The sequence below is a fragment of the Zalophus californianus genome, chromosome 4 (assembly GCF_009762305.2).
Source record: "Zalophus californianus isolate mZalCal1 chromosome 4, mZalCal1.pri.v2, whole genome shotgun sequence".
NCBI classification, from domain to species: Eukaryota; Metazoa; Chordata; class Mammalia; order Carnivora; family Otariidae; genus Zalophus; species Zalophus californianus.
In genome coordinates, this window is record NC_045598.1 from 158194796 (window position 1) to 158338974 (window position 144179).

At 37.6% G+C, this 144179-nt stretch overlaps 1 protein-coding gene across 3 annotated transcripts; it reads right to left on the bottom strand.

Moving 5' to 3' along the window:
* Positions 1–5525: 5525 nt before the first annotated feature.
* Positions 5526–78351, bottom strand: LRP12 (LDL receptor related protein 12). 3 transcript variants are annotated; one of them, XM_027622044.2, is made up of 9 exons: positions 77991–78082; positions 46864–47127; positions 45975–46031; positions 27232–27367; positions 19955–20220; positions 17888–18090; positions 15086–16187; positions 13215–13347; positions 6066–8522 (listed from the first exon to the last, which is right to left on the bottom strand). In XM_027622044.2, exons 5-9 carry the CDS (start codon positions 19990–19992, stop codon positions 7656–7658), a joined length of 2343 nt encoding a protein of 780 aa, XP_027477845.1. In that variant the 5' UTR covers positions 19993–20220; positions 27232–27367; positions 45975–46031; positions 46864–47127; positions 77991–78082; the 3' UTR covers positions 6066–7655. The 3 variants fall into 3 exon arrangements, with proteins under 3 accessions (XP_027477855.1, XP_027477838.1, XP_027477845.1); XM_027622054.2 differs by lacking the exons at positions 19955–20220; positions 46864–47127 and having other exon boundaries at positions 5526–8522; positions 77991–78351; XM_027622037.2 differs by lacking the exons at positions 19955–20220; positions 45975–46031; positions 46864–47127 and having other exon boundaries at positions 5526–8522; positions 77991–78189.
* Positions 78352–144179: the final 65828 nt, after the last annotated feature.

Genomic DNA, 144179 nt, shown 5'->3' on the forward strand with positions numbered 1-144179 from the left:
CTGAGAAGCTTACTACAGGTGCTTTTCATGGAACTGGCAATCAAGGGAGCCAAGCGAAGGCTTGTACCGTTGCTCAGAGACCTGAGGCTATTTCTTGTCCTTTCCCTACACCTTTAGAATGAGGCTCCTTTGCTGCTGCATGTTGGGTACACAGCCAGCAGTGTTTGCTACAATGAAGGAACGAAGTGATCTGAAAATCACTAGGTTCTAGGAGTCTCATAACCCGTAACTCCAGAGGCGCCTGAGTGGCTGTTGGTTAAGTGACTACCTTCAGCTCAGGTCATGATCCTGGAGTCCTAGGATCAAGTCCCACATCAGGCTCCCTGCTCAGTGGGGAGTCTGCTTCTCCCTCTGACCCCTACCCCCCGTCTCGTGCTGTCTTTCTTTCAAATAAATGAAATCTTAAAAAAAAAACAACATAACTCCTGATTCAGTCACTAAGGTAATTTCCTCAGCAGGATCCTCTGCCTCCTCCATCTGGGAATTCCCTTCAGCTCATCCCAGGAGAGGTACTATAGTTTCTTCTCCCTTTTCTTGCTCTCATTTTGACTTTTATTCTGGGTTGCAGTTCACATCCATGATTCCAGGGGAAGAGGCTGTACTCAGAAGCATTCAGGGTAAGTATACTTTCATGATCTTTAGAAACCACAATTCTTTCAGGATGTTTCACACACCATTTCTCATTTAATTCAAGCTTCAGAGATGTTCTCTGTTGAATAGACAATAACAGCAAACACGAGCCAGGTACTGCTACAAGAGCTTTACATAGTTTAATTTATTGAATCTACCAACAGCCCTATTATCTCCATTTACAGACAAAGAACTGAAGTGCGGAGTGATCAAGGGGTTTGCTGGAGATCACAGGTAATAAGCAGGGCAGGATTAAAATCCAGGCGCTCTGACTTTTACCTGCTATGTCGTCTCTAATAAATTTAAAAATAAAGATTTTATAGATTATGATATCATATGTTGAAATAGAAGTTATTTTAAATATAGCTGAAAAATAACTCATTGTTGCCATTTATCACTGCCTAAATACTTATTTAAATATGCACTGATTGTTTTACCTGTGTATTTGTAATCAATATAAGCACAATTGACGTCCTTGGCATGAAGAGCTGAGTTGATTTGATATCCTTTTGGCAAATGAGCTTCTTACTGGGACTGTAACACTGTTTTTCGGAAACTATTCACTGGCAAGTTAGTGTTTCTTATGTATCAGATACTGTGCTGTGGTAATTACAGATGCCACAGATTCTTTGCTATGTCCACTATTGAGAGTGGAGTCTATCACTTTCTGTTGGGTTGGCCTCGGTGACTTGTTTGACAACATACAGGAGGTGACATCCTGAACCTTCTGAGACTAGGTCGTGAGAAGACTTGCAGCTTCGGCAGGTGCTTGGAACACTCATTCTTGGATCCCAATATCCATATTGTAAGGAAACACAAGCAGCCCTTGTAGAGGCCCACATGGAGAGGCTCCAAGCCTCCTGGCTGGCGGCCTTGGCTGAGGTCCCGGCCAACAGCCAGCACAGACTTGTCAGTCATAGGTGAACTCTTTTGGGAGTATGTCCTGCAGCCCCCATGGGCGCCAGGAGCAGGATGATCCAATTCCACTGAGCGCTGCCCAAGTTATTGATTTGTGAGCAAACTGAGTAACTTGTGGTTGCTTTAAGCATAAAGTTTGTTACACAGCAATAGATGACCAAAACATATGCGAAGGCCTTTACAAATGTTATCTTAATTTATCCCTCACAATCTTATGACGTAGCTATTATTGTCCTTATTTTAAAACAAGGAAGCTGAGGCTCAGTAAGTTTGTAAGTAATCCAGGTCTGTTAGCTCAAATTTGAAGATGGGTATTTTTCTTTACTGATATTACTTCATTTTATGATTCATCTCATTCACAAGATGACTGTTAAGTCCGACAAGACTAAGTAAGGTCAATTCTTAGTTTTACCCTTATTAGTTGTGTCCTTGGGTAGATAAAAGTAATATGTAGTTTATATTACAGAGGACTGTGAAGATCCAAAGATACATACAAAAGACTTGGCAAACGGTAGGCACTCAACAGTGGGTAAATAAGTGCTTTGAGAATTCTTTCCTATGATGAAAAAGCAGCTGGTGGTAAAGGACTTAGAAATGGCCTTTGAAAACAAAACAGAGGATCATAGGGGAAGAGAGGAAAAAATAAAACAAGATGAAATCAGAGACGGAGACAAACTGTAAGAGACTTAATCACAGGAAACAAACAGGGTCGCTGGAGGGGAGTGGGCGGGGGGGATGGGGTAACTGGGTGATGGACATTAAGGAGGGCACGTGATGTAATGAACACTGGATATTACGTAAGACTGATGAATCACTGACCTCTACCTCTGAAACTAGTAATACATTATATGTTAATTAATTGAATTTAAATTAAAAAATGTTAAAATAATAGTCTTTGATAGTGTGAACATGGGATGCACTCGTTTAGGTCAGGTATATGTCAAAATATGTCAAAAGAATGACCTTCAAAAAAAAATCTTTAACATCACATAATGGTTAAACCATGTATGCATAGATGGTTTATGATATAAATAACATATTTCATTGAAGTTGAAAACATTCTTGATTAGTCAGCTATGTCTGTTACTTCCCTTTTATTTTTATTATTTATTTTTAGTTACTTCCTTTTTAAAGATTCCTTCCGCTTCTAAAATTCTGTGAATTTTACTTTGCCTCATTCTACCTTGAATGTTGAGGACCTTAGAAAAAAAGTGTAATCCACCAACGTCCAACCCATGCCAATATCCACAAGCAATTTGTAATTTGTATGCTATTTCTTAATTTTCACACAAGGAAGCTATTTCTGAACAAGGGTGCAGTTATTCTGAGAACCAGCCTTTCTCTCTACTGCCTGCTTCCATTAATTTTTAAACAGGGTGAGTAAAACAGGTCCTATGAAGTTGCTGTCATCTTCTCTCTTGAAGTTCAGGAGCAAGGGTGTGAAGGAACAAGCAAGCAGCTAGAAAGCAGCAGCAGTAAGGTAAACTCTTGTAAACATCACTCAACGAATACCTAGCGTATTGAATGTACAGGACTCTTTTTAACCTCTTGCCCATTTATTTCCAGCTTAACAGTGGATGATGGTGGTAAGCAGCAGTAGAGACTAAAACCTCAACAGCTTGTAGGAAAACCCCCCTTCATCCTACACTTATGTTCTCAGTCCTGGCTGATTAACATAAGTGGTGGGGCCTAAGGCAGGGCTGGGGCCCATAGAACCCTAACACAGTCTCTTTGGCTTCTAGTCTCTTCCAAATTAATCCTGGAGCTGTGATAAATTGAGACAAGACAAAAGTACTGTGGAGAAGATCTAAACATGATAAATCTGAGGAATATCTACTAAGATCTGTATCCTTTAAACAGAGAACACACTTTTTAGAAGTGTTTCTGGAGCATTTTAAAAATTGAGAAAGAACAATAAACTCCTCAAATCTCTCCAAATAATACACATAACATTTTCTGATCTTGATGCCATAAAAATGAAATTAATGTAAGAATCAGAAAACAAAAATCCCTTTATCTGAGAAAAAAAGAGCAAAGAAAAAAGGAAAAAACTTCTGTAAAACAACTTTTGGATTAAAGAGGAAATAAATACTGAAACTTCAAAACACATAGAATATAAAAGTAATGGCAACACCAATACACCTGATTCAGCTTAAGCAGTGCTTAGACTTAAGTCTACACCTTACATCTCATATTAATAATTAGGAAATAAAAGTGAATGAATGAAGTTTTAACTCAAGGAGTTAGGGAAAAAAACAGCAAATGAACTAAGAAAAGCAAAAAGTGGGAAATTTACTAAAGTGAAAGTCAGTTAACTGGAAAACAGAAAAATCATAGAACAGAGACATTCAAAACACACCACTCTGGGAGAAACAAACAAAAAATGTTTTTGTTTTGTTTTTCTAAAGATTTTATTTATTTGACCCAGACAGACACAGTGAGAGAGGGAACACAAGCAGGGGGAGTGGGAGAGGGAGAAGCAGGCTTCCCGCTGACCAGGGAGCCGGATGCAGGGCTCAATCCCAGGACTCTGGGATCATGACCCAAGCTGAAGGCAGACGCTTAACGCCTGAGCCATCCAGGCGCCCCGAACAAAAAAATGTTTTAAAAGGTCAACTTTTAGCTATCTTAATTAAGAAAATAAAGGAGCAAACAATACACAATGGAGAGCCACATGCACAAAAGAGAAAGAGGTAACTCTGCTCAACTCTAGGTAACTAAATTTAAAAACCTGGGTGAAATGGATGACTTATGATCTCAGTTAAGATAGAAAAACTACACAGACCAATTAACCACAGAAGATACCGACAAAGTTGTCCAAGAGCTATTTGCCAAACATCTATCAGGCCCAGATAATTTCACTGAAATTTTAAGGAACATTCATTCCAATGCAATTTAAACTGTTCCAGAGCAAAGGAAAAGAAGTTTGTAAATTCTCCAGCATAAAATTAATAACCAGACCTCCTAAAGACAGCACACACAAACTATAGACTAATCTCATTGATGAGTACAGTGGCAAATACCCGAAATAAAATATAATTCTAGCAATATATTAAAATAATACACATGGCTAAGTAGTTTATGTCAGTAATGCAAGAATAGTTCAAAATTACAAAATATATTAAAATTCATATTAAAAGATCAAAGGAGAAAAAATCATATGATCATCTCCATAGTGATAAGGCATGTGATAAAATTCAACATGCATTCTTGGCTTTTTGTAACATAGGGATCAATGGATACTCCTTAACATGGTTAACTATATATTTAACATGTTCTAGAAGTACTAGACAATGCAATTAAAATGTAAAGAGGTATGCAAACTGGAAGATATAATTGTGTAACGGAAAACACAAAATAAATAATATTACTAACTATAAGAAAATGGCAGGCTGGTAGGTAGGTAGAAAATTAATAAACAGAAAGGACTTCCTTAATATTGGTATCAAAACCAAGGAGATTCCGAAGATTAAACTCTTAAGAACATATATGAGCTCTATAAAGTAAAATATGAAACATGTCTGAAGGAAACAATAAAAAAAAGGCTTGAACGAATGGGCACCATTTTTAGATAGGTACCATGATTAAGACAGAAGCTTTAACATGATAGATGTCAAATTTTCCTAGGTTAATCTATAAAACTAAAAGTGTCCCCCCCGCCGCCCCCCGGCAAAAGTACTAATGGCTTGTGAAACTCAGTAGGTCGATTCTAAAGTTCAAATAGAAAAATAAGAATATTTGAAATATTTAAACATTAGTTATTAAGACAGTGTAGGGCTAATACAGAAAAAGGGTAGATCAATTTAGAGAATAGGAGTCTAGAAATATATCCAAGTAACATGTAAATTATATGATAAAAGCATCATTTCAAATAGTAAGGAAAGAATGCATTATTTAATAAAGAGCTTCAGGATAAAATTAACTGGGGGAAAAAAATGGAGCCTTGAATTCAGGATAGATTGTGATTTAAATGGAAAAAATCAAGTAAAAGAAATACCCAATTTTAGTTTTAATATTCAAACTCAAATAGATACATTTTTCCCTTAAAAAAAGGTGCAGAAAAAATATGTATAGTATGTTACAATTTGTATTGCCATATATGGCCTTTATACATATGGATACATTTATGTATCTACACGGTATCTATCTCTGGAGGGGTATACAGAATCTGGTATGGTACTTAACCCTTTGGAAAGGAACTAAAGGATGGGTGTCAGGGATAGAGGAGAGACTTACTTTTTACTGTTTGAACCAGGAAGATGTGTTAGTTAATTAAAAAAAGAAATTAAGACATGCCAAAAACAAAATCAAGAAACCTATATAATATAGTATATTATTAGTAGGACCTAAACAAGATTAATTAGGTAATGCAAATTCTGCCAGGAAAATATTCTATAGGGGTTTGAAATGCATCTGAAAATCGTATAAGAGAACTGATTGAGTTATTGCATCTTGTAAGAAACATTAATTAAGAAGCAGTGTTCTCAAAGGCAAATTTATTCAGTTCCTTAGGAATTTTGACCCTCGAGTGCTGGTGTAACCTACTACTTTACTATAAAGTGGTTAAGGAAGACTATTATCCACCCTTCATTTTTTTCTTCTAGACACACTGCATATCTTATGGCCTGAATCTGTGTATGCACAAAAATGCAACAAAAATAAACAGCAACTCTGATTTAAAAAGTACCTCAAGGCAATACAAAAAAAAGTGATTTTAATTTTTGATACATATTAAAACATTTCAGTCAGTTCTTCCTGACAGCATAACACGACAAATACACAAGACCTCAAACATGCTTTAAAATGACATTCAGCAAAGTACCGAAAATTTAATAAATAGCAATAATCACACACAAATACGTTTTTTCATACTCAATCATTAAGCTACTAAAACAGCTAAAGAATAAATAAACAAGAATTGACAATAAAAAAATATGCGGGGTTTGCAATTCATTCTACTTAAAAAGGGGGGGTGGATCTGAATGATTTCTTAATTTGCTTTTTGACATGTAGCATGATCCCCCCATGAATAAAATATATTGAAAATCACTCTTACAATAATGCAGTCTTTAAATACAACAAATAAATATGAAACCAGCAAAGCAATTTCAAGTTGTAATAAAAATGCCCCCCCAAAGCTATGGAAATATATAGTCATTGTGATAGCAAATGACAGTATTTAAAGTGATAGTGCTTGTGCACTAAACTCATCTGTGACCTTGATATGATTTTAGTGCAAATCCCTAGGGTCCAATACAAGCATAACCCTGTACCAGGGAAGGACATTACCATTTGGAACTTATCTTGTACAATTTTTGTACATATTTTATAAAGTTCAAGATTTAATGCATAGTAGAGTATCTTCATCTGTTTAATTCTGTCCCTAAATAGAGATGAAAAAAGAAATGACTTGGGATTTTACCATTTGGTTTGTACCATATTAGAGTATTAAAGTCAACATTAGAAAATCTATAAAAGTTTTGTTTTTGCCATTAATTTATCTAACTCTATCTAAATCTCACATCACTGAATGTTAAATGTAAGAGAAAATTTTTTAGACAAGGTTTTTCCCTTTGACAAGCTCATATTATGATGAAATCCAATAATATTTAGACAAATGTTATACAAATAAAAACAGCTGAAGAATATAAGGGGCCTTTTTTTGTACATTAACAACCTTAACATCTGGTATATTAAGTTGCAAGATGTATTGGCAAACAGCATAAAGGGTTCAATGAAAAGAAGGTACTGTTTTGTACAAACAAATGTTTTAACATAGGAGAGAGAAACTGACAGTCAAATGAGTTTCAGCAGCCATACTTCTACTGTGAACTACAGTACCAGGATAAAAACAATTAGAAACAAATGGAAGAACATTATTGAACAATATGAATACATAATGCAATTTCAGCTGCTAAAACAGTAAACTCTAAAGTTCATAGAGTTACAAGTTGTTTAATTTAACCATGCAGGCTAACATATGATAATAAGAAATCACCCTGCATCTTTTTTGTTTTTAAATTAAAACTAGTATAATTGTAAAGTTACAAAACAACGAATGGATATTGCTCCAACTTGTACACAATCTCCCTTGCTGCGATTCATACCTAACAAAGTAACAAAGCCTCATCATCACTCGTCTCCTGTTTCAGTGTTACTTCCAAGCAAGTGTCCGGTATCTGGGCAGTGTGGACAATACCACAGCGCTCACAGGGGCCGTCTCGATTACTTGGCCTTACTCCAGGGTTTGTTGCGCTGTATGGCTGTCTAAACCCTTGTCCTTGATCTGAGGCAAGATCGAGAAGAGGTCTGGAGCAGTCATTCACATCAAAGTCTGAAGCTCCATCAGAAACTGGAATCAGCATTTCGACATCATCATCTTCTTCTCTTCCATGTGCCCCATTATCAAGCTGTCTCAAAGGACTCTGGTTCTGATTTACAGAGCTGGATCGCCCTAATGTAAAGCGTACCCAGCGCAGCCCCTGAGTCATACGACTGAGTGCACTTGTAAGCTGGTGACGGGCTGGACTCACACCCGGGGGCTCCACACTTGTTGCATCCCTTCCATTCTCTGTGTGACCACCTCGGGTACTCTGAGTTGAGGAACTTCCACTTGCTCCCACTGTTGCTTCGACTGCTGTTGTGGGAGGGACTTTCTGGGGCAAAGGAGCTGCAACCCCACCAGATGCTCCTGCCATATCTCTTCTCTCATTTTCTGTGTCTGTGTCGTCGGACTCCACGGAAAACAGACTTCTGTGAGTATGATTTCTTTCAGGTTCTCTGCTGGTACTCTGACTAGGGACGACCTCATCTCCATCTGCTGAGACCAAAGCCAATGACCCTGAATGACGTGATCTTGCAAAATTAAAAATACGATTCCAAATGTTGCTGGATCTGCCTGCCATCGGAAGCCTGATTGAAGTGAATCCAAGCTGAGATCGTACTGCTAGCCTCAGGTTTTCCAAAACAGAAGCCTACAAAAAATAAGAAAAGATCTTAAGATAGCTAACAATGAAGTGCGAAAATAGAAAACACCCTTTGAGTAAGAATGTGTTGTGGTTAAAGATGCTATTATTGATTGTTAGGGTCTATGAGGGATGCATTAAATTCTCTCATCTATATAGGTTCACCCTACTACAGAATCTAATCTATAACTTATACCATTGTTCACTTGCTTTAGATTTTCTTGACACTTCACTATTTATATATGTGACTTTAAAGTGATATTTAATATCAGTTACAACTATTTTATTTTTAAAACTGCACATTGTAATCCAATTTTTTTTTTTAAGATTTTATTTATTTATCTGACAGAGAGCGAGCGAGCAAGAGAGGGAACACAAGCAGGGGGAGTGGGAGAGGGAGAAGCAGGCTTCCCGTGGAGCAGGGAGCCCGATGTGGGGCTCGATCCCAGGACCCTGGGACCATGACCTGACCCGAAGGCAGATGCTTAATGACTGAGCCACCCAGATGCCCCCTGTAATCCAATTCTAAAAGTGTACCAAAGCTGAAAAACAAAATTATTTGATAGTTCTCTAGCTAGGAAGGTAAACTAGGCCCTTTATCTGTTTTACATTTTTCTTTTTTAAAACATAGAACAAGTCAGATTTGATTTACAAGACTGAAGTTTTCTAAAACATGTGAAAGTTATATTGCACAGTTGGTTCTCAAGGATTTGTTGAATGAATGGACGCTGAAGATTGATTTTTATTGTCATAAATAAGAGAATTAATTAATTTGTAATACAGCACAGGAAACAAGCTAAAAAAATTTGCTTATAGCACTACACAATGGTATTTGAGACATTTGGACTCTTCTCGGTCTTTAAAGATTAGGTTTTACTTTCTACAGCTTAGCATTAAGCATAAATTATCATATCCTTTGAAAATTTACTTTTTCCTAGATGAATACATTTATGGATTATTTTTAACATACATTTATTTAAAACAGTCTTCAAGCTCCATCTAGTGGTTATAAAAAGGAGTATTCAAACTTGGAACAGAGTTTTCATTTGTGGCATTTGGTATTTAAAACACAGTATTTCCAGGAAAGGATGGTGAGTTGATGTACTCCCTTTTCAATGATGATATAATTTCCCTCTGCCAAAATGAATAGCTCCTGCCTTTACCCTCATAGAAGAAAAGAGGGAAAGGAAAGATGTGATAGCATGGCTCTTCATCTCTCTTCAAGATGGGTATTAAATTTACTTGTAAAACATAAACTCAGGAATCTAATTCAGAGAAAGCAAAGAAACTACTTTCACAGGAATATTTAATAACCTAGCCTTAGTAAAGCACAGACTGTCAATAAGAAATCTGAGTATCAGCATACATAGATTTGCTATACAAATGAGTTGAGATTTTTCACCCATTAAGAAGTACTGAATGGTGCACTGGATGTTATACGCAAACAATAAATCATGGAACACTACATCAAAAACTAATGATGTATTGTGATTAACATAATAAAATAAAAAAATGTTAAAAAAACAAAGAAGTACCTAATTATAAATTAAAAAAAGAAAAAAAAAAGGTTCACATCCTTAAGGAACTTCTCCATAAATGTGGTCCTCACCATTCAGCACTCAAGTTCTAAAGCTTTTGTGTGAGCACTATGTTACACCTAGCAACGAACAGAGGCTCTGCAGATAAGCTTCTCTTTTATGCAGCTCTCATTAAAATCAACAATGCTGACTTTCACACTACAGTCTGTCATAGTGAGGTGAAGCCCTCTACTTAGTTAAAAGTCCGTTTAATTAAAATTAATTTAACATTAGATTCTATAAGGGGATCTCATGAATGTTTTAGGAATAATTTTATATACTTCTTCAGTTTATGATGCAGAAGAAAGCATTCTTTAGAAAGCATTTCTATTTTTGAATGGGATAGTAATTTAGAATATTATTTTTCTTTTTAAAAACCTTATGAAAATTTAAGAATTACCAAAAGTTTTAAACTTGAAAGTTTATCTCATAAACTGAATAAAATCTAGCTTACTATTCATAAATGTACTTTATTTTAAAACTTTGTTGAAGTACAATTTCCTCATAAGGGTAAATTATAAATCTAAAGAATGGTGTAGTATGTAGTAAAGAATTAAAACTTACCCAGGTGAGGTCTGACTTTTGCCCTCTACTTCTGGGATGTGATCTCTAAGCCCTTACAATGTCATCTCTGACGGGGTTTCCTTGCCTGGGGCCTTGGGCCAGCCAGATACAGAGAACGCTGTGTCTGAGGGGGAGGCTTGAAGCCACACCAGCAATGTGATGCAGGGTGGGTGCTCTGGGTCAGCAGTATCAGTCAATCTCTGCAGGGGCTGGAGACTGAGATCAGCCACATGTGCAGTTAATCACACCTCTGGGATGGAGCCCCAGTAAAAACTCTGGAGGCCAAGTCTTGGGTGAGCTTCCCTACTTGGCAGTATTCTGTGCACACTGTCATACACCTGTGTTGAGACAGTAACACTGTCTTGACTTTATGGGGAGACGAGAACTGGAAGATCTGTGTTTGGTACCCTCCTGAACCCTGTTCCATGTGTCTTTTCCTTTGGCTGATTTCATCTAGGTCCTTCCCTGTAATTAACCATAACCATGAGTATAACAGCTTTCAGTGGGTTCTGAGTCCATGTAGTGAACTATCAAAACTAAAAATCATTTTGGGAACCCCTGAACTTGTAATTTCTATAAAGATGAGAGCTGCTTTGTGTAGAGGGGTGGTGGGTGGCAGATGGTGGAGTGGGTGGGTGGGTGGAATTTTTTTTTTTTATAAAGATTTTATTTATTTATTCATGAGAGACAGAGAGAGAGAGAGAGAGAGAGGCAGAGGGAGAAGCAGGCTCCCAAGGAGCAGGGAGCCTGATGCGGGACTCGATCCCAGGACCCCGGGATCATGACCTGAGCCGAAGGCAGATGCTTAACCATCTGAGCCACCCAGGCGCCCTGGGTGGGTGGAATTAACCACTGTTTGAGTTCCTACCTAAAAAGAAACCTTCCACGTGGTCAAAAGAATATAGCTTTTTCCTATTTTGTACACAAAATTCCAACCAGTGGAACTTCTAAATTGTTTACTTATTAGCAAATTACATCCGGAGAAATATTTTTAAAACTATAAATTCTCACCAAATATTTCCTAAAAGACGCAAATAAAGGTGACAGACTGTAATCAGAAATCTTATTTACCAGAAATTAGATCACTGGGATTTTTGCACAGAATTAGATCACTGGGAAAACAATGTTTATCAATTTTTATGAATATTTCTGGATGAATTTACATTTTTAAATGTATATATCCTTATACCTTAATTTTTTTAAGATTTATTTATTTGAGAGAGAGAGAGTGCATGTGCGTGGGGGGGGCACAGAGGGAGAGGGAGAGAGAGAATCTCTAGCAGACTCTCCACTGAGCAAAGAGCCGGATGTGGGGATTGATCCCATGACCCTGAGATCATGACCTGAGTCGAAATTAAGAGTCAAACACTTGACCAACTGAGCCACCCAGGAGCCCCATCCTTATACCTTTATGAACCATGGTATAATTTAAGCTTTGGAAAAGAAATTATATATATATAATATAATATAATATAATATAATATAATATATTACTTATTTATTTTAAGTAGGCTCCAAGCCCAGAATGGAGAACATTATGGGGCTTAAACTCAAGACCCTGAGATCAAGACCTGAGCTGAGAGCTGCCTTGTGCTTCTTCTAACTCCACAACTGGCTAATCTCTTGAAGGCAGCCTTTTTCCTATTCTGCACACAAAATTCCAACCAGTGGAACTTCTGAATTGTTTACTTAGCAAATTACAAATTACATTACTTAGCAAATTACATCTAACTTCCTCTAACTCCACAATTGGCTAAACTCTTGAAGGCAGCCTCAGGGTGGAGAACATAATGGGGGTTAAATTCATGACCCTGAGATCAAGACCTGAGCTGAGATCAAGAGTCCAACACTTAACTGACTGAGCCACCCACCCAGTCGTTCCTGAAAAAGAAATTTTTTAAATGCTAATAGAAATTTAAAGAATTCAGAAACATTAATCAAGAATGAGTTACTATTTAAAGAAAATGAGATGAATCCTTAAACACTATAAAATCTAGTTGTGAAGAAGTTTTCCCTCGAGTCAGGTGGAAATGTTAACTTCATTGCAATTACTTTTATTATTAACTAGTTAACTGGCATGTTACTAATATGTTACTAGTCACTATTTAAAGAAAATAGTATGAATTCTTAAACACTGTAAAATCTAGCTATGAAGAAGTTTTCCCTCAAGTCAGGTGGAAATGTTATTTAATTACAATTACTTTTACTTATTAACTAGTTAATCTAGCATGATACTAATACAGCATACTAATTTTAACATTCATTTTTAATCTTCCAGATGTTTAGTTCAAATAGAAAATAACTTACCAAACTTTACTTCTGAATTTTAATGAACCAAATCATCTTAAGAGTAAAATGCTTAAGAATCACATAACTAAATCAGAAGAATTAAAAAACTGATTTTGTAGCATTTGTTAAAATACAATGAAACAATTAAAATTTCAAATCCTCCATATATTTAATCCTTGACTTGACTGCAAAAATTATAACAAAGTTCCTTTATCATATATACAAATATATAATTCATTTTATGAAACAGAAATCATATAACGCAACATACCTGATTAGGTGAACAAACAGGAAAATCTTCAACTGGTGGAATTAAACCCTGAGCAATCAATTGTCCATAAGAGGGAGGAGCTTCTCTTCTTAGCAATTCTGCTTCCACTCTTGACAACTGTGTTTCAAATGACCTTTGAGAGAAAACAGGGGGAGAAAAAGAGTTAAAAAAAAAAAAAGGGCAAGCCAAACTAATAATTTTTTAATCAACAATGAAAACAATCTGAACCTTAATATATTTGACCATATTTAAAGCTTAGTCAACCAACATTTATCGAATATCTATACCATTCCTACACTGAGAATACAAAGAAGAAGACAGTCTAGCCTCATGGGGCTTTATACTTAGAGCTTGGATCACTAAGTTTTAATGAATTAGAAATCCCCATAAAAGGTAAAGGTATTAGATCTTCAAACCCCTAAGAACATAAGGGGCTTTGGATTTTAGGTGAAAGTAATCATCAAGTTCAACACATGTAGTTTACAGATGAAGAAAAGAGTGAATTGAGTCGCCAATACACTTTCTGGCATAGCTTGTTCTTAAACTCAAGACCTCGGACTCTTCTTCATTGAGCTCTTATGCTGCAGTGCAGTAAAAAGTCTTCTGGCCATTTATACTTGCTCAAAGAAAAGATGCAGCTTGATTACTCTGATTCTGTGCATCTATTATCTTAGCTGTCTGGGACATGAAGGTCTTCACTGAATCTATTATCTGTAACTCTCCCGGGTCATTGTCTCCACAACAGCCTCCTAAGGGACCTCTCTCTGCCAACAGCTTCTCCCAGGTCCAGTTTATCCTGCACCACGTGGAAGAAAACCTTCCCTGAAGGTCACCCTTTAATGCTTAACCATTTCTTACTTAACTGAGAACTCTGACACATGGCCCTCAGGGTCCTCCACAACATGACACTGGTCCTGTGTTCTAAGTTTTACCTTTTAGCCCTTCATATGTGTCTTAGGCTCCAGACACACTGAACTATGTGCTACTTTTCCAAGCAATGCTGGGGATTCCTACTTCTACACCATTTTCCCAGGCTACTTTTTTCAACCACAATACCTTTTCCGTATCTACATTCTACTTACAGATTTCAAATGGCACTTCTTCAATAAAAGCCTTTCCATATCCCCTCATCAAATTAGGTATCTTTTGACTTTTATACCACTTTGTTTTGTAGCTCTTACAGCATTTATATTTTTGTCATCTTATTCCACCCACTAATGACTTCCTCCTAACTGTAAAGTACCTGTGAGATTATGCCTTATTCATTTTTCTACTCATTTGTATAGTGCTTTGAACACAGTAGGGTCTCAAATATTTGCAACTGTTGAATTCATATTTATAAAAACACAGGTTAAAACATTACAACTGAGAACTGCAGCTTGCAAAGTTCCTATAAAACAGATTAATCTGAAAACAGAAACTGGTAGATACAGATTGGCTTTTCTCACCTCATAACTCTATTAGTTTTTAAAGGTCTTAATCTTTTCACACTCATTTCATAAATCATGAAAGATTTATTTCCAAAAATAGTATAAAACTAAAGTCTATTGCTGATCATGCTACAGTTCTATTGCAAATACCGGGACCAGGTTTATTGTAGAAGGCACAGCCTCTATAGTTTTGTCTTTTTTTTTTTTTTTAAGATTTTATTTATTATTTATTTGAGAAAGCGAGAATGAGAGAGAGAGGGAGAGAGAGAGAGAGAGAGCACATAAAGGGGGGAGGGTCAGAGGGAGAAGCAGACTCCCCGCTGAGCAGGGAGCCCGATGCGGGACTCGATCCCAGGACTCCAGGATCATGACCTGAGCCGAAGGCAGTTGCCGAACCAACTGAGCCACCCAGGCGCCCTATAGTTTTGTCTTGATACTGACCTTCGTTCAAACATTCTCAGAGAATAGAGCTTACAGGTACATCCCAGTGCAATGACCAGTAACAGGCCACAAATAAGGCTCCCTATGACGGCTGCAGTTATGACTCTGGTAGGCACAATTACCGGGCAATTCTCCTCATCACTGCCATCACCGCAGTCATCCTGAGAATCACACACCCAGCTTTCAAACACACAACGATTGTTTTTACAGTGAAAATTTCCTGGCTGGCAAAAAAAGCAGTTTTTTTCATCTGAGCCATTTGGGCAATGATTCTGGTAGTTGCAGCGATCAGAACGAGGATAACAGACTCCGTTTCGGGAACATGGGAATTCTTCCTTTTGGCACATGGTGCAATTTATTTCATCCCTTCCGTTGGGGCAATGCCAGTACCCATCACAGCGCTGCTGTTCTGTGTAACACCCCCAGTTACCCCCACAGGGTATTTCCCAAGGCAAACAGAAGCCATCTACTTGGTAAGTGGCATTAAACCCCCTTGCAGCATTCACTTTGTCGGCACAAAAATGGACCCTGATCTGTCCAGAAGAAGAAACAACCGTAAGAGGTGCATGAGAATCAAAAGCCGTTAAGACCCGCAAAAGCTTGTGTGGATTCTCTTCTAATCCATCGTATATTTTGACGTAGTCGCCATAACCAGTACCATCGAGTTTAAAGTCGGTGAAGCGTAAAATGACTTTACGATGATCACCAGTGTCTATTAACCAGGTGCAGTTGCTTCCGGGAGGATAGAAATCCGGATAATTGGGAGAATTGAAAGTACCGTAGAAATATTTTAGCCACTGCCCGCAGGTCGGCATGTCACAGTCGATCTCGTCTCCGAGGTCCAGGCAGTCAATGTTGCCGTCGCATTTTAAAGATTCGGGGAGGCAAGTGTAAACCTTGGTGAACCGAGACAGACACTGGAACTGGTTGTAGGCACAGGGCTGAAAGGAAGCGGCCGTCGGGGGATCCGCTTCTCGGGCGCAGACCTCGTCAGACCCGTCCCCGCACTCGTCCATGCCATTGCACTTCCAGGCTTCAGGTATACACTTGCCGTTGCCACAGCGGAACTGATCGCAAGCACAGTTGGGTTCTTCTGATTTCCCTGGGAGGGCGTGGGGAGGACGCAGATGGAGAGGAAAGGAGGAAAAAACCATGCTCTTTAAAAGATACAGAACAGCAAGTGGTATTTTTATAATAAATATTAACCAAGGCTAAGCGATAGGGGTTTAAAAAAATCTTATTTTAAAAAATAGATTAGGTTCTAACAGCAAATTAATATTGACTCAACAAATTAATATTGGCTCAACAATTCAATTTATTTTAAACACCTATTGTTTGTTCCACGAAGATGTTTGTATTTTGACCCAAAGTGAAGAGAACACAAACTGGGGGTTGCTGGAGCAGAGGTGGGTAGCGGGATGGCTTTAAATGGGTGATGGGTACTTGCTGTGATGAGCACCAGGTGTTGTATGTAAGTGATGAATCACTAAGTTCTACTCCTGAAACCAACATTATGCTGTGTGTTAACTGGAATTAAAATAAAAACTTGGGAAAAAAAAGGGAGGAGAACAGTTCTGCTTTTGTAGAGAGCTATTTTACTGCAGAACATTTAGTAATCTAAGATACATGAGCCAATAGACTATACTGCCTAAAATTTTTAAATAATTTATTGTATAAACATCATTTAGAATGACAGGCATACTGAAATAAAGAAAAATTCATCCATAATAATCACCTTTCCAAATCAATTTTTTCATATTCTTTTCTAGTTCTTGTTTATATATATATTTTGCTATATGTGTCATATAGCATACACTATTTTGTAATCCTACTATTTAGACCCAAATTTCTGCTAAGATTATCATAAGATTAACTTTATATATGGTTGCCAATGTTTCATATAATCATAACACAACACTTCCATTTTATAATTCTATTGTTTTACATAAAAGCAAAACACTGCATGAATCTCAGCTAAAGGTATAAATTTATTTATCAAAATAGTAAAGGCAGAGAGAGAGAAAAAAACTTGAAATACCCATAAAATTCCAATTATTGTAGTGTACCATCCTAAATATACATCAATAAGAGGGTAGGGGAAGAAAATCAAATATTAGAGCCTTATGGTCTCCAAAACTAACAATGTTTACAATACTTACTTCTTCATTAACAATTTACTTATTGGTAAAGAGGAGACAGAAAATGTGCTTCAGAAGCTAAGTAAGTATTACAAAGACTGTGTTTGTAAGAAAAAAGAAAAAGTTGCATATTTGCTGAAAGACGATTACAAATTTTAGAAGATGTAAAATGATTTTCAGCAAAAAGTATATATAATTCTAATACTCTGAGTTATTCACATATGTATGATCTGGTCACACATTTTGAAAGAAAAGATTCAGAGTAGTATAGGAAGACTTCTGATACTACAAACCATGGAGGTGAAATGCAACGTATTTTCTGTGAAGCTGTAAAGACAATGGTTAATTTAGACACACAAAAATACTTTCTGAAGTAACTTTCAGGATATCAGTAAACACTTGAGGGAAAAAAAGTTACTTTTAAAATAAATGTTATTTAAATATTTAAAAAGAAAGTTGACCTTAGTTTCTAAAATTGATCATTTTATGAGAATATACAAAACACCTTTTAGAGACTGTGCTCTAGAGCACAGAACCTTCTTCAATCTCAATCACCTCGAGGCGTAGTCACAATTAAATGGAAATTGTTTTAGAAGACTAGCCCCAAAGTGACTTGGTACTTAACACCACAGCATTCTGTTCATTATCTTTTTTAAAAACACACCTGAAAAATATGCCAGTCTGAAACCCTTTCTAGAGATACTGTCATCGGAATGGAACCTGATCCAGACGTGGTCTTGGGAAGAAATATATGGTGGTGGAACTGTTGAACCACAAGCTCTGTAACTTTCAATATTCTTGTATGTTTCTATTGTCAACCAGTCCAAACTGCATCTTCTGGACCCCTGAATATCAAAATCCTGAAAACTAGAAATAAAAAGTCAGAAAAGGCTATTAATAAGAGTAATTTTGGAAAAAATCTCATAATAATACAATATAATTGAGGACTTTATTATAAGCCTCCATATTCATTGATTTTCCTGGGTTTTCCAGGCATACAACCATTATCATCAGCAAACAATAACACTGTTTCTATGTTCCTAATGTTTATATCTTTTTCCCAGATTCTCAAATACTTCTTCATATGTAATACCAGACTCCAAAATAACGCTAAAAAAAAAATGGGTACTAGTTGGCACCTTGTTTCTTTTTCTTCTGTTTGTGTGTGTTTAGGAAGGACCACTTCTAATTCAGAATATCCTAACTGTCATGTATTTGAACTAGAGACACCACTCCATAATCTGATAAACTGAAGTACACACAGAAAGTCAGCCTCCTCTTAGATTAGACTGGTTCATTTGCTTGCTTAGTGGAAAGTTTACAGGTTACATTTTCAGGAGAGCAAATAGCACAAACCCAAGGAAAGTAAAAAAAGTAAAAATGAACAAACAAAATCTTTATCAATAGTGAAAAATCTCTAAGTTTGGGAATTTTTTTTTTCACAGAAGTTATGTTATAGTCAAAGATTATTTTGTAGTTCACAAAATATGGGCATGCAAAAAAAAGTCGAGAGCACATACAAAATTAACTACTGCTATGAAAAAAGAGAAACTAAGATACTATTTTCCAATAACATGTCTCCACCAAGAAGGGAATTTCTGACTTTATCTCCTTGCCTTTGCCTTAAACTGTGATAATGAAATTAATTATTCAAAGATTGTGACATCAGGATATTTCCTCTTTAAATAGTCTGAGTAACTATAGCAAAGACTGACAGATAATTTGTTTCCAGTTTTCCACTATTATGGTTTAAAGAATCCTTATACAGGTATCTCTACATGAGCAAATAATTCTCTAGGACAAATTTTTCTAAGTAGAATTCCTAGGTCAAATGACAAAATTCCACTTTAAATTTGACAGACACTGACAGAAATATTTATACCAATTAATATCCATTGAGTCTTATGAAAGAACCTTATATTCCATTACTCTGGAAAATTGGGATATTCTGTTTTTTAAAAAACTGTTGCCAATTATTTTCCATTTCCTTATTTACTGAGCTTGAAACACTTTTTCCTATGTTTACTATTTCTTTTCCTATGAATTGCTTTGTTATATCATCCTTCATCCATCAGAAATTTTTCTTATTTACTTAAAAATTCTCTACGTAGTATAAACATGTACCTATTTGGGGGCATGTCTATAATGCAAGATAAATGTACAGATATCCGCACCCACATTCTCTCCAATAGCTGGTGATGTCAGTCTTTTAACCTCAGTCATTAGTTGGCGTGAACTGACATCTCTCACTGTGGTTCTACGTGCACTTCCCTGAAGACTAATGATGTTGAACATCTTTTCATGTGCTTATTGGCCGTTCTTACATTTTCTGTGAAGTGTCTGTTCAAGCCTTTTGCCCATTTAAAAAAATTGGGTTGTTTTCTCAAGTTATAAAAATTAATTTTATATTCTGGACTCAAGTCCTTTGTTAGATATATATATATATATTGCTAATGTTTTCTTCTAGTTTATATGATTGCCTTTTCATTATCTTAATGGTATCTTCTAATGAGCAGAGGTTTTTAATCTTAGTTTTGATGAGCCTAATTCATTTTTTCCTTTATGTTTAGTGTTTTTAGTATCCTCTCTAAAATACCTTTGCTTACGCCCAGATATTCAACAATGTTTTCTTCCAGTATTTTAGAGTTTTAGCTTTTACTTTCATATCTAGGACTTATCTTGAATTCATTTTTGTGTGTTCTCAGGGATAGGTCAAGATTTTTACACTTACTTGGTTTTATCATGCATGGAACATCCTGGTCTGGTCATCCTGTACTTGTGGAGGTTTGGTTCAGCTTTGCCCTTAGTCTTCGGTGAATTCTTAATTTTAGGACATTGTCTTTACTTATATGACATTTCTGTGGTTTCAATAAAATCCCAAGGTATTTACCAAGCTCCTCAAACTCAGCAGGTTTCAGACTTCAAACTCTGCCTCAGCTGCAGTGCACAGCCACTGAAATCCTGGAGCAGCTCTTTCTACCAGGTTCCTTAGCGTCTCTTAAGCATGCACAGTTCAGAAAAGAGCAAAGAATTTGAGAAGAATTTATATGCAGATATAAGGGCTTCCTACATTGGGGCTCTCTCCTTTCCAGGATTTGCCTTTTCAATTTCCGTCTACTCTGACAGCCTCAACTCCACCCTGTGATACCACCTCAAGCCCACAAGACTTGGTGGTCTGTTTGAGTTCTAGTTACTCCACTCTTGCATGGGGAGCTAACAGGAAGCAAACGCATATCATCAGGGTGGATCCCTTCTTTCAAGGGTTTAATTCCTTCCAGTTTCTGCCAGTTTCTGGTTACTTTCCAGGACCTTTGAGTAGTTTTTTTAAAAAACTTTTATCCAAAGTTGATAATTGTTTATGGGTGGGCTAGTCAGATTCAACCTAAGGAATCCCTTAATACACTTTTAAAATCCACTAAAATGTTTAAGATTGAGGAAAGCAGGATCCTTCCCAGAACAAAAGAAATGATCAATCAGTATCTATTCATGTATACACTCTTGGATTTGGTTTGCTAATATTTCATTTAGGATTGTTAAAATACATTTAAAAGTAAAATTAATTTTCAGGTTTTCTTTTTTTATGTTTCACAGTAGTTTATATAACAAAGGCATTGATCACAAACCTGTGCCCTGTGCCTGTTTTCGATAGTATAGATCTAGGGTAGAAATTTTCAATTTCTTCATTTTTTTTAGTAATCAGCTCTCCCTAAACTTTTGAGTCACATTTGGTAATTTAAATTTTTGTAGAAATTATTATTTTATCTTGACAGTAAAATTTGTTACAAAGCTGCAAATAGTACTTTCTTACATTAAAATTTTTTTTCATATCTGTGGGCTTTATATTTGCTTGGATTTTTTATGGAGATAAGCACAGTACTGGCAAACAAGGAGAGTTTCATCTCTTCCTTCCCATTTGTCGTATTAATCTTTCTATTTATTGTCTTATTGCATTGACTCAGGGTTCTAGTATAAGCAGTGAAAGCATGCATCCTCATCCCGGCCCTTGGTACTAAAATTAACTTCAACATTAAGTCTGATTAAAAATTTTTTTAACAGATACCTTTTATCAGGTTAAGGAATTCCTTATCTATTCATTTACTAACACCTGCCTGTAAAACCGCTTGGGTTTAGAATCTTCTGAACGTTGATTCAATTTCTTTAGTGAAGAATCAATTCTTGAATCAATTTTGGTATTATACATTTTCTAGAAAATGGTCCAGTTCATCTAATTATAGAAGTGTTACCATAAACTATTCCTAATATTCCCTTAGGACTTTGAAAGTCTCTATTATTGTATTTATAATTATAGACATTTTTGCTCATTCCTACTAGTACCTTTTCTCTTTTTTCTTCAGTCTTGCCTTGAGATTTATTTTCCCAAGGTTTCCAGAGAGCCAGTTTTTTTGTTTTATTGAATCTTATTGTTTATTCTTTCTATTTCATTATTTTCTGGTCTTACCTTACTACTTTTTCTACTTAAGATTTACCATGTAGTGCGGCGCCTGGGTGGCTCAGGTCATAATCTCTGGGTCCTGGGATCAAGCCCCGTGTCAGGCTTCCTGCTCAGTAAGGAGTCTGCTTCTCTCTCTCTCTCTCTCTCCCTCTCTGCCCCTCCCCATTGCTCGTTCTCTCTCTCAAATAAATAAATAAAATCTTGAAAAAAAAAAGATTTACCCTGTAGTTTTCCTTCTATACTCTTAAGTAAATGCTGAGTTCATTTATTTTCCATTCTGCTTATTTTTAAGTCAATGCATTCAAGCTGTAAATTTTTCGCTAAGTACTCTATCAATGTATTCCAACAGATTTAATATGTAATACTTTCATTATGGTTATTTTAAAAATATTTTATGAGTTCCACTGTGATTTTCAGCATTAGTGCAGGAGTTATTTAGGAATATGCTTTCAAACACATGGGTTTTGTTGTTATTTCCTCTCAGGTTTTATTGTGGTTTCTTATTTAACTGCATTGTGGTCAGAGAACACAATCTGAAAAATGCAAAGTCTTAGAAATGGAATTCAGAATTCCTTTGTGGTTTTACAATCAATTTTTTTGTAAATGTTCCATATGTTTTTGAAAACAATGTATTTTCTCTAATTCACTGAAATAATATAAACACACATATATAATACATGTTCCTACTGGATCAAGCTTGTTAATTTTTGTTTATCAATTCTTCTATCTCTACTATTTTTGTTTAATCTATTGAATTCTGATTAAAGGTATGTTTATTAACTTCCACTAACTGGATCAGTCAAACTTGGTAATTCTCCCTATTTTGTTGCTTTGCATGTATTTTAGGCTATGTTATGAGGTACACAAAGTTTACCATGATTCCATCTTCCTAGTGCATTATTTCATTTGTTACTAATATTATAAGCTCAATTACATCTAATGTTAATCTTCCTACACTAGCTTTCTTTTTATCAGTATTTTTAAAGCTTATCTTTTTCTATCACCCCTTTCTAAACTGTGTTTGTTTTGTTTTGGGTATGTTCTTAGAAGCCCTTTATAGGAGAATCATACCAATCAACAAACCAATAAACCTGATCAGACTGTCTTTTAAATTTAAATGAGTTTTTCTTTTTTTAAAGATTTTATTTATTTGACAGAGAGAGACACAGCGAGAGAGGGAACACAAGCTTGGAGAGTGAGAGAGGGAGAAGCAGGCTTCCTGCTGAGCAGGGAGCCCGATATGGGGCTCGAACCCAGGACCCTGGGATCATGACCTGAGCCGAAGGCAGACGCTTAACGACTGAGCCACCCAGGCTCCCCTTTAAATGAGTTTTTTATTGAACACCCCCCTTCTATTAGGGGAGATTTTTCATTTTCCTCCTTTCCTGTGTTCTTTTGTATTCATAGGTTTTTTTTTTTACGTTTCTTTTACTTTACCATATACTGAAGATTGCTATCTATTTTTTCAGTAGTTACCTTTAGATGTTGTAATTCAAATACTAAAACATACTTTTGTTCTAATAAAGTCCAAGTAAGAGTATTCGGTGTTTCTATTTTCCTCTCAAATTCTCAGATTTGGTGAAAAAATTTACAACCTTATTTTCACTAATCTCTAACTGAAATTTAGCATTTCACTTATGAATATAAACAACAAACCATGATAGTATTTATAGTATCTCTCACTGTCACCAGCAGAAATCACAGATAATTACACATTACATTTCAGTTTTAACAGATATCTAGAATAACTATTTACACTCAAAATCACCTTGAAATTACAGTAGCTGTTAGGATGATCACTTACTAATATGTTAATAAGCATATATTACTATATTACAAACTGGTAAAAGTACCTGATAGCTATACTTCAATATAATTGGTTCCCTTTGTAATATGTATTACGATCTGTGAGTTTAAAAACATTCTAGGGGGCGCCTGGGTGGCTCAGTTGGTTAAGCGACTGCCTTCGGCTCAGGTCGTGATCCTGGAGTCCCAGGATCGAGTCCCGCATCGGGCTCCCTGCTCAGCAGGGAGTCTGCTACTCCCTCTGACCCTCTTGCCTCTCACGCTCTCTGTCTCTCATTCTCTCTCGCAAAATAAAAAAAATAAAATCTTAAAAAAAATAAAAAATAAAAACATTCTAGGAAAGGATCTATAGGTTTCACTAACTACCAAAGTGTTCACAGCATAAAAAATGTTAAGGAAAAAGTACTATACACTTGTGATGAGTACTGGGTGATGTGAAGAATTGTTGAATCACTATATTGTACACCTGAAACTAATATAACACTGTATGTTAACTATACTGGAATTAAAATAACAAAACAAAATAATAAAGTTTATCATGTCTGGAGTAAATTTGTGTTTGGACTCTGTTGGCTGTTTTTGTTAGTATTAATATTTTCCATACATTCTGGAAATAATGCTCATTCTGTAGAAGCTTTTCTGGTTCTCTCTCCTTTTAATCCACCCTGTTTCTGTGCTCCCCCGTCTGTGTTCTGTAGCTACATCCACCTGGGTCTCCATTCCAGAACAGTCTTTACATGGTGATTCAGAGCATTACAGATCCTGTCGTGGAGTCAGTAGATAGCCTGGTAAAATTCCTATTTGTAATGGTATGTCCTCCCACCTCCAAGTTTTCAGCCCCATATAAGTTCAGGCAGTGGTTAGTGGTTAATGCAAGTTTTTTTCAGCCTTCTATTTTCTTTTTAATTAAAAAAATTTTTTTAAATTTTTATTTAAATTTAACTAATTAACATATAGTATATTATTAGTTTCAGAGATAGAGCTCAGTGATTCATCAGTTTTATATAACACCCAGTGCTCATTACATCACCTGCCCTCCTTAATGTCTATCACCCAGTTACCCCATCTCCCCCACCCCCTTTAAGCCTTCTTTCTTGAGCAAAACACCCTGACTCCAGTCCTTGGCTTCAAGCATGGAATTAAAATCCAGTCCTCTGTCTCCTCTTGTTAAGATGGCCTTTGTTGATTTTGGTAAGTTTCAAGGGAGAGGAGTAAGGTAAAAATACCTTAATGTTACAATCTTTAACCAATTTTATAAGGAGACCTCTAAGTTACTGCTTATACATCATTCACAAAATTTGTTTCCCTCTTTTATCTAGATTTTAATTTTATTTTAAACTCAGGAATGAATGTTTTCTTTTTATCAAAATGCTTTATTTTTTATGAGATTTTTATTTATTTAACAGAGAGAGAGAGAAAGCGAGAGAGCACACGTAGGCAGAGGCAGGCAGAGGGAGAGAGGCAGGCTCCTCACTGAGCAGAGAGCCTGATGCAGGGCTTCCTCCCAGAACCCTGGAATCGTGACTTGAGCTGAAGGTAGATGCTTAACTGACTCAGCCACCCAGGTGCCCCTATCAAAATGCTTTAAAACATCATATACTTTTTCTTTGACTTGTTAATATGGTAAATTAATTTAGAATTTTCTAATATTGACTTTTATGTCAAAATGAGCTGCATTTGATCATGGTATAAATTAAATTTCTTTTGAACAATTTAAGATTACACCAATATTCACAAGTGAAATTTGACTGTATTTGTGTGTATGTGTGTGTGTGTAGATCTTTTTAAAGTTCGGTATTAAATGATAATGATTTCAGTAAGAACTAGGACAATTACTAAAATCACTTTCTGATTTCATTAGACTGTGTAAATCCAAATTCATCAACTTCTTCTGGATTTTAGGAAATTTTCTTTTAGATGTATGGCTTATCTCTAATTTTGTTCTGCATTTTAGTATTGTGCTTGGTTTTAGTGTTCCTTTATAAAATCTTAAGGGCCCAACACATGATCAGAACCAAATGGCAGTATTCCATGTAGCCTCCTCCGTGCTGGCAAGAATTTCCAAGTTTTATGGAACTGAGCTGGTAGGTGGCAAATTTAATTTTGGGGTTGGATTTTTAGGTTAAAAGATAAAAATCTCTAGAAACTCTAGTTTTATGTTGAAAGAAATCCAATACGAGGAATCCCTATGGTAAAAACGCTATTTTGTAAACATGTTTATACTTAGTCATATTATAAGTAACAGAAAATAGGCATATTGTCCGGGTTCCAACACTGGCACTGTTGCAGAAGGATCATCTTAATAGCACATGCTACCAATCCATCAGGCAAGAGAATCACACTTCTCACAGAGAACAGTTTCTATACAAGCTCAGCTTCAGTGTTCCATAATATGTGGCCTGGGGCAGAACGGACCAGAGGAAAACAAACCAGATGGCGCCTGTTTTATGGCTTCCTCAGAAAAAGGGGGCCTGAACACAGTTGTGTTTCTCAAGAGGCACTGGTTTGTCTCATTAGTTAAGGGATATAAATAAGGAAGATGGATGAAATAGACAAAGGGGATTAAGAGGTACAAACTTCCAGTTGTAAAGTAAATAAGTGACAGAGATGAAAAGTACAACATAGGGAATGTAGTCAATATATTATAGAAACATTGGTATGGTGACAGATGGTGACTACCTTATCACGGTGAGTACTGAATAATGTAGAGAATTGCTGATCACTATGTTGTACACCTGAACTAATAGAACATTGTACGTTAATTATATTTCAAAACCCCCCACAAAAGTAGGCTAAACTCACAATCTTCTTTTTTAAAAATGTAAGAAGGGATTTGAGTCTGTGATCTGCCAGGTCTCTTCAAAACTAAAATCCCATACTTCTTACCTATAAAAATGTTACTAATGAAAGAATGTTGAGGATGCCTTTGTGCTGTTTGCAGGCACTGCCTCTGTCATAGGCATGATTTCTGACTGGTGTTTCAGTTCCGACCTCAGGTGCTTATTAAGGCACAGTCTTTTTTTCTTTTTCTCCCCTTCAGGCAAAATTTTTTTCTAATAGCCTTGATATAATTTCCTTAAGCAAGCGTTATCTAGTTCCACTGAATCTTTTCTCCTTAGTATCTTATCCCCATAGTGCTTTTCTGCAATTTTAAATATTTTTAAAATGAATCTTAAGCTTTCTTATTTATATTTATTATAATCTTAAACTTTTATTTCTCCTAGGAGCCTCTTTCATTTTGTATTCTTAACAAAAGTTCTTGTGTTTCAAAGTTATAAAAACAGAGATTTTTCTAGACACCTTGTCAGCTTATTTCAAGTCTTATATACATATACACAGGTAAACACTACAATCATGTTTTAGCTTGTTAAGATAGAGGACTCTACTAATGAGACTAAGGTTATGGGCTAGATCTCCAAGTGGATTAGTGAGTTTTGTTTATTTGTCCCACAGCCAAAGATTACACTCTTGTTCCTAATAAGCTATTTTGCAAATGTGCACCTTTTGTTAAAAGGGGATTTAGAAAAACATGGGTGGCTCAGTGGAAATCCATTACCACCATCAGAAAAATACTCAAAACACATACCCTTATAGTAGGGGAAGGACCTTAATATGGTATTGGTAACTATATTTTATTACATTTTTAGAAAATTGTCTTTTTATATAACTGCATGCTGAGTGATGATACTTGGAAACTGAATTTATATTTTGTAATATTATATAGTAATTCAGAAAGGTATCAGAATTACCTTATAGTAATGATTTCCCCTGGGTTTGCCCGTATGAACCAGCTGCAGTTGATTTTGGCAGGATATTCAGAAGGCCAGCCTGGGCTTGTGATTATACCACTTGGTGCTCGAATTTGTTCTGGAGTCTCTCCACAAGCTGGAAGAAGCCAAAGCGATCTTAGCTAATTATTATACTTTAAATCAAAGCAGGAAGTAAATCAGTGTTTTAAAAAAAACCCACACTTCAGGCATCAAATCATATACAATAAAATATGCTAACATCAACCTTAAAGATCTTTTATTATTCCAGGAAGATATTTTATTTTCTTCCCTTTTAGTCAAAGTATTTCATTCTAATTAAGTACACATTTTGGGGAGGCACGGAAGTTTTCAAATTGGACCTCTGAATAACAGTTTAAGAGTCAGGATTACTAGCTTTAGCCATGGCTATTGATCAACTTGTTCCATTTATCTTTTTCCAAAACTCACCTTTTAAATTCATTTTCTTTATTATAAACTAACTATAAAGTTCAATGTTTACTGAATTACTATGTTTAGATCCTTAGAGTAAAATTTTGGTTTTTTGACACTTTAAATTAAAAGACTATTACATAAATTGTCTTCTGAACAAAATAATGAAAGGAAAGCACATATAAACACAAGAGTAAGATGCTGGATTGTTACGAAGTTAGTGGATGATTGGATAAAGACAGCAAAGCACTATACTTCAAAATTACTGCAAAGTAGTTCTTTAATTTATTCTGTTAATATTTCTAAATTTTATTACAGGGAGATAAATGAATCCTAAATTATTTTAAAAATAAAGGCTTGAAAAGGTGACTAAAATATCATTATGTGATTAGATATTTGAATATTATGAAGAAATATAGAACAAGCTTAAACTACTGCCAACACTTTCCTGGTTTATTATTCTCCTTGCATTATCTCGAACTTTCAGAGTGATACAGTTCTCATCTCCAGAGGTCAGCAGATAATGCGACAATTTATTCTCCCTCAATTTAAAAAATAGTCATTGGACTACAAAAAAATACATGATGAATGTTTTAAGTTTTCAGTAAAATGTAAAACCTTAGAACCTCTTATCTGATGTAATTTCAACATATTAGATTATTTGATTTTTAAAAAAGCAGATTAGAAGCAGCAAATTAGAAGTGAGGAGAATAGTTGCCAGGGGTCCAGAGACAGTTATCAGAAGTAATGGGGGCAATTTTCAGAATAAAAAAAAGTATGTGCTGAACTCAAAAACCATGACAATGCAGAACATGTATAATACTGCCTATCTTCCAAAAGGTAAGAGAAGACTCTCCTTTCATAATACTTAGTAGTCATACCTAGCTAAAAGAGTTATTGAATGAATACATGAATCCTTGCAAGCAAAGTGCCTGGGATAATATGTGGCCTGAACTTCCATGCTTTTTGAGTTCTGCTGTTAGTTTAAAAATTAATTAACCCAATTTATAGATAGGTAAGTATCCCTATTACAATTATAATTTTTAAAAATGGCCTTTTTTTTTTTAAATAACAGAGGTGACAGTCCATTCAATTAAGGTTAGAATGCTAAGTATACTATACAATTTTAAAAAGTTTTTATCTATAACGATCAAAATAAAGCAAGCTATATTGCTGAGTCAATCTTATTTCTATAGAATAACCCATTCCCTAAAGAAAAAATGCAATCTAGGTTTTAAAACTATATTTTACCGAAGAAAAAATGTTCATGCCTAAAATGGGTCTACCCTGGAATTAGAGTACATTGCACCAAACGGATCTTGTTTTCTTTCTTTTTTTTTTTTTTAAAGATTTTATTTATTTATTTGAGAGAGAGCACGAGAGGGGGGAGGCAGAGGGAGAAGCAGACTCCCTGCTGAGCAGGGAGCCTGATGCGGGACTCGATCCTGGGACTCCAGGATCATGACCTGAGCTGAAGGCAGTCGCTTAACCAACTGAGCCACCCAGGCTCCCTAAAGGGATCTTGTTTTCAATCACTGTTAGAAAACAGACTCACAAGACAGAATACAAGGATATAATATATCAAGAGCCTACTACACATCTTATTGTCCACTCAGAGTTGAAGCTTCCAATTTTTTTTTGGTTAAATTTCATTAAGAGTAAAATTTCCCTTATAATTTTTTTCACATTTTGATGAATGATACTTTAGAAAAAGACTAAATTTACCTAAATGCAAGCTTGCTGACAATGAAGTGCCAGAGGTTTGCTTTTAACTTTGCTCTAATGAATTATCATCATAATAATTAAAGAAAAGATACCCTAAGTCATTTATCAGAACTTTTTCTTTCTTCGTTATCTCTTGCCAAAGCATTTGGGAGTAGATACTAAAGTAAAAACCAGGTAGGAATAACTTATGGCAAAGCAATTTGTTAGCCTTTAAATAAATGGATAGAGTACTTATAGGGAAAAAGCTAGGAAGAATTTCATTAGATTTTATTAGGTTTTGTTTTAAATTTCTCCCCCCTGAATACCTGAGAAGCCCATAGGTGGTGCTCTTATACCAAAAACCAAGTTATGTTCTGCTATGGATGCTCAAAAATACTATTGTGATTATTTTTTTTTTCATACAACTGCCCCAGGAGCAGATACACCACTCATAAATAAGAATGGGTATTTTAAGATTTAGTACATTTCTAATTCAATAAGTACTTTAAAAACAAAATGACAGTATCATGTTTCTCCCTTAATTGGTTATGAACACATATTCTGATTTAATTTTGCACATTTGCAAAATGAGTGAGTTTGGCATTTAGTTTCAAATCCAGCCGGTGACTTTTTATCAACACATTTTTTGCATGTGCATTACATTGGGCATGTAGATAAATATATTCTAGAACAACCATAACTTCTTCCTTTCTCTATTTAAGAAAGAATAAATTCAAATGCCAAGAGTAAGATTAACATTAGAACCATTAAGAAAGTTTTCTGTTCCTTTTTGGTTAAGAATTTGGGTTAAGATATATATATATTTCTGGGTAGATTTGGAATCATAAGATCTAGATGCTTTCTGTTCTACCTGCCATTTACTGGCTTTGTCATATTGTGAACTACTAAACCTCTTTGGGTCTTGGCTTCCTTATGCGTTAAAATAAGAGGTTGCTATTCGAATACCTTTAAGGTCTATTTTAGCCCTAAATCATGCCCACCCCATCTCCCATCATCAAGATATATTTCTACTACATTTCTTTCTTTTTTTTTTTTAAGATTTTTATTTATTTATTTGACAGAGAGAGACACAGTGAGAGAGGGAACACAAGCAGGGGGAGTGGGAGAGGGAGAAGCAGGCTTCCTGCCGAGCAGGGAGCCTGATGCGGGGCTGGATCCCAGGACCCTGGGACCACGACCCGAGCCGAAGGCAGACACTTAATGATTGAGCCACCCAGGTGCCCTCTACTACATTTCTGATGGCCCATCAGGATGTACTCATAAATTTTTCCTTATTTTCTCACTTTTCTTTTTCTCTTTGGCCTATTGAAACCAGACTTCCAATTCTTAATGCCATAAAAACCTTGCTAGCAGGCAAAACCATCATTGACCTCACTGCTGAATCGAAGGGATGCTCAATCCCCATCCTACTTGATCTCTCTGGAGTATCTAAGAGGGATTTGTTTTTTCTTGATATTCTAGTATCAGGACTTTGCTGACATGACTTCTCCTGGTTCACTTCCTACCTCAGGCTGGTCTGTGTCAGTTCTCTAGCCCTAGGTCATCCTCTTCAGCGAGCTTCTGCCAGGCTGGTGTTTGCAGTTCATTCCCAAGCCTTCTGCTCTCCTCACTCTCTGTGGAAGGTCTCATTCCCTCCTACCATTTCAACTATGCTCTACAGTTCATGGGTTTAAGATCTCTAACCCAGAGATTTTGCATAGTCAAATGCCCACTGGACATTCCAACCTCAAATTAAACACAATCAGAATGGTGTATTTCCCAAATCTTTCTTTTTATCCTATATTCTGCATCTTTATTGTCCTAGGCATCAGCTGGTTAAAGGAACACTTTACCTAATTCAAATAAAAAGGAAATTTACTTTAATATTACAGGCGATTTCAAGGACATACAAGCATAGGAAATAAATCAGGCCTTAACAGCGACTAAAACTAGAAATTTCCAAATCAAACATCGAGACCGTCTTTATCACCTCTTAGGCCTGCTTTATCTCCCAATATATACCCTAATCTTCCAACTGACTTTTTCTGAGTCCTCTATTTTTTCCTTATTTCAGTGTCTTCTAATGATTTCCCATTCCTAACTCATTGTAACCCTTCAGCTCAAGTACCTATCAACTGTAGTTTCAATTTTTCTTAGTTTATTATATTAATGTTATTCATTTTGTATCTTTTTATATGAAAGATCTGTGGTATTGTTAAAATCAATTTGATAATACTTAAGCCTCCATCCCCTCACTTGTAAATAGGGATTAAAACACTACTCACCACCTAGTGTTACAAAGGTTAAATACAACTATTATGGTAAAGGACTCAGCACACTGCTTGGATTACAAAAAACTGTCAATAAATAACAGCACATGATATACCAAGTCAGACTGGTTGGTAGTAACGCCTGGAATGGTTGTAGTGTGATGTGTTCAGACTAAGTGGGAAAGAGGCAGTGACTATACATTTAATATGTACTGGGCACCATTATGCTCTGTAAAGAATGAGAAATTATGCCACCAATTAACTGGTTATCTGATATGGGCAGAAGCCAGGGTAAGGATAAGGTTGGGCTACATACCCACAAAACAATGCTTTAGGAAATAAATCTCTTCTTGTTTTGAACTAAACTATTTATATAATTCTGCTAGTTTGAACGTCATTCTTCCAGGCTCTGACTATACTCCCAATTTGGGATATACCAAACCTGACATTCTTTTATCTACATTTATTCTACCCATTCCTTCTCTACTGCTTATACGTAATTAGTTTAGCTATAGTCTGATTAATTCTCCAGTGAGAATTAGTTAATACATAATGGACAAACAGAGAAATCTTGTCAGTATAATGCAAAGTTGTGATCGATTTTATTTTTAGCATGTAAATGATTTGAAGTATCTAGAAGAGGGTGCTTTCACAGTTTAAGAAAAAATATAAAAACCCTATAGAATGGCCTTTCTTTATTGCCAAGTGGTTACTTTACTAGCTTAAAGAACTGCTTGACTTTCCTCTATATTAATTTATCTTGGGAGGTTGCAAGTACAGATGGGGATGTGAAGACATTTCTCTGCTATAAAAACAAAACAAAACATTTTAATAAAGGTTATCGCTGAATTATATATATATAAATATGTAATTATATATAATTTATATTATATACATAATTTTTTTTAAAGATTTTCTTTTTAGGGGCATCTGGGTTGGCTCAGTTGGTTAAGTGTCCGAATCTTGGTTTCAGCTCAGATCATGATCTCAGGGTTGTGGGATCGAACCCACGCATTGGGCTCCATGCTCAGCGGGGAGTTGGTTTTAAAAATTTAAATTTTTTTTTATTTTTAAGTAATCTCTACATCTACTGTGGGGCTTGAGTTTACAATCCTGAGATCGAGAGTGGCATGCTCTACCAACTGGGTCAGTCAGGTGTCCTGAATTATATTTTTATTTTTGATTAAATTGTTCTCCATTAGAAGCAAATGTCTTCAAGGAGTAAGTAGGAAGCCCAGAAGATACAGATGCAAAGTCTGGACTGATTCTAGGTATACATGTCAGGGATACCTGACTGTTGTTAGCATTTGGATTACTATTTTGTCAGGGCTATCCTTACAAAGCTACATAGTTGTAAGTGATGTGTACCAACACTACTTTTCTCATAAGCCCTGTTAGTTTAGTGTTTAATTTTGCAGATTGTGAGATTTTCCAGAAATGATTATATTTTAGTCTTTGTTCATTTTGCTTCCTTAACAGACCTCTTAACAACTGGTATCACTTCTGGTTCTTGGAATACAAACATCTACAAAAAACATATCTACCTAATTTACTCCGGTCAGTATCTTTAGATATAAACAAGCATTCAAGAATTTTAGATGATGATAATTCATTATCTCTACTTTTGATAAATTTCCCATAACTCCAGAAACAGAAACTCCCAAGTTGAGGAGGTTCCAAATGTTCATTCAAAAGACAGCAACTTTCCACTTGGACAGCATCTTCTCCATACAATTATGTAGTGATTAGGTTATCTGATTAGCTCTAAAAAGCCTATGTAATTCATAGTGGTTCTAAGAGGACAACTGGAATGAAAAAAATGAAAGAAAATGGCATTATTATAATGCTAGTGGTTAAGCTATACTCAAAGGCTAAACTAAATATCTACAGTTTTTAACTTATCCTGTTTGTTATCAATTAAGAAAGGGAGAATTAACTGAGGAATGAATAGGTAGAGATTCTCTGATGGTGTTCTCAATAAGATTTTGATATTAGTCTTCAGGTTTAGAATACAAAGATCTCACTGCATAGTTTAGAAAATGGCAAAACTGAGAAATACTTAAGACTTCATGTTTAACCTGATATCATTTCAATAATGTCAAAGAAAAGCAAAGAACTATGGTTTTAAGCTAGATTAATGCAACATAACTACCAGATTTAAAGAAATCATTTAAAAAAAAGGAAGTGTTCAAACAACCTCTATTTCACAGAACACATGGCAGAGGAGAGGAGAGAATAACCTCAAAATAATGTCAAAGAAACTGCCCTTCAATTTGAGATTTCATGGTTTTAAAGCCCAAGGAAAAAAAGAGGCAGGCAAGGAAATTTATGATTAGAACTGAACTACTGTGGGGCGCCTGGGTGGCTCAGATGGCTAAGTGTCTGCCTTCAGCTCAGGTCATGATCCCAGGGTCCTGGGATGGAGCCCCGCGTCGGGCTCCCTGCTCAGCGGGGAGTCTGCTTCTCCCTCTCCCTCTATCTGCTGCTTTCCCTGCTTGTACACTCTCTGTCAAAAATAAATAAAATCTTTAAAAAAAAAAAAAAGAACTGAACTACCTGTAAAAGGAAACAAAAATGACAATTTCCTGTTCTACAGATGAAGAACTGGGTTCCTTTTCAAAACTGACAAGAGTTGACACTTTATGACTACAAGAAGTTTAGACTAAAAGTGACATGGGATCTTTGTGCCTTTGGTTTTAATAAACCACAAAACTGCGATGCAAAGAAAAATCAACTATGCTTTACTGACCACTGAAGTACCTAAAATACATATGAAAAGCACACAAAAAAAGCATGTAGAGAATTAATGCTCTCATGGAAATTGCAGTTTTGTAATAAAGAGATATGCTTATTCATTTGATCCAAGAAACATATAAACAGTTATGAGAACATATGAAACAATATAGTCCTGAATATTATACACTTTAAAGTAATTATAAATAATGCATCATATGGGCATATGGTATTATTAAACAGACACAAAGAGCCACACATACCAAAAACCTGCATTATATTGGTATAGAACAGAGAGGGCTTACCTGACTATTAACACAGCATTTTTTTTTTCACAAAACAGAAGTAGGCAGAGCCAAAGTAAAGAAAGAGCACATTCCAAATCAGAAAAATTTAATGACCCAATTCTGTAGATACCAGTCAAGCCAATGTAAGCTACTATGAAGAGAAGTGATGTGATGCAAGGAAAGAAACTGGTGAGGCATAGAGGTCAGCTAAGAAGTTCCTCTAACCTGTAAAATTTTACTTCACGGAAGTGTCACTAACACGAGCAAGAGCATGTTCAGTCTGTTTATAAGCGCAGGACAGCATTTATAGTCAGTGGCGGTCACTATGATTTGGCTGTCTCATTTTTCAGAGTATGGTGTTTTATAGATATTAACTCCATTACAGCTGATAATACAAAAGCAATTCCAAATGTTGAAAACACCAGCAAGAAATTAATTCCAATGGAAATAGATGTACTTAAAAAAAAATGCCATCTCTTAGATAAAGCAGCAGCAAAGGGTGACTACTGAATGGCCACATAGGATGCGAGAAAGAAGATTCTGAAGGCTGACGAAATCACATGATATAGGGAAAAGACTGTGCCTGCACAAGCAATACCAGGCATTGAGACATGGAAAATTAGGATATGCAGACAGATGGTTAGCATGAAAACCAGACACCTACTGGTCCAGTTAATTTAGGAGAAGGGCAGCACTTTGAAAGTTAAAGGTTAAGTATGGTGCATAAGGCTGAAGATGAGATTCCTGTTCCAAGTCTGAGGTTCATGGTTCATGAGTTGAAGGACGGTGCATACAATCAAAAGGAGGAGTGTGTGGTCAGGCCTGTGGATTCCATGACTAATGATAATGTTGCTGCCTAACAGCTACTTTTTTTTTTTTAAAGATTTATTTATTTAGGTGGGGGAGGGGCAGAGGGGGAGAGAATTTCAAGCAGACTCCTCACTGAGCACAGGGCCCAACGTGGGGCTCCATCTCATGAACCTGAGGTCGTGATCTGAGCTGAAATCAAGAGCTGGATGCTTACCTGACGGAGCCACCCTGGCACCTCTCAGGTACTTCGTTTTAATTCTTAGTACTATTTAATTCTCTTCTTATTCTTATTTAAGAGACAAGAATAAAATGGAGGCATAGAGAAATCAATTTTCCTAAGATCACAAAAAAGCTAGTTAGTGTCACAACTGGGATTTGAACCCAGGCAGTAGGCTTCAGAGGCTGCAGTCCTAGCCACTAAGACACATTACTGCCCTAGAGAACTCCCTATGACATCTGGAATAATTATCAGGAAGACAGAGAGAGCTGCCTCAACAGAATTTCAGTAAAGATAAAAGGAGTTTATTTTGGAAAAAAGTTCTCTTGGTCCTATATTAACACAGAGAGAAAAGGTTTTAAAACTTCTAAACACTAATTCTTATTTGCTACAAATCTATGTAGTGACTGAAGGCAGGATTAATCCACTTCTTGGTTTCTTTGGATTTTTTAGGACCTACCTTTAATAAGGAAAATGTACACACAGAAGTTAATTATAGGTAAGATGCTGAGGGCATGGGGTAGAAGAGCAGCAAATAAGGGGATGCAGTGAAGGCTGAAGGAGGTATTTTAAAGGAAGAGGAACAGAGAAGGGGAAAAGCAGGGAAGGCTGGAGGACTAACAGATGGTAGTATTCTTAATGTTAGACAGTCAGTTTAGAAAGCAAGCATGTTGAGAATGAAGTCTATGGGTCACTGAGAACACCGGACAAGTCTCAAGTGAGCACCAGAATCCAAAGATGAATGAAGTGCAAGAGTGGCCCTCTGTCAGGCTGTCCTCTATGACACAGCTAAGCCCTGGCAACCTCCACAGGAAACAAAAGAAGTCCATCGTTAGGAAGAAACAACTTCAGTTTGAAAGTTCTCTTCTTGCAACTTGACTGGGTTTGTTGCCCATCCCAATGTCTTGATTTCTTTGACCTTTTGTTGCCCAGACTCCTTGAATACCTGCTATCTGAGCTGAGCTCTCACATAGTATAAATGTTGGAACAGGGCGCCTGGGTGGCTCAGTCGTTAAGCGTCTGCCTTCGGCTCAGGTCATGATCCCAGGGTCCTGGGATCGAGTCCCACATCGGGCTCCCTGCTCCGCGGGAAGCCTGCTTCTCCCTCTTCCACTCCCCCTGCTTGTGTTCCTGCTCTCGCTGTGTCTCTCTCTGTCAAATAAATAAATAAAATCTTTAAAAAAAAAAAATAAATGTTGGAACAGTCAGCACACTGAGGGTGGACAGAACTGGAAGGAGACAAAGATTGGACATGGGTAGTATTCCCTTAGATTTACTCTACATTTTATTCCAATTTTTTTCACAAAGTCAGAAAACTGAACTTCGTCTTTTATGGAAACAACTACTAACACCCTAACAGCAATATTTACTAGTCTAAGATGGGAAGGTTTTTAATTGTTATTTAAAAGGTAAGATCAGTACAAGCAGAAAAATTTATATTAAATCTATCACTCACACTCAGGACTCTCAGTATTTTCAAACCTATTACTAAAAATCACACATTTCTACTTTGAGCAGGAAATCCTACATCTAGCTGCTTATAATTAAATGAATATTCCTTTGCATTAGCACAGATACTTAAGAATGAACGCAGCAATGTATTTATTCCTATTATTTTAAATAGTGTTTTTTTTTGAGGACCAAAATATTTCATGCAGTCTTTAGCTCTAATCAAGGCAGGTAACTCCTTAGTTTCTTGAGGGTCACTAAAGTCCAGAACAAACAAACAAATAATGATCAAGGGCTACATGGCAGTAAAATAAAATATATTTTTTTAAAAAGTCAAAAGAGGCACAAAATATAGAAAAAGGAGGAAAAACAGAAAAAAAAAACAAACCCATACAGTTTTTCCAGTTCCAATAGGGTCATAGCACAATATGAATAAGATAAGGAGAGTACCCTTAATAAAACTATCCAAGCAGCTTTATCCTAAAATTTCTAAGTAGTAAGAGTAATTCTGAATTTTGCCAGCAAAGCATAAGATAATGTAAATGGTGGAAGATTCAACTTTTTATACCTTTTTCTAAGGGCATAAAAGGGCAATTTTTTTCCTGTTAAGGGCATAAAAACTATTGATATGGTACCTATATTTCCCAATTTTAAGTACTACAGAAGATTAAAATGCTAAGCAAGCTACTACTTCTATTTCTTGAATGGGAAAAAATATTAATTTTGAAGTTTACTGTGATTCTTGCTAGAAAAATAGAAGAGGCAAAGCAGAAATCAGCACCTGAGCAAACATAAATTGGCCCTGACGTTATGATTTTTCTAAGCCATTTTTATCAGCTTTGACATAATTTTTTTAGTATAAGCACATCTTTTTCCAGGACTGTTCTAGTCTTAGTGTCTTGTCAAGAGTGATACCCAGAAATAAACATACTATCCAGAGTGTGTTTAAAAGAGTAAAGAACTTCAGGAGTGCCTGGGTAGCTCAGTCAGTTAAGTGTCTGCCTTTGGCTCAAGTCATGATCCCAGGGTCCTGGGATGGAGGCCCTGTCAGGCTCCCTGCTTCTCTCTCTCCCCTTGGACCTCCCCCCGACTTGTGCTCTTTCTCTCTCTCTCAAGTAAGTAAAATCTTAAAAAGAAGAACAACAACAACTTCCATCTACTTTGTTCTGGATACTGTATTTCCAGTACTGTAGTTTAAGATCAAATCAGCTCTAACTGACACGGAGCTATTAGTCAACTGAAATCCAAAGTCTACTCTGCTCATCCGCCAAGTGACTGGCTTTTGCACAAAAGCTGCACAGTACATCCAATTCAAATTCAGGCCTTAGCAAAATCACAAATAATTAACATGCTATCACTCTGAAGAATTATTCTCAAAGCAGAAAAAGAATTATTCTCAAAGTTACAGAGTAGAAAAGAAAATGTCAAATGTTTGAATGCAACGTATTATACCTTCACTGGATCTGGCCCACTCACTCGAGTGGGTGAGTTTTACTTCCACCATCTAAGCATCACACACTGCTGTCAAGTTACAACCTGTTCTGTCAAAGGTCTTGGTGCTCACACTTACTGTTCTGATGCTGAATTTATTTACTGCTTCTTATAATAATGTAATATAAAATTATACTATATAATAATCTTGCTATAAATATGCAACTGTTCAATAAAGACTTGATAATAAATGAAATATTATGATTATATAATATAAACTATGCTTCACATAAAATATATTATTGTATAATAAAACATTGTAAGTAATATTTAATTATATACTATGTAATGCTACATATAAAAGTGTAATACATAAAATTATAATACTACCATTACTTACTTTTCTAAAAGTTTCAGGGAGTGCTCTACTCCAGAAACGTAAGTGTCTCATAAATAAACTCTCTGAACACAGGCAATGCCTTTATTTTTTTAAAAAGATTTTATTTATTTGACGAGGAGAGACACAGCGAGAGAGGGAACACAAGCAGAGGGAGTGGGAGAGGGAGAAGCAGGCCTCCTACCAAACAGGGAGCTCGATGCGGGGCTCGATCTCAAGACCCTGGGATCACGACCTGAGCCGAAGGCAGATGCTTAACGACTGAGCCACCCAGGCACCCCCAGGCAATGCCTTTAAAAATTAATAGTATCTTAAACTATGTGTATTATTTTTTAAAAAATGTACTCTGTCTTGTATTCTCTACTCACTTTATTCATTTGAAGGACAGTTTCTTGGCTTCACATTAAGTTCTATTTTTTTATATTCCAAAATCCTAAAAACCCTAAAATGGGTTCAGTATCACCTAAAATATAATAAACTTTCCCTCCTTTCTTCATTTAAAACATGGGTAAAAGACACACCATATAATATTGGTCAAAAGAACTGGTGAAATTCTTTTAATAAGCTTAGTAGGAGGTCCAGTATTTGACTGAATAATTGAAAATAATATTAAAATCACACAGGAAAGGTACAAAGGACCACTTATACCTGCTGCTTTATTCATGCAATTTCTCTATATTTAAAAAATAATTGTAAACTGCTATCAAATAATTACAGTTTAGGCTTTATTTCCTTTCAGAAGATCTGAAAATTCTAGGATAATAGAAGTGTTATCAGACTGGATGATCTTCCAGGGAAACTTCAAAATACCACATTATAGTATTTAAGCCTAAAATAGTGGCTAAAAACAAAAGCCACTTTACTACAGTGCTCTACACTAATGCAAAATATTACTAATTAATTTGTAAGCAAAATAACTGCAATTTAGAAAATAATATATCCTAATTAAAAAGGCACAACGAATAATTATTTGTTTTAAAGGCTTATAGGATCAGCAGTGTGCTCGGCCTTTGAGTACTAAAATACAAACTGTAAAATGCAAATACACAAACATAAAGGTGATGACTTTTTAAAAAGATGAATTAATTAACTAATTTATTTGACAGAGAGAGAAAGAGGGAGCACGCACACAACCGGGGGAGCAGCAGAGGGAGAGGGAGAAGCAGGCTCTCTGCTGAGCAGGAAGCCCAAGGCAGAGTTCGATCCCAAGACCCTGGGATCATGGCTTGAGTGGAAGGCAGATGCTTAACTGACTGAGCCATCCAGGCATTCTGATGACTTTTTTTTTTTTTTAATTATTTATTCTAGAGAGAGAGTGTGTGCATGGGCAAGTGGAGGGATGGGCAGAGGGAGAGGATCTCATGCAGACTTCCAGCTGAGCAGGCAGCCTGACGACCTGGGACATGATCCCAGGACCCATGAGATCATGACCCTGAAATCACAACCTGAGCTGAAACCAAGAGTCAGAAGCTTAACTCACTAAACCACACAGGTGCCCGGATGATGACTTTAAAAGAATAAAAATCCTGACAAAACAAAAGGAGAACAGTACTTAAAAACTACTTGAAATCTATTTTATATACTCTGCTAATTCAGTTAATATAAACAAGGATCAAGAAAGAAACTTCCTAACTTGATATTCTCTTTCTCTGCTCCCAGAAATGTGGCCTTGCCTTTCAAAAAATCCCACGTTAAATATAAAGTAGACTCAAGATCAAGCTAACCTCAGCTACAGATGTTATAAGGTAGGAATATCTAGAAGCTGCATCACTGATGAATTGGGAATAACATGTTAATCCTCACATGTAAAAACTTTCTATTTGAGAAAGCAGCAAGCTCCAACATCTGTTCCTATTAGCAACCAGAAAATCTTTAAATTTCAGGGTAGTTTTGCCTAACTATAAAAGAAAGCCAATCTCATTCTCTTATTCTTTGCAATGTCACAAATCTAGGCCATGAATCAAAAGTAGAAGTAAACAATTACATTTCTGAACAATCCGGGGAAAATAAAAGGTTGGAACTTTAATAGAAACATAGTAAGATAAAGTTAAATGAGAAAAACATGATTATACCCAAGGTAAGTGTTCTCACTCACTGCAGATAGCTGTGTAAATTGGTATAATCCATTTTGAAAGTAATCTGTCAAAAGGTTTCTAAATTAAATTATTTATGACCTTTGATAGAGTAATTTCTACTTCTAGAAATCTATGTGAAAAAAGTCTTAGAAATAAAAAAAGGATAGATATATATTAACATGTCCCTTGTAACATGACCGAGACTAGGCAGAACCCATTGGAAACAACCCATTGATATGTTTAAAAACCCTACAACATAGACACTCAATGGAAACTTTATACAGGCATTAAAATAATGGTTATGAAAAAAACGTAGTCTATAAAATGTTAAATAGAAAGTGCAGAATAAAAAATTAGGTATAATTTAAATGCATAATACCGTTATTTTTAAGGACAAATAAATTAAAATATTATTATGAATTATACTAATAATGCAGGGTTAATGGGTAACTTTCTTAATCTTTTTGCTCTTTTTCCATGTTTTCTAAATGTTTAGTGAACCTTGTATAATAAATAAGTAAAATTTGTGAAACAAAAATCTTGATTTGGAAGTAATTAATAGGGAGGGCATAATCAAATTATTTCTAGAATTGTTGATTCAAATAAATATCACAGATCATAGAGTAAAATTCAGTTTAAAGTAGATAAATTTAAAAAGTCAAGCAGATTTGTTTAATTTATGCAAACATCTTGTTATAAATCAATCTAACCTAAAAATGTCTCATTCCATGCAGCAGATGAGCAGTAACTTAGGTGTTTTAAAAGTTTAGACATTTAAAGAACATGAGACATTTGATTTAGATATTTTTTTAAAAGAATGTTAAAATAGCCTTCCTACTATCTCAACATATACAATTAAATTACTTGGCAGTTTCTAGGATATAATTTCATGATTTTCACATGAAAATTCACACAGATTTACAAAATTACAAAAATACCATTTGTCTTTTCTCCTTTATTGTATATATGAAAGCAGATTTAAAATTCTGGACAATGGAAAGTTCTAAATAAAAAACATAGAACACACAGATTTACAAAATTACAAAAATATCATCTGTCTTTTCTCCTTTATCATAGATATGAAAGCAGATTTAAAATTTAAAATTCTGGACAATGGAAAGTTCTAAATAAAAAACATAGAAAATAAAATTTTATCCAATAATTTTTCCCTGTTTTAAAATCACCCAGTATATACTTTTTGATAATTTATGTTTTCTTATGCCAGAACCTGTAGTGTAAGAACCAGCAAAAGGATTAAGACTTAACTCTTTTGGTAAAGATTGAGGAGGAGGAAGACAAAAATGAACAGATTAGAAATAGAAATAAATTATCCCAAGCATAAGAACCAAAAATATGGGGCGCCTGAGTGGCTCAGTCGTTAAGCAGCTGCCTTTGGCTCAGGTCATGATCCCAGGGTCCTGGGATCGAGCCCCACATCGGGCTCTGCGGGAAGCCTGCTTCTCCCTTTCCCATTCCCCCTGCTTGTGTTTCCTCTCTCACTGTGTCTCCCTCTGTCAAATAAATAAATAAAATCTTTAAAAAAAAAAAAAAGAACCAAAAATATATTATCAGTCAGAAATAATTCCCATAATTTACATGAATTCTCAAAATTCTTATGAATAAATAAAACTACTTGGTGCTATTCATAATAAAATAAGAAAAATTAATACTGTCATTCACTACTCACTATTGTAAATAGGCCTTTTATAAATTCATCATCTTACTTAATATGCATATTATTCAACATAGGAATTACCACATTAAGACAACATTAGAGGTACAGTTTGCATATGTCTCTTTTCTCCATTAAATAAGTTCCTTGAGACAAGAATATTTTACTCATTGCTTACTTCCACCCTTCTTGGCATAAGGTCCACATCAGGTGCTTAACACATGCTAAGTGAATTTAATTCATTACAGAGAGGGTGACTATATATCCTGCACTGTCCAAGACAGTCCTGGTTTTGTCTGTAGTGCCAGAATAATTACAAATAGTGTACCCTTTCATTTTGAAAGTGTCTTGAACTGGACAGTAAACTACCTGGAAACACTAACTGTAGACAAGTTAGAATTATTAGAATTATTTCTAAAATTGTCAGTACAGTTTCTAAAATGCACAGAATGACTGGACAAGAGCACTGAGCATCGTCAGAGAGAGTAGCAGAGGTAAAAAGAGAGCAGGTGAGGAGCAGAAGCCACTTCTGTTGCTTGCTGGTCTCAAGAGAAAAAGAGTCCTACATTTAGAGATTCTTCCAAAGGCTAGTTCTCCATTTAGACCAGCCCCCCGGGGGGGGCGGGGTCTCATTTCAACTGGGAATGCACAAAATTCAGAGGGCTTATACTGTGTCAAGCATTACACGTTCTACAGCTGCATACTAAGCAAAAACCACAATGAGTCTGTATATCTGAAAGCACCTTCTGAGACTGTTTACTTTTTTAATGGTATAATTGGAATAGATTTCATATTATTCTTCTCCTTCCACAGAAGAAAGATTTTATAAGAATAACCTTCAGGAAAAACAATAAGCCATAATAAGGTATCACTGACCTCTGAAATTAAGCATTTTATTGATACATAAACATTTAATTAAAGTATACATTTTGTTATAGGCTGAATTGTGTCACTCCCAAAACTCCTATGTTAAAGTCCTAACCTCTTGTAACTCAGGATGTAACTGGATTTGGGGCTGAAATCTTGAAAGAGGTAATTAAATTAAGATGAGGTCATATGGGTGGGCAGTACTAACTGGTCCAATATGACTGGTGTCCTTATAAGAAGAGATTAGCACACAGAGACACACAAGGAAGACCATGCGAAGATACAGGGAGACTGCTACCTGTGAGCCAAAGAGAGACCTCAGAAGAAACCAGCTCCATCAACAGACTGATCTCAGATTTTAGCCTCCAGACTTGTGAGAAAATAAACCTCTATTAAGTCACCTGGTTTATGGTGCTTTGTTATGGCAACCCTTCAAGTGAATATACATTTCTAAATATATGTCTGAAGTGCAGAAGTAGAAAGGAGAAAGTCAAGATTAAAGAAAATAAACAGGATTAGTATATGAAAAACGGGTTCTACATATTCTAAATGCTAAATTTTTACACTGAATTTTTTTTCAAATAGGAATCTATTTAATGGTAATTTTGATGTTCAACAAACATCAAAGCTTAGCAGTTTTGTAGTCTAATTTCTTTTTTTTCAAGCAAACATAAAAATTAAGAAGCAGAATCTAATCTTGATGAGTTGAAGCGAAATTCCAAACTTAGTACTAGATCTGCCCAAATTGCCATATAAATCTGCATAACTCAGCGCACCATCATTTTGTAAATTATTAAGGCATAAATAAAAAATGATGCATGGTTAAAAAAAAAAATCCATCCCAAGGGCAAGAAAGGCCAACTGGGTTTTTACGTAACAGAGAACAAAAAGTTCACTAAAATGGTTTCAGATGCTACTCAAAACTAACTTTGAACTATAAATTATTGAATTTTGGTATAGTAGCAAAGAAGAATACTCACAATTATTTGAAAAAGCTATTAAAACACTCCTTTTTTCAATTACACATCAGTGTGAGACTGAATTGTCTTCATATATGTCAAACAACATATTACAAAAGACTGAATGCAGAAACAGATGTGAGAATCCAGCTATATTCTTTTAAGCCATTCTTTAAAGACTGCAAAATTATAAAACAATGCCATTCTTCTAATTGATGTTTTTGTTTTGGAAAATTCATTTTATAAAATTATTTTATTGATGTAAACAGGCAATAGATTCATTACTATAATTTGCAAATAACACATTTTAAAACAATGTCTCAGTTTTAATTCCAAATACAGTAAATATCAGTAGCTATGACCTACATAAAAAAAATTCTTTGAAGTCCTTGTTATGGACTGAACTAATAACTTCAAACTAATTTGCTGAAGCCCAATGTTACTGTATTTGGAAATAGAAACTTTAAGGATGTAAATGAAGTTAAATGAGGTCATAAGGGTAAGATCGAATCCTATAGGACATAGAGTCTTTCTTCTTTTTCTTTCTTTCTTTCCCTTCCTTCCTTCCTTCCTTTCTTTGACAGAGAGCGACACAGCAAGAGAGGGAACACAAGCAGGGGAAGTGGGAAGGGAGAAGCAGGCTTCCCGTGGAGCAGGGAGCCCGATGCGGAGCTCGATCCCAGGACTCGGATCACAACCTGAGCCGAAGGCAGATGCTTAAGGACTGAGCCACCCAGGCGCCCCAGACATAGGGTCTTTACAAGAAGAGTAAGAGACACCAGGAACCTCTCTGCACACAGATGAAAGCCACGTAAGGACACAGCAATAAGGTGGCCATTTGCAAGATAGGAAAATTATAATAGTTACAGGCCTTTACATAATTATTAAGTTATAAAGGCTTAGATGAGTGGAAAAAATACATTTACCTCAACAAGTTTCTGAATTTCATGGATACAAATATGTTGTTGGATTGTTTTTTTAATAACATGTAAACTGTGCACTCAAGAACAACAATTTTATATATAGTAGTACTCAAAAAAAACCAAAATGCTTAATTTCTAAGGCTCTAATACTAGAAATAGCATTCAAAATTACATTTTAATAAATTTCATTTCATATAACTTTGTAAGGAAATAAAATACTAATTCAGCTTGAGTTAACTTTTTTTTTGGTTCAATGTTTGTATGAAAAAATAATTATGCTGTCTGTTTGGAAGAGTATAATCAATCCACGGGCATGCAAGTATCAATTTTATCTTATGAGAATTTCTCCATGTTCCAGTTACCTCATTCCTTATTACATGCTGCAAAAAGCAGTAATAGTTTTTATAGCCAAATATCACTTTGTAAGATACCAGGTGGCTTTCAATATTTACCATATAAGTCATGCATGAAATTTAAACATTACAAAAAAATGACTTACCAGTTGATACTCCTGAAATATGCACATTTTCAGAACGTTCTGCAAGAGCACCATTTCCTAAAATTAAACATAATAATAAACTAATTTCTAAGATAAAACTTATAAAAGTTTTTCAGATTCCACCTTTAAAAGAAAAACTACACAGAGCTACTTTATAATATTCAGAAACTAAAGTCTTGTAATAACCTTCAAAACAATAAAACGAAGCCCTAAATTGTAATAGTACCAGGGATAACAAAACATTTTGAAAATCACAACAATGCAGTGAAATATATATGAAGATCAAATACACAGATCTGATTAATATCAGAAAAAAATTTGTTTCAAATGAGAACTCAGAACTATTATTAGAAAAGAGAATCTCATACTTTTTTTTTTAGAGGGAGAAAGAGTGTGTGTGTGTGTGTGTGTGTGTGTGTGTGTGTGTGTGTGTGTGTGTGTGTGTGTGAGGAGGGGGTGGGGCAGAGGGAGAGGGAGGGAGAATGTCAGGTAGGCTCCTTGCTTAGCACAGAGCCCAGGGTGGGGCTTGATCTCACAACCCTGAGATCATGACCTGAGCAGAAATCAAGAGTCAGATGCTTAAACAACTGAGCCACCCAGGCGCCCTGAGAATCACATACTTCTTAAAAACAGCATTCCACTAAGAGCATGCTCAATCATTCCACAATGTGGCTACTGCTTAAGGGTTGTACATGTTGGTACTTAAAACAAATAATAATGTCTTGCATGTCTTCTAAGTCTTTCAACCTCTTCTCAACAACTCTAATAGTCTTAAGAGTAAGGACAGAATTATACTCTATTTTTGTATCCTCCAATTTCCTATACCTCTTACCACAAAGTTGGGCACATGGAAGCATGAAAATAACTGAAATAAGTTACTAAGGGTCACCTCAAACTTCCATTTGAAGTGCTGAGGATATTTACTCCTTCAATTAATGTGAACAATGTCCCTTCAGGTATTCTTTCTTTTTTTGTACAAACTGCTCATCTTTACTTGTAAAGTTGTCTCCCTCCAATCATTAGGTAGGTTTGGCATTACAACAGCTCAGGAATCCAGCTGGCAGAGAAAGAATTCTTGCAGTGGGGTTGGTGGGGGGGGGAGGAAGCTAGGTGGGAGAAGCTTAGAGGGCTATGGCAGGATTCTCTTTGACGGCTGAAAGAGAGAGACAACAGCAAGCGTAGTAAGTAACAGCTCATCTTTTACAGCCATCACACTTCCATGATTGCTTGATTACTGCACAGCACCCTCCTCCCCAATGCACTAGGCTCTAGGAAGGCAGAATCTGTATTTATTTGGCTCAACCTTGCATGCACAGTTCCTAGAACAGAGCAGGTGCTCAAAGAGCTAATGAATGAATAAACGAGGGAGGTCATGATGATGACGTCAAATCATGCCAATTAAGCACTTGACACAGTGCATGGCACATAGCACTGAACAGGTATTCACTTTTGTAACTGTGTAAAATATGTTATTACCAAAGAAGAAAATAATAGCCATAAAACAACCTTTTAGCTCAACCACAGCGATAGCCTTCAAAATGAAAATAAATGTTTCCCTCCATTAAAAATGATACAGTGGAAATGGTGACATAGGTGTGTAAGCTGTATTTAGTCCATAAATAAACCTGATTATTGTTATTTAAGTATTGTGCATTAATACTACAGAAGCCACGATTTATTTTTCCCAACAATGTTAAATGCTACAGACAAAGAATTGAAACTAGAAACCCCCACCTATTTGCTTAACACATACAACTTATAAAAATTGGTAGCATAAATAAAATGATGTAAAAACTGATTCAATAAAACAACTAACAAGATCTGCCACAGGGCAGTATAAACTGCCAAAAGTTTTGCTACTCAACAAGCAGATCAGCAGTACTGGTGTCATCAGGACGCCATGCCAGATTATTGAATCAGAACGTACATTTTAATGAGATGCTTCCCCTACTCCCAGAGATTTGTACGCACATTAACATTTGAGTAACATTGGCTTACACCTTCTACTTGTATATTAGATACAACTACAAATTACGGCTGTGTAATCTGTGACCCTAAGATTTCCAACATCCTTAAGGTAGCATATTAAATTATCTTCATGAATGTTTTAATATTAAATACATTTCATATATTGATTTTTTTTTAATTCAGTAGATAGACTAAGGATAGGCAGAAGGAAAAGAGTAACATAATGTAGTATTTAAGACTAAACTCTGGACTGGATTGCCAGGATTCTAATACAAGTTCCCCCACTTATTTGTTATGCAATTTAGGTCAAGTTCCCTAACCTCTCTGTGGCTTAATTTTATCTCTAAAATGGAGACTATCTATCTTATAGTGCTTAGTAAAATTCTCTAAAATAGAAAAAAAATAGAATTTAATCTAAATCTCCATCAGCTGCAAATGAATAAACTAATATAGTCTTATAATAAAATATTCAATAAACTGAATTCTATATGTACTAACTTGGAAAGATTTGCATATTAAATTACATGTTTCAGAGTAACATTAAAATATGATGATTAGAAATAAGATCTAATTTTAACTTTAAAATGCTGTATGCATAGTTAAATGCATATTTTTATATAAGCACATGACATACATATATATAACTTACATATGTATATATATATATATAGAAGAGTCGAAGGGTATATACAAATTGTGGAAGAAAATCTCTGGAACTGGAATTAGAGAGAAAGACCTGGTTTCTATACTTCAGCACTGACTGAATTTGTTACAACAGGTGTGGACTTCTTCAAAAATTTTATTAACGTTACTAAAAAAAAAATAGTTGAGAAGATAGTTCATTTCCCACCATTCTTTCCCCCCCATTCTAAATAAACAGTAGTCTGATATAGTGTGAAACAGTACAAAATGTTGTAATTTCATAAATGTAATGTTAAGTATTTTAAAAACTGATAAACAATACCTAAAAACATAAAACACGATACTGCTAGTTTCCTATACATTTACTCCACCTTAAAAAAATCCCATTTAGAAGTTAAAAAATCAATAATTTCTGTTAACATCAAACAACTATCCCCTTTCTTGTAATAAGTATCACATGAAGTTAAGTGAGTTACTTTATGTATATTACCATTCTAAGAAGTATTTTTAGAAAGATGACAGTTATATAACACAATCATTCGATATTATAAGAAGACTGCTCCCCCAGATCAAATTACATTCTCCCTAATGCCCCTTTTCCAGCCCCCAAGAGAAGAAAACCTCACACATATGAGGATGTACACATACCATCTCCTTACTACAACTATAGTGTTCAAATGCAGCCAGGCTAGATATTCTTGCAGGAGTCCCCTTTGGAGTAACATGTACTGGAAAAACACAGTCTGATAAAACATTACTTCTATAACTATACATTAGTAGCTAATTAATTAATGGATCAGCAAATTAATTAGAACTCCTAAAAAAACAGTTTTCAAGTAAGAAAAAGTTTTATCATCACCTAAATCAGGAAATAATATATTATGACTTAAATTTTTTTAGTCCCACTAACCAAATACAAAGGTGATCTCCCCCATTTAATATTTTTCTTTCCAAAATGCAAGATGGTTTTCAGTTTTTCACTGCAATCAAATGAGAGAGAAAGAAACTTCTAAAAGAGATACTGTTTTAGAAAAGAGCCACATAGGATGTGAGTTTGAGCACTGGGACCAGACTCCCTGGAATCATCTCCTGCTCTACTATTTATTTAGTCATGAACCTTAATTAAACTACTTCTCCTAAGATATGGTTTACTCACCTGAATAATCAGGATGTCATCATTAAGAGAATGCCTAAATTTATGGTCTGCATCCCTATTACTTTGCAACATTCTCTTTGTTTATTCTTTTTCAACTGAAGTTCTTAAATAGTTAATAAATACAACTAATATTTGATAAATATGTGCCAGCCAAAACCTAAGTGCTTTACAAGCCTTCCCTCAGCTCATCCTTATAACAACAGTTCATTTTACAGACAAGAAAACCAAAAGTTCTAGCAATTTAATAATTTTTTTTCAAAAAGTTAGTAATTGGATGAATTGAAAATTCAAACCCACAGACACTAAGAAGTCTGTGCTCCTTATTTTTTAAAAAGAATTCAGAATTAATATATTTCTTGTTTACAAAAGAAAGAGTACTTAGCTTTCAGAATTAAAGCCCACCTGCCAGTCGATTACAGTTTGTAGGTGGGAAAGTCATTGGTTTAAAAGTTAATGAGCAGCATTTACAAGTAACTTATGTACTCAGCAACCTATAAGCTCATTTTCTATGTGCTGTGAGAACAGTTATCAAACATAAATACGTATCTACACACAAAAGCAAACATCATTCTTATTTTACTACTATACTAAAGGGAAAAGTCCAAAATCTTAATAGGGCTTACCAGACTCTCCATACACCGGTTCTTCCTAACTACTTCAAAAGCTTCATCTCTTGTGATCCACCTTTCTACTCTATTTCTTCTTTCCAAAAACCCTGGATTTCTCTTACAAGGGTGTCAGCTGTCTTTCTTGTCTTTAGACTTTCCTTTAATATTATTTCTTTAGAGAGGTATCTCCTGATTTCCCCGTACTAGGTTAGATTGTTCTGTTATAGGCTCCTATAGTATCCAATACTGTAGCTTTTTCAGAAAATTTATCACACTTGTGTTATCTGTGTAATGTCTGTATTTCCCACCAGATCTTAATGTTGGCAGCAGGGTTTGGGGGGGTGGTGTGATGTGGTGATGGGACATGGCTTGGGTGTGTTTTGCTGACAAGTGACTAGCACAGAACATAACACATAATAGGAGATACTTAGTCCATATCTGCTCAAATAAGTGAATGGTAGGTCGGTACATAAGTGATAGGCATAGTCCAACCAAAGAGTTTACAATCTACGGAGAAAATAATGAAAAAAACATGAAATAGAAACAAACATACAAAAACAAAGTAAAATTAGCAAGCTTCTTATTCAGGTGGGGAGCGCTAGAGACTTTTCTACTAAAAATAGGAACGGAAGACAGGGGTACCCACTAGTTATTACTATTAGCTAATGCAATTAGACCAATTATAAACATAAGAATTGGAAGAAAAGGAGGTAAAACTGCATCTATCTGCAGATGATATAATTGTATATCTATTTGGAAAACTGAAAACAGTCAACAGAATAATTTAAGCAATACGAAAAATTAGTAAAGTAGCAGGATATAAAATATGGCATACAGAAGTCAAAAGCCTTTGTAAATACAAACAAGAGTCAGTCAGAAGATACTCATTTTAGTAGCAAAAAATGATATTTAAAAACTCTGACACAGAACTCCTCCTGTTGTTCCTGAGAGAGTAATTGGTAATGGATCAGTAATTCTGCTATGAACAACTTAAAAAGTTGGAAAAAAACATGAAAAAAATTCAGACACTGGACAACAGGCAGTATAAGACTATGTATGGTTTCTGAGAAAAGGGAAAGAAATTTAAGATGAGCCCTATTATTGCACTAGCTTTCTCCTGGAGATTTTCTGAACGCTGGTACATTTCAGGAGAACCTAAGTTCATTGTTCTAGTATCCAGACCAAATTTTTCTAAATTGTGCAAAGGGTATAAGACAACTTGTTGGACCCGTGTAGAAGTTAAGCATTTGTCTCCAACATTTCTACTAGCCTGATTATCAGAAAAGTTAATAGTTTCTCTAACCTTGTTCTTACCAAATCCATATAACTTACAGATTTATTTCCTTTTCTATATGTTCTTCTATATTCTCCTATACTGTATTCTCCATTTATAATCTTCTCTAGGGCACTTTCAGTAGTTGCTGGTTTATGAAATTCTCATCCTTCTCACTCCCTGGTTTGGAAAATCAAAAGTGCATTTCCTGTTTCCACTATTCTGACCTTTCTTTCCTTCCCTCATTCCTTGGAAGTATTTTAGTATCTAAGTCAGAAAGCTTCAGGTTGTTTAGAATGCCTCAGTGAACTCCCACAATCTTTGCACCTGTGTCCTTCAAGGAGACTTTCAAAAATGGCTACTCTGATCCTTTTGGTTTGAAGGGCTTCTTATGTTGATAGAGGAGATGTAAACATTACCAGTATCAATATCTGCCCAAGCAATAGCTCTATATATCTTTCTGTTAATTCTTTATCCTACAAATAAATGCTTCCAAGACCATTTTATTTTTCTTGGTATTTTTGCTCAATCCTGAGTTTTCTCTACATTAGTAATACTTATAATCTATTGTTGGTTAAATATCCTTTCTATCTTGGGAATATGTTCTTCATTAGTCTGAAGTCATTGAGCAACCACTTAATTTCTTTAGATTTCTTCACCATTCATTCCTTTTGGGATTGTTTGGAATTTTAATAACCAGAAATTATTTTTGAGATCTTAATAACCTCCCTAGACTTTCTTTCCAGATTTTCATGTTGTGAAGTCATATTAATATTTTTCTAAATTACTTTTGAATCTTTAGGTGTTAAGCTCTGATTGTTCCCAATCTCATTTTTTTTTTAAGTAAACTCTACTGCTAATGTGGGGCTCAAATTAACGACTCCAAGATCAAGAGTCACATGTTCTACCAACTGAGCGAGCCAGGCACCCCTCTTTTTTTTTTAATTAAAAAAAAAAAGGCCATTACAACATAGTTACTTCTTTTGGTCTGGTCAAAGTAAAATAGTACACTGTTTTAAACTGAATTGTGTCACCCAAAATTCGCATGTTAACCCCAACCTCAATGTGACAAGGGGAATAATTATAGTTAAAAGAAGTCATAAAGTGGGGACCTAATCTAATAAGACTAATTTCCTTAAAAGATATAAGGAATCTCTCTCTCCATCTGTGCAGATAAGAGGTCATGTGAGGACATGATGAAAAAGACACTGAAAGCCAGGAAGAGAAATCTCATCAGAAACCAACACTGATGATGGCACCTTGATCTTAGACTTTTAGCCTCCAGAACTGTGAGAAAATAAATTTGTGTTGTTTAAGCCCCCCAGTCTGGGGTGTTTTGTTATGGTAGCCCAAGCGGACTAATACACACACTTTTCCCAAATGTTTGCTAGACCGAGATACCTTCAAAGTGTATGAAAAATTCAGTACATTCTTCTCAGGAGAGGCTCTGTAGTGTCTAACAAATACCTATAAGATGTTTCACGGAAAAAAAGGTTAAGAAACTCTCGGGAGATTGGGATATTTTCCTGCTTTCTTTAATTACTTGTATTTTGAAAGTATTATTTCAATCTTTTTAATTGTAGCCATTCTTTATGGATTTAATAGCCTTTTACGAACTGGCCCGAACTTACCTTCCCCTTAAAATAAGAGTAATAATCATTTATAGCATTACTTCTTAGAAAAATATACTTTCTAATTTTCAAACCACATTCTTAACAGACATTTGGGACTTCAATGTTTCTATATGTTTAGACTTCCTGTAGTATGTTAGTAAGGTTTTATGTTTGAAACATCTTTAAATAAGGGTATAATAACAATGAAATATTAGTCAAAGTACAAACGCAAGTTCTCAGTATTCAGAGAATGAATCAATCCCTTAAAGAACATGCAAGATAGTTATGAATCCTACTGTTGAGAATCTCAGTGACACTGTTCATAACAAATGGAAATAATTTTCTTTATTCTAAAATAGCTTGAACCACTGATGTAGGACCTCACAAAATATACCAGAAAGGAACCCTAAAGACTCTATGAGTTCAAAGGTTCCTACCTGTGACTCCTGTGGTTCATAAGAGTCAATATGAAAGTCTGAAGGGATTCAGAACTCCAGGAAAAAAAAAAACCAGAAGAGATTATACACCTATACTTCATATACTATAAAATTCACCGTTTTAAAGTGGTTTTCAGTATGTTCAAAAGTTGTGCAACCATTACCATTATCACATGCCTGACTGTTCTCCTTACCCCAAAAATGAATATACCTATTAGCAGTTATTCCTCTTTCTGTCCTCCTCTAACCCCTAACAACAACTAGTTTCTGGCTCTATCTCTATGGGTTTGCTTATTATGGACACTTAATATAAATGGGATCATACAATATGTGATCTTATGTGTCTGGATTCTTTCACTTAATGTTTTCATGGTTCAACCATATTGTACCATGTATCAATACTGCACTCCATTTTATGGTCAGGCAGTATTCCACTGTAGGGATAAACCATACGTTGCTTATCTACTCATCAGCTGACAAACATTTGGGTTGTTTCCACTTTTTGTGAATAATGCAGCTATAAATATTTGTGTACAAGTTTTTGTGTGGACATTCGGTTCTCGAGTATATACACAGAATGGAATTGCTTGGTCTTTTGCTAACCCTACATTTACCTTTATGAGGAAATGCCAAATTGTTTTCCAAATGGCTGTACACTCCCACCAGCAATGTGTAAGAGTTCCAGTATCTTTATAACTTCACCAGCACTTGTTATAGTCTGTCTTTTTATCTTGGGTATCCTTATGGGAATGACATGGTATCACTATGGTTTTGATTTGCATTTCCTTAATTTAGAGCAATGATGCTGAAGTTCTTTTCGTGTGTTTACTGTTTTTGTATATTCTTTGGAGAAATGTCTATTTCATTATTGACTGGATTTGTTTTTTGTTTTTGTTGAGTTGTAAGAATTCTTTATATATTGTGGATATTAACTCCTATCAGATATATGATTTGCAAATATTCTCTCCCATTCTATAGTTTGACTTTTCCCTTTCTTAATAGTGTCCTTTGAAGCACACTGTTTTTTTTTTTTTTTTTAATTTGGACCAGTCCAATTCACCTTTTTTTAATTTTGTTGCTTGTGCCTTGCTGTCATAGCTAAGCATCCATTTCCTAATCCAAGGTCACAAAGATTTACTCCTATGTTTTCTTCTAAGAGTTTTATAGTTTAAGCACTTATATTTGATCTTTGGTCCATTTGTTGTTAAGTGTTGTATGCAGTTGAGGAAGGGGTCAAATTCCACTCTTTTGCATATGGTTAACCAGTTGTCTCAACACAATTTGATGAAAAGACTACTCTTTTCCCCTACTGAATTACCCTGGCACTCTTGCTGAAAATCAACTGACTATAAATGTAAGCTTTTATATCTGGACTCTCAATGCTATTTCACAGATCTGTCTATTCCTATACCAGCATCCTGCTATCTTCATCAGGAAACTTTGCAGTAAGTTTTGAAATCAGGAAACATGATTCCTCCAAATTTGTTCTTCATTAAGGTTGTTTTTGTTATTCTGGATTCCTTGAATTTCTATATGGATTTTAGGATCAGCTTATCAATTCCTTCAAAGAGAACTGAGATTTTGATAGGGACTGTGTTAAATCTATAGATGAACTTGGGGAGTATTAATGCTAATTCTTAACAAATATTATGTCAAATACATAAATATGGGATGTCTTTCCATTTTAATCTTTAATTTCTAGCCACAATATTTTGTAGTTTCAGAGTTTAAGATTTGCACTGTTAAATCTATTATTTTTTTCATGCTATTTTTTTAAGATTTTATTTTTAAGTAATCTCTACACCTAACGTGGGGCTCGAACTCAAATCCTGAGATCAAGAGTTACGTGCTCTACCAACAGAGACAGGTAGGCGCCTCTCATTCTGTTGTTAATGGAATTATTATTTTTTTAAGATTTTATTTATTTGACAGACAGAGACACAGCGAGAGAGGGAACACAAGCAGGGGGAGTGGGAGAGGGAGAAGCAGGCTTCCTGCCAAGCAGGGAGCCCGATGTAGGGCTTGATCCCAGGAGCCTGGGACCATGACCTGAGCCAAAGGCAGACACTTAATGACTGAGGCACCCAGATGCCCCTGGAATTATTTTCTTAACTTGATTTTCAGTTGTTCATTGTTAGTATACAGTAATACATTTTTTTCCCTTGTATCCTGCAACCTTGATGAACTTATTTATTAGCTCTAATAGGCTTTTTGTGAAATCCTTAGAACTTTTTTATGTACAAGTGTGTCAAATCTATAAACTAAGATAGTTTTAATTCTCTTCTTCCAATTAAGATGCCTTTTTTCCTTGCCTAACTGCCTTGCCTAAAACCTCTAATACAATGCTGATTAAAGAAGTGAGAGTGGACACCCTTGTCTTGCTCTTGATCACAGAAAGCTTTCAGTCTTTCACCATTAAGTATGATGTTAGCTGTGTATTTTTCATAGATGCCCTTTATTAGGCTGAGGAAGTTTCCTGCTAACCCTAGTTTACTGAGTGCTTTTATTGTGAAATGGTGTTGGCTATTGTCAAATGTCTTCCTTTGTCTATTGAGATTTCCCTGTGGTTTTTGTCCCTTTTTCCATCAATATGGTGTATTACACTGATTGATTTTCCTGTGTTGAACCTCACATACTTGGGAAGGATTCCATCTGGTCGTAGTTTATAATCCTACTCACATATTGCTGGATTTGGTTTGCTAGTATTTGGTAGAGGACTTCTGCATCTATATAAATAAGGGAAATTAGCAGTTTTCTTTCTCTCATATTTGGGTTATACTGGCCTCACAGAATGAGTTGGGATGAGTGTATACACATATGCACACACACTGGGTGCTACTATGTATTTCATTCTCATTTAAGGAAACACCAATATATTGTTTTTGCCTCTAATTTTTTATTGGTTTATTACATTTCATAGCTTATTACTCAACAGTAGGTAATTAGCTTGTTGATTACACTGTAACATTTCTGAAAAGTGACAAGTGGCCTGTTTTACTCAGCGTACCAGGCACAGTACCCAAATAGATAAATCCACATGGTAAGCTTAGTACAACAGAAAAGTGAAACAGACAAATAAAGGTAGTTCTTTCTTTCTTGTTTCTCAACAGGCAAAATCTTCTGCAATGCAGGAACCTGTGACTGGGGTTGCAAAGGGATAAATATGCTGGAAACCTCTGATGTCAACTCTATTTTTAATAGTTGATGGAACTGAAGTACAGAGAGAAAGGAAAGGCAGTTATCTTTTTTTAAAAATTGGCTTTGTTGAGGTTTAATTTACATGCAAAAAGTTCATTAATTCCAAGTATATGGTTTGATGATTTCTAACAAATGCACACAGTTCTGCAACCACCACTACAATCAAGACACACATTTCCATTACCCAAACAAGCTCTCTGGGCCCCTTTGCAGTCGATTCCCTTTCCACACTCCTAAAGTCAGACAACTACTGATCATAGACAGTCAACATTTATAAAGGCTTATGCACTGTACTAAACTTGTGAGGTATTATTATTTTTTTGTGAGGTATTATTTTAATCTTCTTTCTAAGAATAGATACTGTTATCTCCACATTATGGATGAGGAAACTGACTCAGATTAAGTAAAATGTGCAAGATTCTTTAGCTAGTTAAGTGGGAGGGATATGCTCAAATCAAGATCTACCTAAGTACAACATTGAAAATTGAGTTTTCACTTAAAAACAATAAATATCTTGGCTTCCCTTGAAAACATGTATCCGTGCATGCAAACCTCCTGAGCACATCTCTTTTAGGAGAAAGACACATTTTTTTCTTAGGTGACCAAGTGCCCAGTGACTTTCTATTGTCATTCTGACACTGATACCACCCTATTAGTTCATTTGTGTTACTTTCTTGGTCTTTGTTAGAATTCGAATTTGTGTATTTTGTGAGTCCAAGCTACAGGTAGAAAAATGTATGGAAGGATACAAAATTAACTGTTACCACTGTTACTCTACCCCCTTACCCCCATCTCCAAGACAGAAAGGAGGACAGAAATGATGATTAGCTTTTGTTCCTGATATATTTCTTTATTTGACTTATTACAGTATATATTACTTTTGCAAGTTAATTCATGCGGATTGAGTGTAAGTACTGGAATACTACCTTCTAACAAAAATTAACACAACATAAAACTACATAGCTACTCAGTTACAAGTTTTTCTTTATAACGTTATAATTAAGAAATGATACAGTGATGCCTTTTTTCTTTATATTATTGACAAAATGGTATAAGAACTATCATTTAATATAAATACTAAAGCATATACATTACCCTCTCCTATAGCAACAGGTCACTTTCAAAAACGTCCTTATACATGAGATTCAATAGCGAGAAGAGTAATGTATGGCTGCAGCTTTCCTATTCTTGCTGACTCACAGATAACACTATGTTATTTACCCACAGACCAAAGCAAACAAATAGAAACAGTGTTGGCAATGATAATAACAACAAAGATAAATGATTTTTAATGTGTCAGACTGCAGGAAAATAGCCCTTTAGGGGTAGAAATATAAAGAAAGGAGAATTTAAAAATCAGTAACCACTTACATTTTTAAAGTATATTTTTGACAACACTTAAAAGAAATTACTAAATTGTTACAATCATAGTATCTTTTATAAATTTAAGTTTTTCTTGACATTGACTCCATGTTTTCTTTTCTTTTCACATCAAATATCCATACTGTTGTCTTTTTCTTACCTTTATTATTTATGCAAGATAAGACAGTAAGTACTTCGCTTCTACTTCTGGTAATGAAGAAGACCAGAGAACATGACATTATGAATGGTTCTTCATTGAGTGGGATAATTCTCAAGTTTATTAGAGGCTCCATCACAGGAGTCGAGGACACAGCGTCTAAAATCACTCTGGATCCTGGAGTCATTCATTAGTCCCCCTCTTTCCCTTCCCTTCAGATCTTTCCTCTCTTCTGGTTCCTTTGTCTCCTCTTGATGACATATGTATTCAGGTCTTCCTCATTCATAAAAGGAAACCTTTTTTCTTGTTAGTGCACCTCCCCATTTCTTATCTTAGTCTTTCCTTTCTCAGCCAAAACTTTTGAAAGAAGAATTTACACTCACTAATGAAGCTTCCTTACCTATTGTTTGCTCAAGCCCTTCCTCAATCTAGTTTTTACCCCAGCACATTTCTGAAACTCAGGCAAGGATTACCAATGACCTACCTATCACACACTTTATCCTCAGAAATGTGAACTCTGAATCCAGTTTTCTTTTCTTTTTATTTTTTTTAAAGATTTTATTTATTTGAGAGAAAAATGAGAGAGAGAGAGAGAGAGAGAGAGAGAGAGAGCATGAGAGGGGGTTGGGTCAGAGGGAGAAGCACACTCCCTGCCGAGCAGGGAGCCCGATGCAGGACTCGATCCTAGGACTCCAGGATCATGACCTGAGCCGAAGGCAGTCGCTTAACCAACTGAGCCACCCAGGCACCCTGAATCCAGTTTTCTGATAGTTGGAGAAAGTCACATACCTATGAGGAACTGTGTCACTATAAACTCATGATTTCAACTCATCTGGATACTCAAAGTTGGGAGCATAATCTTTTAATAAAGCCTTATCTCTACCTTCAATTCCCTCAAAAACTACATGAGTCTGTCATTATTCCTTTTTAAGCCTCCAAACAACTTCCTCAAACAGTACTCTCAGTAAATCACCTCCCTTGCCAACCATTCAGGTCTTTTGGCATATTATCCTCTCTTTAGAGATTCCTTGTTTTCAGCATACGTGTTTAAAGGTTTAAGTCCTCCAGGTTGATAAATCTCAAATTTCTACCTGATACTCAACACCTCCCTAACATTCACTGAGCACTCACTTCATGCCAGTCACTGTGGTTGGTGTTTTTCATACACTATTACTAATCCTTGCAGTATCCTCTTAAAATAGATACTATCCCTATTTCACATGCAGAGAAACTGAGAATTAAAGAGGCTAAGAGAATTGCTCAAGGCCACACAACTAGTAAATGGCATTGCCAGGATGTAGGCAGATTTGTCTAGCTCAAAGCCCATACTCCTGAAATAATGACAGCAACAACTAATATGAGAAGTACTATTTGCTCGATGATGGTCTAAGTCATTTTCATGCTTCAGTACATTTAATCTTCATAATCACCCTATAAAGGAGCTGCTATTATTTCCATGCTAAAAATTGTCTTTTAACTTCCTATTGAACAGAAATTCAGTATTACCTTAATATTACCTAGGTATTTCAGATTCATGTCCGAACTGAATTCCTTTTATCTACCCTCAGTCTGCTCCTCTTCCTATACTCTTTACCTTGGTGAATGATACCAGCATCTTCCAGTTGTCCACACAAAAACCTGGAAGTCATTCCCTATATCTTCTTTACCATCCCCTTCTTCTGCTTATGCACTATATATTAAGTTTCTTGATTCTTCCCAATCTTGCTATTTCCTTTTTTCATGTTACTGATATTTCTTTCCTGTTTTACTGCATTAAATAATAAGCTCCACAAGGACAGAAACACAGAAGAGTGCTTAGTCCACAGCAGATATTTGATAAATACAATTGACTCTTGAACAACACAGTTGCAGTTCAAGGTTCCTGAACTGCACCAGGTGCACCTATACATGGATTGGGGGCGGGGAATAAATACAGTACAGTACTGTATCTGTATTTTCTCTTCCTTATGATTTTCTTAATAACACTTTTTTTTTCTCCAGCTTACCTGATTGTAAGAATACAGTACATGATACATATAACATACAAAATATGTTAATCAACTATGTTATCAATAAGGCTTCCAGTCAACAATAGGCTATTAGTGGTTAATATTTTGGGGAGTCAAAAGTTATATATGAATTTTTGGCTGTCCATGGGGGGGGCCCACATCCCTAACCTCTTTATTATTCAAGGGTCAACTGTATTTGCTGAAGGTATAAATAAATGACTTAGCTTGCAAGCTTCCTACTTTTGGGCTCACAGCTCTCTGATCCATTCTCCACAATGCTACTAGAGACCTTTTTTAAAGGCCTATCTGATATTAATCTTCAACTTATAAAACTGTAACTGGTTCACCTCCTTGTATGTAGTAAGAGCCTCTAGGGCCCACTGTAATCTGGCTCTTCTCTATCTCTTGACCCTTAACTTTTACTACCCTTTGTCTGCTTTTACCTCATACATACACATTCTGGTTTTGACATACTGTGAAAGTACAGTTTCTGAAACTGTGATATTTTTGAACATGATGTTCTCTCTCCCTGAAACAGGCCAGTGCACCAAGACCAGTTACTTGTCTAACTCCTTCAACTCAGGAAACAGATCTCTATCAATCGCAGGATGAGTTAAAAATCCTTCCTGATGTTCCCACAGTACGTCATGTCAGTACTTAGTTATGAGCACATAACCACCACAGTCCTTATCATCTTGTTTTGGGTTATTAACTGTGCATCTTCCACATCAAATTTTGAATGTCTTAAGAGCAAAGAAAATCTTCCCATTTCTCTTTCTTCTCTCCTTCTTTTTCTCATTTTTCACTCTTTAGACAGCTATTCCTTATCACTGCCCTTCAATATGTAAAATATTTGGTAAATGACTGTTCAAAGCTCATGAGCAGCTTCAGTCTTCAGATTGCAAGGGATTCTACTCTGCATTAGCTTTAGCAACTTGTTGGTGGGCGGGGGGGGGGGGGGAGGGAGGGGGTTGGGGAGACACCAAACCAAAGGCTTCATGCTTTTATGTTTTTGATCATCAGTGAGTGACTCCTGGGTTCTTAAAAGCTTACAGCTCAACAATCTAATGAATATGTTTAAAGAATTCTTTTCACTTTGAGCAAACGGCTAGCTCTTTACTTTATAAAAGCTCATCTCATAACTTATTCTTTCACAGAATCTTAATGTAGTGCCTTGCCGTTTATTCTGTCAACGTGGCACTTCCCTATATAAGTATCATACATGAAGTTGAAGATTATCCTTTTCACATAACTATAAAAAATTATGCAGCATACACATACCTATCTCTGATATATTGGTATGTTTCTCCAAGTGAACAAAGAGAAAAAATATTTATCTACCTAGTATGTATTAGTGGCCATACTATGGACTTTCACAAATTTTAACTTACTTAATCATCAGAACAAATATTTGAGGTATTACCTCTAGTTTACAAATGAAGACAATAAATTTTAGAAAGAATAAATAACTCGCTTAAGGTGATACAGTTATGAAGTTGTACCCAAACCAAGGTCTGTCTTACAAAGATTATGCATTTAACTCCCCCACTATATTTTCCAAAATATAAATGGATCATATTTTGGGTAATAATTTGTTTTAATTTTAAAACAATCCCAGGAGTAATTGATATTCCCATTTTATGGCCCAGGAAGTTGAGACTCAGCATTTAAGTGACAGGACTAAAATCTCATAGCTACTGAGGAGCAGAATGATGTATGAAATACCAGTCTCTTCTCCCACTAGGACCAGAGATATAGATTCATCCTTGAAAATGCTCCTCTGTTAATGATGTTTAAATACAGTGGAACAGGAGAAGACCAAGGATGTGCATACATTGACAAGGACTCTAAGAGATGAGAGAATTCTAAAAAGATAGGTCAGTAATAGTTAAAAGCAACAGAGAAAGCAATACTAAATTCTACTATAGCTAGTATACGATACTAAGTATATCAGCTTTGATATCAGAATCCTGAGTTTGACTTTTCTACCTTTGCTACTTATTTTCTTTTGTATGTTTGTGTGGAGTATGTTAAAATACAGGCCACATATCATTTCACCTCTATATGCATCTTCAATATGCATCTCTAAAAATATAGACAGATATTCGCTCACCCAATTTCAATGCTATTACTTTAACAAAATTAATAATTCTTGGTATCATTTAATCTAGTCAGGCCGTAATCAGATTTTCCTTATTGTTTCACAAACGTCTTTTTACAGTTGAAGTGGGACCCAAACACTGTTTCATTTGGTATGTTTAAGTCTCTCTTAATCTAGAGTGATACTCTCTTATTTTCCATAGCAGACTGGTTTCAGAAACTAGATCAGTTGTCCTTTAAGAGGCTGCTATTCTGTGGTGTCACTTCCTTTTGGTGTCACTTAACTTTGCTCATTTAGCTCAAGGATTGGCAAACTTTTTCTGTAAAAGGGCCAGATAGTAAATATTTTAGGCTTTGTGGGTCACACAGTCTCTGTTGCAACTACTCAACTCTGACACTGTGGCATGAAAGCAGCCATACACAATAATTAAATGCACCAGACTGGTTGTATTTGAACATTATGAAAATACAAAACAAGACAAAACAAAAAACAGGCAGGTCGATTTTAGCTCGAAGGCCATGGTTCCCAACTCCTGCTGTAGAAGGCTGATTTGACACAGGTTCAACATTTTTGGCTGGAATACTTCAGGGCTTGTGCTATATGCTTTATAGGTATCACATTAGGACACACACACTATCTGCTTGCCCTACTTTTCATGAGACTGAGATTAATCAATAGGTATAGATAGGGCAAGCTGATTCCTCCATTGTAAAGTTCCCATATAACCGTTTGCCTAATAGTTTCATTTAGTAATGATTATAGCCTGAATATTCTTTATACATTCATTACCTTAAATTCTGCAAACATTTTTCTCAACAAATGTTATTTGCTTACTCTGAAACATAATTCACACAGAAAAATAAGATATATATATTCAATAATATATATAGCCTATAATATATACGTAGCATTTAAAGCAATAACTGGCATATTGGTAAGCACTCAATAAAATTGGGTATTATTTTTATTTTTGACAGATTTGAAAATACTCCAACCTTTGACCCAGTACTCTACTTTTATGGCTTAACCACAGGGAAAATAACAAAAAATTAAGATAAATATTATAAAAGCATGTCTATTACAGTATTTAAAAATGTGAACAAAACTGCAGATGATCTAATGTTCAACATTATGGAATTTATGAGGAAAAGTGATATGGAAAAATACCCAAAATCTATGTCAAGTAATACCAATAAATCCATCAGCCAAGGACTACCATTTCTACTAGTCAGGTACGAACGCTCGTTTCATTGCACCCTCACTACATGTTGATTTTTCTGTCTTTATTGAACATTTTGAAGACTTAACAAAAGTTGATTTTTACATACTTACTAAATTAGTATGTGATATTTACTTGAGATTTCCTTGTAAAATTAATCTTTTCTAATTTTATTAGCCATCCAATTACCATTTCTATAAGCTCTCTTTTGTCCATCTACTGAGGAAGGAAGAAAATGAACATTTTATGCAGAAAGTATTTGCTTAAGTTATTTAATAGGCTCATAACAAACTTTGAGGGTAGGTAGCATAAAATCTAATAATCCAGCGTCTTACCATTTAGAAATCTCAATTAATAGCAAACCAAAATTAATTCAGAAAACGCTAATGATCTGGTATCTGTGGCTCATCTATCAGCACTGCAAGCAGATGAGTTCCAGTAATGAATTTAAAAGACCAAATGTATCATAAATTAATCAGTTTGCATATAAGCAACACTGAGTTTAGGGAGGTCTGTTAAGTAAAACTACAAAGAAGCAGTAGAGCATAATGGTTAAGAGCATGGATTATAGAGCCAAACTATCTGTGTTCAAATTCTAGCTCTTCCACTTACTGATATGTGAACTTGGCTAAAATATACAGCTTCTCTGTGTCTCAGGTTCCTTATCTATCAAATAATAGTATAACAGTATCCAGGCTGATAAGGTTGTTATGAGAAGCAAGTGACTGTGTGTGTATATGCATACATGTATACACACATATATATACACAGATACAGAGTGATTAGAACACTTCCCAGCACACAGCAATTGCTACATATTTGCTACTGATAGAAATCAGTCTCTTTGTTTCTTGCTATTCCATATAGCATAGCTTACTATTATAAATCTATAATAGTCTACAAATCAGTCTATAAATCAGTCTCTCTGTCTCTTGCTATTCCATATAGCATAGCTTACTATTCAAATACTATATTGTATTGCAACTATTAAAAATATTTCTACTTTAATAACCCATGCACAATCTGGGTGATCGAGATATGACTTCTTAAAAAGTGACCCTGATGCCGTGTCAGATATAGTATTTTTTTAAAAAGGGAAACAGTCAATATAGATCACATATACCACAACTTCATAGAGGTTTCTTATCTTTTACAGCAGTGCTTCTCAAACTTGAATGTGAAAGAAATCATCTGTGAATCTTGTTAAAATGGAGATTCTAATTCAGTATCTGGGGGCAGGGCCTGAGATTCTGCATTTCTAACAAGTTCCCAGGTAGTACCAATGCAGCTGGTTCAAGAATGGCACTATCAGGGGTCATGAATGAGCTTTAAGGAGATCTGGAAAGACACGATATCATATACGAAATTCTCTGTGAATGTGCTTATGTAGATTATTTTCTGAGGAAAGGACCCACAATTATTATAATCTCAGAGGTGGGGGTGTGAGTAGGGGAAAGGGCAGGTAGAGAGTAAGAAAATTCGCACGAAAGGTGAGAAAGACACAGGTCAGTTCCAGAGCTAACTGAAAAAAACCCCAAAATTGTCATTACAAAAAAGGAAAATTATTTGTAAAGACAAATATTTTGTATTTTGTACAACAGACAATTATCACTTAGAAGACTATATGAAGAACCACAAACCATTCTAAATTATAGACAATTATATTGTAGACAATTATAATTTAGAAGATTAAGTCGAAGAATCTTTAAATTCGAGAATAAAAACACAGGGATATAAAACTCTAAGAAATAAAAAAGGCCAAGATATGTAATATTCACTTAAGAGGAGTTCTAAAAGTAGAGAATTTACAGGATAATGGAGTTAAAATACACATACATACATATGCATACATATACATAACATATACAACATACGCATAAAACTATCTTCCCAACACACATCTAGATATGTTCAGATAAAATCACTACCAAATACCAAACAGTAATAATGACTGAAAATACATATATAAACACATTGGTGAAAACTGTAAACTCCAAAAGGAAATTATTACAAGCTTCCAAAGGAACAAAGGAATGAGAATCAAAATGGCAACTTAAAGTTACAAGATAATAAAGTAATTCTGGATAGAATTCTGCACAGAAAATACTGAAACCTGGAATGCCCTCCCCCCACCCCCGCCAAACCATTATTTAAGTGTGAAGACAAAATAAAGAAACATTTCCAGCTGTGTATACCTAAATATATATTTACAACCAGTACATATTTCTTAGGGAGAGAGAGAATACAATTCAAGAATGTATTTAACAAAATTTAAAAAATCAAACTAATTAAAGACTTCAAGAAAAATAACACGGGACAAAGAAAATGATAAGGGAAAGGGAGAAGAAAACTTAAATCAAAATAATTGTTAAGAATGGCTATGCAAATTTTAATGTAATTAATTTGGGGAAGTATTTTAACACCTCCTTTTTTTTTTTACTTTATCCTGTAAAATTTCAAACATGCACAGAATAGAACAGAATAGTGCGTTCTCATGTATCATCTTCCCATATGTCTGATTAGGGGTTAATATCCACAAATATAAAGAACTCTTACAACTCAACAACAAAAAGATAATTCAACCAATTAAGAAATGGCAAAGGATTTGAACAGACATTCACAAATGGTCAATAATGAGAAAAAAAATCTCAACATCACTACTCATTAGAAAAATGCAAAGAAACCCCAGTAAGATACCACTTCATACCTATAGGGATGCCTCTAATAAAAAGATGGCCAATAACAAGCATTGAAGATGTAGAGAAACTGGAACTCTTACATATTGTTGGTAGGACTGTAAAATTGTACAGCCATTTGGAAAACAGTATAGCATTTCCTCAGAAAGGTAAATGTAGAATTTACCAAAAGACCCAGCAATTCGACTCTATGCATATACTCAAGAGAACTGAAAAATGTCCATGCAAAAGCATGTACACAAATAGTCATAGCTGCATTATTCATAAAAAGTGGAAACAACCCAAATGTTTGTCAGCTGATGAGTAGATAAACAAAATGTGGTTTATCCATACAATGAAATACTATTTGACTATAAAAAGGAATGAAGTATTGATTCATGGTAGAACATGGATGAATCATGAAAACAAACTAGATGAAAGAAGCCAGGCATATAAGATCACATATTGTATGATTCCACATATATGAAATGTCCAGAATAGGCAAATCTTTAGGGACATAAAGCTTATGAGTGGTTGTCAAGGACGGGGGAGGGGGGGCTGGGGGGGGCGGTGAGGGGAAGTGGTGGTGATTGTTAATACATACAGGGTTTCCTGCTGGTGAAAATATTCTAGAATTAGATAGTGATAATAGTTGGGATAACTCTGAACATACAAAAAACAATTGAATTATACACTTAAGGCTGAACTTTATTACATAAAATTGTTATTTAAAACAAAAAAATAGACCCACGCAAATATAACCATTTAATCTTTGACAAATGGTGTTGGAACTGGTTTTCATATGCAAAAATGAAGCCTCTTCTTAAAATTTACACCTTATAAAAAACAAACTCAAAATGGATCTTACATCTAAATGTATAACATAAAAATAAAACTTTTAGAAAAAAAATAAGAGAAAATCTTCATGATCTGGGGTTAGAAGAAGAGTTTTAGAAATGACACCAAAAACACAATTCATATATAAAAAACTGATAAATTGAATATCACCAATTAAAAAACTCTTGCTTTGCCCTCCATCCTTCAGATGTGAATCCATCTTTACTATGGATTCTAATTGGCTAATTTAAGGCCCATTCATAAGAAGGGATCTACTTCTTATAGGCTCATCTCTATTATCTTGCTAAGTGAAACAAAGTTGAGCCATATTAGGAATGAAACATTTCTCCTTGTCAGCAGGACAAAGCTATTAACTGTTGCCTTCCTATTATACAGTTCATAAACACTCTCCTTTCCTAATCTTTTTTTTAATTATTATTATGTTATGTTAATCCCCATACATTACATCGTTAGTTTCTGATGTAGTGTTCCATGATTCATTGTCTGCATATAACACCCAGTGCTCCATTCAGTACGTGCCCTCTTTTATACCCATCACCAGGCTAGCCCATCCCCCCACCCCCCTCCCCTCTAGAACCCTCAGCTTGTTTCTCAGAGTCCATAGTCTCTCATGGTTTGTCTCTCCTTTCCTGATCTTAAAAAGTGAAATAATCAGAACATAATAAAATCTTTTACACTAACCACTGAAATCAACAAAAACAAAAAAGTTTACAAATACATCTAAAAGTTTAAACAGATTAGGGATTAGATCTGATAATCAGGCAGGAAGAGAGGGGAGGCCAGTTTACAGGAGAAAGAAAAGGAGTGGAGGGAGGAAGAAATTTAGGACGGACTATGTATTGATCTCATAACTACGAACACAAAGTCTAAAAAAAATTACTAAACATATTCCAGCAGATTAAAAGAAAATACATCATTACCAACTTGTTATGGCCTATTACATAAATGTAAAAATAGTTCAACATTAGGAATTGCATGAATATAACTTACTCTATTCATGGAGAAAGGAATTCAGGTATCATGTGGCATTATGCTAGGTATGTTTCACTTGCATACCTCTGGCCCTCATAAACACCTTATGATCATCTTGGAAATGAAAAAACTTATGTGACAAAATTAAATACCTATTCTCAAAAACTTATTAATATAGGAATTGAAAATCTCTAATTTGATTAAAAATGACAGAAACCTATAGCAAATATCACACTTAAAAAAATAAAAAGAAAGATGGGGTCAGGAACCATTAAATTAAAGACTTAATAGATATCGACAATTGCAGAGTACAGACCTTATCTGGATCCTGATCCAAACAAGTGTCTAAAAATTCATGTTTATATGACAAGTAGGGCCATATGTACACAGCTGGATATTTGATGGTAACTAGGAATTGTTAATATTTTAAGTGTGATAATGGTACTGAGGTTTTTTTTTTTTAAATCCTCCCATCTTAAAGATACATAGTAAAATATGAATAAATTAGATGTCTGGGATTTGCTTCAAAATCATTTGTGTTTAGGGAGTGAGTACAAGTCTAGATAAAACAAGGCTGGCCATTTAATGACAATTTGTTGACTCTGGATATTGGGCCTATCAGGTTAGTTACACTAGTTTTTCTACTTTTGAGTATGTTTGGAATTTTCCAAAGTACAAAGTTTTAAAACTGTTTTTAATTATCAAGCCCAAAGGAAAAAAAAAATCAAAGAACAAAACAAAAAGCCAAACACTGGAGAGAATATAAATTATCAAAAAACCTTCTATAGATACTATTATCAAACACTGTTCTATTTTAAAAAAATTTTATTACTTAACTTTTGAGATATATACATAATTGCACTAATTGAAAGTTTACAGTTCAATGAGCAATCGCCAGAAAACTCCATTATCTGTGTAAACTACCACTCAGGTCAAGAAATAGCATAGGACCAGCAGCCCAAAAACTACCCTGGTAAACAATCCTCTCAATCACAATCGCTCCTGCTTCCCGCCAATAGGTAACAACTCACCTTGCATTCTAACTTCTTATATTGTAACCATATAGTATCTTGTAATTTTGTGTCTGACTTCTTTTGTTCAACATGTGAAATCCACCTATGCTTACAGGTACCAGTAATTGGTTCTTTTTCATTACTTTATATGCAAGTTATTCTCAAAATGTGGTCAGTGGATTCCTGGGAATCACCAAGACCCTTTCAGAGTTTAACAGAATAAAGCTCATTGGGATATGGTTTCAGATTCCATGTTGCGACTAAACTTAAAAAAAAAAAAACGATTACTTGTCAAGTTCTGGTGAAGCATCAAAGCATACTCACATTTACCTGAAAAGGCTATTAAAATACTTCTCCCTTTACAGTAACACATTTACGTGAGGCAAGATTTCTTCCTATATTTCAACCAAAACATCTCACAACAGACTGACTGCAGATAGACATGAGAAATCAGTTGTCTTCTATTAAGCCAGACATTAATTTGCAAAAATGTATAGCAGTGCCACTCTTCTAATTTTTGTTTGTTTGGGAAAACACGGTTGTCATTTTACATATTATTTAATGTATGAGATTTATGGTCTCACATGATGGCTTTCTTACTGTCATTTTAAATTTAATTGTAGCGTCCTGAGACCTAAAAGTTTGAAGAATGCTGCTGTGGTTTTCCCTTATGCTAATACACCATAATCAATTCATCCATTCATTCTACTGGGGATGGACAGAGGGGCTGTTTTTCACCTGGGACTATAAAGAATAAGGATGCTATGAATAATCTTGTACATATCTTTTGGCACACATTATGTCCCCACTTCTGTTGAGTTTACACCTTGGAGTAGAACTGCCAGATCACAGGGTATGTTCACATTCAACTTTAATAGATACTGTTTTCCAAAGTGGCTATTAAGCATTTGAAATTTGGTTAGTCTAATTAAGATGGGCTATAGGTATAAAATTTACACTGGATTTTGGAGACTTAATATGAAAAACATTGCAGAGTATCTCAGTAATTATTTCCTATTGATTACGTGTCAAAATGATAGTATTTTAGATATACAATATTGAGTTAAATAATTATTTACATTAATGACACCTGCCTCTCTCTTTTTTAATATGGCTACTAGAAAATTTAAAACTATGTACATGAGACTCACATTATGTATCTTAGACAGTGCTGCTTACAGGGAGAAATAGAAGTAAAACAGGCCAATATCAATATTGTATATAAGAAGTCTGAGATGCTCCTGAGAAGGACCTGTTTTAAGGAAGACTGCCCAAAGGAGATAACATCTAAAGGAAGGCCAAAGGACAGGCAGGAGTTAGCCTAGTGAAGAAAGTGATACAAAAGGAAGGTAAAGCCAGGCAGAGCATGCAAAGGCCAGGAGACAAGAGAAATGTGTTTAGTATAGCAGAGACTATACTAAAGGGTAGGGGGGTGGTGAAGGGAAATAACAAGACAGAAAGGAAAGGACAAGACAAAAAGAAAGGAAAAACTAGTCAAATCATAAGGGGCCTGGTGAGTTATGCCTATATTTTAGGAACAGGGAACTAGTGTTGGGTTTTAAGCAAGGAAATTACATAATTATATTTGTACTTTAGAAAAGCCACTCTGGCTGCTGCTATGTATATAACTGAATCTGGACAAGACTAGAGTGAAAATTAGTTGAGAGCTGTTACAATAACGTATACCAAAACAACGACGGGTCTCTATACAAAGAGAACAGCAGTAGAGGGATGTGAGCCTCAGGCAAAATCACTGCTCTCAGATTCAGCTTCTGCTATACTTAACTCCCAGATACTCTGAGGATTTAAGCAAGGCACCTCTTTGTAAAGGTATTCTGTATTCGAAGTCTTGGTAAAAGGTTCTAGTGTCACTAGAATAGGCATTAATTCAATAAACTGAATTCTATTTCAGAATATACCGGATACAAAGATTCATCTCTTCTCCAACTTACTAACCTAAAACCTAAATAATGCTTTAATAATCAATGAAATTAAGTCAGATAAGAAAAGGCTTACTTTCTTACTTATGTTTAAGAAGTAAATCCCAACTACTAAACATGGTACCGTGCTCCATTTAATCAATTCAATACTAAAAGATCAGTACCATTCCCCATTTCTCTAAAAATGGAAAATAAGTGGATTAAAGGTAGGTATCAAGTTACTCTCATTCAGCGGTATGAATATGAGTGTAAAACAATTTCGCTACTTCACTAAACTGATCCTAGTAGGGCAGTGAGTTAATCAAACATTTAAGAGTCAACTAGAAAACTATTCTGTCAGTTTCATTTATTTTGAGGTTTCGGAATCTTCTAAAGTTGTATCTTCTGTAAATAAACTATGCAATCCAGGGGAATAAAGGTAAAAAGGTCACTTACCTTTTCCAAAATTTTCTGAAACTTTCTAATCTACCAATACATCCTTGCCTCTTCTAAGATATAAAGCACTTCAATTGACCACTTAATGTAAAGCATCTAACTTCGGCAAAAAGGTCCTTAAATCTCTTCTACCCTTTGCTTCTTGCCTGAAATACTCTTAAAACACTGTAGAAAGTTATGTTCTATACTTATTTCATTGACAAAAATGACAGCCCTTAGAACTGAGTTCTCCACAGGACACTTGTTAAGCCTCTCCCCTTATAACTGAAATCCTCATTCTTTCTTGTCATGTGTTGTACAGCTGTTCACCACAATGTCCCTTCTTGCATTGAGTGTTCTTAGCCTTCCCTTTTCTCGCTTAAATAACAGAAACTTAAATTCCTAGGGTCTAAACTCCTCTACTGAATTATAGAAGCAAATCACCCTAAACCTCTCCTCCCTCCTCATCACTCTCACCTGATCCCATGTCATATTACTTTAGGAAATCTCCATCTTCCCACCCTGAAACTTTTAACAGACCTAAGTACCCTGGCACCAATATTTTCTTCCTTCCCTGTTGTGACAAGAGAGGAAGCATCCCTTTCTTTCCGATCAAAAAGGCAATCCATACTCTTCTATCTGCACTATTACTACCTTGGTCCAAGGTCTCATGTCTCTCACCTGGATCACAGCCAAAACCTGATCACCCCATGTCTACTCTTGTCTACTTCACAACAATTCTCCACACAGTGGGCAAAAGTTACTGTTTTCAAACCATAAATCACATTATGTGCACTTACACTTCTTTTATAATTACACTCAAATAAATTCAAACTCTTTACCATGGTTTCCAAAGCCCTGAGTTCCTGCCTAAGATTCTAAGCTCACCTCATCACTCTCCCGTATGACCGTTGTGCTCCAGCTACACTGGTTTTATTAATTTGCCTGTGACACACCAGCTCTTCCACACCAACACTTTCCTGATTCTGGGTCTTTCACATGTGGTTCTCAAGGGCAAGGCTCTCTTTTCCCAATCATAATATGGTTTGCCGTCCTTTAGGTCTTACAAATGACTCTACAAAGAAGTCTTCTTCTAATTACCCTGTGTCTGTTATTCACTATCTCTGCCCCTTATCAGTTTCATATTATAACTTACTCACTAGACTGTCAACCTTATGAGGGCAGAAACTCACACAGTGCCAGATAAAAGCAAGTGCTCAATGAACATTTGCTAACTGAATGAATGAGGGAAGAGACAGGATTATATTGCAATCCTGGTTCTACTACCTCCTAGTGGTTTGATCTTAGGTAAGTCACAACCCTTCTGAGCTTCAGTATTTTTCTTCTACAGAAAAGGGACAAATACCTTACAGGACTGCCCAATGAGACCTACTAAAGATTAACTGGAAATGAATAAAGACCAAGCACAGTATCTGAACTTTATTTAATAAATGGTACAAACTTAATTTAATAAATGTTAGTTTCTTTCCCTTCCTTCGATAGCTTAGACAGTGAGAATTCCTTAGGGTAATTCAGTATTGAAACTAAAATATATACAAATAGGCCTATATATACACCTACTGTTGCATATAGTTAAAAAGACTGATGATGTGCATCTGAACGGATAGATTGGTAACTTGTATTTACAGGATCTAACCCTATGCTTTAGAAAATGAGAATAAGTAGTGTACATCTATCACTCACTCTTCCCCCCAAAAACGGTGGGGGCGGGGGAGGAGAAAAAGAGAAGAAACTGGAAGGAAAGGTAACCTTAGAAATTAGAGGCATTAATTCAACTTCAATTCCCAAATTTAGAACAACCTTCATTTCCCTATAAAGACTTGAAGCAAGAACAAGACTAAAACTCATTCTAAAATAAAAACATTTTCTGTTTGCTTAAATTTATATAAATCTCACCTATATTTATTTACCCCCCTTTTACCTTTCATTCTTTAAACTCTAACATTTATAAAAGGTAAGGGGCAAAAAAAAAAAAAACCAAGAAAAAAACCTCAACTACAAAAACACCTCAGATCAGAAACACAAAAAGGTTTCACTGTTCCCTTAATTTCTTGATAAGCTTTAAACTGTCTAACCACAAAAGTCAGTCTTTTCTTTCCATTCTCTTTAACTGCTGCTGCTCACTTTTCAGCCTGACATCACTTTTATATTTTTGTCAGAGATTTTACTTTCTAGGAACCTTCTAAATCATTTACTATATACATCATTCAAATCTCCTCCATATTCTTCCTAGAACATAGCTAGCCCTCTGAAAGTGGACATTTAATACTTTCTGCCTGATAACTGCTTAGAATTTTATAGAATGTGCTATGTACCTTCATATTGTCCCCAGGATATGGATATAATTTAAGATTCTAAACCCAAGGAAGGGTTTATGTTAAGCAATTAATTCAGTTTTATTCAACATATTTTATGTAATCAAGCTTGACTTTTTTAGAAGTAATTGGAATCTGGTTTAGATTTTTTTCTCATGTTCCAGTTATTTCTACAACCTTTCTAAAATTGGAACTTCTAGTCTCTCCTTAAACTGGAAATTTATAAAATGCTGCTGAATGTTCCATAAAAATTCATGGGAAAAGACTTACCCATTAGATATAAAATGCAACAATAAAAGGAGTATTTTATGTTACCACAACCTCTGGAACAGTACTGTGTATAGCACAGACTTTTGACTATAATTAGCTGAATACCAGTTTAAAGAAGAATTTTATCACAGGCCAGTCAGTGTATGCCAGGAAGAGTTCTTACTGCTATCAAATGCTCTGGCAGCAAGTGGTCAGAAACTAACCATCTGCAATTCTCCAAGGCTATTGTATAATGATATACAAATACCACAAACATTTCAAATTACATTTTAAGGTCTCATCTGGGGCTGTGTTTTTCAAACTAAGAATTGCAATCTATTAGTGGGTCCAAAATTAATGAGTCCAACCAGCAAATGAAGAAAGTAAGGGTGAGAGAAGGAGGGATAAATAGAATACAAAATGTTGGAGTGCATCAGAGGTAGTAAGAGTATTATTTCATAATCTTTATTTTGTTCTATAGACTGGGAGTAACATAAAATGTATTTTAAGGGTGGGTTTCAGTAAAAAAAAAAAGTTAGAAAGCAACGGTCTGGGAGACAAACAGAAGTGGAAAAGGATAAAGCAATGGAACTGTTACGATTACCAAATTATGGGTTGGGAGACGAGCCAACCAACACCTTCGTTGACTAGGAGACAGTTTTGGAAACCTCCATGCCCTTGCAAAAGCCAGACATCCCTATGTGAGATCTGAAGAAGCACCTTCTCTTACAGTAGGCCTACAACAATGCCCAGCAAAGCTCACAGTTGCTCCCACTAATGTTTTTATCTCTTCAAACTTCCAAAGGCAGAGGTCAACTTTTACTTGCTACTCACTCTTAGGCACACTCAATAGTTAAGTTACAGCAGCTAAGATACAGCAGCTCTTGAAAGATAATTATTGGTTCTCAAACAACCCCTTCTAGAAAGTATTAATGATATTTCATATCACAATTTAGTGTTTCAAATAAAGCTCTGACATTCAGAAAAGTAATGTGGAAGTGTAACAGTCACACTATTCCACTAAAATGGTCACATTTAATAGTAACGTACAAAGACTTCTAAAATCGCCATGTGAAGAGAATAAACACTAAAATAAACAGAATCTTTTCAAGACACACTTGGAGCCATTTAATATTGCCATTAATGGATTAAGAGTCATTCTGTGAAGAGTTATTATTGGAACTGCCTCAATATTGGCCAACCTGCGTTTTTTCACTGAGTCTATGTTGTGTTACTATGAACACTCAGTTATTGTTTCTTAATTTTATTTATTTGAGAGAGAGAGCGTGCACACATGCACACACATGCCCAAATGTGGGGGGGGGGGGGAGCAGAGAAAGAGGGACAAGCAGACTCTGCCCTAAGCACAGAGCCCAATGTGGGGCTTGATCCCCTGACCCTGAGATCATAACCTGAGCTGAAATCAAGAGTCTGAAGTTTAACTGACTGACCCACCCAGGCGCCCCTCAGTACTCAGTTGTTTTAACAATGATTTCTGATTATTTTTGAAGCCACTTAAAAAAACCAAAACACTCTTTGGTATATAAGGGACAGTTTCATAAATTACAGTTATTATCTGTCCTAAAGGTCCAAGGTGGTGGATATTTCTCAGGATGCATCCACTACTCCTCACAACTAGGGCATATTCAAGTAAAACAAACCCCACTGCTGTTATAGAAGCACACATCCCCCATATTATGGTTATAGCTTTTTTTCTCTCTCTCATATAAACCCACATTTGGCTGCAGAGACAGAAGAGGACAAAAGTGCAGCTATAAAGAGAATTTCCCCAGTTGCAGGGTGAAGGGTACCTTTAATCTCTGCTCACATAGTTAAATGTTCTGCCTGGCTCACTACCTCCTTTTTTCTTATACTTTGAAACTTGCTGTGGCTTGAGACATCAACCCTGGCACAATTACGTGCTAGTTTTATAACATGGTCCCCCCATTGTTGGAAAAGAAGTTTCATTCTTTGCCTACTAACAATTCCTTACTGAACACAAATTCCAAAAAGATAAATCTTTGATAAGCACCTACCAGAAAGTCGTTCTGTGCAAGTACAAAAAAATGTACCAAGACAAATTATGGGGTTCACAGCCTCTTATCCCTGGAGGCAAAAAGACTTTTAGTTCAAACAATAATGACACGGGTTTTAATGAAAGAGCTTAAAGAGCTCATTTATTTATCCATTCTGATCAGACATCACCAAGATTCAATTCTGACTATAGCAGAGAACAAAGCAGGACACTTCTAATCATCCTAGATTAAAGATGCCTTCTTGCTTTCTTTTCTCTTCTGGGCCATTACACCAAACCTAGAGCAGAACTATACCCACCTTCAGGCTAGAATAAACAACATAATAGCTTATTGATCTCTGGTGTAGACCCAAGCCCACAAGTCATCAGGCAAGTAGGGATCACAGCGACTTGATGCAACTAACACTCAAAAGCCATGCACAAGGTTTCCTGATCACACACAAGCATACCATTGGCAATTATCACGTCGAATGTGGACCAAACCTTTGCCCAGCCCAAACAAATAAAAATAATAATACGTTCATCAGGTCAGGCAGCAAGTAATACATTTTGAATCATACTGAAAAACTATTTTTTGGTTGTCAGTAAATATTAATTTATGTTCATTAAATTCATTTACTGTAATTTCACAGGTTTTAAAAGTTACCATCATTCAATTCCACAGATAAATGCTTTCAAAAGAGGTAATACTTGCTGGTGAATGACGTGTTGACTTTAACTCCATCACCACACCATTAGTGGAATGAGTGTTTGTGGCAAATGACTTAGACGTTTTCTAAGTGAAATCTCCAAAGAACGGTACACTTCTAATTATTTCCTTCTGAAGGTATCAAAACACCATTCTAAAAAGTAACGGTTAACTGTGTTCATTGAAACACCTTTTCAATGCGTTTCACTGATAAACTAAGAACAGTTAAGTCAGAAGTGGAACTCAAGTCTCAAGCAATGAATGCTCTAATTCCATTTAGCTCTAGTTCAGAGCCTGATGTAATAATATAAAGCTTAGTCCTCACACACAGGCTTCAGGGGTCTCTTAACCTCAAAGGAGCATATGCAACGCAATCCACAGACTGGAATGAAGCAACAATGCAATGACAACACTAGCGGCCAGTGATGGATGAAATGACAAATGAACTAGGAGTCAGGGCAGACATCTACGCCCTAAGGGAGAGACTGAGGTGGGGCTGGAAACTATTTTCTGGCCTTCTCCCGCGTGCTGCTTCTGGGGAAGGGACAGGACCCAGCACGCCCGGGATCAACAGAGCCTCGGCCTCTGGGGTGCAGGAGTGGGAAGAGAGCAGCGGGCTGCTTTCTCAGGGAGTGGGGAAGATGGGGGATTGGAACGGTGGGAATTTCACTGGGGAGAGAACTTCCTGACCCCGGAAGGGTCGGGGGTGGCAGGACCGTCCCGACAGCGGCGAGGGCGACCTCGTCTTCCTCCTCACACAATCATACATCTTTGTGTGTGTGGATTGTGCAAGGGGCCCTCCAGCCCAGGTCGGGAAGTCCGCCCGCCACCCGCTCGCTCCCCCGGGACTCCCTCCGGCCGGGACGCCCAAACCCCTCTCAGACAACCCCGAGGGTCTGGAGGTGGTGAGTGGACGAAAGCATCTTCGTGTGTGGACACCTCTCGGGGCATCCACCCCTCGCCGGGTCTTTGTCCCGCCGACGGCGGGGGTCTCTCCCCGGTTCTCGCGGGGAACCCCTGTCCTGGAGGCCTCGGGGCCCAGGGTCGCCCCAGCTTTGTTCGGTCAGCGGGGCGCAGGGACGCAGACACTTACCGTACACTCCGGCGAGAAAAAGCAAGACCAACGCAGACCTCCACCGCGGAGACTCTTTTGTGCTCCAACGACTGGCCATAACCACGGCAGATGGAGGGAGCGAGGAGGAGATGGAGGAGGAGGAGGAGGAGGAGGAGCTGGGGCCAGACGCCGCCGCCACCGAGCCCCCGGCTGCTCCCTGCGCGCTCCGCGGCGGCGGGAGGGGGAGGGGAGGGGAGGGGAGGGGCCGCCGCCGCCGCCGCCGGCGCCCGCCCGCCCGCGCTCCCTCCCTCTGGCCCACCCTCAGCAGCGCGCCAGCTCCCACCCCGGGCGGCGCGAGAGCCCTACGCGGGGCGGCTTTCCCGGAGACAGGGGCAGGTTGAGCGCACGCGGGCGCGAGGCGAAGGGGCGGCGGAAGCGCGACTCCGGCCTCGCACCGCACAGGCTAGCCGGGGTCGCCACCCGCCAGACGGAGCGCGAGCCGGGACCCGCGCTCATCCGTGTGATCGGCAATCACCTGGCCCGCCTGCCTTGGTTCCCGCCCCGCGCTCCGCCGGACTTTCCCAGTCTCGGGGCCGGTTTCCCCGCGACTGGAGCCCTAGGAGTAAGGCAGTGCCAATCGATGAGCGAGCACGCGAACGCCGGCCGCGAGGTTCCCGAGAGCTGGGGCGCGGGGGCCCGCAGCGGAGCTCCGCTGCAGTCCGAGGCCTTCTTGCTGCCCCTGCGGGTGGTGTGAGGACAAGTTGGGAGGCTGAGGGTGGCTGTGCTTGCGGGGAGAGTGGGTGAACGGAGGCTAGGAACTTGGGAGATCCTCTCCCTTACCCCTGCGTGCCTCCGCTTAAAATCGGCACGGAGCTGAGGGGTGGGTGGGTGCCAGTTAGTGCTGCCGTCGTCGGCCAGGCCAGTGTGCACGTGTGCCGAGATTCTGGTGCTGGGCACCCACGCTCAAGGTGCCTGGCAGGCATGAGTTCAGAAAGACTAGAGTGCGGTGCTCTTCCATTCTGGCGTGGAAGCCGCGGGAGAGTTTGACATCCCGGGGGCGGGCGGGGAGCCGAGGGGCTGTGGGATATCGGCCTGCGTGCGCGGCTGGAGGAGGGGGGACGTCTTTCGACACTGCCTAATTTCCCTAAGCACCTTCCCGGGATCTCGGCAAGTGCGACTCCTCCTTCCTTTAGCACTCCATAGTACTTTCTCAATACTTTTGTAGTGACACCGGCACGCCTGACCTTCCGCCGTGTGTTTTTTAAAGTGTTTGTCTACACGTCTTATCTCCTTTCCTGATCTGTCATTGGCCTTTCCATGCACTCTCCTGGCTATTCATTGAAGACCTACAATGCACTATGCTGTCCCATTGATATAGGTTATCTTTTTAATCCCTAACAACGTTGTGAGATAAACATTATTATCCACATTTTATAAATAAGAAAATGAGACTCTGGTCAAATTACCCATAACGATATAGCAAATAAATGGTTTGAAACCATTTTTCTCATTCCAAATTCAAGAGTGTTTCCCTTATATCACATTTAACTCTAGTACAATGCTTAGTGTATAATGGGTAAATGTTAAATTTTAAGATACACCTTTTGGGAGGTACATTTAGGCTTTGCCTCTATCCCCTACCGATTTGTCCCCTTTAAGATTTCCCCCCCCAGGAAATGATATTTCAAAAGATAAAAAGTTTATTAACAAACAGTAGAAAATCCAATAGTTAATAAATTTTGTACCAGCTGACCTAAAGAAAAAACAAAAAACAACCAAATTCCAAAAAAATGTTTTCCATTCTCATTGGAGAAAAAGGAGCAGCTTTATTGTTTTTCATTAAACAACCTGCAGTTGTCTTACCTAGTTTTACGGTTCTAGACTCTATTTTCTTGTTTCTTCAGATCTCTTTCTAGAAATTGTGCTGCCGTAATGACTGTGTTTAGGACAGGCCACAAACAGTATGAAGAGAGCCTAGACTGCATCTACCCCTCTCCACTTTAGTACCATTCAAGGAACACTATCCCCAAGACATGACGCAGAGTGTCATCAGTCCCTTGACAGATGCATTCACACCCCTCCCACCCCTATAGTTGGTCATCCACCCAGACCTGTCTTCTGGGACTTACCAAGTTCTCAAACTGGTCTTAGGGTCCATTTGAAAACACTATTTGGCGAGAATTCCAAAGAGCTTTGGTTTATGTAGATCATATCTAGGGATATTTACCATTTACAAATTAAAACAAAAGTTTAAAATATTTGTAAATTGATTTAAAATAATATATTCATTACAAGTTAACTCTGTTTTCCAAAACAAAACAAAAAATTGGTGAATGGTGTGGCATTGTTTCCATCTTTGTAAATCTCCTTGATGTCTGGCTTAATAGAGGGCAGCTGGATTTTCATATCTGCTTCTGCATCCAATCTGTTGCAATATGTTGTTTTGGTTGAAGTATATGAGGAAAATTCAGGCTCACACAGATACCTAATTGGCAAAGGGAGGATCTCATGTACCTCCCCAGGGTTCTCAGATAAAACTTTGAGACTGTTCATCTAGGTGTCTATCTTAATACCTTCAAAACCTAAGTATTTTCTTTCTCATTGCAAAGAATTAATAAATACCCATTCTGAGGTATTAGAGGCTGAGTGCTTCAATGTTCACCAGCCAGAGATATTTATGTTTCATGAAGGAACATTTTTATTTGTACAGAATCTAATTCTGATAGAATATCAGACATTTGGTAAGCAACACAGGGCAGAATAGTTATTCAATATTAGCCCTTACCTAATCTATCTAACCGGGCATCTAAATGTCTACTGGGCTAATATGTCAAATAACTCATATACAAAAAAGCACTTAGAAATCTATAAAAATTGTATAAAGTAGTAAGTATTGGTAACAATTCTATTGCAGTTGGACTGCTGGCTTGGCTTGGCCAGGGTTCTGACCTGCACCCCATAGAGCATAAAGCATGCTCCTGAGACTCATATGGTTCTTAATCTGGGTCCCTGGATCCACAGACAGGCTTCAGGGAGTCTCTTAACCTTCCTGAAATTGTACTAAAATTTTGTGCTAATTTTTTTTATAGGCAGGACTTTCCTTATATTCAGGAGATTCTTAAAGGGCTGTGTCAACCATTAAAAAAAGTTTAAGACAAATTGAATGAAACAACTATTTGAGTTGCCTCTTAATTGCTTTCCCAATGGTTCTCAAACTCCTCAAAGACATGCATTCAGGAGTGAAGAAGTATATGGACCCTTTCTTTTTCCCTTGACATTCTGAAAAGGGCCACAATCCTTCCTTTTATGGAGACATGCCCTTAAATAATCCTTTTGTTTTGATTTTAGACTTCTTTTTCCTCCTTGTTCGGTTATCACCATATATAATGGTTTAATTTTCACTCTTGTCACCAATAAAAATTCCTTCCTTCCTGGTGTAGACCCTGCTCCATTTAGTAGCATTTGAAAATCTCATCAACACTGTGAGGTTAGACTGGGAATTTAAGTCTACCACTCTGTGCATCATCTTCTATTGGAAAGAAAATTGATGATAGTGGTTTTTCTGCTTGGCATGCTGCCAGCCAAGCTAAATCTTTTAACTCTTCCTCAAAGGACTATTATGTTTAAAAAAGAAGAACAAACTTGATGAACGCATATAACTAAAAGGGAAAGAAAAAATTTTCAACCTGAAGTTAAATAAATGAGATATCTTTACAAGCAAATTGTAATTTCCATTGGAGTTGTGTAATATAGGATAGCAAATGAGATCCATCAATCTAGGCAACTTCTCTACCAGTTCCCAAGCACATTTATTGTGGTTATTATTTATTATGTTCTGGGCTCTGACAGCATACCCAGCATTGTACCAAGTAGTCAAAGACATAATCCCGGCTCTAAATTAAAGAGCCCCATTCTGCATAGATTTAGTTTTGCCCTCATAAACCCAACTTCTTAATTGCAAAACCCAACTGTAGAGCATGCATGAATTTCTAGTGCTAACATCTACCTCTTGTAGACATATGTAACAGTTGCCCCTACCAAGAAAAAGGGAAGGAAGGGGAAATTAACTACAGACGTTGGTACTTAGAGATACTCAGAGCATTTTTGTTGTTGTTTAACTGCTAGGTTTCCAAATGTACTTCCCTGTGTTTTTTAAGTTCTTCCTATGATTAACTGAGGTTGTGAACTGGAAATGCCCATGGAATGGAATCTTATCCCCTAGGAGCCCACCGGAAGTGAATTTGGCAATTGTGATGGCAACCCAATGGCTCTTTATTGCCTAATTTCAGATGTCTGTACTTATTTGTTTATACTTTCCCCAAGTCCAAGAAGGATTTTTGATCCCCCAGTGTATTTGTAGTAGACTGTAGTTGTTAAAAGTATATGTCTTAAGAGTTTAACAGAGCTGAGTTAACTTTGATCGAGTAACCTAGCCTTTTATATCTCTTATTTCCACCTACAAAATCAGGGGGAAAATGGGGTGTCATTAAATTATGTACATGCCTTAAATTGGATAATAATAATTGCTAATATATATTGAATGCTTACACTCAATATATATTGTAGGCTACACATTTGGTCCTCAAAGAATCCTGTGATGTTGATACTATTATTATCCCTGTTTTTCAAATGAGTAAACAGGCACAGAGAAGTTCAGTAATGTTCTCAGAGATCACCAGGTAGTAAATGATCAGTATGTAAACTCAGGCCGTCTAACTCCAGAGCACACACTCTTAATCATTCTACCATGCTTTATGTAAAGCACTTAATACAATGCCAGGCATTTAGTCAGTACTCAATAAAAGGCAGCTACTGTTATTAAACATATAAGTGACGTGGCAAAAAAAAATGCTTATTCTCTAATATCATACAATTTAAAATAAAATCTGTTGAGTTAGTCTCTGCCTTCCTTTTATTTGCTGGAAGTAGCTGATACTACCTTTAGTTTGTTTTAAGTTAGACATAAGCCTCTTCTGCATCTCTTCTTAAAAAGAAAAGTCATTTTTAAAAGTTTTGTTTCCTTGAATTTTAGAAAACATCAAGTGAGTATCAGATGAGGCATAAGTCTGGCTTTTTGACGCTGGTACTAATTTTTTTCAGTGACCTTGTAGTCATTATTTATAGTTTCCTTTGAAGATCAGAGAACCTTAGGTTGCTTATTGCCTTAATCTTTAGTAAAGATCTACGACAGATTTTTCTGATCCCAAAGAATACATCAAATCATATGAAACTGCTCAGTTATCAGGCCACGAAAACAGAGGTCACTTCTACTAAAGAGTAGATTACTCCAACTTCATCATGAAAAGAATATTCTCCTTGGAAATACCCAGGCGGGTTTGCATTTTGACTATATACCAGCTGTGATGGAAAAGAACAGTATAATCCTTTTGTTTCCTGTAGTCCGCTACCTCCCTTGCACAGCAGGGGATGTGCAAGAAATAGCGTCGAAAAGCATTTCAGTATTAAAATTGTATTCTCATACTCGATGAAATGAAAAAAGTTAAGCACCTCAGAACATTATGTCAGTTGGTTCTAGTCACTAGGTCACTTAACTCGTCACCACAAATTTTTTCTGGGTTATTATTAGCTCTGCTTACGTACAGATGCTCCTGAAATGGAGACCCCAATTTCTAAATTGTCATCTGTGCAAAATTTCATAAAATACCTTTAGCCCTTTCAGTGTGGGACTTCCTGGCAGTTAGCAAGTAGAGAACTAGCTCCATGGAAGTTGCTTCCACTGGCCTGTGAATGAGAAAGAGGACACAGTCCCAGAGGAGGTTGTGCTGACTTTGCTGTCTCTGGATTAGATTCCCAGCAGTGCTAACCCGCAGTGCTCCAGGGACGAGGATATGTAGGCATCAGGCTCCTTAGGACATTTTGCCCTTTTTTTTCCGTGGCCTCACACAGGCAAAGCAGAGAGCCAGACTGCCTACCACGTACATTTATTCTTTCCCGCTCTCTTCTCTCTCTCTATTCATGGATGATGTCTTCGAGGAAGTCTGTTCTCAGTTTTGTTCACCCTCATCAGAGCGGTTGACCTCTTCCCTCAAGGAGACTCTGTCTAATCCACACTTTGAACCTGTTCTGGCAAGCCACCTCATGGGCACTCCGCATTAACTCAGAAAAAGCACGTTAAGAATTGAGACATGGACTAGTCTCTGAAGATGGGAGAAGTATTTTGAATTCACTAATGCCATCTTGGCCTATGGACTGCTGTGCATTTGCTAATCTGAAGGGTAGAACTAGCATATTCAGATTCTCCCATCTTCATTGAGGGAGGTGGATAAAGAAGGGAAGAGAAAGGTCCAGTGAGACAGGGACTTTTGTCTGTTTTGTTCACTGCTGTATCCTTAGCCCCTAGAAGAAGGCCCATCTCCCAGGAGATGCTCAATAAACATGTGTTGAGTGAATGAATAGGGAGTTGAAGAATGAAACCGATCCCTGGGGGAAAGGAGAAGCAAAGGTGTTAGAGTAATACAGAGAGAACCAATACTTTTTGTGACATTAATGCCCAGGTGGTGGCCTGCAGAGAAGGCTGCTTGTGTTGGAGCCCACACACAAATGGAGCGAACCATTAATTCTTGGTCTTCGAGGAAGAGCCAATAACCCTCACTGCAGGATGAAGCCCATATCACCTTGTGCGCCCATGTCCAAGATACTACTCAATGAGGTTTTGAAAAATTATTCTGGTATCAAAGCCCTATTTTGTACAGTCTTATTGCCAATGTTTAATATTTCTGGTATACCACAGGAAATGGGTTGTTAATGGCCTCAATTGGCTTTATAATATCTGTAAGTTGGGCACTACTTATTTTATTAATTAATAAACAGGACCTTTGTTCTCCAGCTCAGCAGAAACCCTCAGAAAAGAAGGCTTTTCAAAACCTTCTTCTACAGAAAGCTGTAAGCTAACACCTTGCTTCAGGGGTGCAGATTCCAATTCTATTATCTGTGAAGTTAAGCTGAGTTAATCAGTCTAAGTGATGAAATCTGTGTCCCATGTGAAGTTAGGATCAGAGGCCAGAGAAGGGAACCCAGATGGCCAGAACTTCGCAGTCTGAATTCAAGATCTGTCCAAGAGATCATGAATTTCTGGGTCCTCAGTCACTCCCATATTGAAATGTAAGTACAGGGGTGCCTGGCTTGCTCAGTGGATAGAGCTGCGATTCTTGGTCTCAGGGTTGTGAGTTCAAGCCCCACACTGGGTGTTGCGATTACTTGGGAAAATAAGATAAAACAAAATCTTTAAAATATAAGTATAAAGAGCACTTTCCAGCTTCCAAATTCCAAAGTAAGTTATCTTTATTATTTATCATTTGCTATTTTCAATATTCTCTCCAAATATGCAAATTTGAGTGTGAATTTGCTAAAGTAGATTGTTCAGCAAAATAAAATCAATTCTTTAAGAATTAACTAGAATATTGTTGGGATCTTCATAATAATTCACTACATATTTTTGAATACTTGGAATATTCTAAGGGTTGTGAAATGTGGAAGTTCACATTACCTAACTCAATCACCTAATGGGGGAGGTTCTACTCTGTCAGGCTAGTCATTGCAGATACAAAGAAGCTTATAATCTAGTGGGGAAACAGATATACCAATAGATGTAAGCAACCCTCATTCATTAAGCAAATATTTACTGAGCACCGAATATGTGCCAGTCATTTTTTTCAGATGCTGGGACTGCTCAGTGCACAAACATGGTACCTGCCACAGAGAGGTACACACACACACAAGATATACCACAGGGGAGAGTTAGAGAAGTCCTCACAGAGGAAAAATACTTGATTTGAGGAAGGAAACATTAGTAGGAGATTGACAATAAAAAAGGAGCTAGGCCAGGGATGACAGAAAAACATTCCAGGCCGAAAAATATCAAGTAGAAATGGAAGAGGAGAGTAGGGTGTGATATGGGAATGTAAGTAGTTTGGTATTGCTGACATAAAACTGTGTGTGTGTGTGTGTGTGTGTGTGTGTGTGTGTGTCGGGGGTAGGCAAGAAATAAACCTATAATCATAAATTATAAAGGGTCTTAAATGACATGTCTATATGTATAGATTTTATCCTGTAAAATGCAGGAGATGGGGAGTCTTGAAAGAATTGTGAGCAGAGGGGTCATGTTCCACTTTGGATGAAGCCTGGAATGGGATGGGGAGGGAATTTGGAGACAAGCCAGGAGGATATTACAGCAGTGAGGAATAAGACGGACTGGTGAGTGCTCACTGGTAGTAGGAATGGAGAGTAGTTAACACAATCAATAGTTGTTTGTAAGGTGAGAATCTACGATCCTCAGATTTGTAGTTTGAGTACCTGGGTGGTAGCATCTTTTCCCATGGCAGGGGATATGGGAGAGGGAGTGAGGTGGGGAGAAGGGGACAAAGAAAAGTGAGTATAACTTTGGGCCAGCACATTCAGGTAGAGAAGCCCAATAGACAGTTGGACATACTGTATATCCCAGAGGAGAAAAAATGGGCTCAAGATTGAAAACTACTAGCATCGATAGGATTGCTTTTGGAAAGGATAAGTTCTTTTTCTGTAAAGAATATGAAGAACATGAAAAGCATCAGTATTGGGCGCCTGCGTGGCTCAGTTGGTTGAGCGACTGCCTTCGGCTCAGGTCATGATCCTGGAGTCCTGGGATCGAGTCCCACATTGGGCTCCCTGCTCAGCGGGGAGTCTGCTTCTCCCTCTGACCCTCTTCCCTCTCGTGCTCTCTATCTCTCATTCTCTCTCAAATAAATAAATAAAATCTTTAAAAAAAAAAAAAAAGAAAAGCATCAGTATTTCAGGGAATAGAGGTAGTAGGGGGGAAAACAAATGGCCAGAGGGTAGGAAGAGATGCAGAAAAGCCCCATGTCACAGAAACCAAGCACAGTGAGTGTTAAGAATAAAGGAGAGGCAGAGTGTCAATGCCAAAGAGAGCAAGTAATAAAAGGTCAAGATGTAAAGAGGAATGAGTAGAATTGGCTGCAAGAAAGTCTAATGTACATTTCTGAAGGCTTCCACAGGCCTTGAATTTAGATCAAAGATGAATTCTTGGTGACCCATATATTCTTTTCTTACTTCATCAAGCATTTTAGCCTTTCCCTGCCTCAGACCATTATGTCACGGTATTATCCATTTTGAATTTAAACTTAAGAGTTTCCAAGTTCAGCATGGGCTGAACAATGTTGAAGGACATAGTTTGTCTTCCTCATCCAATATTTCCTTATTTCTTTATTTCCCCTCTTCCTTCCCAGCCTTGCTCACATTTTCTTCCTCTAACCTCAGACTCCTGACATGTTCATGTTCATGCCCCTCACTTTGGCTGGGTCAGAAATGATTCTGAGGAAAGACCTTCATAAGCGAATCCTTCTTGAAGACAAATATGGTTTCTCTGCCAGGAGTACAAGGGAGAAAACACTAAACATCTGTAGCAGACATTTCAGGGTAGAGTGTAGGTGGATGGGGGAGAGATTTGGGGCCAGGGAAGTTTTCTTAACGCCCTCTCGGGTGACCTCTTACCACAAGGCAATCCTTGCCTGAGGTAGAAGATACGGCTGTGCACGAATGCCTGATTTTTCCTCCTGGAACCATACTAAACCTTTAGAAGACTTAAAGGTCACACACATTTATTATACCAGTAATGTTCTTTTTAGAAATTATATTTTTGGCTGATAGTATTTCAATGTACTTAGTTGCCAACATAATAGCCAAAGAACACATATCCTTTATCTTGTTTAATGCCAATTACCCTGTCACTATGTTGCTCAGAGCTATTGGAATAACTTCAAATGTGGTTTGGGACAGACAAGTTCAACTCTACAGAGGCCATGTATCCATGTCCACTGAATCAGCTGTTTCCTGTTGAATTTTTAAAAGCAATATTAATGACTGACTTTTGTACAGCCAAGTAGCTTGATCATGCTTTTAATTTAATTCAGTTGTTAGGGAAAGGGAAACAATCTCATTAATCATTCTCTAAGGTTCAGTTTACGCGTGTGGCACAGATACTGTTTTTCCTGCAACAGCCTCTGCTCAAGTTCTTTGGAAATGAGTAGCTCAGTGAGTAAAAAATTTTATTGTTCTGAACTTCGTTTCTAAAAGCAAAGGTAAATGACAAGAGGATTTTTCTATTCTGATATGCAGTGGAAAACCAGATTAACTTTTTCTCAGTGTATCATTTAAAATGTGTTATGCTTTCATGGATATGTTTGTATCTCATGTAAATTAGTTATGCTCTTAATCCTCTATTTACACTTAAGCCTCAGGGGAACAAGGTTCCTAATAAACACATTGTGTTAAAATATTCCGTTAGCAAAAGAGAGGCGGAAGTGGACCAGCCCACACATATTCTCACCAGCAAAGGCCCAGTGCCAGAGGCATGTGTGGGTCCTGACCAGAAAGCTCAGTGGCAAGCTCCCAGGGGCCAGAAGCAGTAGATTAGCAATGTCTTCCATTTAGATTCAATTTGTGTTGTGTAAGAAACACAGAAGGAAAATCTTTAGCACATCCCTTCATGGTCTGACCGGAATAAATTGGGTGAACGAATAATAACCATAGTATTTAAGGAAAAGTACTCTCTAAGAAATAGAAGCATTACTCAAAGATGAGAAACTTATCATCAGAAGAGAGAGCTAGGCATAGAAATGTCAGAATAAAAATAATCTACTCAGGACCTGGTGTGATTTTATTTTCTCTGAGGTTCTGTCAAGGACCATTAAATAGGAGAGGCATTTATAGAATCATAAGACTGTCAGAGCTGAAAGGGTTGTTTCTAGGCCAATCTCCTAATTTTACAGGTGGGAAAACTCAGGCCCATTTGTATAGGGTATTAATATTCTGTGAATTCTGCTAGAGGACAGGTATTCTGGGAGCAATGGGGACCTAGAACTAGACCTCACACTTGGGTGGAGGTGGGGGAGGAAAGAGGGACTGGCTTCCAAAAGGGAAGCCCAATCTCATGGGAAACGCATAATATATGAAGGGTGCAGCAACTAAGAGAAGGGCTTATCCTGGACAAGTAGCTTCAGCTGGAAGGGCTGGGGCAGTGGGAGTATTCCGGCAGGTGCAGAGCACACCACTGGTACAAGGAGGCCAGCAGTGGATCCTGAGCAGGCAACTTGGGCCTTAGTTATCCATCTTCAGTTCAGTGTCTCATCCCGGCCCTGAAAAGAGGAGAAGTCTAACAAGAGCAAAACAGGGCTCCAATATCAGAAAGATACCTAACTAATGTGCCAGTTAGGCTAAAAATATATACTCAGCAGTGAATGAGACTGGATGTTCAAGAGGGGTATTTTGCAGAGATTCCTAGTACCAGGGCACAGGGTGAGAGCTGATAGAAGCAATGTAGACAAATGGTGTGTTCCAGGATGAAATGGTTGTGTTCCAAATGGTGTGTTCCAACCCCCTAAGTTCCTCTTAAGGAAAAGATTTTTCTAAGAAACTCTGGTATGTGGAAATCCATGGTTCCAGTTGTGAGAAGAGGGCTTCAAGTCCCATGAAAATACCTTTAGTCACTTCTAACATTGCAGACTCAACTTCATTTAGAACACTTTTGTGCATTATTAGGTTACTTTTCACATTTAATTGATGAACCCAGTCTAGGGATTTTACCTCCACAATTCTCAAATGTAACTGATCTTATTAGTCACATTGGGATGCAGAAACAGAAGAAAATTTGCCCTTTCCTTCCTCATTAATAATACTGATTGTTCTCATGTATGAATTTAATAATAGAACTTTGAATTGTGGCTCTTGCTTTTGTTTCCAGCAAAAAGAGAAAAGTGAAGAGCAATGTAATTGGAATAGCATGCAAAATTTCAAGTGAGTGGGATAATCTGTGTTGGTTAAGAATTAGTATTACTTAGTTCAGCATTACTGAGATCTTACCATGTGAAGGAGCTTTGAACTGAAGGTTAACGTGGTGTAATAGTTAATGTTATATATCAAGTCGGCTAGGTTATGGTGCCAAAATGTTCGGTCAAACACAAGCCTAGATGTTGCCATGAGGGTATTTTTTTGTATGTAATTAATATTTAAATCAGTAAACATGGACTAAAGCAGATTCTCCTCTGTAATGTTGGAGAGACTTGTCCAATCAGTTGAAGGCTTTAAGATGAAGGACTGAGATTCCTTGAGAAAGGAATTTTCCCCAAGACTGCAACATTAGAAACCCTGCCCGAGTTTTCATCCTGCTGCCCTATGGAATTTGGATAACAGTTCTTATCTTAATTTGTAGCCTATAGGCCTGCTCTACAGATTTTGGATTTGCCAGCCCCCACAATCACATGAGACAATTGCTTAAAATAAATAGTGAGCTAGCTAGCCAGCTATCCTATTAATTCACTTTCTCTGGAGAACCTTCACTAATACACATGGCCCATTCTTAAACACTGAGAGTCAATCAAATGCAGAAAAATCTTGAATATCTCAGGTAGCTTGGTCTGGTTAGGCAAGCAGCATTTGCATTTTTAAAAAGTACTGTCAGGAAAACAACACATCTCAGTACATTGTACTTCACATTCCCACGCCAGGACTTGATTAGTTTTGTCCAAATTTGACTCACCATAAATCTTGCATCTGATGAATCTCTGCCATTTTTCCTTTTAGAGGCTCTCCAAGCCAAGTTTTAGTGGGGACATATGAAAATATCTGTGAGGTCATGGCAAATAGGAGAATCTGAGAATTTGAAGGGCACTTTGATGAGCAGCCTAGTTCATCATGAATTAACTGTTGCCAGGCTCTTTGACATCATGATAAATGTTATGAAGAATAATAGGAATAATAGGAAAGAAGGGTGATTTAAGGATTGTGTTGGAGGAGGTCATCAAGAGGACATGATGGTTGACCTGAGAGCTGGATCTGGGCAGTCAGAGGCTCCTCACCCCCTCTCCTTCCCCATCCTTGGAATATATATTCTATCTACTATTCCCACACTAGCAGCCCTTTCAAGAACATTGAAAGAGTAAGGTTTCAAGCCTTGAAAGAGTAAGGTGTATTGAGACCATCTGGATTGAATACATGCCTGAACCCAGTTAAGGCCTCTATATAAACTTCTAAGATTCTAATGGGTGAATGAGGAGATTTGTTTGCCTTGCTGCTGCCCAAGATAAACCTCATATATAAGTTCCCTTGTCACCTACCATCAAGAGTAGTCTGTTTCTCCCTTTGATCTCTCCTTGGCCTCCATGTACAGGGGCCTCATTTCACCCAGGAAGCTCTTGAGGTTGCAAAGCAACAGATTTTCAGAGCTGGGAGTGAGGGAGAGGAAGGTTCAACTTTATACAGTGAAAGTCCTACTGAGAAGGTGACATTTGAGCCAAGACTGAAAAGAGATGAGAATGAGCCACATGGATATCTGAGGGAAGAGTGAAGAGGGCTGGGTCCCGAGGCTCAGCGAAATTACCAAAGAAGAGAGGAAAAATAACGAAGAGAGGGCTCCTTGGCCTTGGGGTCCTTCTCATTTCGCAAAGGAGGAGGAAGCAACCACAGGAAACTGTGTAGGAGCAGCCAGTGGAAGAAGACCAGGAGGATGTCAGTATCCTGAAAACTAAGTTTCAGGTTAAAGAAAACAATGAACTGACAAAAAGCTGCTAGTAAGTCAAGTAAAATGAAGACTGAACATTGCCCATTAGAATTAGAGCAGGGAGGTCTTTGGTGACCTTGACAGGATGAGATTCAAAGGAATGGTAGGGATGAAAAGCAGAAGGGAGTGGATCTAAAAAGAGTAGAAAGAGAGAAATGGGAGACAGCGAGTGCAGACAACTCTCTTGTGGGACTTTGTTGTAAAAGGGAACAGAGAATCGAGACACGAGGTGAAAGGGGATGTGGAATTAGGGAGGTTTTTTAAACTTATTTTTTAAGATGGGAAAAGTGACAGCATACGTGTATGCTGTTGCCACTGAGCCCAAAGGGATGGGGGGAGCTTGATGAGACAAGAGAGAGGGGGAGAATTTCTGGAGTAGGTGAGAGGAGATGGGGTCAATGGGTAAGTGGAAGGGTTGCTCTCAGACAGGAGTACACTGGAAGGAAGGCAGGGTCTATGGGCCAGTAGCCGATAGGTGGGTAGGTTGTGGGAGTAGGAGCTTGAGCAACTTCTCTTCTGGTTGCTTCTATTTTCTCAGTGAAGTAGGAAGCAAGATCCTCAACTAAGGGAGGACACATTTTCCAGCCTATTGGAGTTCTTGACTTATCTTGTGGCAGGGAGTGAGGAAGAGGCCTTCTATTGAGGAAGGAAATGCATTATTGAGATAAGTAAAGATAGGGATCCGAATTGGTTGGTTTTAAACAAAATTACATGTGACCTAGTCATGGGCCCCTGGCTAGGCATATTAGTCATGGTTCTCCAGAATAACAGACTATATATATATAATTATATCACCACTCTCACACAGAGGGAGAGAGATTTTAAGCATGGCTCATGTGATTATGGGAGCTGGCATGTCTGAAAGTCTATCTACAGGGCAGGCTAGCAGGCTGGAGATCCAAGGAGAGCTGATAATGCGGCTTGAGTCCAAAGACAGTCCAGAGGCAGAATTCCTTCATTCTGGAGGAACTTCATCATTGCTCTTAAGGCCTTCAACTGATTGGATGAGGCCCACCCACATTCTGAAGAGTAATCTACTTTATTCAAAGTTTGCTGTTTTAAATGTCAATTTTATCTAAAAAAAAAAAAAAAAAAATACCTTCACAGCAATGTCTAGACTGGTGTTTGACCAAATATCTGGACACCATGCCTAGCCAAGTTGACGCATCAAAGTAGTATAGTCTTAATTAACCAAATTAACCATCCTTGGTAAACCATATTTACCAAATTAGCCATCACAGTGGTATAGTCTGAAGAAATGAGAATCAGTGTGACAAGGACAGGGAATGGAGGAGAGAGGGCGAATGGTATGGAGGCAGCAATGGGGAGCAAGGAGGACACCCACACCACCTTCAGTTTGACTCAGTACTGGATCAATTAGCTACTTAACTAGAGAGTTTTACTGTCCCCATAGGAATGGGACTCGTTCTAGAATCAGGAACCAAGGTAACCCAGCAGGTAGGCATCACATGGTCTTCAATTGTTAGAGCCAGTTAGGGCACAGTTGCTGTGGTCATTGACATTCTAGCCAATATGGTAGATATACTTACCTAATAGAGTACTTTATCTCATTTCTTTTCATATTATAAAACATTAAACGAGATACATATCCTATGGAATAGAACAAAATAATCCTCTATACTTATTTTTATTCAATATGTATTTTTGTATTTTCCCTACTTGCTGTTTTTAAAATATAAAATTTGTTTTAGAAAAGTGTCATGTGATAATGAATACTGGGCATCTGATTTTAATAATAGCAATGATGGTAATGATTAGGAGCAGTTTTCCTACATCACCATGAATTCTATCATGCACTGATTGATGCAACATTTCTAAAGTGAGATCCCATTCTATAAGCAAAGAGGACTGGGTATCTCACTATATAATCTCCATTCTAACCTAGTGTGTCAGACTAGGCCAACCGCAAGTTAGCATCCTGACTTTTGGGATTATGTTATGCTACATATGTATTTTCCTTTTTAGCTCTGGGTAGTGAATAGGTTTGTTATGATTATGGTGAAGGCCACCCATTGACTAAGTCTGATTTTCTTAGAAAGAAATCTGCGTTTAACTTACCAGTTGCTACTTGGCAAACCTACTAAGCAGACGACTATAGCTGTGAGTTCAATGACCTTTCTCTTCATTTTGTGAATTTTGCTGACACATTCATTATTTTATTATGGTCACAGATTTGTTCCGTTTCACTATTGTTGTTGTTGTTTTTTATGTTTCTTTATTTTTAAATTTTACTTATTTATTTATTTATTTATTTAGAGAAGGAGGAGGAGGAGGGAGAGAGACAATCTTAAGAGAGCTCCAAACCCAACACAGGGCCCGACCCGGGGCTCAGTTTCACAACCCTGAGATCATGACCTGAACTGAAATCAAGAGTCAGACTCTTAACCAACTGAGTCACCCAGGCACCTCCCTGTTTCTTTAGAGCATGCTTCCTACTCATTCTTTCTGGTAAAGATTGAGACAGGGATTTCACATATCTCTGCTATTACTAATATCTTATAAATGCTATTTGAGTAATGATATATTTTGCAAATTACTTTCATTTAATCTCATAATAACCACTGCATCTTGAATACTCACGCTACTCTTTATGCATGCTATTGTTAATATTCATGATTTTGGATTTTACAATAGAGGTAACCGATGCTTAGAGAGGTGGAGTGCCTTATGTAAGATATCACAGCCAATAAATGGAGGGGCATGATTTGAACTTAAGTTTGTTGAACCATGGAGCCCTTCCTCTTTCTACTACTAGTTCATTTGATGTTTTCAAGGAATCAGAAGAGTTGATATTTTTTGAACAATTACCATGTACCTCTTTTATACATTTGGTGTGCATTATCTCATTTAATTTTAAACCAGCCTTAAGAGGTAGGTAGTATGACTACCCTTATTTTGTAAAAGAGGAAGTAGAGGCACGGAGAGGTTAAGTATTGTGCCCATTCAAACAACTAGGTACTGGTGGATGTCGGATAAGTAAAGGAGATGTTGATATGATTCCCACCTTACAGATGAAGAAAGTGAGATTCGGAGATATTGATGATGTTTCTGTTTACAGAGGTGGTAAATTTACAAAATTTACCAAATTCTGCCCAAATTTCATGGCTTTAAGAGGAGTAATATAAAAATTACTTTTAAAAAAGTAGAGTTCTTGAGGGCTCTTGGGAGATGTGAGAGCTATGTGATGAGAACTCTAAGCATTTACCATATGTAAAACCTCAGCAAAGCAAATGCAAGGAAGGAGTGCAGAGGAAACACTAAGAACATGGAAGAACCGTTTCACACCATGAAGGGTAACTGTGGACCATTGAGAAATGGTAATAAAAGAGAATCGAACCAAGCATGCAGAAATCAGAAATTGGATTGTTCTTTGGAAACAAATGCCACTAGTAATTGCAAAGATATTTTTTAATCTGTGAAATAAGTATAACCCTTTAAGTCCACATCTTTCTTGTTCTCTTTTCTCCATGTTTAACATGCAAATCACTTTGGTCAGTGATTTTCAACATTTGAAATGCAAGCAATCATGACTTCATCAATATAATGCTATGAACTTTATAACCCCAAATTTAAGAACCTAAGAGAATCCATTTCTGAACACTAAATTCTCCTTAGCATTTTTTTTTTTAGAGATAGGTAATATTTACTAAGAATAATAAGCTTCAGCAATAAAAAAAGTTATCATTCAGGCAGGACTTGATCTCAGTCCTCATTATCTGGGTAATGTGCTACAATTTCCAGCAGCCATAGGAATTTGCACCCATTCGTGCACATGTCATATGGAACAATCACAACAAAATGAGACAAAGGAAAAATAACAAATTTATACTCTTATGGGAGTTCAGATTTCAGTTTTAAAACTCTCCAAATATTATAAGCAATTTTAAAAAAAGGATTTGATCAGTCTGGTAAAATATTAACGCAGTTGGAGGATTCTTTGTTGCTACATTTATATCGAGTATTCTTGAATGACAATGTATGTAACATGGAATGTATTTTAAAATCTCTGATCCTACAGTCTCTGTGGAATCAATTATTTGAAATTCTAAATACAAATATGACAAAAGTGAACAAAATTCTTCTTGTTGATCTCTTCTAAGTTCCTTCAAAATGCATGTATGTGTCTTTTGTGTAAGTATGACAAAATTCTAAATGCTGTTTTGTTTCCCTACGTGGTTCTTACGATAGGACGTTTATTTTTAGTAAGATTATTCATCCTGTAAATGTTTCTCTTTGTTTTATCAAATATGCTAATAAAATATATTTTATGTGTGATTTTGGTGTATATTTATATTCATATTTATAGGAAAGAAAACATAGCTACTACTGCATCAGCATGTTAGTAAGAAAGGTGTTGGAATTGATCCATTCTGGATATTTAGCAGTTTAAGAAACAGTATTTAAGAACTTCATTAAGCCTCTGACAAAACATCATATCCCAACTCTTCAGATTGTGAGGAGGATCAGCGTTGGAATTCTAAGAGTTCAAGGTCAGGTGGAGGAAGAGAGGTCCGTTGAGGACACTGAGAAGGTGTATCCAGAGAGAGTGCCAGAGCTTAGCATCAAAACAGAGCAAAACAGAGTCACCCTAGTGTTTATAAGGACATTTTAAAATCACACAGTTATTATTTAAGTATACTGGATAAATGCTGAGTGTACCAGAAAATTCTCTGCACAAAGAAAGATTCACAGTGGAATTCCTTAGGAAAAATTACAGTAATCCATCAACATCTTTTAAAACTTCACAAGGAAGGTGAGCACAATGAAGTTGCAGGGTTTGAAGAGTATGAAAAGCTTCTTCAGATGGTGAAACTTTGAACCAATTAAGATAAGTATCGGGGGAAAATGTGGCTGATGACTTTTTGGGGTCAAGTGTGAGATACTAATAGTAGTGTGAACAGTCACCACATCCTACGTTTCAGGTGCTGATCTTCACCAATACCTTTGACAGTTCAGGGTATGTGTCCCGTAAGCACAGGCTTGGGAGTCTGACAGTGGGCTTTCTGTAGGACTCCACACCTGCCCGTCCCTGGGAGCTAGGCCACTTCCTGAAATATCCTGCCTCTAATTCTAACATGGCTACTCTCCCCATCTCTACTTCTGAAGCTCTACCCAGCGAATTCCCCCCTTGAGTCGGGTAATCTTTGATCCCAAGAAACAAGATCTGAGACTGAACTGCATCTGCAAGTAGCTCTTTGTCATCCTCATCTCTGACCTCTGCCACTGGGGACCCCATTGCTGGCTCTGTTTTGTTATCCCTGCCAAGTTTCAGTGAATTCCCCCTTACTTGGCCTGCTGTCTTCCTTTGCTTGTAGGATGCGGTGCACATCCTCCTGGAATTAACTCCGAGAAAGAGCTAAAGTTCAGAGGAAGAGATGGGTCAGATTCAGGTAGTCAGACTAGATTCAGGAAGGAAGAGAACGTTAAAAGAAGGCAAGGCAAGGATGTGAGCACGGGATAACGTCTTCAGTAGAACCCCAATGTGAGTTTGGCTCCAGACCATGGCTGCCTTCGAAAGCACAGGGCATGGATGTAAAACAATGCTGCTCCTATGCCTTTGCTTTGTGCACACCAGCGGCATCTAGATGGTTCAGGGCACAGGTGTGCAACTGCAGCCTGAGGGGACTCTCAAAGTTTAGCAGGGACACACAGTTTCTGCAGAGAGCAGGAGCAGAGGGACTGCAGTTAATGGAACGGTCTTAGTGGATTGTACAGCAAATCTCCAGGCCATTGTGAAAACCCATGCTGTCCATCTGCCTTGGAACATATTATTCAGTGGGTATTTAATATTTCATTAGTATTATTATTATAGTTAGGATTGTAGTTTGAAGCAGAATTAAATTTTGAGGTAGGGATGAGTGTTGATGTAGTCAATTTTTAATGTGCTATATTACTACCATTTTTAGACAAGAGGGACTGACTGCCTTTTGTGATAGTGTTTTTATTCTTCTGACAGTGTAAGGGCTACTCACTCATTCAGCAAGCTTATTTGCTTGTCAACTATATGCTGCACATGGTGACTGTGCTGAGAGTAGAAAGGTGAATAAGTTCCAGTTCTGACATTAAGGAAGCTAAATAGGGTTAGAGGAACTTAGAATATAGTAGGTTGAGTTTTAGATGCAGGTGAAGTGTTTGGGGTGGCATGACATAAGTCAGCATAGAATGCAAGGGGAGTAGAAAGATAAGTCATCAATTATATGGGGTTGGGAATGTGAAGAAATCTCCATGGAGAAGGTTATCCTTAAAATGTCCCTGAAAAGTGAGCAAATGCTCTGTCAGTAAAGAGGGACGAAGACGCTCCAGGCCAAAGAATGTGGGTGAGCAGACACAGAAGTATACAAAAGCGGGGTGTGGAGCAGAAACTTTGGTTTGAGAAAAAAAATTCTGATAGTAACATGGTGGATGGATAAAAGGGGTGTTAGATGGGAGTCAGAGAGAGCCTGAGAATACTATTTCTATGGAAATGAATAAGGCAGTAGCCACAAGGATGGAAAGAAGGAGACACATTGGAGAAATAATTTTGCAAAGGTAGAGTCACCAGGACCTGGATTAGAATAAAGAACAGGGAGGAGTCTAAGATGATTCCCAGGTTCCTGGTTTGGATGACTGGATAGATGGCGGGCCATTCACTGAGATGGGGAAAGTGCAGAAGAGGAGCACATACAGACTGGAGAGGAATTTGAGATGTCTGTGAGTAACTTAGGCAATGCCGTAAATACTCTGAACCACAGGAGACAGGTCCGATGTAGAGAAATTGATTGGATCTTACTAACATGTGTTACTAGGTGTCTATCTGTTGAAGCTACAGGAATTGATAAGATCACAAAGGTGAACGTTAATATTGGAAAGCTGTAGAGAGGTCATTCTTGGCAATTACCAACATTAGAGGACTGGGAAGGAAGAGGATCTGGAGAAAAACACCAAGATAGAGTGAAAAGATTAGCTGCATAGGACTCAAGAGAGGTATTTTCTGTTAACCAAGGAAGAGTTGTTCCAAGCAGGGTGATGTCAACATGGTCAGGCAATTCAGAGAGTTCAAGATGTTGAATAAAAAGAGAGCAGTCTGTTAGGATGTCAACAATGACCTTTGCCAGAGCAGTGTGTCAGGGGAGGAGAAAGAGCAGAATTTTGACTACAGTTCACTGAAGAGTCAATAAGGGAAGAAAGACTATTCTTTGGAGTAGCTTGCTGAGAGGGGACAGGAGTTGCTAGTGGAGAATTAAAAGCCAAAGAGTGTACATTTTTAAACAGAGGAACTTGAGCTTGTCTAGGCCTCTTAATGGAGCAAGAGAGTAAGATGTTGAAATCCCAGAAGAAGAAGAAATAACTTTTATAGCAAGTTGCCAGAGGAGATGGGAAGAAATGGATTCAGGAATCCGGGTAGAGAGTTAGTCTAGAACAACATATCTTCTTTAGAGATTTTGGGGAAGGAGTGAGATTTGGCACAACCCCAGTCCTTCCCATCATCCTCCAAAGCATCCTGCAAAGCATTCTGGTCCACATTTTCCTTATTGCTTTATTAGCATATGCTGAATCATTAGAGTGTTTTCTTCAGGATTTTATTCTTCCTCTGATATTGAATCCAACGACGGTGTTTGTTTATTAGTTATGTTTTCATGGTTTTTTTAATATTTTTTTTGAAGATGCAGTCTTTCTGGCATAAGCATTTGCAAATTAAGGGTATTAAATCCACAGGAGCTGAAAAACCCTGATTGCCAGCCTTAATTATCAGCTTTAATTCTCTCAGTTGTGTGAGTGTTGGTGTCATAAGGCAATTCCCAAATGTCTGCTTCCAGACGTTCTCATGCTATAGTCTTCAAGAACTACAAAAACTGAAGCTACTCTCTTTATATAATTTGCTCTGACATTTTCTTGAAAATCCAATCCTTAGTTTCTAGTCATTTATAGCCTCTCCATCCTTTCTTTCCTCCCTCTCTCCCTTTCTCTCTCTCCTCACCTTCCTCTTTCCTTTTCTTCCTTCCCAAGTCACGGATTACTCTCCTTCATATGTTGTAAATAATCCTATAATCAATATACCAATGCTAATTCCTTCTTTCGGACCCTCAGCATTTCTCGCTTTAACTGAGGCAACAATCCCATTGGTACAGCTGCCACAAGTCTCGATCCTCTTTGATCAACCTTCCAGATGCTCCCCCGACATTATTTCTTTTAACACTTTTTATTTATTTACTTATTTTAAGGTTTTATTTTTTTTAAGTGATCGCAACACCCAAAGTGGGGCTCGAGCTCACAACCTAGAGATCAAGACTGACATGCTCTTCTGACTGAGCCATCCGGGAGCCCCATTTCTTTTAACACTTAAAAAAAAAATCCTTGTCTGCCACATGGTTAACTGTGTGGCCTTGACAATAATAGATTCAGTGGAGTGGTGGCACTTTTCACTGTTGGAAAAAGACTGGGTTACTAAGTTGTCTTACTCCTTTACTTTATGGAGACCAAATGCATTGGAAGATGTTTTTTACAATCTGTCTCCAAATTACTTTTTGGGACTTGACCCCCTACACTGTATCTTATCTTTTCCACATAGGTCTATAACTGAAGTTCTATACTTGCTATGGGAAAGCGGTTTCTTTTCCCAGAACATTCCATGTTCTCTCATCCTCATGACCCATTTTCCTGAAATGCCTCCCTTCTTTTTTCCACATTAAAAAAACAAAAAACAAAAAACCTCCTATTCGTTCTTTTTTAAAAATAATTTTTGTGTCTATTTTTTATTTATTTTAAACATTTTAAAAATTTTAAATAAAAAAGCCCTCCTACTTATTCTTTAGGGCACGGTTTAAATATCTTCTCTGTGTTCCCGTAGTCTACTGTCATAATTTTCATCCTATTATGTTGTTTTAGGAATTGCCAGTTGTCATTTCAAGGAATGTGAAATAGGGTTAGGAGAAGGGATTCTTGTGGTTTCTACCCTGCCTTATGCTCACGATAAAAACTTTTGCTGACTCCATTTGAAGGAAGAGAGGGGTTACCTCAGGTTTCCATTGTGGTTGTGTACTTGTCTAGTTCTCTTGCTAGGCCTGAGCTTCTTAATGGCTGGATCTGTGCCTTCCTAATTTTTATATTCCCAGGACTTTGCTCATAGAAGATACAAATGGATGTAGAATTAATAACATTTAACTACATAAATAGGTGATCCCTAAGGATGAGCTTTGTTCATGTACAGCAAAAGATGAAAAGAAAGAGCCAAGTAGATTAGCTCATTCTAATAAGCAAGGTTGTATAGTGATATTTTGAAAGTTATAGTGAGATGTTTAGTAATACGTGGAAGTGAGTGGTTTCTCACACTAGTCAAAGCTCACCACTGACCTAATTTTTAATTGAAGTGCCTGTGGTTTCAGGGCTCACAAGTCAAGTACACCTCAGTAGTTTGGGGAACTTGGGAGTCTTGTAAAAGACTCTGGGTCTGGGGATGCCTGGGTGGCTCAGTCAGTTAAGCGTCTGCCTTCGGCTCAGATCATGATCCCAGGGTCCTGGGATGGAGTCCCACATCGGGCTCCTTGCTCAAGGTGGAGCCTGCTTCTCCCTCTCCCTCTGCCAGCAGCTCCCCCTGCTTGTGCTCTCTCTCTCTCTGACAAATAATAAAATCTTTAAAAAAAAAAATCATCATAGTTAAAAAAAAAACAACTGTGGGTCTGTTCAGCTTACTCTGAGAAGAACCACTCTTTGAATCATATATTTTAAAGTCTTTTAAAATATGCCGCTTAGCAAGTGTGTGTGTGTGTGTGTGTGTGTGTGTGTGTGTGTACACGCGGGGGGCGGGAGGGGCAGGGAGTGGGGGATGGGTGCTAGCAATAATTTTGTTCATTAAAAGAAGATTGACTACAATTCTTGGACATAGTTGTTTTTTAACTGGAAGAATAAAAAACTACTTTACAATAACACAGACACTAAATAGACAAAAAGTGGCCTTTATTTTTACTATTCTTTAGAATTATTAATAATAGCTCTATTTATAAACACTTATGGATCTGTGACTATACCTTCCACCGTGGAGAGAGCTCTGGAGTAAATTTGTGTTAAAAGAATATGAAATTATTTTAAAACACCTTTTGAAGACTTATTGAAAGATTAAACAAGTAAAGAGACACCTCAAAAAAAAGGTAATATGGATGGGGATGAGACCTACCACTTTGAAAAATTTCAAAACGCAGAATTTAAAACTGGTACTGACATTATAATAGACGGTAGGATCAGAGAAACACAATGTAGAGATCAGAAACAGATACCATTATATATAAGAATGTAATCAATAATGAAAGAGGCATTACAAAGCAGTGGGGGAACAAGCCAGTATTCAGGAAATGGTACAACAATTGGCACTGTTGGATTGTGAAAACAATCAATTTAATTATTCACTGCACAACATATACAAAAGTGAACTTCAGGCAGATAGAAGAGTTAGAGTCAACCCATAAATAATCTAAAAGAAAATAGAATTAGCTTCTTATCTGGGTCCTAGAAAGGGAGAACTTTCTAAGTTTAGAAGCAAAAGAAGGCACTAAGGAAAAAATAAAAGGCTTTGTCTTATTCCTTCAGATAAAAGTTCTGCAAATTCCTTTCAAAAAAACCAAAAATGTAAATCCAACCTAAATAAACTGGCAAACAATAGAGTAAGAAAACTATTTTTAGCAAACTTAAGAAATAAAATACCTTTACTATAGGAAGAATATCTACCAAACTCTCTTAAAAAATTAACTTCACACACATACCAAAGAAATAAAACTGATAAATATGGCAAAATATTTGTCTTCATCAGCAACCAAAGAACTGTAAATTAAAACAAGATTGAAATACTATTTTTTGCATATCAAAAAAGCATACATTAGAATTAATGAAAATATTTAGTGAAGAGGGTATGGTGAATAGACATTCCCTTTACCTTACTGGTGTTTATATAAATTGTTTTTGGAGATGAATTTAGTAATCTTCATCGAGCCTAAATAGATGGTCATATATTTTGACCCATAATTCCGCTTCTAGGAATCTATCCAAAGGAATTAATTGCTGTTGTGGAATGAATAAGTCATGGGGATAAAAAGCACAGCATAGGGAATATAGTCAATGTTACTGTAAGAGCATTTGTATGGTGACAGATGGTAGCTACGCTGGTGGGCATAGCATAACAAATACAGTTGTTGAATCACTATGTTGTACACCTGAAATGAAAGTAATATCATGTGTCAACTACACTTCAATTTAAAAAATGGTCTGATTAAAAAAAAAGAGTGTGGGGCACCTGGGTGGCTCAGTCGGTTGAGCGTCTGCCTTCGGCTCAGGTCGTGATCCCAGGTCCTGGGATGCAGCCCTATGTTGGGCTCCCACTCAGTGGAGAGCCTGTTCTCCCTCTCCCTCATGCTCTCTTTCTCTCACTCTCGCTTTATCTCAAATAAATAAGTAAATCTTAAGAAAGAGTCCAAGTTTTATGATACATAAAAAAACAAAGAGATTAACTGCTAAAGGCAAACTTAATTAATCCTTATGGGAAAAGATACATATTGGTATTTGTATTAATCTATGTGGCTACTGTAACAAATTACCCAAACTTGGTGGCTTAAAACAACAGAAATTATTCTCTCACAGTTTTGCAGGCTGGAAGTTCAAAGTCATTATTACTGGGCTGAAATCAAGGTGTCAGCAAGGCTGTGCTCCCTCTGAAGTCTCTAGGGGAAGATCCGTTCCTCACCTCTTCCAAATTCTGGCGGTGGCTGGTATTCCTTGGCTTGTGGCTGCATCACTCAAAGCTCGACCTCTGTGGTCACATGGCTTTTTCTCTTCTGTCTGTAGTCAAATCTCCCTCTGCACCTCTGTTATAAGGGTGTCTGTGATTGCATTTAGGGCTCACCTGGATCATCCAGGATAATCTCCCCACCTCAAGATCTTCCATTGATTTGCATTTGTGAACACCCCTTTTCCCCCTAAGGTAATATTGACAGGTTCCAGGGATTAAGACTTGGTTATCTTTGGAGGACATTTTTTAGTTTACCACAATGTACATGCATCTGCCCCGACAAATATTTGTGCAAGACACTGTACAAGGTATGGAAGAGGCAACAGTGGGCCAGGTGATTGTACCTGCTCTCAGGGAGTGTACAGTTTGGTGGGAAAGCCAGATGTAAATCAGCAATGGCCGTCTGCTGTGAGGAGAAGCTGATGGCACTAAGAGGACCTGGTTTTGAGGGTGTCAGGGAAAGGAGGCAACAGCATGCCATTTGCAGCTTGAAAGATGAATGGAAACTGGCAAAGGGGTGGTGTGGGAGGAAGGCAGTTAACCATACTTCCATACTTTCTATGCACCTTAAAATACAACATATTTTAGATTTCCTTATGCATGCTGTGCTCTCTTAATTTTTAGCTGTTTGTCTGTCTTTAGGCCTTTACATGTGCTATTATCACATCACGGAACACTTGCTCACTCTTCTCAACCTCTAGGTTTCTCCCAAGCACTTTGTGTTTCCATAGCACCTTCTGTTTCCCCTGCCACAACCCTGACACCTGATTCCAACTGCCTATGTACTTGTGCATTAACCTCCCCTCATTTGCTACTTTGGAGAGATCCTGGTTATGTCCGTCTCGGTCACTGTTGCAGTCCTAGCTTCCTACCTCTTAGTAGAGTACCTGGCACATAGTTGATGCCGATAAATATCTGTTGAGTGAGTGAGTGACTGAGTGAGTGAGTGACTGAGCGAGTGAACACAAGTGGCACATAGTTGATGCCGATAAATATCTGTTGAGTGAGTGCCTGAGTGAGTGAGTGAGTGAGCGAATAAACACAAGTGGTGGGAAACTTCCAGTTGGGCAGGCTTCCCTTACCAATCCTCCTTCTTTCATTGGACGCCTATTAAGTATGCATCTATCAAGGTAGGCTAAGCACTATATTCGACATACATCAGGTAGATGCACGTTCAAGATCTGCTTTTATTCTTAATTGTGTGTGACTATGTGTCATCTAGCATCCCTTGGCCTCATTTTTGTTTTTGTCTATGAAATTCAGAGCTTAGCTTAAAGTACATCTAAGAGGGGTGCCTGGGTGACTCAGTCAGTTGAGTGTCGGACTTTTGGTTTCCGCTCAGGTCATGATCTCAGGATGGGCGCCCCCCCCCGCCACCCTGCACAGGCTCCGAGCTCAGCAGGGAGTGTGCTTGGGATTCTTTCCCTCTTCCTCTCCCCTCTCCGTCCCTTCTGCCTTTCCTCCCTTGCGCACAGGCACCTGCGCATGTGCTCTCCCTCAAATAAGTAAATAAATAGAATCTTAAAAAAAAAAAAAAAGTACATTTAAGTTCTCTTTCTGCCCTGAATTTCCATGTTTCTTGCCCTCTCCCGGTCAAATCATTTCTTCATTCATGCACCTTTCTCTTTTTGGGATGACTTTTGTCCTCTTCTTGTCTCCCCTGGAGAGCTCCTAATAACCCCTTCAGGCAGAGCTCAAATATCTGCTGCTCCCACTTCTCCCCTGAAGCTGGAAGGACTCCTCACTTTTCTTTGCAAGCATCCCTGTTATAGGATGTACCACATTGTATGTAATTGTTCATGTGTTTTCTATCTCACTCCCCCTCCCTACCCCTTCACCCTCAACTAGGATGGCAGTTTCATGAAGCAGGTATGATGTTTCCATAGAAATGTTTTAAATCTATCTCCCTATTCCTGAGTGCAGTTCCAGCATCACCTAACAGGGAATGCAATTGAATTAGTTCTTTTTTCTGTTCTCCCATGTTACATATGAGCATGTTAGAATATAAGGTAAGAGGAAGGGAAGAGTGACGTTAATATCCCTGCAAGTCAGTGGCTACTGGGTACCAGCAAGTTCAGTCCAATTGGTTATTCTGTGTAAATATAATTTTCAATATCTTATAAGCAGTAGATGAACTTGGCTGAGTTGCTCAGAGCAAGGAAAAGACATAGCTTACCTCATAAGAGGAAGCGACAGGTATTAACTTTTTGAGCTACCTGGATCCATTTAGTAATTTACTTATAGTAAATTGCTTAAATAGAGCCTTAGTGGCCTAGAAAGTTAGCACATCTGCCTAAAAGTAAGCAATTTACTCTTCTCTCAGTTATAGGATTAGTCCTTAATGGCCTCTTTAAATCTTAATGACTTCCTCAGAGTGTGGAGTGGTATAGTCTTTTATGGTATTCTAACTTAAGCATTTCAAATCAAATCACATATATTTATCGAACTCTATGCAAAGCATGGTGCTTAGCTGTGGGGCATACAAAGATAAATAAGATATAGTTGTCATCAAGGAGAGTACTATCTTATTGGGAACACAAGGCATATGTGTGATTAATTAAATAATAATACATGATTTAAATACAATTCAAGAAACTCTTTAAAAAGATTTCATGAGGTGGTAAGTCATTAATTGGCAGATTTTAATTTTTCAGACTACATACAGTAGGCATTCCAGAAAGTGGGGAGATCCCTTTGGGTAATGTAAGGTTTTAGGAAGAAGAAAGTATTTTAGTTAAGCCTTCGAAAGTGTCTGGGAAGGGAGAAGAGGACATAAGTGTGAATGACCTGTTACCTGGTGGGACAGGTAGCACTATCAGGAAGGAGGGGGTAGTGGGTTGTCTTAGTCCATTTGGGCTGCTATAACAAAATACAGCACACTAGTAGCTTATAGAAAACAGAAATTTACTTCTCACATTTCTGGAGGTTGGATACTCTGAGACTAGGTTGCCAAGAGTTGGATGAGGGTCTTCTTCTGGGTTGTGGACTTCTCACATAGTTGTGAGGTACATGGGTTGTATCATCCTCAAATGGTAGATAAGGGTGAGGGAGCTCTCTTGGGCATCTCTCTTTTATAAGGATTTAATTTCATTCATGAGGGTTCACCTCCCAAAGCCCCACCTTCTAATACCATGACATTGGGCACCAAGATTTCAACATATAAATTCTGGAGAACACAAATATTCAGACCATACTGTGGATCGAAGACCAAGATCAGACAGGGAAGTTGCTGGTTCAGTTTGTGATATAGCATCTAGTGGGAAACAGACAACATATGACATGGTCTTGGCAAAAAGTCAGTATTAAGAGATCCAGCATAAAGGAGAAAGATGCAAAGATAATCCATTGTACATAGATACTAGTTAATTACAGCAATAATAACAGACAACAACAACAACAACAACAATGAAGTCAACAATAATTAACAATTTTTGGGTGCTCACTAAGTGCCAGGCACATATCCATTATCTCTTAATTCTTTAATCCTCACTACTTTGTAGATTAGTTACATTATAATTCTCATTTTACAGATGAGGGTATTGAAACATCGATTCACAAGTAGGTGGTACTTACCAGTCAAATGGCATAAGGAAATTCTGTCCACAAATAGCACTGGTATCCGGCCAAAGCCTTTCTTGGCAGACTCCCAGCCCCATGATGATCTGAGAATTAAGACAGGCTGTTAGGAGATGGGTTAGCCCATAAGGACTTTTAATCTGGCTTGAATCACCCATTTACTGTGTACCTATGAGTCCATGGATTTAAGTCCCAACTACACAGTGGTGTTTGTGCCATTTGGCATGAAATTGCCCAGGACTTTCTCTCTTTCTTTTTTTTTTTTTTTCCAGTTCAGATCCGCTTTTCACTTTTTTTTAATTATGTTGTTAGTCACCATATGGTACATCATTAGTTTTCGATGTAGTGTTTGATGATTCATTGTTTGCGTATAACACCGAGTGCTCCATGCAGTACGTGCCCTCCTTAATACCCATCACTGGGCTAACCCATCCCCCACCCCCCTCCCCTCTAGAACCCTCAGTTTGTTTCTCGGAGTCCACAGTCTCTCATGGTTCGTCTCCCCCTCCTATTCCCTCCCCTTCATTTTCCCTTCCTTCTCCTAATGTCCTCCATGTTATTCCTTATGTTCCACAAATAAGTGAAACCACATGATAATTTACTTTCTCTGCTTGACTTATTTCACTTAGCATAATCTCCTCCAGTCCATTCATGTTGATGAAAAAGTTGGGTATACATCTTCTTTATCCATTCGTCTATTGAATGCCCAGGACTTTCTTATTTGGACTCTATTTCTGCCTATTCTATCCTTCTATCTCTCACTCTGCCTGCTGCCTCCAGCTTCTGCACTGGTCTTTGGACTTGCTCTCTCTGGTGTTAAAATGTATTTACCAGTAGACTTTGACTTGACTATTGTCTTGAGTATTGTCTTGACTCTTGACCTGTTGGACTGTCTCCAGCAGGAAGTTCTAATTTCCATTCCAACCCCAAACTCAGTCTTGTGGGACCCAACACTGTCCTCATTCAATATTCCACAAAGGCCAACCCTAGGGTTCCCTCCTCACTATTTCCCAAGGAGGGGAATATGGTGTGTGGGGATATGGGTGGGTTCAGATGTGAAAAAAATGTGCTCTGTATTTGGGAATCAATGAGTTCAGCTGGAGCAAGAGTTCTCTGAGGGAACAGAGGAAGCCAAGCTTGGCAGAGTCCGTTGAGATCAAGATGGGAAAGGCCTTTCATCTTGAAATACTTGAAATGTAGCATTTCTAGCAGTAAGATTTAATGAGAAGATAATTATAAAACCAATACAGCAATGTGTTTTAGATGCTCCAACTCTGGGCTATGTTTGCAAAATTAAAGTCACACATGGGATCTATATTAGGTAGATTTTTCTTTCCAATTTCAAGGAATGTTTACAACCTTAGGTTATCTTAATGTTTCTTGAGGGGTGAGTCGTTGGAATATGAGGCTCAAATATATAAAATGAAGATTCCAAGGTCATGCCCTTGATCTACTAGATCAGAAACTTCTTGGAATTGGAGGTAGTAGATTTTTGTTTCACATCTCAAATGATTGTTGTGCACACTGAATTTTTAATGAAAGGAAGACAAATAAACACCACAGCCACGCAATCGGGCTTCACAGAAAACTAAGAACTTTTGTGATTCAGTGTGATTCTGCTGATAGTTTTTGTCTCTTTAGCAGTATTGTTGCTTATCTTAATAGCTCAGCATTATGACTGCTTTTTTATTCTCAGTCACAATCTCTTTAGCTCTTACAACTAGCATTCTCTACTCTCCTACTTGCTACTTCCTCATTTTTGCTTAGTCATGGTTTCTACTACCTTACAGTTTCTACTGCCTCACGGCTTATGCTCCCTACCTTTTCTCTGGATTTCTGTCTGCTCTACCTATTCCCTCAATAGATAATTGTGTCATTGTCCAGACAAAAGTTGGTGCACAGGTCTTGAAACAGAGGTTAGTAGATCTCTGCACAAGATAATGTTCATAGTTTTCATTTGTTCTTATTTTCGATCTTCACGAATAATTTTAATATTTGCAGGATTATGGAAGAAATAAAACTGTGATTTATATTTTCCAAGTTAGGTAATTAAAATCTCATATTCCAGGATGTTTCCCCCATCTTCATTTAACGCTACATATGCCCTGCATTTAAAGTCTCCAAGAGAAATAATCTGACTTACTTACTTAGTCACTTTCCCAAGTAGAATAGCTGGGCAGGCAGAGGTTTCGTGCTATTTCTCATGCTCTGGACTTCCTTCAATCAGGCACCCAGCCTTGTTCCAATTAGCTGTGGCCAGGTAGTAAGGTCATATGGTCAGCTCTCTTAAAAAGAAGAAACTATGAACCAGTCACGAACTTAGAGCATAAATATGCCTTTCTATTATGTGGCCACGTTAGAATTTGTTAATTTGGGACTTTTGTGATAGCCTATTGTGCTTTTTTTTTTTTTTTCCTTTTGCCTATGGTGAAACTACAGCCTAATGCATCCTTGCCTTCCTCAAGTATTTGGATTCACTTGGGGATGGCTCGGGATACCAGAGGAGCTCGTGGTTGGCTACCTCGCTGGGTTTTTGTCACTGCGACCTTACAGTGGAAGTGCAGAGATAAGGGCTGAGCGTATTCCAGGAGTCACACGCTACTGCTTCTCTATTCAAAAGAGGCCAGATGCACAATAAAGATTCATGAAACTTTATTCCAAGTGCTAGCTAAAAAAAAACCCAATAAAGTTGGTTGAGGGATTCCATAGATATCAAAAAATCACAGACCTATAGCTTCTTCAGATCAGAGAATCAATTACATGCTAGATTCCTTGAGAAACCATGCATTATTATTTATAGCAGACATGTCAATTGATTATTATAGACTGTACTTAAAAAAATAAGAAGGCTTGATTTATAGATACCTGTTTTCTCACAGTGGATATGAAATGCTGGTGTCCACTTGTGTTCATGAGACTGGAAAAATTATTTAACACGTCATGATGGCCGTATTACAGAAAAATCTAAATGGATAATTATTTTCCCAAACCCTGACTGTTAAATATATTACATGGAGCATGAAACTCTTATTCAAAAGCACTGCTTCTTGCAAAGAGGAGATTCAGAATTAATACTCTGTAAAGTCTTTTCTACTGGCATTATAGTGAATATTTATGATATACTGGAAGTTCCCAACTATTCACTCAACAAATATTTATCAAGAGTCTATCATGTTCCAGACATTATGTGCCAGACATGGGCAAGATAAAAGTCCTTCTCTCATGGAGTTTACTTCCCAGTGGAGGAGAATAGAAACAAGTAAGGTGATTTCAGATGGTGCAAAGAGACTTGAAGAAAATAGAGTAGTGGTCTAAAGAGTAAGGGGGTCGAGTACTTTAAATAGGACAGCTACTTTAACTAAAATGGCCAGGAAAAGATGCACAAAGAGATAAAATTTGAGTTGAGACCTGGAGGAAGAGCAAGAGGAACACTTGCTGGTGTTTAATGCTGGTGAAAATGTCTATTAATACAACACTTTGTTGTAATCTAGGCAAAGTGAAGACACATGCTCTGTGACTCAGAAATTCCTCACCCAGGTATATACTCAATAGAAATTCTGTCGTGTTTGTGCCAAGAATTATGCACAAAGATTATCTGTCTATTTACATCCTTATTAATGATGCTCACATTTGTGCTAGCTTCACAGTTCTCAACACTCAGGGCATGGCGTTGGGACGTGTTGTACATTTGCTGTTGATTTACTGAAAAATATATTGCTCCAAACACCTACAGCGTTTAACACTTTCATGGCTGCAAACTCTAAACAACCCAAATGTCCACCCACAATAGGATGCATAAATAAATTGTGTCACTTTATACAATGAATACTTTACAGCAATGGAAACCAATGAAAAGGAATGAGTTACACCTACATACTCATCATGGATGAATCTCGCAAACACAATGTTAAGTGAAAGAAGCCAGACACAAAGGAATATGTGGTGTATAGTTCCATCTCTGTAAAACTCTAAAAGGAGGCAAAACTAAACTCCAGGGTTTAGAGGATGCAAGCTCAGGTGGCAGGGAGGTGATTACGTTCTAGGTCAGGATAGTAATTACCTCTGGAGGACAGGGGGTTAGTGCTCAGAAATGGAGAGGTGGGAAGCTTTTGGGGGCTGACACGGTCTGTTGACTTGCAGAATAATGCCCTATCCTGACAGTCTGCATTGGCCTGAATTATAGTTAGATAGATCTTCCCTCTGCGGTACTTCTTTGAACTCCACGTTGTTATTTTGTGCATATAACTATTTGTTATATTTCACAGAAAAAAAATTCGTAAAAGCAAAACCCATGTATAAATGAGTACTACTTGTACAAAAGAATGAAAACAAACCAAAGCTTACTATTCAATATATAAAAAAATGAAAAGAATTATGAAGGTGCAATTAAAAAAATTATTAATGATATTTTTATGTTGTATTTATATGTTTAAATTACTACTTATATGATTTTTATGCACAATAGAAAAATCTTATATTTTATTAATTTTTTATTTGCCACTTCATTGTTTTTACCTGTGAAAAATGCTGAAGATCGATTTATTCTTACCTTAAACCATATCTGAAGGTGTTCTATCTATTAGATTAACAACAGAAATAGAAACTATTATTTTGTATGATACCCTTTATGCTGAGAATGCCTTAAGGCACTTAACAGAGTAAACGCTGGTAGTGAATAACCTTGAGCAAATTTTGCCATTGTTATGCATTTAAAACTCTGTACATATCAAATAAGGAAATGTTGGCCAGAATGGAAGGGTTTTGCTATTATTAATATTTGTTTCCAAGCCTACTTGGGGTCTATATATAATAAAACACCATGCTGAAATAATAAAGGCCAACAGTCATAAAAAGATCTACCTGTCTACTTATCTACTTGGTAATGAGTCTCACATTTGCGCTAACATCACAATGCTTACTACTAAGTGTTAGAAGTTGGGATGCATTATACAATGTTACCAACAACTATTGATTCCTGATTAACTTAATGCTTAATCCACTCTTCTGCATGGAATGCTTCTAGGTATACAGCAATCTTATTACAAAGGAAAACTGTGCATGTTTTTTCTTTGTTCTACTATAAAATCTATAATTTCTTTTTTCCTGTGTGTGTGCAGGTGCACACGTGTCTTCACAAAAAAATGTGCTGTATTATTAAATAGAGTTTATCACCCAAATTGATAAAATCTATTAACAGCCCTTAGTCATATGTGTCTCTTTTTGGCACCTCAAACAGGGAGCCTGAAGGTTGCTATGACAAGAGTGAGCTAACCTGCATTAGGAGCCCAGGGGTCCTCTAGGAGAGAAGGGACTGAGATGCCACAAAAGTCAATGTTACAAAAACTTACTGAGGCAGCCTAGCTGGTCCTGAGTAAGGCCAATGGCAGAGTAGGCATAAAAATGTAAATGAGAACATGATGAGAAAAATTACTATAGAAGGTAGAAAGACTTAACCACAGAGGACTGACTTGGGTGACAAGACTGATGGTTAAAGAACCATGAGTTTTCTAGGGTCTGTGAGACAGTAGACAACAGAACCTCTCTATACCTACATCCAGGTAACAGACTTGGGTCCTGGGAAGGTGTCTGAGTGGCTGATTCTGAGAACTGCCGTGCAGGCAAGTCAGGCCAGAGAAGGGTTTTCCTCCCTCACTCCAAGAAGAACTAGTGCAGTTTGGCCAGGAGTCTCCACTATGGCGGTGGCTCGGCCCAGCTCTCTTGCTTTGGGATGAACCAGCAAGGGTTTATGTCCCTAGAGAAGCAATGGCAGAAACAAATGGAAAATTTCTTCAGACTCTCTTGGGACGAAGCTTCCCCAAGTACAGACTTCCACGAAAGAGCCGCATTAGAGTCACCTGGAAACTGGTTAGAAATGCATGTTGTTAGGTCCCACTCTAGACCTATTGAATCAAAGTCTCTGAGAAAGCATTTTGTGTTTCAACAAGTCCTCCAGGTCACCCTGGAATCATCCAGGGTCTAACAACAGGGGGAGAACCACCAGGAGTGGTCCTTTACGTCTCTATGGTGGTGGTGACTATGAATTCTGGTACCAGTGACAGCATCAGCAATTAGTGAGACTGGGGTCAACGTGCTGTTTCGATGATGTGGGCAAAGCAGCATTGTGCCAACTTCTGAAGAATCCCAACCTTCATTACTGCTGGGTTTCTATCAGCCTGAAGGGAGTTCTGGCTTCTGTGTGATTTGAGAGTAGATCAGTTGCAACTGTGGATTCCAGCAAGCAGTCTCAGGGGATTTTAGAACATTTAGGGAAGGGGGGGATCCATGAACTCTTTCTAATCTCTGGTGAGGAGGTTTCGTTGTTGTATGGTGCAGTATTGTGGGCTTTCTTTTTCACCTCCATCTATAAGGGGGCGTATCCTAGTTATGCAAAGAGGTATTTTTATTTATTAATTTACGCTTTCAGTCAGTTTTGTTTAAGATGTTAAAACTTGAAATATTTTTATTGATTAATTCAAGGATCAGCATCTTGACTTATGGTATTCCTGACTCCATGCTGGCATCTCTAAGATGGCCTTCTGTTTAGTAGATGGTAGCAAGGAAGAAATTGGTGCTCCTTTCTGGAAGCAACCATTTGGAAGGTTATAACAAAATACTCAGTGGAGATATGCTGCCTTTATTCTCAGGAAAAAAGAACTAAAGTGAACATCACCCTCAGGAAGAAAACTTAGTACTCATTACAAGAAAGATGACAGGTCATGCTTATCTATGGCTTATGTTATAAGAGTTAACATTTTAAAAAATGCAAAATAGTGTGAGGACATTATTAAGACTTAGCATTAAACAGTGCACAGTTGAGACTGGAGAAGATTGAGAAAACTAAAGGTATTTATGGAAGGTCTCCTCTGCCTTGGTTTTTAAATACTTTGCAATTTCTTTATCGTTAAAGAAGATTGAAGAAAAAAATTAATTCTCGTACCTTCGTTATAAAGCCACATCTGATGTTAAAGAATGTTGTTATGGCTAAGCCCAGCACCATTATTTTATATTTTACATTCTTATTAATTTCTCTCATTTCCCCCCAACTGAGGAATACATTACATCACCTCCAATATTAAAAGATGGCAGGAAGCTATAGATTCTCTGCAAAATTTCGAAACTGTGGAAACAGCCATACTCATAAATCGATGGTGCGTAAAATGATCACGAGCTGTAAAATCATACTTTAATGGGTCTTAGCATATAAATGAGAGCAGAATTTGTTCTAAGTAAGTTATTGCTACTCTGGCACTTCTTCAGCGAGGTTGTTGGATACTCTCTGTAGGATTGGCTATATGTTATGGTGTGAAAGAAGTATCTTTCTTTATCCAGTCAAAGTCTAGATGGTCTCACAAATAGTGAGTAATATTGACTTTTTTCGGAATCATCAGCACTCAGGAGAGCACTATGAATAATTCCGATCTGAAATGTGGTGGGTTCCCAAATCTAGCTAACTTCAGAATTAATGAAAATCTTTTCATATATGCATGGATATGTATCCCCACCCCTGGAGATGTTCATTTTATAGGCCCACAAAGGAAACTGAGAATTTGGATTAAAAAAATATTTCCAGATATTTCTATTATTGATCAGGCTTGACCACCAGTGAAGTATATCTCTCTCTCTCTCTATTTATCATCTATCATCTATCTATTGATATATATATTTATATATGTAGATTATATCTAAAACTTGTTCATAACTTTATAGATTACCAAATGTATTCTGTATTTAATGAGCCTCACAAAACCTTTTGAGGCAAGTAGGGAAATTTAAGGACAAAGACCTAAATCTCAAAGAGGGTCTCACGTTGAGTTTCTCTTGGTCTGTGCTTTGTGCAAACAAGATTCAAACCCAGATCCTCTTGTTTGTGAGCTTGAGCTCTTTTCCTGTAACACGTGGGGCTATGATAACATTTTGCCACTGGTTAAATGTGGTCTTTCTCCTTTAGGACGGTATAAACAATGCAACCTCTTAAAACTGGGAGGAGTGGGAGGAGATGGGAAAGGGACGTCACTACTTCCTTTCCTTCTTCCAGAATAACCTAAGCATTCCGTGAGGTGATAACAAAAAATATACAGTAGCTATGTTTATACTAAGGGTTCTTTACCTGGTGGATGCAGGAATCCCAGAAGACACATATATGGATTTGAGAGGGTCTGTGAATCTTTTAAAATTATATGTAAAATTTTGTATTTATGTCTGGTTGAAACATTAGATTTCTTTTTGTACTCTAGTATGCTGCATTCCACATATTTTTAATAATAGCATCACCCTGATTGGTTTTTGGAGTGTAAGTTCTTCCTCATTGGATATACTCTGGTAGGCTATTAATAAAGGTGCCTATACATCTCCAGCCCAGGTTTAGGCATATTATCCATGTTAAGCTAATTAAATAGTCACTTTTGGAATTTAAATCATGAACCAGGTAATAGAAGACTGAAATCATCTGGAGTTTATCCATTCTAGCAGAGGTGTCCCAAGCAATTCTTATAACTGGGACCCTTTAGAATTGCCTGATTCCTATTTTTTAAGTCAATTTATCAGCTTCTCTTTTGTATCTGTAACTCCCTCCTATGCTTTCATAAATTATTTTTGCTTAATCAAAATGGTCTGTGGCTTGCAAACAAAAAGCTCTAGTGACAGTGTAACTTTTTTCTGGGGAGAAGGTTCAAAACTTTTATTAGATCTTCAGTTCAGCCAGTGACCACAAGAATGTTAAGCATTGCTGGTCTGGAGCAAATGGGAAGGGACTTGGCACTGTTCTAGGAGCAGGTGATGATGGGTAGAGGACTGGAGTGTGCTATTGAATTTGAGTGGTGAGAGCAACACTTCATTGTACCCCTTCCTGCTTCTGAGTTACGTCTCCACTTTAGGGGTGATGCCAAGAGTCCAGGTTGCCCTAAAGTGGAGCAGTCCTTTGTGGAGTCCTTTTGCTCTCTTCACATTTCCTTCCCCCTCCTCATCTCATGTTGATACATGAATGAATCTATTTTCTTTCCTTCCTTGTATGAGAAGTGCTTATCTAAATTAGTATTTCTCCAAATGTGGTTGGGGCCCAACCACATCAAAATTACATAGGGTCATGAAAAATCTATATCCCTGGGCCTTTCCTCCTGCTACCGATGGATGAACTATCCTTGTTTCCATGTAAGGCAATTCTTCCACTTGTTTACTGGGTGTTGTCCCTTCTAACCAACCCCCTCCCCCCCAGGACTGTGCCTCACAATTATCCCTGGAATCTCCTGCATCAACAAACTCTATCTATTGGACCATGCCTTTCAGTATACAAACATGTTGTATTATCTCAAGACTTACAATAATCTCTAGACCCCTTTTTCCTATGTAGCTACTGACCTGTATCTCTCTCTGCTCCCCTTTTTAGTGGAACCCCTTGAAAAACTCTGTATGCTTTCTCTTCTCACTCTTTCCCTAGACAACTTTAATCAGTTACTACTCTAAGAAACTGATCTTTTTAGGATTACTAATGTTACTAACAACCTCAGTCTTGTCAAGGCCAATGGTCAATTCTTATCTTCCCAGCAGCCTTTCACCCTGGTTGATCACTTTCTTATTCTTGAAAATTTTCCCTCACTGTTTTCAGAGCCAATGTGCTGACTTGGTTTTTCTCCTACTGCACTGGTTTATTTTTCTTTGTTTCCCCCTCTTTTCCTCATTGGATATACTCTGGTAGGCTTTCCTTATTTATAAACTGTGGAGAACCAAAGGGCTTGTTTCCCCGCTGTTTCAATCTATTCTCACTTCCTAGGTGAATGTTTTCACTATTGAGTCCCTTTGATCTTTCCCCCGAATGCCAATCTTTAATATTTGATTGCCTCTTCAACATCTCCACTTGAATATCTAATACACACTTCAACCTTAACTTTTCTATCTATGTCGTCTCTTAAATATGCTCCTTCCCCAGGGTGCCCTGATTCAAGTCAATGGCACCACTAAGCATTTAATTACACGGGTTCAAAATCTTAGAGTCATCTTGACCTTTCTCTTTTTTTCACAAACCCATAGCCAACCCATCAGCAAATCCTATTGGTTTATCTTATAAAATATCTAGGATCTAATCACTTTTCATCCATAACACTCACTCCAAGCCACCAGTAGTCTAGATTATTGAAATAGCTTCCTGACTGGTCTCCTTGCTCCCCCATTGTATCTTCTGTCATTTTCCCACATAATGACTTGAATGATAATTTTAAAAGGTATATCAGATCAGATAATCTCCTACTCAGAATCTTCTAATCATTTCCATTATTTTTAAAGTAAAATCTAAACTCCCTATCATGGTTTATGATGCCCCATGATCTGCCTGTGCCTATGTCTGACCTTATCTTCAACCACATTTCTCATTCACTCTGCTCTAGTCTTATGGGCTTTTTTGTGGTTCTTGGAACATGTCAAGATTTTTTCCTATTTAAGAGAACTTACCCATACTATTCTTTTTGTCTGGAATGCCATCCCTCCCAGATCTTCAAGTTTAAATCAGATCTCTCATCCAATGTCATCTCTCAGAGAAACCTTTCCTGACTGACCTATCTAATTAGTCTCCCCAGGCTTCTAACATGTTGCTGGTGTTCTAGTTCTTCACCTAAGTAGTGGACACAGAGATAGTTACTTATAAAATATATGTTACATCATAAACTTATCATTTTTAATTGATGTTATATTTCACAGTAAAAATAGGTTATTAAATGGAAGGGAGGCAACTATCAGAGGATTATTTTAAAAAATTTCCCTAGAGCTGATGGCCATGGGTTTCCAAATTGGAGGAGCCCAGGGAGATATCAGCCAGATGGTGGAAAAAAGACCCACACTAAGACACATCATCCAGCCGTCGGGTGGAGGATGGGATGGAGTGGCTATGAGATCAGATAGGAATAAGTCAGAGAGAGGGGGCGGAGCTTGGACCAAAGTCTGGGTTGGAGATGTTTTCCAGAACTTTTGTGCTTTTCAGCAATCTCTTCATTCCTATCTTGATTCTCAGTCAACTTTTCCACTGTAGCCCTTCAAAACTTTCCTTTCAACCCAGGTCCCCCAGGTGTCTTTACCGTTTTTCATCAACTCTCAAGGACAAGACCTTCTACTGAAGTGAGAAAACCAAGGGCAGCTGACACTGTTGAGTGTTTAGGTTTGTAAGTTCCATTATCCAATCTTCTTGCAAAGCTGCAAGAATTTCAAATATTCCTCATCTTATAAGGTAGGTAAGTCTTCATTTTGAAAATCTTTTCACTCTTGGTTCCATTGATACCGCACCACCCCTTAGACCAAAACTTGCACATTATTTCATCCCTGCTTAATCTTTCCTGATAGCATTTATTGCAATCTGAAATTATATTATTTATTTCATACTTGCATTTCTATACCACTAAAAAGACTGTAAACCGTGAGACAGCAGTCTCTTTGTCTCCCTCACTGCTTTGTCCTTTGCTCCTAGAACTGTGCCTGGCATTTAATAGATGTTCAATAAATATTTGTTAAATGAACAAATGAATCTTAGGATCTCTGTGTGATTGTGTTCAAATATTTCCTGTCATTTTCTTCTTAAAAAGCAGCACCAAAAAAAGAGGGCAAAATTTAGTCATTTTTATCTCTCAACGGACTTTCATTTTCTGTTTTACACATATGGTGTTTTACTGTTTTTTCTTTACATGTGTTACATTTATAATAAACAATAAAGACACTTCCATTTAAAATAAATATCACTCAGTACTCCATACCTACTTAGAGAGTTTATTTTTCTTTAGTATCACTTCATTGCCTGCAATTATATCATATATTTATTTGTTTATTGTCTGTCTCCCTGTCTAGAATGTCAGCTCTGTAAAGGTAAAGATTTTGTTTCATCCATGGTTCTATCCCTTGTGTCTAGATGAGCACACAGAATTGGCACCTGGAATTGGCAAGCAACAGGCACTTGTGTAAAATTTCATTCTCATCTCAAACTTACTACTGAATCAAAATTTCTGTGATGATACAATGGAAAATTTTTAATAAACCACCATAGGTGATTCTTAGGAGCTTTAAAATTTGAGAACCATTTGTCAAAAATGATCACTACCAGATCAATAAATATAGGGTTACCAAGTATTGCTGAATTTAGGGAATAGTTTCTGTTTCTATTCTTTCAACCCAGATCACCTTATTTGAAGAACAGACTGAGAAACTGGGCAACCTGCAAAAGGGTAAGAAGTGATTTCTTATTTCCTGATAGTCCTGTCAAAACCAAGTAGAAGTAACAGCTCCCTTCAGCTTTTTCTTAGCATTTATAACTAGTGTGTTCACTTTTTTGCTCTTCTACTGAGAATTAAAAAAAAAAAAAAAACCCAAACAACTGTTGGGTGTTTAGGTAATGTAAATTATAGCTGTGTGAATTCAAATAGTCCTCATCTTATAAGGTAGACGTGTAAAGTATATCACACCTGGACAGAAACAGATCTTGTTAAGAGAAAATTCTGTTAGGGATGCTACTTACTTAGTTTTGTCCACTCTGGGTCCCAGATAACTATATACATGGTAGCTGGAGGCATTATTCATCACCTTTGTGAGGTGACAACAGGATTATTTGGAGAATTATTTAACTCATAGTCTACAGTGACAACTACTTGCTATACATAAGTATATACCTCAAAGCAAGAAGTTATTTTTCTTTTCTCTTCTTCCATGTTATGTTGCACAGAGCATATCTTTTGAATGTGAATTTAACTAATTTAGTCTGTAGCCCATACACTTGTGTGTGGGTAATTTTGTGAAATGATATAGCCAGTGGTGTGCTAGAGATGCTCGTCTGGGCTCATAAGAGCCAACTGTTAATTTTTCAGGAGTTTTGCAAGTCAGTTATTAGACACAGTTTCAAATTGGCCAGGGTGGGGGGATTTACATCACGCAAGTGCAACAGGTCACACCTCTCCTCTCCCTACATCCAGTTGCTTGTTAAACATTTACTAGTTCATCAGTGGATGCAGTTCTGTTTTACTCAGTAGTATTTTTATGCTCAAAGACTGTACAAACTATTATGTCCTTCATAACCTCATGAAAAATGAAAGATGACCTAATGGAATCTGTCACATATGTAGGCAGGTGTCTGAAAGAACAAGATGGTTTCCTTAGGATATGGCCAAAGTCGAAACTTTCAAGTATAATAAAAATATCACCCTGGTTTTGTGTCACACACATATTTTCTCTATGTTATCAATTGGGGGGGCACTTTCTACTGAGATGACTGAAAAGGAGAAACAGCTATGTTTTTCTGAACTGGAACTTTTGTCACTACGGTCACCAAAACAATGTTTTCTTTGTCTTTTAAAAAAAGTCTGTGGGGGGAGCAAGATGCCAGAGGAGTAGGAGACCTGGATTTCGTCTGGTCTCAGGAATTCAGATGAATAAGGATCAAACCATTCTGAACACCTACGAACTCAACAGGAGATCGAAGAGGAGAGTAGCAACAACTCTCTGAACAGAGAAGCGACCACTTTCTGGAAGGAAGGACGTGCGGAGAAGTAAATCCGAGGCGATATTCGGGAGGATAGACGGCGGGGGAGGGGGCCTCCGTCAGCCGCTTCTGGCAAGTGATAGAGCCGCGGAGCACAAAATCGGAACTTTAGAAGTCGGCTCCGCTGAGGGACGTCGCTGCAGTGGCTAAGCGGGGGGTGGAACCCTCGTGGGACAGTGTGGTCTCAGGACCCTCGGGGTCACAGAAAGACCGGGGGTGCCTGAGTGCGGCAGAGCTCCCGGGTATCGGAGTGGGGAAGCCGGCTGCAGAGACGGAGCCTAGATGCGGGCTCTCAGCTCGGGGTTGCCATAAACTGATCTGCGGCCCAGTCGGGCCACTGCTCCTCCAGCAGGGACCCAACAAGCGGCAGAGCTGGGGAGACTCCCCTTCCTACACCGGGAGGAGCGGCACGGGAGCGCACCGCAGGGATCTGCTGGGTTTGGAGACTCCACACGGAGTCGGGTACCAGAGATAGAAATGCACGATCACAGGCCAGGTGAGCATGGAGTGCGGCCGGAGATAGGGGAGACGGGAGTGACTGCTTTTCTCTGGGGGCGCACTGAGGAGTGGAGCCCCGAGTTCTTGCCTCCTCTGGGGCGGAGATTGGGAGGCTGCCATTTTCACTGTCGTCCTCCAAAGCTGTACCAGAGCTTGCAGGGAACAAAAGCTCCCGAGAGCAAACCCGAGCAGCTTGCTTAGCCCGGACTCACAAGGGCGGGGCAATTCCGCCTCCGGCAAAGACATTTGGGAACCACGGCAACAGGCCCCTCCCCCAGAAGATCAGCACGAACAGCCAGCAAGCCAAGACCAAGTTTACCCCTCAAGGAGAACGGGAGAACTCCAGCGCTAGGGGAATACTGCACATAGAATTCATGGCTTTTTTACTATGATTCATTAGTTTTTCAAAGTTAATTTTTTAACTGTTTTTTTAATTTCTCTTTTTCCCTTTTTCAACCAACATCTTATCAATCCCTTTTTTTAAAAAAACATTTTTTATTTTTCATTTTTAGAGTCATATTTTATCCCTTCATAGTAGTTACCCTTAGTTTTGGCATATATATATATAAGTTGTTCTCTCTTTAAAATTTTGAGATACAGTTTCTTCTAACAGATCAGAATATACCCTAAATCACTAGTGTATGGCTTTGTTCTAGTCTCCTGCCTGATCACATTCTCTCCCTTTTTTTTTCTTTTTTCTTTTTCTTTTTAAATCTTCTTTCTTTTTAAAAACAACTTCTTATCAAGTCCTTTTATAAAATCTTTTATAATTTCCATCTTTACAATCATCTTCACAATCATCTTCCATCCCTTCATTGTATCAACCCTTATTTTGTACATATATAAGTCTTTCTTCCTTTAAAATTTTAGGAGGCACTTTTTTCTAACAGAAAAAATACACCCAAAATCTAGTGTGTGGCACTGATCTATGCACTAGCCTGATCATATTTGATCATATTCGTTTTTTTGTATTGTTCTGTTTTTGTTTTTAATCTTTTTCTTTTTTTTTTCTTTCTTTCTTTTCTCTTTCTTTTTTCTTTCTTTCCCTTTCTTTCCCCCTGGTTTCCGGTCTTTTCTGATTTGTATAGAGTATAATTGCTGGGGACATTGTTAACCTGTTAGCATTTTGTTCTCTCATTCATCTATTCTCCTCTGGACAAAATGACAAGATGAAAAAAATCACCTCAGGAAAAAGAACAAGAGATGGTACCGTCAGCCAGGGACCTACTCAATACGGACATTAGTACGATGTCGGACCTAGAGTTCAGAATCATGACTTTAAAGATACTAGCTGGGCTTGAAAAAAGCGTGGAAGTTATTAGAGAAACCCTTTCTGGAGAAATAAAAGAACTAAAATCTAACCAAGTCGAAATCAAAAAGGCTATTAATGAGGTGCAATCAAAAATGGGGGCACTAACTGCTAGGATAAATGAGGCAGAAGAGAGAATCAGCGATATAGAAGACTAAATGATGGAAAATAAAGAGGCTGAGAAAAGAGAAACAACTACAGGATCACGAGGGCAGAATTTGAGAGATAAGCAATACGATAAGATGAAACAACATTAGAATAATTGGGATCCCAGAAGAAGAAGAAAGAGAGAGAGGGGCAGAAGGTATATTGGAGCAAATAATAGCAGAGAACTTCCCTAATGTGAGGAAGGAAACAGGCATCAAAATCCAGGAGGTACAGAGAACCCCTCTCAAAATCAATAATAATAGGTCAACACCCCGACATCTAATAGTAAAACTTATGAGTCTCAGAGACAAAGAGAAAATCCTGAAAGCAGCTCAGGAGAGGAGATATATAACCTACAATGGTAGAAATATTAGATTGGCAACAGACCTATCCACAGAGACCTGGCAGGCCAGAAAGGACTGGCATGATATCTTCAGAGCACTAAATGAGAAAAATATGCAGCCAAGAATACTATATCCAGCTAGGTTCTCATTGAAAATAGAAGGAGAGATAAAAAGCTTCCAGGAGAAACAAAAACTAAAGGAATTTGCAAACACAAAAGCAGCCCTACAAGAAATATTGAAAGGGGTCCTCTAAGCAAAGAGAGAGACAAAAAGCAGCACAGATCAGAAAGGAACAGAGACAATATACAGTAACAGTCACCTTACAGGCAATACAATGGCACTAAATTCATACCTTTCAATAGTTACCCTGAATGTAAATGGGCTAAATGCCCCAATCAAAAGACACAGGCTATCAGATTGGATTAAGAAACAAGACCCATCAATATGCTGTCTGCAAGAGACTCATTTTAGACCCAAAGACACCCCCAGATTGAAAGTGAGGGGGTGGAAAACAATTTACCATGCTAATGGACACCAAAGAAAGCTGGGGTGGCAATCCTTATATCAGACAAATTAGATTTTAAACCAAAGACTGTAATAAGAGATGAGGAAGGACACTACATCCTACTTAAAGGGTCTATCCACCAAGAGGATCTAACAATTGTAAATATCTATGCCCCGAACATGGGAGCAGCCAATTATATAAGGCAATTAATAACAAAAGCGAAGAAACACATTGACAGCAATAAAATAATAGTGGGGGACTTTAACACCCCCCTGACTGAAATGGACAGATCATCTAAGCAAAAGATCAACAAGGAAATAAAGACTTTAAATGACACACTGGACCAAATGGACTTCACAGACACATTCAGAACATTCCATCCCAAAGCAAGGGAATATACATTCTTCTCTAGTGCCCATGGAACATTCTCCAGAATTGATCACATCCTAGGTCACAAATCAGGTCTCAACCGGTACCAAAAGATTGGGATTATTCCCTGCATATTTTCAGACCACAGTGCTTTGAAACTAGAACTCAATCACAAGAGGAAAGTCGGAAAGAACTCAAATACATGGAGGCTAAAGAGCATCCTACTAAAGAATGAATGGGTCAACCAGGAAATTAAAGAAGAATTTAAAAAATTCATGGAAACCAATGAAAATGAAAACACAACTGTTCAAAATCTTTGGGATACAGCAAAGGCAGTCCTGAGAGGAAAGTATATAGCAATACAAGCCTTTCTCAAGAAACAAGAAAGGTCTCAAATACACAACCTAACCCTACACCTAAAGAAGCTGGAGAAAGAACAGCAAATAAAGCCTAAACCCAGCAGGAGAAGAGAAATAATAAAGATCAGAGCAGAAATCAATGAAATAGAAACCAAAAGAACAGGATAATAGATCAACGAAACTGGGAGCTTGTTCTTTGAAAGAATTAATAAGATTGATAAACCCCTGGCCAGACTTATCAAAAAGAAAAGAGAAATGACCCAAATCAACAAAATCATGAATGAAAGAGGAGAGATCACGACCAACACCAAAGAAATACAAACAATTAGAAGAACATATTACGAGCAACTCTATGCCAGCAAATTACATAACCTGGAAGAAATGGGTGCATTCCTAGAGATGTATCAACTACCAAAACTGAACCAGGAAGAAATAGAAAACCTGAACAGACCTATAACCCCTAAGGAAATTGAAGCAGTCATCAAAAATCTCCCAACAAACAAAAGCCCAGGGCCAGATGGCTTCCCAGGGGAATTCTATCAGACATTTAAAGAAGAATTAATACCTATTCTCCTGAAACTGTTCCGAAAAAGAGAAATGGAAGGAAAACTTCCAAACTCGTCTTATGAGGCCACCATTACCTTGATCCCAAAACCAGACAAAGACCCCATCAAAAAGGAGAATTACAGACCAATATCCTTGATGAACATGGATGCAAAAATTCTCACCAAAATACTAGCCAATAGGGTCCAACAGTACATTAAAAGGATTATTCACCATGACCAAGTGGGATTTATCCCTGGGCTGCAAGGCTGGTTCAACATCCGCAAATCAATCAACGTGATACAATACATTAACAAAAGAAAGAACAAGAATCATATGATCCTCTCAATAGATGCAGAAAAAGCATTTCACAAAGTACAGCATCCTTTCTTGATCAAAACTCTTCAGAGTATAGGGATAGAGGGTACATACCTCAATATCATAAAAGCCATCTATGAAAAAGCTACAGCGAATATCATTCTCAATGGGGAAAAGCTGAGAAGCTTTCCCCCTAAGGTCAGGAACGCGGCAGGGATGTCCACTATCACCACTGCTATTCAACATAGTATTAGAAGTCCTAGCGACAGCAATCAGACAACAAAAAGAAATCAAAGGCATCCAAATCGGCAAGGAGGAAGTCAAACTCTCACTCTTTGCAGATGAGATGATAACTGTATGTGGAAAACCCAAAAGACTCCACCCCAAAACTGCTAGAACTCATACAGGAATTCAGTAAAGTGGCAATATATAAAATCAATGCACAGAAATCATTGGCATTCCTATACACCAACAACAAGACAGAAGAGAGACAAATCAAGCAGTCAAACCCATTTACAACTGCACCCAAAACCATAAGATACCTAGGAATAAATTTAACCAAAGAAGCAAAAGATCTGTACTCAGAAAACTATAAAATACTCATGAAAGAAATTGAAGAAGACACAAAGAAATGGAAAAACGTTCCATGCTCATGGATTGGAAGAACAAACATTGTGAAGATGTCAATGCTACCTAGAGCAATCTACACATTCAATGCAATCCCCATCAAAATACCATCCACTTTTTTCAAAGAAATGGAACAAATAATCCTAAAATTTGTATGGAACCAGAAGAGACCCCGAATAGCCAGAGGAATATTGAAAAAGAAAAGCAAAGCTGGCGACATCACAATTCCAGACTTCCAGCTCTATTACAAAGCTGTCATCATCAAGACAGTATGGTACTGGCACAAAAACAGACACATAGACCAATGGAACAGAATCGAGAGCCCAGAAATGGACCCTCAACTCTATGGTCAACTCATCTTTGACAAAGCAGGAAAGAATGTCCAATGGAAAAAAGACAGTCTCTTCAACAAATGATGTTGGGAAAATTGGACAGCCACATGCAGAAGAATGAAACTGGACCATTTCCTTACACCACACACAAAAATAGACTCCAAATGGTTGAAAGACCTAAACGTGAGACAGGAGTCCATCAAAATCCTAAAGGAGAACACAGGCAGCAACCTCTTCGACCTCAGCCGCAGCAACTTCTTCCTAGAAACATCGCCCAAGGCAAGGGAAGCAAGGGCAAAAATGAACTATTGGGATTTCACCGAGATAAAAAGCTTTTGCACAGCAAAAGAAACAGTCCACAAAACCAAAAGACAACCGACAGAATGGGAGAAAATATTTGCAAATGACATATCAGATAAAGGGCTAGTATCCAAAATCTATAAAGAACTTATCAAACTCCACACCCAAAGAACAAATAATCCAATCAAGAAATGGGCAGAAGATATGAACAGACATTTTTCCAAAGAAGATATCCAAACGGCCAACAGACACATGAAAAAGTGCTCAACATCGCTCGGTATCAGGGAAATCCAAATCAAAACCTCCATGAGATACCACCTCACACCCGTCAGAATGGCTAAAATTAACAAGTCAGGAAACGACAGATGTTGGCGGGGATGCGGAGAAAGGGGAACCCTCCTACACTGTTGATGGGAATGCAAGCTGGTGCAGCCACTCTGGAAAACAGTATGGAGTTTCCTCAAACAGTTGAAAATAGAGCTACCATCCGATCCAGCAATTGCACTCCTGGGTATTTACCCCAAAGATACAAATGTAGGGATCCGAAGGGCGTGCACCCCAATGTTTATAGCAGCAATGTCCACAATAGCCCAACTGTGGAAAGAGCCAAGATGTCCATCGAGAGATGAATGGATAAAGAAGATGTGGTATATATACACAATGGAATATTATGCAGCCATCAAAAGGAATGAGATCTTGCCATTTGCAATGACGTGGATGGAACTGGAGGGTGTTATGCTGAGTGAAATAAGTCAATCAGAGAAAGACATGTATCCTATGACCTCACTGATATGAGGAATTCTTAATCTTAGGAAACAAACGGAGGGTTGCTGGAGTGGTGGGGGGTGGGAGGGATGGGGTGACTGGGTGATAGACATTGGGGAGGGTATGTGCTATGGTGAGCGCTGTGAATTGTGCAAGACTATTGAATCACAGATCTGTACTTCTGAAACAAATAATGCAATATATGTTAAGAAAAAAAAAAGAAGACGATAGCAGGAGGGGAAGAATGAAGGGGAGTAAGTCGGAGGGGGAGACGAACCATGAGAGACGATGGACTCTGAAAAACAAACTGAGGGTTCTAGAGGGGAGGGGGGTGGGGGGATGGGTTAGCCTGGTGATGGGTATTAAAGAGGGCACGTTCTGCGTGGAGCACTGGGTGTTATGCACAAACAATGAATCATGGAACACTACATCAAAAACTAATGATGTAATGTATGGTGATTAACATAACAATAAAAATTAAAAAAAAAGTCTGTGGGGGGGAGGGTGTGCCTAGGTGGCTCAGTCAGTTAAGTATCCAACTCTTAGTTTTGGCTCAGGTCATGATCTCAGGGTCCTGAAATCGAGCCCTGCATCAGGCTCTTTGCTCAGTGCAGAGTCTGCTGGAGATTCTCTCCCTCCCCCTCTCCCTGTGCCCCTCCCCCTTATCCCACTCTCTCTCTTTCTCTAAAATAAATAAAATCTTTTAAAAAAATCTACAAGGAAATGCTAAATGATTCATATGTAAGCTTATTATTAAAATACTCCTTCTGCAAATATTCATCGAATGCTGTGACATGTACAAGAGGTTATCCTGATAAATATGACACAGACCAGCCCTTACGGAGCTCAGAGTCAAACTGCAGAGACAGCAAAAAATTACCTAAACTCTATTACCTGTTATGGAGAAATTCAGAGGGCAGAGGAGAAAGTAAATGTGCTGCTAATAAAACTTAAGCCTCAGGATACGGTCTCCATTCCCCATGGATATGGAAAGAGCCTCAGGTGAAGTGGACTTTGGCATGTTTTACTAAACTAAAAGGAGGTCGAAGTGTCTAGACTAGTACATGAGACAGAAACTGGCACAATGTGTGGCTGGGGAGTTAGGGAAGGACATGCTCATGGAGGCCCTTTCAGAAAGTTAAAGATTTTGAACTTTCTCCTAAAAATAATGGGAGGCCCATAAAGGGTTTCAAGCTGAGGAGTGACACATTTTAAAAGATTGCTCTGAACTGCTGTGTGGAAAATGGATTGGTGTGGGGGGCAGGGAACATAAAACATAATGAAAGATGGTCCCGTTGTGCATTGAGAGAGCAAGGGGTGGTCTAGGAGAATGTTTAGTGGGATTATTATTATGAGGCCACTTACATTGGATGTCCTTTTTAATGACCTGGAAGAAGTGATAAAAATAATTTGATTACTCTTGCAGGCAATAATAGGGAATTACCCATAAAGTGGAAAAAGACATAATTTTTAAGGCTTTAGAAAAATTATAACTAGTTAAGAAATAAAACCATATGACTAGTGAAAATCTGTGTACACAGACATACAGCATCAAGAATTCGTCAGTTCTCCTGGAACAATGCATTATGAACAAATCACATCTTGTCTAATGTTGTTTTGATTCTGAAAGCTCCATATTGTTTGGTTCGGCAAAGCGGCTATTTCCAGTTAGTTCCTAGTGCTTTTAAGTTCCACTTCTGCCAGAGTGACTACCGACAATCTATTTAAAGAGCTTGTAGAAGGATGGCCATCCATGTTAGAAATTGGGGATAGCTTTACTCCTGCCATGAAAGAATCAAAGAATTCTCTAATACCACAATCAACGGAAGCTCTAGAAACAAGATACCATCAAGAGTCTACACAGAACAGAAGGTAAAAATAATTACTGAATAATCTAATTGGCCTTGAAAGTCTTATATAAGGTTTGTTGCTTCGTCTCACAGATGAAGCATGAAAGGGTGATAAAATGCAACAATTGAATGTATAGGTCACAAAAGTGTGAATATTCAGCTTTCATTATGTCCACTGGAGACGAAGCTATCCAAATGAAAAATCCACTTTAAATTGTTATGGGAACAAGCGTTAATTTAAGTTATATCCTTGGAGAACATTCTGTTCAGTCCCTCAAATGAAAGATCATTTACCTTCTGTCACATAAGTTTAAGTCGTACTGACTATAAACTGGCTGCTTCTTGTCTTAATTCCCCTTATCAAATCAAACAGAGCAGATGGTCATCTTAATGCAGCCCATTTCATTCAGCATCACCAGCAAATAACAACACGGCTAGTTTGTTGTTAGGCATTAGGTTTGCAACCACAGTTTATTAATTTTGATTTTTATGATTATTACATTTGTTACTGGGAGAGTAAGGTAATTGTCAGAGTGAACTGTAACCATCTCACCCTCACCCAAACTAAAAATATTAGTGCTGATACATTTTCTTTTGCTTAAGTAGAAAGATGTAAAACATTGGGAATTAAAAAAAAAAAACAGGTCATGTCTGAAGACAAGGGGTATAAAAGCAATTTGTGATGCTGATGGTTTGTTTGTGATACAATGAGATTAGATGCTTGATTAGAAATGTATCTAATCCTGCACAGTCATGTGATTTACAATCAGACTGAGCTGGGTGAAAGACTTTTCAAACGCTGTAGTGAATTGGCCTCTCTGAAAAAGAGTTTCCTTCAGGCTTTGTGGATGGGAGGCCGTGAAACTACTAAATAGTGTCCCTCCACGAATTGACTGCCCAGGACCCAGGCTGGTACCTAATAGTTTAAGCCAGCAAGTGAGGTGGTGCCATGGCTTTGGTACTGTGAGGGTACTTTTCAGGTAGTACTTGGTCTGAATTCTTCACAATTTGAGAGTATGGTGTGGGAAGGAATAAAGGAGGGAGAAATGCAAACAGAGGGAAGAAAGATGGGGCGAGGGGAAAAACTTTCTAGATAACATGCAGCAGCAGCAGTAGACAACTTTGGAGCGTGAATACCGGAGTCAAGTGAAGCCACCTTAAATCCCATATTGTCTAGAAGAAGTAGTAGCAGATAGAAAGATATATAGGTAAAGCTATGAAAATATCAGAGATAGTAAACTGAAATGTACACAGGAGCCAAGCAAATACCATAAATGTAAACAGAGACCAGGAGGGTCCCATTAAAGTGTGAAGCAAGCTGCAAGTTAAGATATTGGTGTCTTTATTGCCACCAAGCATAATACCCATCAAGTTAGGATGTTTTTAAGATACAATTTGAGCTGAAAGAGAGAGATGGCCCTATAAAACACACTGAGGTTGATTTGTGACCCCTAAGATACAGTGCTGAGTTTCAACTTGAGCAATTGCCTGCAGGGAGAGAATTTTCTTCAATGGCTGTAAAAGCCCCGAAACCAGAAATTGTTCCTTCTAATGGAGGCAAGATAAAAGAAGGAATATATCAGAATCATATTTTAAAAGCATGAGTGGCTAAAGGACTCCCCCCCCCAATAGGTTCCAAGTGTGGAAGGATTGGAGTTAATACCAAAAGTTTATGTTATTTATCCTGTGTGTGTGTGTGTGTGTGTGTGTGTGTGTGCGTGTGTGTGTGTGCGGTGTATATTGCCTGAGGTAGCACTTTACGAAACTTTTCACAGTTCATTTCTTAGCACAGAACCAGTCATTCCCAACTTAGCTCTTTTTTGTATAGTGTTACATTTCCAAGTTCAGTTCATTCCCCATTATCTATGGTTGGAATTCTTGTAATTTTGCTCTTATCAGTTTTCTTTGTTTTGTGTGTGTTTTTTTAATTTTTTATTGTTATGTTAATCACCATACATTACATCATTAGTTTTTGATGTAGTGTTCCATGATTCATTGTTTGTGCATAACACCCAGTGCTCTACGCAGAATGTGCCCTCTTTAATACCCATTACCAGGCTAACCCATCCCCCCACCCCCCTCCCCTCTAGAACCCTCAGTTTGTTTTTCAGAGTCCATCGTCTCTCATGGTTCGTCTCCCCCTCCGACTTACTCCCCTTCATTCTTCCCCTCCTGCTATCGTCTTCTTCTTTTTTTTTCTTAACATATATTGCATTATTTGTTTCAGAAGTACAGATCTGTGATTCAATAGTCTTGCACAATTCACAGCGCTCACCATAGCACATACCCTCCCCAGTGTCTATCGCCCAGCCACCCCATCCCTCCCACCCCCCACCACTCCAGCAACCCTCCGTTTGTTTCCTAAGATTAAGAATTCCTCATATCAGTGAGGTCATAGGATACATGTCTTTCTCTGATTGACTTATTTCACTCAGCATAACACCCTCCAGTTCCATCCACGTCATTGCAAATGGCAAGATCTCATTCCTTTTGATGGCTGCATAATATTCCATTGTGTATATATACCACATCTTCTTTATCCATTCATCTCTCGATGGACATCTTGGCTCTTTCCACAGTTGGGCTATTGTGGACATTGCTGCTATAAACATTGGGGTGCACGCCCTTCGGATCCCTACATTTGTATCTTTGGGGTAAATACCCAGGAGTGCAATTGCTGGATCGGATGGTAGCTCTATTTTCAACTGTTTGAGGAAACTCCATACTGTTTTCCAGAGTGGCTGCACCAGCTTGCATTCCCATCAACAGTGTAGGAGGGTTCCCCTTTCTCCGCATCCCCGCCAACATCTGTCGTTTCCTGACTTGTTAATTTTAGCCATTCTGACGGGTGTGAGGTGGTATCTCATGGAGGTTTTGATTTGGATTTCCCTGATACCGAGCGATGTTGAGCACTTTTTCATGTGTCTGTTGGCCGTTTGGATATCTTCTTTGGAAAAATGTCTGTTCATATCTTCTGCCCATTTCTTGATTGGATTATTTGTTCTTTGGGTGTGGAGTTTGATAAGTTCTTTATAGATTTTGGATACTAGCCCTTTATCTGATATGTCATTTGCAAATATTTTCTCCCATTCTGTCGGTTGTCTTTTGGTTTTGTGGACTGTTTCTTTTGCTGTGCAAAAGCTTTTTATCTCGGTGAAATCCCAATAGTTCATTTTTGCCCTTGCTTCCCTTGCCTTGGGCGATGTTTCTAGGAAGAAGTTGCTGCGGCTGAGGTCGAAGAGGTTGCTGCCTGTGTTCTCCTTTAGGATTTTGATGGACTCCTGTCTCACGTTTAGGTCTTTCAACCATTTGGAGTCTATTTTTGTGTGTGGTGTAAGGAAATGGTCCAGTTTCATTCTTCTGCATGTGGCTGTCCAATTTTCCCAACATCATTTGTTGAAGAGACTGTCTTTTTTCCATTGGACATTCTTTCCTGCTTTGTCAAAGATGAGTTGACCATAGAGTTGAGGGTCCATTTCTGGGCTCTCGATTCTGTTCCATTGGTCTATGTGTCTGTTTTTGTGCCAGTACCATACTGTCTTGATGATGACAGCTTTGTAATAGAGCTGGAAGTCTGGAATTGTGATGTCGCCAGCTTTGCTTTTCTTTTTCAATATTCCTCTGGCTATTCGGGGTCTCTTCTGGTTCCATACAAATTTTAGGATTATTTGTTCCATTTCTTTGAAAAAAGTGGATGGTATTTTGATGGGGATTGCATTGAATGTGTAGATTGCTCTAGGTAGCATTGACATCTTCACAATGTTTGTTCTTCCAATCCATGAGCATGGAACGTTTTTCCATTTCTTTGTGTCTTCTTCAATTTCTTTCATGAGTATTTTATAGTTTTCTGAGTACAGATCTTTTGCTTCTTTGGTTAAATTTATTCCTAGGTATCTTATGGTTTTGGGTGCAGTTGTAAATGGGTTTGACTGCTTGATTTGTCTCTCTTCTGTCTTGTTGTTGGTGTATAGGAATGCCAATGATTTCTGTGCATTGATTTTATATATTGCCACTTTACTGAATTCCTGTATGAGTTCTAGCAGTTTTGGGGTGGAGTCTTTTGGGTTTTCCACATACAGTTATCATCTCATCTGCAAAGAGTGAGAGTTTGACTTCCTCCTTGCCGATTTGGATGCCTTTGATTTCTTTTTGTTGTCTGATTGCTGTCGCTAGGACTTCTAATACTATGTTGAATAGCAGTGGTGATAGTGGACATCCCTGCCGCGTTCCTGACCTTAGGGGGAAAGCTTCTCAGCTTTTCCCCATTGAGAATGATATTCGCTGTAGCTTTTTCATAGATGGCTTTTATGATATTGAGGTATGTACCCTCTATCCCTATACTCTGAAGAGTTTTGATCAAGAAAGGATGCTGTACTTTGTGAAATGCTTTTTCTGCATCTATTGAGAGGATCATATGATTCTTGTTCTTTCTTTTGTTAATGTATTGTATCACGTTGATTGATTTGCGGATGTTGAACCAGCCTTGCAGCCCAGGGATAAATCCCACTTGGTCATGGTGAATAATCCTTTTAATGTACTGTTGGACCCTATTGGCTAGTATTTTGGTGAGAATTTTTGCATCCATGTTCATCAAGGATATTGGTCTGTAATTCTCCTTTTTGATGGGGTCTTTGTCTGGTTTTGGGATCAAGGTAATGGTGGCCTCATAAGACGAGTTTGGAAGTTTTCCTTCCATTTCTCTTTTTCGGAACAGTTTCAGGAGAATAGGTATTAATTCTTCTTTAAATGTCTGATAGAATTCCCCTGGGAAGCCATCTGGCCCTGGGCTTTTGTTTGTTGGGAGATTTTTGATGACTGCTTCAATTTCCTTAGGGGTTATAGGTCTGTTCAGGTTTTCTATTTCTTCCTGGTTCAGTTTTGGTAGTTGATACATCTCTAGGAATGCACCCATTTCTTCCAGGTTATGTAATTTGCTGGCATAGAGTTGCTCGTAATATGTTCTTCTAATTGTTTGTATTTCTTTGGTGTTGGTCGTGATCTCTCCTCTTTCATTCATGATTTTGTTGATTTGGGTCATTTCTCTTTTCTTTTTGATAAGTCTGGCCAGGGGTTTATCAATCTTATTAATTCTTTCAAAGAACAAGCTCCCAGTTTCGTTGATCTATTATCCTGTTCTTTTGGTTTCTATTTCATTGATTTCTGCTCTGATCTTTATTATTTCTCTTCTCCTGCTGGGTTTAGGCTTTATTTGCTGTTCTTTCTCCAGCTTCTTTAGGTGTAGGGTTAGGTTGTGTATTTGAGACCTTTCTTGTTTCTTGAGAAAGGCTTGTATTGCTATATACTTTCCTCTCAGGACTGCCTTTGCTGTATCCCAAAGATTTTGAACAGTTGTGTTTTCATTTTCATTGGTTTCCATGAATTTTTTAAATTCTTCTTTAATTTCCTGGTTGACCCATTCATTCTTTAGTAGGATGCTCTTTAGCCTCCATGTATTTGAGTTCTTTCCGACTTTCCTCTTGTGATTGAGTTCTAGTTTCAAAGCACTGTGGTCTGAAAATATGCAGGGAATAATCCCAATCTTTTGGTACCGGTTGAGACCTGATTTGTGACCTAGGATGTGATCAATTCTGGAGAATGTTCCATGGGCACTAGAGAAGAATGTATATTCCCTTGCTTTGGGATGGAATGTTCTGAATGTGTCTGTGAAGTCCATTTGGTCCAGTGTGTCATTTAAAGTCTTTATTTCCTTGTTGATCTTTTGCTTAGATGATCTGTCCATTTCAGTCAGGGGGGTGTTAAAGTCCCCCACTATTATTGTTTGTTGTCAACGTGTTTCTTTGCTTTTGTTTGTTTTTGTGGTTTTTTAATGTTTTGTTTTGTTTTAGTTTTTTTCCTAGAGTTTCCACTTCCCCTAACTTACCATTTCCAGCTACTTCCTTAGGGAGGGCCTGGGCCTGGGCCAGTTGAGATTTTCATCAAGCGGCCAGTGGTGGGAACAGAGTATGAGAAGGCAAGACCAACAGACTCGCCTGCCAAAAGTGGTTTAGAAGTGGAGGAAATAAATAGGCATGTTGACCTCTGAATCCACTGGGGAATATGGGGAGATAAATAAATATTAGCATACATATACCAAGGCCAAAGGGCCAAAGATAGGTTCAAAGCTGGAAGATGAGTGAAGAATTTGGGGTTGGGTAGAGCTAGGTCAGGGTGAGATCAGGTGAGGAACATACAAGGGTGGTCCATGGGCCATGTCTTTGGTCAATGGGTATATGTATGGTGGTTGGAGTGTCAGTCTGGGACTGGGACAGGATATATCTTGTTCTCTTCACTATTGTTAAAGGGGATTCTCTAAAACATACTTAGGTTTCTGCTTAAACCCCACTATTTGCTGTAATGCTCTTCAATGTGGAGTTTCAACATTTTGCCGTGTTGCAATCAACAAGGTGTGTGCACTCACATTTAGATGTGTCTCATGTAATTTGTTGCTTGTGATAAAGTGCTGGAGTTTATGCAACATTTTTTTCAATATGAATTCGATCAGATTGACTCTCCAATTCATATTTTGTTAGTTTCTCTTGCATTTGAGGGTGTTTTCTTGGCTGGAAATGAAAGGTACGGTGTTTCAAGTAGGTCTTGAAAAATTACATATAACCTGAGGTCTATCTTGGGTATGCTAAAATCCTTTGTGAGCTACTACATTCCCTAATTTGCTGATAATTATTAGCAAAACATGATTATGAATTATTCTAGTGCTGGGCTTCATCAGACTGTGGTGTGTCTATATGTGTGTGTTGTGAATGAAAACGTTATCTGTCATGTCTCTCTTGGAGAAAAACATGTTGAAATCTGCTAGCAAATCCAAGCTTGATAGTTTATACTTTCCTGTACAGCCTCACCTTCTCTCCGCACTTTGGGTGTGCCAGACTCATCACATGCTGTAGATTCACCTCTCCAGGCTTTCCTTTGCCCTTCCTTTACCTAGAATGATGAATCCTGGGCTGTTGTATTGTCTAATTCCAGAAAGCACCATTTATGTTGTGTTCTTGACTTGTCCTCCTGGAAGTGGGAGGAAGATGGCTTTAACAGAGGTGAAGCCTGTTCCTGAAGTTGTACTAGAGTATGTTTTTCATTATGGTTCCTTTCCCTCATAGGTATATATATATAATTTCTTTTTTTTATCAGCAAAACAGCTGTTTTTTTTTTATTATGTTATGTTAATCACCATACATTACATCATTAGTTTTTTTTTTAAACATATGATGTGTTATTTGTTTCAGAGGTACAGGTCTGTGATTCAACAGTCTTACACAATTCACAGTGCTCACCATAGCACATCCTGTCCCCAATGTCTCCGAAGGGGTATGGGCACCCCAATGTTTATAGCAGCATTGATATATAATTTCTTTTAAGAGAAAAAAATATATATTTCTTTTAAAAATTTGTTATTCAAGTCCTCTCCCAAAATCATCATATTAATCATATGTGATTACTTAACTTTTGAAATAAAGGTTTCCAAATTTTAGAAAATACAGTGATATACCTTTGTCACATAACATTCCTATCCTCACCATCTGAGGTTGTCAGTGAAAACAACCTGATGCAAAAAAAAAAAAATGATTTTTCCAACAACTTTTTATAAACTCATACAAATATCTAAATGTGAGTATTTATATCTATACCTATATCTGTGGCCATTGCTTATTTTTTCCAAAATGAGAACCTATAACTTCTCTACAATATCCTAGACTTTGCTGTAGCTCAGTGTTTATAGATATAATTCATTCTTTGGAAGGGCTGCCTTTAGAGTCCCTTGGACAGCACTGAGAGTTAAGTGTTAGGACACCAAGCACCGGAGTCCAAAGGGCCAAGGAGAGGATCAAAGAAGGGGCTGAACTAGGAATTTAGAGCTGGGTAAAGTTCAGTCAGGGTGAGATGAGGTGAAGAACATTTAGAGATGGCCCATGGCCTCTGTGTACTTGTCAGTGGGTGTGTGTGATGGTTGCAGGGTCGGGCTGGTCTAAGGGATGAGATGTTCTGGCAGCTTAATAATTAGTAATGTAGCTCCTTCTTTTAAAGGGCTGCATTCTTAGCCTGACTGTGCTGTGATTTATTCAACTCTTACCCTACGTTGGCTGTTGTAAGTGTTTGCCAGCTTCCTCAGTGCTGTAAGAAATATCCTTGTTTATACCCTTAGGTTCTGCAGCTTTTGTCTCTATAGAGTCCCAGAAACAGGGCTGAAGGGTTAAAGGCCTTGTGTCTATCAAATTTCTTTCTATTGCTAGGCTACTCTCCAGAGTAGCTGTAGCAATTCTCTCCCCTTGGATGTTTTTTCAATAACGGAATATACTTTTAAATTACATAGGTCACAATCTTATCTTTTTACACCAGCGTTCACACTTTACATTTGCAGATCAAAAGCCTAAAGTTGAAGCTTTTTACTGTAAAGAAAACCTCAAGACCTATTTTTTTTTTTCTGTTGACAAACATATCCATTAAGCCAACAGAGAATTACAGTGAGCACCTTGGAACTTGGTAAAGGTTAATCTATAAAGGTCTCAGTTTCTTCACCTGTACTGCATGTCAAGTCCTTGGTTTAGTGTGCAGCGCATGCAGTATACACATACAATGTTTGTTGGCATTTCGAAGACTGCTGAATTTTTCCTGCGACAAAAGGTACATCAGCAGGTGGTGTGTGAAATGAATTGACAATCGTAAATCCAGTCTTCAGGATGCCATGAATGTCTTGTCTTCCTGAGTAGCAGTCCAGCTGCCCCATTGGAACTGGAAGTATATCAAATCTTAGTCCCCATTTCCTGGAGCCTCCTGCCAAGTGTTCTCTTGGGTGGTTGGTTAGCAAAACTATAGGAAACCTTGAGGCTGCCATTTGCCTGACTTCAAGTAACACCAGTGCCTAGAATGCCCTGATGTGGGGCTAACTTCCTGGATTACCCCTTCTTGGATATCTGTTTCAAGCCGCCCTCTCCCACTAGTACTTAGTTCTGGTCTATTGACCTATTTTCATAAAGTCTCAAAATGCTCCTCAATCAAGCGTACCTGAGTTATGACCCAGGACAAGAAGGAGGCCAGAGCAAAACCAGACTCTGATATTGAATCTCAGAGTGTCAAACCCATACCCCTGGAAACTCTTTTGCCTAATGATCTTGTTTGGTCCTCAGGTAGGAAGTGGTTGAGTCTATCACTTAGAGGACCAAAGACATTGGGAACCATTCAGAGCTTGGCATTATCAATGTTTATAACTGGGCATTCATTGCCTGAAAGTTATACCAAGTACTTCTTGAACTGGTTAGACTGAGTTGACCCTAATGTCCTAAGAACAAGAAGGTACTTCTCAGGGAAGTATTTTATGAATTTCTATTGCTTTTTAACAGCAAACAAACAAACAAAAATCAATGGCATGACAACAATAAAAGTAAGAACCAGGCAGTGCACATACTTGCTATTTTTGTCTGCTAAAAATCCATTTTCTTCTCTAAAAAACTATCTCAATTTCCTTTTGGACCACCGCCCCCCCCCCCTTACTCCCACCCTAAGTCCACTGGATGAGCAGGTGACCCAAGTCTAGCATATTTCAGTTGTTAGTCACTGCACTTAGTTCAATAGTGAACTGATCCAGTGACATTCAATCCCGAGACTTTCACTGGAACTCTGAGGAAAGAGACAATATCCTTCTGCTATGGTTATTTAAACTGGTAGAACATAAGCCTGGAGGTGCTGGTGGTCATCTTGCCAAGATATGGGGAGAACCTATTTAGCCACGCTGTGCCTGAAGTCACACTGCCTCTGGACTATTGTAGTTACATCAGCCATTAAATGTATTGTTTTGCTTAAGCCAATTTCTGTTGTATTTCTGTCACTTGCAATCACAAGATTTCTGACTAATTTTGATGGGTTCCTGAAGTTTTTGAAGTCTAAAACTAAACTCAATGCTGTTGAACTGTAGACTCCTGTAAATTGCTAAAAAGCTAATTAACAAATATGAGGAATGAATGTAGTTCCTGTCCACAATTGAGACGAAAAGAATTCTGAGCTAAAAACATCAAAATATTCCTTTCAACATTTAATATGATACACTATGTAGCAAAAAGAAGATTGCAATCTTCAGTGTATTACTTCTACCTTTGAGCATTGAAGATAAATGCTGTAAATTCCTCTGAGATCAGATGATTAACCAGATTATTTATAGAGTCCCTTCCAGTTCTTTATTCTACACAAACTGTGTAGACAATGGTGGCCATAGTGTCATCATGTGGGGAGGATTGAAAGGGAGCCATAGACAATATGAGTAGTGTGACATTGTACACTACACATAGATTTTGGAGCCAAACAGACATGGATTTGAGTTCTGGCTAAATGATCTAGGAAATTTTTCTTAACCACTCAGCATTTAAGTTTTGTCATTTGTAAAATGGGGACAGCAATACTTATTCCACTATTAAAGACCAAGTGAAATGCCATATACTAAATCTAATGTACTTGATGCATAAAATTCCAGTTTTTGTTTTAAAGGTCTATGAAAGTGACTTAGTTATAAATAAAGATTCAGAAATTACCTGCTATGTTTTTGTGCAAATGACTCCCTCATTCAAACCCGGAATGAATCTTTTTGTTACATCTCTTGCACATACGACTCCCTTTCTCCCCCAGTAGGTACATTTTTAGTAGTGACCAGAGTTTAGATTTATCTGAGTGAAATAAATGGTAACAGTGGGAAATTGCTGTTTACCAAAGACTAATTGCAAAAAGAATGCATAACTCTGACTCAGGTTGAGAATACAACCATTTAAAAATGCAGACACTAAGACCAGTGGAAAGAAGGCTAAAGCATTTGTAATGCATAATGGTTGAAATGGTATATGCTATATCGATTTCACTATTGAGTGGGTGTTTTGCTTTTTGATATGCTCAATGTTTTTAAAGCTTTTGGAATGTGAATTATAGATGACACCAAAATATTTGCTAGGCCCCAAATAGCATTTTTCTTTTCATATGATTTTTATTTTTGTTGTAAATATATGTTTTGATGATGCTAAAACCATAAATCTTTGTCGATAGTGCTCTGTTAGTTTCATTAAGTAGTAGCCCCGGCTGGCTCTCATTTACAGTTGTTGAACGTTAAACGGCATTGAAAAATGTTAAGTTGTTAGATAACTGACTAGTTTTCTACAAGCTCCTCTGGGAGGCTGAGAATTAACCAGGCTTCTTATTCCCTTTTTCACACTCCAAAGGGAATATGCTAATTCACTATTAACTTTGCAGCAATGGTGTAACATTCCACTTTTCCTAATTTGCAATTCACTCAGGAACTCATGCACAAGAACTGTGTAAGCTGATTTCATTATGGGGAATTTGCATCCTGAAGCATTGCCCTCCAGACTTCAGAGCCCTGAGTGATACTTAACACAGAAGAGGGGCTCAATGAATGGTTGTGGAATGAATGAAAAATAACCACCGCAATTTTCTGTCATAATGTTTCTGCTCACAAAACATCCAAATCGATGGAATCTGAAGGAGATGGAAAGTAATGTTGTATATGGGAAAACATGAATCCAGGCCTGTTAGTTTTTCTAGTAAGGCCCTTTGATGTATCTTTCAGGAACAAGTCCTGTGAGACTCTGTGATTCAGGAACATGGTGCTTTTCCTGGATGCGAAACAGCATCAAGATCCTTCTGGAACGTTCATTCTTTTTTCTGGAGGCTTGATGTCACTGTAGTGTTTTATTTATTATTATTATTTTTAATTCTCCCCCTTTCTTTCCTGACCCTCTGATGCTCATCTGATTTCTTTTTTCTTATTTGGTCCTATGTTTCTTGTATTTATGTTAATATGAAGATCTTAGGTATTTAGGCTTCCTAGGAAAAAAATCCTGCAGGGAAACATTAAAAAACCATCACTCTGAGTTTCTTTTATGGCTATTCAAAGCCACAAAAATCTGTCATTTTTTTCAGGTGGCTTGGAAGCGTAGGTCTGGGGAGGGCTACTGTTGCTGACCAACTTCCTGTGGGCTAGGTATTTTGCAAACATTTTCTCTTTTAATCCTTACCTTACCACAAGCCCACAGAACACCTCAAGGCACTGTTACTGCCATTCCGCAGATAAGAATACAGAGGTTTACAGATGTAAAAGTCCTTTTCACTCAAGGACAGTATTTTGGTCTTTAACAGAAATGGAAGGAAATGCCAGACCGACAGAGTGCTATGTCTGGACAAAATATTTTGCAACTGGACACATCATTATGGTTAACTTTCCATCTGTGATATGATTCATTATGCATATATTTAAATGCACTTATTTTATAATCCTATAACTGTCCATCTCTGAGTTACTCCAGGGTCTTATGTAGCGGGTTCTGTGTAATTTGATCTTTTAATGCTTACCTCCCCTTTCTTCCTATATCACCACTTACTTTCTAAAGCATCTGGGTCTCAGCTCAGTTGTTATCCCTCAGATCTGCCTTCTGAGATGACTCTGGACCCCCCCATCACTCTCTATCCCAATGTCCTCTTTCATTTCCTTCCTAATTCTTACTGCTATTCAAAATCGCATTCTGGGGGTGCCTGGGTGGCTCAGTCGGTTAAGCGTCTGCCTTTGGCTCAGGTCATGATCCAGGGTCATGGGATTGAGACCCAGGTTGGGCTCTCTGCTCAGCTGGGAGTCTGCTTCTCCCTCTCTCTCTACCCCTCCCCCTGCTTATGCTCTCTCTCTCTCTCAAATAAATAAAATCTTTAAAAATCAAGCAAAACCATATTTTTAAAAAATATTCAGAAGTATACTTGACATAAAATATTTTATTCATTTCAGGAGTACAACATAGTGACTCGACATTTATGTACATTACAAAATGCTCACCATGATAAGTGTAGTTACCATCTGTCACCCTAGAAAGTTAATATAGTATTATTGACTATATTCCTTAATCACATTTTATATTCATTTGTACCCTTAACTGGAATGGGAGTTGCTTAGGAGAACTATCCTTGTTTGTTTTATTCACCTCTGCAACCCCACTCCCTAGAACAGTGCCCATATGAATTACTGCATATTCTTCAAGATGCAGACTAAGGTAAATGGCATGATGCTGATCCTTACATAGTGAGGGATTGGCAAGAGCAAGATGCTGGCAGCTCTAGTCACAGATAGATAGAAGATATATGGCAGTAGTTACTCATAACTCCTGGGATTAAATCGACCTGAGCGCATCCTGGGGATTTCTGTTTCAATGTAGGATATTTGCAGATTGCTTTGAAAATGACCTAACTTCTGGATCCCTGCAAATGACTGTACATACTGATCCAGAAAAAATATACCATTCACCAGGCACCCTGTTAATTATTTTAATACCATTTAACTTCATCTTCCAATACAACTAGAAGTAGATGCTGCTATTATCCTCATTTTTCAGCTGAGGAAACTGACGCTTGGAGTATGTGACTTAGCTAGGTCCCACAGCTCGTGGGGAAGACATACAAACCAGGCTGACTCTTCCCAGAGTTGATACTCACTGTCTAATTGGCAAAGAGCTGACATCCCATTCTGATGTGGCCTATAATCTGTTGGGAAATCAGGTTTATCTGCTATCAATGAATACTCATAGCCTGAGATGCACCTGAGGGACATTGCTGGAACTTGTTTTGAATCATCATATTCAAGTCCTGAAAATTACAAGTCTTACACAAATCAGTTTTTGAAAAGAGCTGATCTTAACTGATTATAACTTTGAATTGTATACGTACTTTGGAGTCAGACCAATTTGGGTTCAAAGCCCAACAGTCATTTAAAACCTGTGTAAACTTCAGTCATTTTTTATCCTCTGAAAACTTAATATGAGTTCTAATACCTATCTTATCAAATTCCTGTAAGGAGAGTAGCTAATTCAGGGCCTGGGACATAGGACAAGGGGCAAAAGATGCTTTACTTTATTTGAAGTATTATGCTTGGGAATTCTTTAGTTGTGAAGTTTTATTTTTTCCTAAATTTGATGTTCTTCCAGTGTTCATGTTAAAATGTTATTTCTATTCTTTTCATTTCTTGCCCGAGGTATAGTTTAAGATCCTAATTCATTTCCTAGGAGTCATGCACCATTGGTCTGGAAAATCTCTTGGCCATAGAGTGGCTGATAGGTTCATATTTTCTCTTCATTGAATCTTCTCAGCCTTCATCCCTGACCATAGTTTTTGTGTAATGGCCTACATTTCACCACTATTAACTCTTCATTAATCAATGCCACAGTTTCTTTTGACATTACCCTTAAAGAATCCTTCTCAAACCATACTTCTGAAAAGTTGGGGTATAAGACTTTGAGAGAATGTTCTAAATACCTTAGGAAGTTGGGATTGGTTTTGAATCATTTTTATAGTTATTGTATAGAAACATTTGTGGTAAGAAGTAGAAATAGAAGCATTCAGAGGCTTGGACAGGGCCTATCTCAGTAATGAAAACAAGGGCCGTTAATGCGGTTGGAACATATAAATCTGAGAGTAAAAATATTCAGATCAAAATAGCTGGCTCTCTAAGTCTAAGCAAGGCAAGAAACTACCTCCACCATGAGCAAGACAATGTGAATTGTCTATAAAATCTCCCTTGGAATAAGATCACTTTCTTTATACTTGGCAGGTGACATCTAATGAAATTATCCACAATTTTTGTTCCATTTTTAAGGCAATGGAACAAAATGGATAGTTTGCTCATTTGTCACAGATTTCAGGACATGGGTTTAAAATTATAATAAACTTACTCTTGGTGCTCCTTGGGAGCTCGGTCCGTTGAGCATGCAACTCAGTTTCTGCTCAGGCCAAGATCTCATGGATCCTGTGCTCGCGGCCCACCCCCTCACTGGGGAGTCTGCTTGAAGATTCACTCCCTTTGCCCCTCCCCCCCCGCTTGTGTGCACGTGAACTCTCTCTCTCAAATAAATAAATAAATCTTAAAAAAATAAACTTACTCTTATTTTTACAAACTTTGGTCTTCCCTTGTTTTTGGAAGCTTGACTTGCAGGCCGTTTTGTACTGCCCAACTCACTCCTAACTTATCAGGAGTGCAAAAGGCTGCTATGGGTTCTAGAGCCTGAGTACTCCAATCCCTCTGCACCTCGTACTGCCTACAGGTATACTCTTCAGTCAGCTTTCGGCATTCTAATCTTAGGTGCTGCTGTGGTTAGGCAGGCTCTGAGGCATCTATGTGGGACTAGAACTACTAAAAAGTACTTATCTCCTTTGATTACCTCCATTTTATAGATGAGGAAACAGTAGCACATAGATGCTGAGCAAATGACTCAGAGATGTTGAGTAAATAGGTCACACGGTTAGTAAGCTGCAAACTAATGGAGTCAAACTCAGGGTGACCAACTGTCCCAGTTTTTTCAAGACTGATGTGTTTCCCGGGATGCAGGATTTCAGTGTTAAAATGAAGACAGTCCCAGGCAAAACAGGACAGGTGGTCACTCTAGGTGTCTGACTTTAGAAACTCTATACTCTTCATCTTTTTTGCTTCAGACCCTAAAATATTTAGCTCTCCCTAAAATATTTAGCCCACCATCTCCTCCAGTAATCCTCACTCACCCACT

What these genes read in the sequence shown, in the direction of transcription:
- LRP12 (XM_027622054.2), bottom strand. Translation starts at nt 78,069, where the DNA reads ATGGCCAGTCGTTGGAGCACAAAAGAGTCTCCGCGGTGGAGGTCTGCG. An exon ending in CAGACTGGCATATTTTTCAG is followed by an intron (nt 16,188 to 17,887) that starts GTGTGTTTTTAA and finishes ACGCCCTCCCAG; the next exon opens with GGAAATCAGAAGAACCCAAC. An exon ending in CTGTTTGTTCACCTAATCAG is followed by an intron (nt 8,523 to 13,214) that starts GTATGTTGCGTT and finishes TATTTTTTGTAG; the next exon opens with GCTTCTGTTTTGGAAAACCT.